The sequence below is a fragment of the Lampetra planeri genome, chromosome 7 (assembly GCF_965212315.1).
Source record: "Lampetra planeri chromosome 7, kcLamPlan1.2.h2, whole genome shotgun sequence".
In the NCBI taxonomy this organism is placed as follows: domain Eukaryota; kingdom Metazoa; phylum Chordata; class Hyperoartia; order Petromyzontiformes; family Petromyzontidae; genus Lampetra; species Lampetra planeri.
The window spans coordinates 4,299,956-4,434,410 of NC_136113.1; the positions used below are offsets into that span (position 1 = coordinate 4,299,956).

At 47.3% G+C, this 134,455-nt stretch overlaps 4 protein-coding genes and 1 long non-coding RNA gene across 9 annotated transcripts; 3 read left to right on the forward strand and 2 right to left on the reverse strand.

Moving 5' to 3' along the window:
* Nucleotides 1-35,803: 35,803 nt before the first annotated feature.
* LOC144719806 (uncharacterized) lies at nt 35,804-39,701 on the forward strand. The gene is made up of 3 exons (XR_013585667.1): nt 35,804-35,882; nt 38,494-38,570; nt 39,559-39,701. It is a non-coding gene; the product is annotated as an uncharacterized LOC144719806 (long non-coding RNA).
* Nucleotides 39,702-45,289: 5,588 nt separating this feature from the next.
* MRPL4 (mitochondrial ribosomal protein L4) lies at nt 45,290-51,530 on the reverse strand. The gene is made up of 9 exons (XM_078596004.1): nt 51,260-51,530; nt 50,063-50,138; nt 48,629-48,770; nt 47,738-47,789; nt 47,420-47,537; nt 47,126-47,232; nt 46,331-46,440; nt 46,011-46,084; nt 45,290-45,770 (listed from the first exon to the last, which is right to left on the reverse strand). The coding sequence occupies exons 1-9, from the start codon at nt 51,302-51,304 to the stop codon at nt 45,625-45,627; spliced, it is 870 nt and encodes a 289-aa protein (XP_078452130.1). The 5' UTR covers nt 51,305-51,530; the 3' UTR covers nt 45,290-45,624.
* A 258-nt stretch (nt 51,531-51,788) lies between these two features.
* POLR2G (RNA polymerase II subunit G) lies at nt 51,789-54,983 on the forward strand. Its single transcript, XM_078596005.1, has 8 exons — nt 51,789-51,959; nt 52,809-52,918; nt 53,643-53,802; nt 53,989-54,039; nt 54,186-54,251; nt 54,341-54,412; nt 54,563-54,596; nt 54,748-54,983. Exons 1-8 carry the CDS (start codon nt 51,948-51,950, stop codon nt 54,759-54,761), a joined length of 519 nt encoding a protein of 172 aa, XP_078452131.1. The 5' UTR covers nt 51,789-51,947; the 3' UTR covers nt 54,762-54,983.
* A 3,089-nt stretch (nt 54,984-58,072) lies between these two features.
* On the forward strand, nt 58,073-74,914 carry SDCCAG8 (SHH signaling and ciliogenesis regulator SDCCAG8). Of its 4 annotated transcripts, none has more exons than XM_078596006.1 (18): nt 58,073-58,296; nt 60,356-60,505; nt 60,735-60,817; nt 61,071-61,193; nt 61,375-61,500; nt 61,674-61,823; nt 62,217-62,281; nt 63,515-63,691; nt 64,270-64,408; nt 64,634-64,786; nt 66,886-67,020; nt 67,236-67,352; nt 67,518-67,660; nt 68,002-68,129; nt 68,669-68,777; nt 69,440-69,571; nt 72,522-72,648; nt 73,829-74,914. In XM_078596006.1, the coding sequence occupies exons 1-18, from the start codon at nt 58,233-58,235 to the stop codon at nt 73,853-73,855; spliced, it is 2,148 nt and encodes a 715-aa protein (XP_078452132.1). In that variant the 5' UTR covers nt 58,073-58,232; the 3' UTR covers nt 73,856-74,914. The 4 variants fall into 4 exon arrangements, with proteins under 4 accessions (XP_078452132.1, XP_078452134.1, XP_078452135.1 ...); XM_078596007.1 differs by having other exon boundaries at nt 58,100-58,254; XM_078596008.1 differs by lacking the exons at nt 72,522-72,648; nt 73,829-74,914 and adding an exon at nt 70,357-70,438.
* LOC144719808 (RAC-alpha serine/threonine-protein kinase) lies at nt 74,236-120,183 on the reverse strand. Of its 2 annotated transcripts, XM_078596010.1 has the most exons (15): nt 119,686-120,183; nt 117,501-117,654; nt 113,260-113,404; nt 93,421-93,546; nt 89,964-90,075; nt 87,284-87,431; nt 84,493-84,624; nt 84,010-84,075; nt 83,264-83,332; nt 82,213-82,338; nt 80,920-81,048; nt 79,796-80,010; nt 77,023-77,110; nt 76,749-76,851; nt 74,236-76,277 (listed from the first exon to the last, which is right to left on the reverse strand). In XM_078596010.1, the coding sequence occupies exons 3-15, from the start codon at nt 113,303-113,305 to the stop codon at nt 76,198-76,200; spliced, it is 1,440 nt and encodes a 479-aa protein (XP_078452136.1). In that variant the 5' UTR covers nt 113,306-113,404; nt 117,501-117,654; nt 119,686-120,183; the 3' UTR covers nt 74,236-76,197. The 2 variants fall into 2 exon arrangements, with proteins under 2 accessions (XP_078452136.1, XP_078452137.1); XM_078596011.1 differs by lacking the exons at nt 117,501-117,654; nt 119,686-120,183 and adding an exon at nt 114,306-114,396.
* Between the last annotated feature and the right edge of the window lie 14,272 nt (nt 120,184-134,455).

Genomic DNA, 134,455 nt, shown 5'->3' on the forward strand with positions numbered 1-134,455 from the left:
ACGCTCGCGAAACGAATAACCTGTAATGCCGGCCGAAGTGGAGATCTGTCATCAAAGCGTGGAGAGTAAAAGGTTGACTTATTTTATATCGGGTTTTAAATCCGGTTTCGGTCCGGCGACGAGCTGAAAATATATTTTAGATCTGGTTTGGGAATCGATACCACGGGCAACAGGCTGAGATGATATTGTTAATCCGGGTTAGTTGGGTTTTGGTCCAGTGATCGGCTGACATTGAGATGGAGCCGCGGCACATTGGATAGGACGCACATATGTGAACCCGGTGACTTGAGTTTAATTCCCGTGCCGTGGCTCACATCAGTGGCGAGTGACATCTGAGCCATTCATGGACGCCCCTCAGCCAACCTTCCCTGACCAGCGTGATGAAGTAAGGGTCAAAACAACCCCCATGATCAACACGGCGTGGAGAGGCATTCATCCAGCAGTAGCGTGACAGAGCGTGGTGCATTGTAAGCACACACACACACACGCATCTTGATCAGGTGAGGTTAATCTAATTTCAACTTTATTGTTTTATGACGCTCCGATGTCTCATGACTTCATTGTTGTATTCCATCTCGTTGTGTTTGTCATGTTGGAGACTCGGACAGGTCAGGCTTGCAAATTAAACTCTATCCCGGCCTCTTGATTTCTCACTTGGTTAATCGGAGGCGAGCCACAGCTCACTGCGCTCGATGGGAATTTTCAGATATGCTGTTGGGGAGGGAGATAACCCAGTGGCTCGCCCTTGAGGCCTCTCGCGGGACCGGCTCAGCCGGGCCCGGCCTGGCAGCTGATGCAGCGATGCTGACCCAGCACACATGAGCTCATCTGTACTGTACAATCATTACTTTTCTTTCTCTCTCTCTCTCTGCGATTCCCCCGGCCCTCGTGCCCATAAGCTCTGTTGCATGTTAGCTATGAATGATAAACATGTCAAGTGGGGCATTCTGCTATTGGTTGGGCTACTCGGATGGGCGGTAAGGGGGAGGGAGAGTCGTGGTTGGGGGAGAGGGCAACGTGAGATTTGTGGGGGGGAGGAGAAGTGGCGCAAGCGTGGGTGGGCACAAAAAGAAACACGGGATTGTGTGTGCGCGCGTGTGTGTGATTGTGCATGTGTCCGTGTGTGTGATTGTGCGTGTGTGTGTGCGTGTGTGTGTGTGCGCGCGTATGTGTGATCGTGTGTGTGTGTGATCGTGTGTGTGTGTGTGATTGTGCGTGTGTGTGATTGTACGTGTGTGTGTGATCGTGTGTGTGTGATTATGCGTGTGTGTGTGATTGTGCGTGTGTGTGTCATCGTGTGTGTGATTGTGCGTGTGTGTGATTGTGCGTGTGTGTGTGATCGTGTGTGTGTGATTGTGCGTGTGTGTGTGTGATCGTGTGTGTGTGATTGTGCGTGTGTGTGTGATCGTGTGTGTGTGATTGTGCGTGTGTGTGTGTGATCGTGTGTGTGTGATCGTGTGTGTGTGTGATCGTGTGTGTGTGATTGTGCGTGTGTGATTGTGCGTGTGTGTGTGATCGTGTGTGTGTGATCGTGTGTGTGTGATTGTGCGTGTGTGTGTGATCGTGTGTGCGCGCGTGTGTGTGATTGTGCGTGTGTGTGCGTGTGTGTGTGATTGTGCGTGTGTGTGATCGTGTGTGCGCGTGTGTGTGTGATTGCGTGTTTGTGATTGAGTGTGTGGGGAGCGGTAGTGTAGAGGTTAGCGCGCTGCGCTACGAATCTCGGCCACCCGAGTTCGATTCCCGCTCGCGACCAACACCCATGGCGATTATCTGAACCAGTACTGGGCTACCCCTAGGTCGACTCAGCCTCAAATGAGTACATAGAGCGATGTGTAAAAATCACCACTGGAGAGACAACGGCGGCCGGGCTCGGTGCTGGGTACCCACCAACTCGTGTTCCGTGCCGGCCTTGATAGGTGCTCGCAAAGAGCACTCGCCCCAAAAGTCTGTTAAGGCTACACGGGGGATCTGTGCCTTTGTCTCCGTGTGTTTGAGAAGCGCTGCACTTGAAATCCCCGAGGTATACTCATGATGTCACGCAAGGGACAAGCGGCTTCAGCTGCCAGCTGGGTTCGGCCACATCCACGCCTCCACGTGTCCATTGAACGCGCTCTCTCTCTCTTATCTCTCCAAGGCACCCTCACGCTCTCCTCCCCTCCCCGCTGCTCTCTGCATCCTTGACAACACGCCCGCCGCACCTCCCACTTGCGAATCTCTTCTACGCGGTGGACATGTGTTGGGGTTTTGTTTACCGCGAGCGTCACCAACACCAACCGCTTACTACAAACTCGGAGAACAACCTCACGGCGCAGGATGGAGGGGGGCCGTTTCCGCAGACCGTTGCTCAACGACACGTGCTCTGGATTCTTCTGACCAGGGCAGGTCTATCTATGGTCAAAGATAATCCCGACGATGTCACAATCCGTCTCGATACTGCGCACACAACAACAATCAACAAAGATCCCCCGGATAACAGACTGTTGGAAGCGAGCACCTATGAAGGCCAGAACGGCACACGGGGGTGGTGAGTGGCCAGGACCACCCCCGGCCGCCTTTGTCTCCCCAATGGCGATGTTTACACACCGCTCTAGGTACTCACTTGAGGCTGAATCGACCTAGCGGAGGCCCAGGACCGGTTCAGATAATCGTCACCAGTGTTGGCCGTGAGCGGGAATCGAACTCGGGACGCCAGGTTCGTAGCGAAGCGTAGCGCTAACCGCGACTGCGTTTGCTCTCTCGTCTCATCCATGGGCTGGGTATGGATTGGAAATCCGTGCTACAGCCCTGGGAAATTAATTATATATACGTAACAGTGGAAAACAAACCCCTTAATTATATAATTAATGTTGACTTTTTTTTCGTAAACGTTTCAGGCAATCTCCGCTCGCCTATATTAACTGCTCTGAACCCTCTCGGTTTTGTAAAGCAACCAGATTTGTAATAAAAGCAAAGAAAGCTGATGCTTGCCAAACGACTTAGTGGGGGGGCGAGTGGACGGGGGGGAATTTCCCTACTATTATTATTACTACCAGATGTTTGTTAAGACGTAGCCCTTCCTGGCAGCGCACCCTTCCCGCTACGGAAGTGTTAACGAGAGGAGAGCAGAGAGTCGCGGACTCCGATCGTGACGAATAGGAGCAGAGTATTAATTCTAGATTTGAAGCTTTCGTGACTGCAAGGATTCATATTCTTAGGTTTTTTTCGGTAAAGTCACGTAGGTAAAAATTTAAAATGAATAAAAGTAAAATAAAATAAAAATCACGACGTTTCGGAGGCAACACAAGCTTCCGTCTTCAGGGGGAACAGTTACAGCACGATGGCTGTATCAAGTGAGAGAAATCCCACGTGACTTTACCGAAAAAAAACCTAAGAATATGAATAGGAGGAGCACGATTCATCGCGGAAGAACCACGACGGCGATAAACACCGCCCCGACCGCTCCGGATGAAATGATCTGTTGTCAGGGAAGTGAGAGGCTTTTTTCCCAATACACCATCACAATAAGAACGAAGATTATCGACGGGGTGGGGGATGAAAGGACGTTTTTTTGGCCTTTGTTTCAGTCACAAGAGCTGGAAATCCTTGTTCTTGTTGGGGTTTTTTTTAAAATATATACTTTGTTAATCTTACATTGTAGAGTTTGGTGAGAATTCCACAAAAAGTGAAAATAGCCACGACCGAGCTGCGCGCTGACTCTCGGATCCCAAAGATCGAACTATGAACTTTGAATAACGTAAATGCCATTTGGGGCATTTTGAGTAACAACTCTCACCTTCAGGGGTCCGACGATGCCGGCAGAACCGCTGAAATGTTTCGCGCAATCTAAGAGACAACAACGGCAATTGCGTTAATTGTCACCGTGGAACCCTGTTGCGCAATGGGTGCTGCCCGCCTACACAGCTGGGGGCGTGTGGCGTGAGTCGCGGAACTGAGCGAGGACTTCTTCTTCATCTTCTTGGTTCTTTCGGTAAAGTCACGTAGAAGGGAAATAATAAAATGATAAAAATAAAACATTATAAAATAACATAAAATAATAATATAATACATTTATATTATAATAATATAATATATATCCTGCCCTATGGCACCCGCCGTGCGTGCACCGGCAATCAACAATCGGCGCAACGTCCAGCGGACGTCACCTGCGAGCGACGATATGGAGCATCGCCCACCCCGGAGTAGATTTGCTGGCGCTGAGCGAGGCGCGCCACGGGGGGGGTGGGGGGGTCGGTGAGGGTGGGGGGGGATGTCAAAGTGGTGAAAGGTAAAATGTTTTTCTTGTTCTTGGTTCTTTCGGTAAAGTCCCGTAGAAGGGAAGTAATAAAATAATAAAAATAAAACATAATAACATAATTCTCACGACGTTTCGGCCACAACGCAAGCAGCCGTCCTGCGTTGTGGCCGAAACGTCGTGAGAATTATTTTATTATGTTTTATTTGTATTATTTTATTATTTCCCTTCTACGTGACTTTACCAAAAGAACCAAGAAGATGAATCCCTGCAGTCACGAAAGCTTTAAATCGAAATGTATTTCCTGCTCAAATACGCGTTGAGACGGTGGTTGACTCGCGTTTACAACCCTGCGCCGGTGGTGGAAATTCCACATTCGTATGGCGGCGGTGGCGGGGGGGGAGGGGGGGGGAGTCCATGCATCGGACAACCACCGTTGACTTCCCCGCAAAGTGGTACTGAGTTTATCGACCTCCGGAGAAATGTGAAGGTTTGAGTCAACTCCCAACCAAGATTTGAACTCGCAACCTCCCCGATTGCAAGCTGCTCGCTCCAGCGCTGTGCCAGCTGCCTCGTGCAGGAGACGCGCGCGCGCTCAACAGTCGAGACTGACAAACGGGCTCCTTGGGGGAAACGAGACGCGGGGGGGGGGGGGCGTGGGGGGAGGGGTCGGGTGTTATTGCCCCCCCCCCACCGCAATGCTCACTCAGCCCGTGGGTACGACACGTTGCATGAAATATCGCACAGGAGCCGTAGCTTGCAATTCACGGTGATATATGATGATCGCTGTTAGTTAACAATAAACAAGATCACCCGTATGGCCTTCGCAGGCTGTTTGGGGCAAGTGCTGTTGAGCGAGGACATAATGAAGGCAGCAACGGCAGACGAGGGGGTGGGTGGCCAGCACCACGCCCGGCCGCCTTTGTCTCCCTAATTAACAGTGCACACTCGAACGCAGAGATATTGCATGTGTAATTTATTCGTAGCCATTGTAACATTTGTATGTTGCTAGGAGGGTTGTTTAATGCCACCCTCAAAATAAGAACCTCCGTTATTCTTCATCGTTGTTAGCAATATGCAAATGTGAGATTATTTATATATGTTGATATGTATACAGCATACACACATGATGATAGTGGTGGTGATTCCAAACACAAACAAAGGCGGATATCAAACGCGGTTTATTTTCTGTTTTTTGTTTGAAGATGAACCACAGAAACAACAAGAAAACTTAACTCTGGCCAATACATAACGACAACAACGCGCACCGAAACTCTGCCTGGCACCATTCCAACGGCGCTGCGATAGAGGCCAAAATCCCAATGCCCACTTCAGACCACCGATGGCAGAACACACACAGCAGAGCGTTTCAAACGACAGCCGACCCTGGCCTCAGTACACGAGAGCTATGCATGCACAAGGCGCAGAGTCTCAACGGCCGAGTACGAGAGAGCAAAGCAACAGCATCCGGGCTCAACGCAGCCGACGAATAACGCAGCCGTGTAAGGAGTTACATCGTACGTATGCGGGTCACGTGCGTGCCAGATTGGGATGACTGGGAGCGAGGGATTTATGTCGGAGCGAGTGCGCGCGTGCGAACGTCGTGCGAACGTCGTGCGAACGTCGTGCGAACGTCGTGCGAACGTCGTGCGAACGTCGTGCGAACGTCGTGCGAACGTCGTGCGAACGTCGTGCGAACGTCGTGCGAACGTCGTGCCGAGCAGTGGTGTAGCGGTTACGCGCGCTGCGCTCCCAACCTGGCCCACCCGAGTTCGATTCCCGCTCAAGGCCAACACTGGTGACGATTATTATTATTATCATCTGTGCCGGTCCTGGACCTCCAACTAGGTCGACTCAGCCTCAAATTAGTACTTGGAGCGGTGTGGAAACATCGCCACTGGGGAGATAAAGGCTGCCGGGCCGGGTAATGGCCACCTACCCCCCTCGTGTTGCCGTGCCGGCCTTCATAGGTGCTCGCTAACAGCATTTGCCCCAACAAGTCTGTTCAGGCTACACGGGGTGTCTTTGTCTTTGAACGTGATACGGGCAGCAATGGTGTAGCAGTCATTGCGTTGCGATACAAACCCGGGGAACCCCCAGTTCGAATCCCGCTCACGGCCAACACCAGCGACAAACATGTGAACCAGTCCTGGACCTTCCCTAGGTAGACTCAGCCTCAAATGATTACCTGGGAAAAAGCGACCGGGACGTGGTGTTTGCCACCCACCACCGTGATGGCCTTAATAGGTGCTCGCTAATAGCACTTGCTTCAAAGTCTTATTAAGGCTCTATGGGGGATCGTTAACTACGCACAAATTCAATCGTCAATTGAGATAAACATTATTTACGTATAATACCGATGATGCGGGCGAGATGTGAGCTCCCTTGCCTGGTATACAGGAGGTCGGAGGTTCGATCCCAACGACAACGCCTTTATATTTGGAGTTTGCATGTTCTCCCCGTGGTCGTGTGGATTTTCTCCGGGTCCTCCAAATTTAAAATCAACATCAAGCGTTTAGAGTATTTGGCTGCTATAAATGTCCACGTAATAAGCCACTTCGTTGAGCTATCGTTTGTGGCAAGGCTTCTGAAAAAAAGAGCTTTACAGCTCAGTGGGCCTTACCTGGTCAAATAAAAAAATGCACACACACACACGGACGTGTAATGCATACGTAATCATCTCGCGCACGATTTACATCCCAGCCTCGCATTAAATGGGTTATAATTTGTATTTTTTGTCTTCGTATTTCTTAAATAACATTCACGAACGCATAAACAATGTCTGGACAAGAATACGGTGCTACAGAATCCTGCATTCTGCCCAGACCGTCATCAACCCCAACACCGACCAGTGTGGCTGTATGGCCAAGTAGATATATATATACATATCCCTGACGAGGCGCGAGGAAGGGCCGTCATTCAGCAGTGGCTTGACATAACTGTGCGTGTACTCCGTGTACACGCGGTACGGTGAACATGTGTAGTGAGTCGCTCAGAGAGACAAATAGTAGGAGGCACTCTATTTACTATCGCCCTCACAGGTACAGGGAGTCACTGCGCTACGGTCAGGACCAGTGACGTCAATGGCTGGGGAGGCACTGGCTCGTGTTAGAGCCAGATTCACACACTGAGGGGGGCGTGACCTCACGGAGGGAGGCGTGGCCTCGCGGAGGGGGGCGTGTTAGACACGTCCCCCTCAGTGAGGCAGATGTGATAGCTGCCTCCCCTGGTGCTCTTTTCATTGCAGTTTCATGACGAGACCAGCGAGCCTAAATATCTTTATACACATACGTGAAATAAGTTACCTGGAGTATGGAAGGCGAGGACATGAAATTAAGGGGTCTACAAACATTACATTGGTGACATACTGAGATAGTAACAGGCACGTGCTTATTGCCCGCGCTTCATCCAGTTACTGAGGGTTCTAGATTTGAAGCTGTCGTGACTGCAAGGATTAATATTCTTGCGTTTTTTCGGTAAAGTCACGTAGGTAAAAAATTAAAATTAATAAAAGTAAAATAAAATAAAAATAAAATAAAAATCACGACGTTTCGGAGGCAACACAAGCTTCTGTCTTCAGGTGGAACCGTCACAGCACGATAGCTGTATCAAGTAAGAGAAATTCCAAGAAAACAGTCCTTGTATATATACTGGTTGAGGGTGGGAGAAGCCAAGGTAGGCCCCCTTTTTATTATAGTTACTGAGGGGTTACGCAATCAGAGGGGAGGCTGAGCTCGTCGCTGCCTCACCTCTCGTCTCTTCCTGTATTTGCAGCGGAGCTCCGCAAATTTGGCGATTTTGACTATAAAAATAATTGGAATCGGACAAAAATGACATTTATAACACAGATCAGTAGAAAAATCTTAATATTTATTTCATTTTATTATTCTTTTTTTTTACTTTTCATAACAGCTATTTTCATTGGAGTATGACAGCTGAGGCTCTGCCTCCCCTGCCTCCCCTGCCTCCCCTGCCTCCCCTGCCTCCCCTGCCTCCCCTGACCGCACGTCCCTGCTCAGGACAGTGAACAAGCTGCCTGACCAAGAACGCCGAGGAGGTGAAGACGGTGACGAAGACTGCAGCACGACGAGTGCCACTCCAACCAACAGCCGTGAGTCTTGCTCGGGGTCTCCCTTTTATTCCCCCCCCCCCAGCGTGGCCTCGCTCCGCCCTCGGCCACGCCCCCCTTCTAGAACCCACTTAGGCCTCGGCAAGGTAAAAGGTCAAAAGCAACGAGTCTACCTTTATTCTACCTTTTACCTTACCACAATACAATCACTCTACCCTTACCTTTTACCCTTTAGCAAGGTAAGGTAAAAGGTAAAAGATCAAAAGCAACGAGTCTACCTACCTTTTACCCTTACCCCATACATATTACCAGATTACAGGGTAATTACTGGGATAGTACACATGAAAAAGGTTTATAACAGGTAAATGCTAGGTAGAGCGCTTTATATTAATATAGAATACTCTCGATGATTCCAATTTGAAATGGAGGCCACGGACTGCGCCACGGAGCTTTTAGCGAGCGGTCAACAAGGTATTTACCAGGTAAAACTTTGCGCTACCTTTACCCTACCCTTTACCTTACCTCTTGGCATGTCGACACCTTTACCCTTACCCTTTTACCCGGTCAAAAGGGTAAATTACCTTACCTTGTCGAGGCCTAAACCCACCAGAAGGTCCCCGGGCTTTTCCTCACGTGCCCCCGTCTGTGACCTTTGCCCCACATCCCTTTCTCCGGCCTATCACTTGACCCGCTAGCAGACAGGGCTGCTACAACAGCAGATCCAGCGCTACGCGCCATAGTGACCCATTCAATGTCACTGCACGTGGACACACCGCGCAAACAAAAACGACGCGGCAATGCTGCTGTTGATGGTGCTGCTGATAGTGCTGATGGTGCTGCTGCTGCTGATGCTTAAGATCATGATGATGATTAACCCCCACGCCTCCTTCTCAGAAGAAGCGTGGAAATGGGACCGCTGCGTTCGCTGCAGCGTGAATTCGCACGCCGCTCACAATTCCATTCCGAGCACGCCCCGCGCTGAGATTGCCTCATCGGAATAGGGGGCGGGGGGTAGTTGGGGGAATTTCCGATGAGGCAATTTATTACCCTTCTGTCCCTGGCATTCTAAATCACTTCATCCCTCACGGTTGCCCTGGCAACGCAAGCGAGAGAGACCGCTTGTATGCGGCAGCAGGAGCAGGAGCCGTGTGGACCTGGGGGGGTGGGGGGGGGTCGTAGGAAGAAGGGGACGTGGGGAGGACGGAATGACCACAGCAAAATAATGCGGCCACCATCCCTGGGGCTATCGTGGTCGCGGGGAGACACGGCTCTACAAACAGCGTCGACAAAAGGCCTTTCCCAGCGATACCTACACAGTATTCATTAATTCACTCAGTCACTCAGTCACTCACTCCAAAGAGATAATACGTGCGCCCCATAGTTTCGATGGAGTGCTCTTGCCAATGACATCTGGGGGGTAACCCATCAGCATTAGTTCAACAAGACTGATTCTGCTGATAGGACCCAGAGACAGTTCAAAGCGGTCCAGAGTTTGATTGCTCGCTCGATCAACTTCTGCCGGATGGTATCGGTATGGGAAACCAATAAATAGGGCTACGGACAAAAATACAATGTATGTTTATACGACGCAGTACAATACGCAATTCACTCTGATTATGTTTGCTAGGGCGGGTGATGCAAACATCAACGCACTCCGCGATTTACAAGAAGGCCCCGGCTTTGTTTCTGGGAATCTTGCACATCGATAGCCGCGCTGCGCTGTGCTGCTCCACACAGTGGCAGTGAGACGCGGTGGTGGGTGAGTGAGGGCCCGAATCCGTCACTCATCCCACTAATTAGGCGGGTGGCACACGCGCTTTTCGGTGAGGTCACATCACCTGAGATCATATAAACATCGCAGCAACCAAGCGGCTCCGCAATGTTTTGCGTGTTGGGGTTTTTTGTGTGTTGTTGTTGTTATCAAATAAAATGAAGAAATGTTTTAATTTTTAATTCAGACATTTGCTGGCTACATTTTTTTGTTAATCTTGCCACCACAGCCCTAGTCTGCTGCCCTGGGGCCATGTTTTGAGTTGACGTGGAGCCTTGCCTTTCAGTTGCCGTGGAAACCCGTGGATCCACCCATTCATGTTTGTTTTCTGTTGCCACAGTAACCTTGAGGTCTCGCTCTCAATGCAGTGGATGGAAACAAAAACGAAAAACTGCACTCAATTCGGGGACTGTTCTTGGCATTTGTGGGTTTTTTATTTCTTAAATTACACACGACAAGATATTTGTGGTTGTTGTTGTTGTTGTTTTTAAAACCGTCTTTTTCTCAGGGGGGTAAGGTAATTCCCAAGCTATGGTTTAAAAAACAAACACCGTGTTATATAAACGCCTTTCGACGGTAGAAGGGTTTTATTCAACAAGTGACACTAAAAATGCACTTCTTGTGCTGAGTCGCAGGTTGGCTGAGACTTCCAAGAGAGAACTGCGCTCGCTGTGTCCGGACTGATCGCAAGTCAAATACAAACTTCGTGCACGATATTTGATATGAAGGTTCTCCTTACGTGACAGCCCATGGCTGGGGCCGTGTATGCAGCAAAACATTATTCTTGTGTCTTTGTGAGTATTGCTGCTGTGGGAGAAGTTCATCAACGTTTTTGTTTACCTTTTTTTTGCATTCATCAATTATTACTTAAAATTCCACGATAATGCATTTCAACAAGGGGCATCCCTGCAATAGCTTGCTCCACCCCACTGTTGTCGGAAGGACCTCCACTTGAGGGAGATCTCGAAGAGGTGAGAGTACCCACATTTTACCCCAGCACACATGCCCTGGTGATCGGCTGTGGCATAACCATTTATACTTCTGGGGTGAACGGAGGTGGGGGTGGTTAAGAGATTGAACCGCGAACTCTGAATTGGAAGGCCACTGTGCTTTACCATTACACCAATCTATGCGTTTCGAATATCGTCATTTTCTTACAAGAAATTTGTCAAATTGTGTTCTCATAATCAAACATGTGTTGGCCAATTGGCGTGCCCATTCGGTGGAGTAAGACTTGCACATGGCAGAGATAAGTCTCTCTGCTCCGTAAAACTACTGTCGGATTCCCAACGATGAACGATGGATTGAAATGACCTACAACCTGGAATTCAACTCACGACCCTCCCGTTGTGAGTGAGGCACCTTGCCAGTGCCACCTGGTCAATTGACGCACACACACACGTAAACAAAATACCCCCGTATAGCCTTAACATACTTTTGGGGCAAGGGTTGTGAGCGAGCACCTATGAAGGCGGACACGGCACACGAGGGGATGAGTGGCCACCGCCACGCCCAGTCGCCTTTGTCTCCCCAGTGCTGATGTTTACACCAGGTGCTCATGTACATGTCTGAGTCAATACACACCAACAGAATAATCCTGAAAGAAGAGGATGTTATTTTCGCTGTACAGTCTGTACAGCTTGCTTGAAAGTGTTTGCAGATATAGAGGGAATAAGTCCTGGTTGCAGCGACGATTCTCCGGCCAACTAAAATATACGTGGAGATCAAACGACTGAAATTACAAAGTCAAAGTTGGAGTTTATTATTTTATTTATTATTCCGCTTGCTTACCCAAGAGAGTATCACCGACTCTTGTGACTCTTTCTTTTCAGGATGATCCTGCCAAGAGGGGGTGATGCGTGCTATGTATGGGGCGCTGCGGTAGGGAGATGTTAACTACCTCGCCTGGTTTGCAGCAGGTCGTGGCTTCGATCCCGACCCTGACGCCTGTATGTTTGGAGTTTGCATGTTCTCCCTGTGTTCGTGTGGAGTTTTCTCCGGGTCCTCTGGATTTTCCCTCCACATTTAGAAACACGCGTTTAGTGTATTTGTCTGATATAAATATCCACGTGATAAGCCACTCCGTTGAGCTATCATTTGTGATAATCAGGTCACTTCTGAAAAAGAGCTATATAGCTCAGTGGGCCTTAACGGGTGAAATAAAAAAAAATGTTCGTTTAAAAAGAAAAAAATATGTATTATCCAAATGGAGTAGTTTGTGGGTTATTCTTCAAACTATTACAAATTTGGACCACGACGCCCGCACTCAATGGCCTACGCTTGTAAATGCAATCACGGCATCTTTAACGTCCACCGTTAAGCAAACGGCACGTATTTTTAGCATTTATGTACAACACAGTAACAACCAGGGCGGCCTTCTGGATTCGAACCAATAACCTCCGTTGCAAGCGGCGAACGTGGGCCATGTCATTGACCCCCACTCCCCATCCGCCCTCACCCCACGTGCTGTTCAGCATGATGTCAGTGCGTACTTTGTTAAACGTTATCGTTGGCTATGAGAGCTGGCTGGCTGGCCGCGAACTTTGCAGAAGAGAATTTGCAGGGAGTGAATATTCAGTTCGTGGAGCGAGCTGTCGGACATCAGAGTGAACAAGGCAGCACGCGGCGGGAGAGCGATGCAGCACAAGCGTGGACGCCTACGCAGCGGTTCAAAGCGGTCAGCGCCAAAATGCGGGAAGGTCGCCGCACGCTTCACGATGCTGTCCCCTCGCTCATCTTCCCACGTTTACCAGTCAGCGGGCAATGTGCAGCATTTAATCCCCTAGTTTGCATGCAAGTGGAAGCTGGCGAGTAGCGTGGGACAGCGCGTCCACAACACGATTGGCGCTAATTCGTTCCTCGTGAGATTATTGCCGCGTGTGCAGCCAGCAACAAGTCCCAAGTCGTTATCAACACACGATAAACAACTGTCTCGCAGCCAGAATCGCGGTGGCCACGTTCCCAAAAAAACATAGTTGCATTGCCCGATGATTTGCATTTTATTTGCATATGAAAGTAAAGAAGATAACGACCCCCCTCCCCTCCCGTACCAAGTACTCATTTAAGGCTGAGTCGACCTAGTGGAGGCCCAGACCAGGTTCATATTTTCATCACCTATGTTGGCTGTGAGCGGCAATCGACCCCGGGTCACAAATCCACCACTTGCCGCCACCGCTCCCCACATGTGGCGCCTCGATAACTTCCAAACGGGAGTTCAAGAACACCGGGCGAATGTGGCACAGAAATCTTGCCAAATTTCGTGACAATTTGGCGTCTGTGCCCCTTGTTGGCGCCAGTACGCGTCGTCCAGTTTTAAAAATCGCCGCCGCACGACGAAAGGGCAGACAGCGCTGGGCTCGCGCGTCTCTTAGAATGCAGAGGAACGAGGAGATCGCCTCCCTTCTGCTATTGACCAAGCCGCCAGCTCATTTGCATGTTCACAATCGCCTCGACTTCGCCGCCGTGGTGGGGTGGGGGGCGCTGGGCGTTTGTGAGCCTTTAAAGCCCTCTCGCAAGTAAACCTTGGTGGCTGTGTACGAGGAGACGGAGCGCTGTGCTGCGCGCCAAAAGTGGCATTTACTGACGACAAACAACTTAATATGATAGATGCTTGTTTCATCAGGACGCTTTCATAAAAAATCTGCGTGATGTGCACATTTTTTTTATTAAACATCCGTATTAATCAATATTATAGCCGGCACTGCCCTGGGAATTCAGGATTGCAGGCACGGCGCCAAAGAAAGGCATTAAATTAGAGCATTATGATTGTCAAGGGGAAATTTTATTTTGCAGAAATCTTTCGTGTGATGCCATAGCCTCGCCCTGCCCCACCAGCCCCCCCCCCCCCTAACAAACACAAATTGGTTTTGGAGGTGACCTCTTTAAAACAAACAAATAAATAAATACACGGACAGACAGACAAAACAGGCTCGTGAACACAGATGTTCTCTGATTCATGAGAGTCGATCTTGATAGCAGCAGCAGCAGCAGCAGAGAAATAAAGTCTAATTGGATATACCACGCTACTCGTGGTTATGAATTCAGTCCACGTGCTGTAGGCTACATTGAAATTCTTATGTCGGGGATGGCGAGTCATAACGTGCGCTTACAAAGCTCACCGGAGGCAGTCAGCAAATGAAACAAAACGGGCAGTGTGAGAGTGAAGCGCTAATCTCGGCGGAGATTAACATATTACAACATCACACTGGCCCCCACGCTAATATAGCAGCGCGTACGAAACATAATAACATGTTAAAACATTATTATTGCAAACGTCGACAAAAAAAAACCCGCCCACAATCTCCTTGCATTTGAATAAGTGGTGTGTGTCAAATGCGGGCCTGCGTCTCGCGACAGTTAAGTGAAATGTAAAAAAATATGTAGAGCGCTGCTGAAATTGTGACAAGACCCCAGTGAAGTCACGTAGAAGGGAAATAATAAAATAATAAAAATAAAACATAATAAAATAATTCTCACGACGTTTCGGCCACAACGCAAGCAGCCGTCCTCAGGTGAAGAACAAGTCTGTCGGAAAGACAGTGTCTGAATGTCTGAATGACACTGTCTTTCCAACAGACCCGTTCTTCTGAATGTCTGAATGACACTGTAAAATAATAAAAATAAAACATAATAAAATAATTCTCACGACGTTTCGGCCACAACGCAAGCAGCCGTCCTCAGGTGAAGAACAGGTCTGTCGGAAGGACAGTGTTTGAATGTCTGAATGACACTGTCTTTCCGACAGACCTGTTCTTCTGAATGTCTGAATGACACTGTCTTTCCGGCAGACCTGTTCTTCACCTGAGGACGGCTGCTTGCGTTGTGGCCGAAACGTCGTGAGAATTATTTTATTATGTTTTCTTTTTATTATTTTATTATTTCCCTTCTACGTGACTTTACCGAAATAATCAAGAAGATGAATCCCTGCAGTCACGATCATTGCACGCGATGATTGGGAATAATATGGAAATAAACGTTGCTAAAGTGAATTGGCCTTACACGTCACCGGAGGCTTTAGGCAAATCCACAAAAATGTTCACAACAGAGGCCATCCGTTTAATACGTTCATCGATTTTCCCGCACGTGACAGGGGATCTCACCTGGCCCAGGTTTAACAAAGGGGCACATTTGTACACGGTCATAACGGTGGAGACACGCAGGATGTGCGTCGGGGACTTATCCGTGTTTCAAAGAGTTTATTCGGAAGGGCGTTAGTTTCCGGGTGTGTTATTCTTTGACGGTGTTCTTCATTGCAAGGCCCGCAGACGACTGGCGGCCCCTGGTGGCCTTTAGTGCGGCCCACGACTACAGACAAATGCGAAAACACCCCCCCCCCCTTCATCATTATCGTCGCTGTCAAACCCCAATGGTTTCAAATGTGTGGCGGCCCCCACACTGACGGCTTATCGGCGAAAGTCGCCCCCCTCTGGAAATGTGCGAAGAACACTGTTTTGTGATTGTGTGTCGTGAATTCTTGTTATTCTATTTCACGGCTGATGCCGGTTGTTGATGGTGGCGCAGCGGGTTTTTCCACACTGCGATATGAATCCGACAACCTGAGTTTGATTTTGGACCGTGACTAACGTCAGTGACAAGTGGTAGCTGAACCGGTGCTGACTTCCCCACAACTTAACCAACCCACACCGACGAGTCTGGTGAAGTATGGCCAGACAACCCACCCAGTGACCGAACTGATCTGGAAATGTCGTCATCCAACAGTTGACGGATAAAGCGTTGTAAACTTAAATTTCGATTTAAAGCTTTCGTGACTGCAGGGATTCATCTTCTTGGTTCTTTCGGTAAAGTCACGTAGAATGGAAATAATACAATAATAAAAATAGAACATAATAAAATAATTCTCACGACGTTTCGGCCACAACGCAAGCAGCCGTCCTCAGGTGAAGAACAGGTCTGTCGAGAAGACAGAGTCTGAATTGTAAACTATTCATGCTATTACCATTTTTTTATATTTCATTTTACGAGGGGTGTAATCATGTCTTAAAACTTTGGTCACTGCAGGAATTTATATTCTTGGTTCTTTCGGTAAAGTTTTTGTTTCCACCTGATGAAGACCGCTTGTGTTCATTTTATTATTTTTACTTTCTATATACGTGACTTTACCGAAAGCACCAAGAATGTGTAATAATGTATCAACGTGTGTATTAAAATTTATAATGTCAGAATCCATAATTTTCTGTTTATAAAACATGTCATGGACTCACATGATCCCATCCGCCACTAGAGGCCGCTACATTCACAATCGAAAAACACAAAACGATTTCTTTCGCTTATCCCCGTGATGCCACAAACCAACTTCACTCCAACACGTGGGAGGCTCGTCTCGTCGTGTCCTGCCACTCCATCGTGTAATCTCGACAACCGGACTGCGGCCCTTCTACGGATGTCTCCTACCCAGGCCCACGTGTCTCTTTGACTTTGCATTTCGCGGTCCTCGCATGCACGTGTTCCTCATATTACCTCCCAGAGTAATTATTCGAGCACACATCTTGATCTGACATTGAACCCCTCAAAACGTCTTGCTCCTTGCATTGTTGGCTCTTGAGAAAGGTCATTGAGTCGTGAGACACAATTGGGTTATCGTCATCACAATCAGCCACCGTCAATCCACTGCCGGATAAATGCGTCCCCAGATTGTACCAGGTTGTATATGAATCCAATCGACTCTGATTGCCCAATTTACCCATCGGCTCACTGGAGTCAACACATTCCGGGAGGAATTGGCCTGCGAATGGCAGATTTATCTAGCGGCTGCTCACGTTCAGCCACACTCCGTCCAAGTGGCCGTGTTACACACACTGCCAAATTTCGAGCATCGACTGTTTTAGAAAGGGGAAAAAAGGTTGTTTAGCCTCGATGCCGCCAATCCACAGCTCACTAAGCCAGACGATGGCTGCCGCAGGGCCCGCCTGGTTTCCCAGAGCTTACGGCAGTTCCAGCAAACGACCTAACGGGACATTTTAGAAAGTTCCACGCCACACGCTGTGCGCGTACTTCGTGTTCATGCCCGAGGTGTAGTCACACGGACGTCAGCCGACGCTGAACTTTCCACTAAACCCGACCCCGCGCGGGATTAACGAGGGCGTCATTACTTCACACGCGAGAAAGTGCAAACCTGTGCTACGTCATCGGTCGGATGAGGCAGAGGATTACACAGGACCGGCTGAATCGCAGTCGGTGCCGGCGTCCCACGTGGCTTCTTCTGCTCGATTAGCACAACATGCGGGGTCGCAACTCCTCCTCCTCCCGCTCTTGTTCGGCGCAAACGCGACTCGACCCACAGCGACACGGCCACTCGCAGGTGGACTCCGGGCGCGCGCACACCCTCCAGGGTCAGTGACCCTCGAGGGGACGGGGCTGCATCCTTGCGCCCTGGGGGCCACTCCGTGAGGCCCCGCGCGGCACATCTGCACGTCGAGCGGAATGATTCAGGAACAACACCCCACCCCTCCCCCCTCCCCCCTCGCCGACCTCCCCCCGCCGCGCATTTCGGCGGCGCACCTCGCTGGGACCCACCCCCCCCCCCGAGAAGTCGAGTCTGGCCGAGACGGCGCAGGTGTGGGAATTGGCGTAATTAGTGGGACACGAAAGTGCCGTATGCTTCGGTGGGTCTCTGTGCACCGCTAAACGAGAGACGATTTGTCCTGCTGCTGATGCTGCTGCTGCTGCTGATGCTGCTGCTGCTGCTGATGCTGCTGCTGCTGCTGATGCTGCTGCTGCTGCTGATGCTGCTGCTGCTGCTCGTGCAGCGTCACGGTGCTGGATGCGTTTTATTCACAAAGGCGCCGCGTTTCCGCGGGTTCCCCGGACGCCGGAGCGCCAACCGCCTCCATCCTTTCGTGCAAAACTCAGCTGCTGCTCGCGCTGATAATATTAACATTTATTGCAAATTGCGCTCCATTATTCATTAGGCACTTCATTAACGATCGCATCAATCACGCTAACGTCTGCCGTGCAAAAGGAAGCGCTTTGATGTGCCGTTTGGCTAGCGGTGTGCCGCCAATTGCTTGACAGCGCCGCATGAGTGCTTTAAACAGGAGAAGGGGGATCGGGCCATGCGGCTGGAGTCAAATCTGTAAATCGTGAGAATCCCCCACCCATCATTATAACAGAATAATGCAGGACACATGTACTTTATGGCGGGACCCCGGGGTCCAGACTAAACGCAAGTCAAAATCGTAATTGATTATTGCATTTTGGGCGACTCCATCCCACCGTGCACATAAACGCCGCGACCCGCCTGGCGCGGATCATTCTGTTGCCTTGTCGTGTCCAAGCGCAGCGGCGAGAAACAAAAAATTGAAACGTTGGTGAGCGCATCGTGTAGAGCTCGTTGAGATGAATAGATTGCCGTATCGTTCGTCTTCAACAGACATAAAATGACGTCGCAACGCAGTTTATTGCAAGAGCCGTGGGGGGTGGGGGGGCTTATGGGACCCCGGGGTCGCAATGCGACTTCAACGCATGCGAACAAACACGCTCCGTTAAAATAAAAAAAGCACAAAGAAATAGAACAGGCGACGTTTCGGGCAATGACCCTTTTTCATAGCACTTGATCACATTCGCTCAAGTTTATTTTGATCGTGATCTGCACGTCTCCAATGAATCGCCGCTGGTGGTTTTCCGGACGGCTGCTGCTGCTGCTGCGCCTTGTGACTTTTTCTGGTGCCCTGTTTGTAACGGCTGGGTGGGCTGGCGTCCTATTTGCCATCGTTCTCTCAGCTTCACTCCACGGGCGGGGGGGGAGCAAGGAAGGAGTTGGGGGAGGGGAGGGGCTCTTTCCCCCAGCAGCTGCTCTGCCTGCCCTGCGAGTGTATTCAGCCACGCGGGTTGCTGAGACGCGCCCACGAGCACAGGCAATTAGCCGCGCTCGCTTTAACGAGCGCAGCAGCTGCGCGACGTCCTCTCGAGTGTGGGGGTCTTCGCCGGAGATTCCTGGAGGCGTGGCTCTCAAAGCCAACGCGGCGGGGGGGGGGAGCTCAGGAACGCGAAGTTTACGTGCCCGCAACACCTGTTGCGTGATACGAAAGAGATACGCAGACGCGCAACGAGACCTTCATATATATATGCAATGTCCCTTCACTTAAAACCCCCCAAAAATGCGATTGTTATATTTTCACTACACAACCCATGGGCACCCACGCCGCCTTCTGTTCCTGTGAGCGCTGTAACTTTTAGCAGCACTGCTTCAGCACAAGCAAACCCTGGACAGGTTTCAACGCGCCGTGTCTCATCAAGGACGCCAACGATTTCCCCCGTCGTGACAGCCATCGAATTATGTACGTCCCGGAGCGATGCGTAGCTCCACGCCGCGGGGGACGAGTTGAAACGGTGAGACACAGTCCCCTCGAGTTACACTTGACTCTTCTTGATGCTGCGCCAAGCATAGCATAGCAGCATCTGCGACGGTGCGTCAACTACAACAAAACACGTGGAACAACAGCAGTCCCCCCCCCCACCCCTCCTTATGTTTCGAAGAGTACAAGTTTACAGGACAAGACGCACACGTGGCGCCAGTCGCGACACGTTGATCATCTGCAACAACAAACTGTATCCATAATAGACATTTTCGGGTTCGATCGCGTACAGATATCAATGTGTCATTAAACCCGCCGCCACCCGACACAGCCAACTAGAAAGGTTTGTCACGTAAACAGAACGTGCCAAATCGTCACTAGTACAGCACACCGGTGTGTTGGAGAGCCAAGCCAGTAATTGCTGGCGAAACGTCATACTCAGATTGTGAATGTTGTGGCTTGGCTATCCAACACACCGATGGTGCTGTACGAGTGACGAATTGGCACGTTCTGTTTACGTGACAACCCTTACTAGTTGGCTGTGTCGGGTGGTGGCGGGTTTAACGACACATTTATACATTTACGCGATCTAAACCCAACATTTTTTAATGTCCGAACGTAAGACATTGCTCGGCAGACGCCAATGAGATGGTGTGGCGAAGACGCTCGGCGCTGCTGCGATTGTGTCGGAGCGCGCGGCTCGGCGCGGCGACGCGGTACTTTGACGTAGCGACGGTGCTCGTGATGGGGAGCGATTTCTTCCCCCCCCATCCACCCACCTCGAGAGTGAAGTTAATCTCCGGCGACAAGCTGAGTCGGGCGAAAATCAGAAGCGGCAGGAGGCGGTGCCGTTGAACATGCGGAGCGTTACAGGACGAGCTCCACGAAGGCGAACTCCGTGTGAACGCAACGACGGCATCTGACATTTCACGTCCAGCAAAAACGAAAGCACGTGCATTAAAAAAAAACACATTAACTAATGGGTCGCGATTTTCACGCGAAAAAAATAGTTGCCGATTTGTTAATTACGCATGAGCAACTGACAATGAGGATAATGAAACCACATTAGATGGAGGCGTTCGTCATCTCACAGGACACGAGTTCTTGTTTGTCTGCCTCGATAGTGGTTGAGGTTTACCCCACCCCCCCGCCTCCAGCAAGGCAAAGGCCGATACTTTTAGTCGACAGCGTGCCCCTGCTGGCACAAGAACTAAATGTGTGTGCGCGTGTGTGTCTATATCTGCTCTGTTGATGCGGTGTTGTTTATTGTCCCTTAACAGAATGGACAGAAAACAAAGCCAGAGATATCCCTCTATAAGCTGACCATATGGCGTTGCAATGCTACTCAACTTTGTCTTAATTACACTCGCAGCCTCTTTGGTGACTGCGCCACAATTACATCTCACGCGGTCATCTCGTGCGGTCATCTCAGTTTTTTTGTTTATTTATTTGGTATAGCCCTGTGAGCCATTCGGCTCTTGAATCGGGAGTAACCGCAACAAACAAAAAACATGAACAAGAAAACATCTTAAAGTGACTATGCGCAAACAGAAAAATCCAGGAAAAGACGGCAAAATCTTCCAGAAAAGCACCGTACACCAACGCTGTGTGCAAAAATCCCAGTGGGATGCAAGTCAAACAACAACAACCACAAGGCAACTTAGATTAAAGCCATCAGTTTAACTCCGTACTACAACAAACAAACATGGCCAAACCAAAAAACTTTTCGAAATCACCAAAATAAAGCCATAAAAGCAATGTAACAGTGATCATAGGAACTGTGACCGAAATTTCACAATAAACGACATAAACAACATGTACCACCAAACCCTGCAGCCATAGCTGGCTGCATGAGTCACTCCACAACAGCAGGAGCATCAGTAGGAGTATCAACATTTTTTAAATGCACCTCGTGTGGTCATTTCGCGTGGTCATCTCACGTGGTCATGCCACGTGGTCATCTCACGGGGTCATGTCACGTGGTGATCTCGCGTTGTAAAGTCACCCGCGTATTCAAGTGCGTCGTGGAGAGATACTTCGTGCGGCAGCGGATTGACACAAGAGCCGCGCAAGTCTCCATCGACAACCCTAAAGCCCATCTCGAGCATAGTTTTAGGGCGCCTTCACCCGAGGCGCTTGACGTGGCTTTCAGAACGGTGACACCGAACGGGACGATGTCGATGGCAGGGGCGCGCTACAAGGGGTTGAGGAATGAGTGAGCGCGATAGAGGGGCGCTTGGGGATCACCAAAAGCAGCCTTTGGTGGTAGCAGCAGCCGCACCTTAACAACTCTGGCACCTCCCAGCTCAACCAGTCTACATAACAAAGGCTCATTCCTAGCAACAGCCTCAGCCGCACCAACCTTACCATAATAAAAAAAAAACTCCTATCCAGGGGCCTACCCTGGCTCCTCCCCCCTCAACCAGTATATATACAAGGTCGGGTCTCTTGGAATTTCTCTTTACTTGATACAGCAATCGTGCTGTGACGGTTCCACCTGAAGACGGAAGCTTGTCTTTCCTCCGAAACGTCGTGATTTTTTATTTTACTTTTATTAATTTTATTTTTTACCTACGTGACTTTACCGAAAAAATCTAAGAGTATGATCACCAAAGGGTCGGAGAGGGACGGGAAAGAGTGGAAGGGCGACAGGGGGTGGGTGGGGGGGAGAGGAAAAGAATGGGCCATGGAGAAGAGGTGGAGCTTGAAGAGAGGGACGCAAGGAGGTTAAGGAGGGGGACTGCTTAATATTTGGCTGGTTTTTTTTCTTCTTATCTGAAAGCGCAGACTTTGCACAGCCAGCACTGCTGATGTTGTTCATGACGCGCAGCAGTAACAGCAGCCAAGATCGCCACAATGGGGGGCAGCACCAATACCAGAGTCACGTGGCCTGACTGCCACCACCTCCTCTTCCTCCTGCTGATGCGCTCGTTACATTGGCAGCAGCCAGAAACTCCGCCAGGGAGCAGAGATGAACCTCTACCCAGCACCTCACATTTGGTTGTCGCATGAAGCAAATCCAAGAGTGTGAGGGAAATATAGCGGCGATATATACCTAAGGGTAGGTGGCGGTGGCGATGATGTTGTTGTTGATGAAAATGATAATGGTGATGATGACGGCGACGATGAAGATGATGATGATGACGAAGATCCAGATGCTACTATGCTGAGCAAGACGACTTCAACCCCTGAATCTTCTCACCTGCGTATTCTCGCCCGTGTCTGTACGGATTTGACACTGGGTTATATACAATCTCAGACTTACATTATATAGTAGTATTAATAATAATGATCGCGCAATGCGTGCGTGCGTGTGCCTGAGAGCACAATTTAAAATAATGCACGCTCGCAGTGCGGCCGCTAAATGAGTAAGGGTCTGAGCTGGTGTGCGATTTAGCCCCCGCGAGAAGCCATGGATTCTGACAAAAACGAAATGAAGGCTCCTCGGCCCCGACCTTCCCACGGGGCACTCCGAGCGAAATCGTTTCTCCCAAAGACACGGCCGCGGCTGAAGCCTCGTGTCGTTTATTGCAATTTCCTCCAACGATCGGACGCAGCCTCTTATCGCCTGCCCAGATTTGCCACGGTCCGAGGCTTTCCCATCACCGTGGCAGAAAGGTGACAGGCGCGGCGCTGCATGCGAGGAAAAAAAAAAATCACTTTACACCTCTACTCAAGACTTATTTTGCCTCTGGATTTACTTAATAAGAATAATTCTTCCCACCCCCATACACCCCCCCCCCGATTCCGCCCCCCTAATTCACACCATCGCAAACCGCTGCTCGGGCGCGCCTGAACTCAAGGCCACGGCGTGTGTCTCGTACTCGGTGAAAACCGTTTCACGAAGCGCCCCTGCCCCTGCGATGTTGCAGCCTCCATTTGGGTTCTCGTCCCAACCTCTCGCGTGGGATTAACGGGGGTGGGGGTAGGGGGGGGGAAGGGGTGGGGGAAAGGGGAGAATGGGGGAAGGTGGGGGGGGTGGGGGAGGGGGGTGAAAGGGGGTTGGGGGGGAAGGGGGGTGGGGGAAGAGGAAGGGGAAGGGGGGGAAAGGAGGAGGGGTGGGGGAAAAGGGGAAGGGGGTGGGGGAAGAGGGGGGGGGGAAAGGGGGTGGGGGGAATAAATGGCCGTCGTGATTTGAAATGAGATTCTCCACGCGGCGGGGCACTCTCAGCGGCGCTGTTCACGGCAGCCGACGGCCTCGCGTCTCGGTCCATGCGCGTTGCTACGACCATCACGATACGACTTTTGAGTTTTAATGGCACAGGTTTCTTTGACATTGGGATGCTTCTATACTCTTTGGTTCTTTCGGTAAAGTCACAGAGGTAGAAATTAAACAAAATAAATCACGACGTTAATGCAGACTTAGGTTCCTTGAAAAAAGTTATCTATTTGGTGTTTGAACATCTTAACACCTGCTTCATTGCCAGAAAGGGTAAATAAAACCTCGTCTTATTTTTCATACCAAATATTGTGTTCAATACCACAACACGGTCATCACACATCCCCATCCACAGTGTACCAAACAAACAAACAAACACGCTGCTCGCGTTCGCAGGGACAGCACTAAAACAACGAGGAGGTGAAACTTCATCGCTGCCCACCGTGAAAGAAAAGAAAACGACGCTTGCGACGTTGGTAATGGGAGCCCCTTCAGCTACAGCGTCCCAGGCCACGTGATGATATCAAACGTGATCGATTCCACCGCTACCTCTCGCAGTAAAACATATACATATATATGTTTTTACCATGTAGGGCCCATTGAGATACGCTGCTCTTTTTCAGAAGCGACCTGGCCACAAATGACGGCTCATATAAGTGGCTTACCATGTGGAAATTTATAGCAAACAAATATACTCTAAACGGATGTTTCTAAATGTGGAGGGGAAAACCGGAGGACCCAGAGAAAAATCCACACGACCATGTGGGGAACGTGCAAACTCCGAATATACAGGCGTCGGGATCGAACCCACGACTCCATGTATACCAGGCGAGGTAGTTAACATATCTCGCCACCGTGGTGCCCAGTAGCGCGTCACATCACCACGAGCGAAATTTCGTTCGCTTCTCAGTCCGCTTGTCCTGGTGAGGGTCGCGGCGGCGACGTGTTGAGTAGGGCGGTCCAGACCTCCTTTTCTCTAGCGACAGACTCTAGCACTACTACACTATACACTGCTATACACTACACTATACACTACTTTTCACTACACTATACACTACTATACACTACACGCTACACTACTATACACTACACTATACACTACACGCTACACTACTATACACTACACTATACACTGCTATACACTATTGTATACTATACACGACTATGCACAGACTCTCGCTCATTCCTGGGGTAATTCCCACGTGATGCCAGGCCAGCTGAGCGACATCGTCCCCGCCAGCGTGTCCTGGGTCAGCCCACGGGGTTTTAATTTCAGACTACCCGTCTGACTCGCTACCCGTCTGGAAAGAAAATACCAGCGAACAACTTGGTGGTGAGAGGCGTTTTAAACGCTGCATTACAAATTTCAAACCCGCAACATTATTTTCAGAGTAAACGTCTTCAAATAAAATAAAGTAATTTTGTTTTTAAAAAACACGGTTTAATGAAATGTACCCTACTAGTAATGGAAGAACCCTACGACTCCAGAAAGTGGCCCCGAAGCTTTCCACAACGTAAGAGACCGTGGTGATTTACAGCCAACGTCAGTTGATCGTGAACAATTAGACCCAAGCCGAAGCATAACATATAAAAAAAATATTGTTTAAACATATTTTTATTTAAATTTTTTATGATAGAATATAGTATCGTCATCAGTATGACATAAGTATACCAAGTTTGCAGTCGATACCACATTGGGAAGTGGGTTCAAATTGAGTTACAAGATTTGAGGACACAACAACAACAACAGACAGAGTTAATAGAAATCGTGTAATAAAAAAACACATAAAGCTCAATGAATGAACGCAATGAGAAAATGCGATTTCAGAGAATTATCCGGCATCGTGCTGCAGAATGTCTCGCACCTCTCAACGGTCACTTACAATGAGCGTGACGCAGCTTCGAGCAGGTCACAACGAAACCAAATCATATTAAGCAAATGTAACAACGCGAGGTGAAAGTTCCTCAGACACAAGAATACATTATTTTTGGGGAGACTTTAATATTGCACGGAGCAATGAGGCTGCTACCCCGCCCGTTATGATCTCTCCACACGTGTGTGTGTCAGCCTCGTGTTCGGCTGACATTTTTCAACTCGCCATGGAGAATCTTGCTGCGTTCACCAAATTATCTCAGCTCAAATGAGGCCTTTGCGCGCTGTACATGGCCGATGATTGTGAAGCTGTGACATTCAAACAGCTCTGATTTTCAAAAAAAGACGTATATCTTGCGCGTGCAAAGGTTTTGTTTGGCCTATTTTGGCAGAGGTAAACCACATTTTAGGACATGCACGTTTTCGACGGGGGCCTGGTTACATAATAATAATAAAAAAAAACTGGCTACATCAACAACAACAACACGAACAAAACGGTATACCTGGTCAATTTCTGAAATGGCAAAGTCGTGCATCAACATGGCACAACCGCCACAAAAATACAATAATGTGTGCGCGCGTGCGTCCCACGTGACGTGGAGTGCGTTACTAATATTCAATCAGAGCACCCGTGTTAACCAATCAGCAGGCGTGTGCAGCGTGTAACACTTTCATTCTAGCTCCCCCCCCCCCCAGCAGTGCTGCCACGTAAATACACTTCATCACCTTCTTCATAACCCTTGTTTATCATCGAGTGAGAGTCCATTGAGACAATGCACCTGTTACTCACAGCGGACCTGGGGAGAATACGAGGAGGAGACCTACGAGGAAGCGACATCCAAGGAATAGGAGGCATACGAGGAGGAGGACAACGTGGAAGACGTCAAGATCACGTACAACCTGTGAACGTTAAATAAACGTTCGCACGTGAATCAATTTAGCAAGTGGGAGAGCATCGGGGGTGGGGGTGGGAGTGAATACAGAACACAGTTTGCATTAAATGACTGACTTAATGAGAATTCATGGGTAGAGTCAAACCATCGTTTTTATGTTCCAGTCTTTAAAATATATATCGCACAAATAATTGCTGTTGTTGTCCCGTCACTCCCCACTGCTGGCAAAAGCGTCTCCCCAATGCTTCTCTATTCCTTCCCTGTCCAAGTGGCTCCGGTCCAGCCTCCTAAAAGTTTGATCTCGTCTCGCCATCTCTCTCGCTGTCTGCCCTCCGCTTGATTTTCATTCTCCACTCCGAAGTAAACATGTTCAGTCTGGATGAACAAAGCAAATAAATAAAAAATCGTTGCAAATTCCATTAATTTGAATAATTAAATTATACAAGAGAACAAATTGTGGAATCTGTTGCTTTAGTGGCCATTCGCTGTTCGTGCCCATGTTAGTGCCGTGTTAGTGGCCGTGTTAGTGCCCGTGTTAGTGCCCGTGTTAGGGCCCATGTTAGTGCCAATGTTAGTGCCCATGGGCTGTTTTTACAAATCTCACCTCGCAAGAGAAAAAAAAAGACATAGACCCACAACCGCCCTCTCTCCCAGCCAGAATAACCCCCACAACATTGGAGTGCCCAAGGGGGGCGGGGAGGGACTCGATCCCGCGACCTCAATTGCGCTGTTCGGTGCCCTATCTCCCCGACGACGGAGGAGGACCGGGTTTATCTCTGCGAGCCACGCCAGTGGAATGCTAATTTGTAGCACAGAATGCGCCGTGGTAGTTCCAGCGCCCCCCCCCCCCCCAGGGCTTGGGGGGATAGGAGGATGAAGCCAATGTTCCCCGTCTGTGCCTCTGCAGAATCCGCTTGCGTGAATGCTCCTCCCCGCGGCTGCCTCCGTATGGAAGCGCGCGAGGAGGAGGAGGCGGTTGGAGTTGTTTCGTCGGGCGGGTGAACCCTCGTTCCGCAGGATGTGCAACAATAGGATGGCTTCATGGAAGCGACCTGGCGCGTTATCGTGAAGACGATTTCCTGTTGCCGTTAACCGAGATACTTTGTAAGGGGTGTGTGGTGGGTGGGGGGGTTACGTGAGCAGTGCCAACGCTTCCAATCCACAGCAGAGACCAAAACATCTCCGAGGGGAGGTTTCCGAAGAGTAACAGGTCACCGAATCTATCCGTGCGGAGCCTCGCATGTTACACCACTGATTGTCTGGCTTTTCTCCAGCAGCAACGGGTTCTTACCACGTGACGAAGGCTCCGAGCAGCAGGACCTTCGTGAAAAATCATCGTGAGTGGCGATGAGACTTTCCCGGGGTTAATTAAAAGCACATTGCTTTATTTACCGCACAGTAATTGTAATAGCGGTCAGACGTTTCTGAGAATGCTACGCATGGATGATGAATGGCATGCAAGCCCCTCGCTCTCTCTCTCTCTCTTCACGACGTCTAAACACGCACTGCCGGGCACTCTGCTTGGAGACATGCCCAAGCGCGTTTGCCGCTCGTCGTAGAGGTTCACGGTTCGAATCTAGCGGCTGCCCTGATTAATACTGCGGGTTTATTACCCATAGAAAAAATATATATATATGCGCCGTTTGTTTCACGGTGGACATTACATATCCCGTGACATCATTTGCACGAGTTAGGCCATTGTGTGCCGTCACCATGATCCAACATGTCCTACATTTGAAAAAGAAACCCGCAAATTACTCAATTGGGATCATACGTATTAATCATTTCCTGGGTAAGCAAGCTCTCTGGAATTCACCCAATAGCAACTCGCAGATGGCAGTGAGGCGGTGTGCCACTGAGCTCTTCAAGCCATTGAATATCTGTGTGCACTCCCAGGGTATTTTCACAATTTCAGATTGAGATTATATATATGTGTATATGTTTTGTCGTGTGTGTATTGCTCCCTCCCTCCTCGTTACTGCCTTTGCATCTCAGTCATGAGCGGAATGATAAACGACAAGAAATCAACGGTGGACGATGCAACACCTTTTTTGTGTACATCTTGCCTACGACCGGATCTGAAGAGGCTGTACACGGGGACACTGCTTCACGATATTGTGAAGAAGAAAAAGTTAGAAACGCGGGTAGTTTTTTTTTCCTTTCATTTTGTCTCCATTCTACTGTCAGAGGCTTCTGTCAGGCCAGGCCAGCACCGCCTTGCCTCGGGCAAGTGGCTCGGGCAAGGCACGCTGACACTAATTGCCCATTGCTTTGCGTTTACTGCCCTCTGCTGAAAAGCTACGGGCACGCCGCGTGGAGGGGGGGAGGATGAATTTCCCATGCACACAGAGGCCGGCTCGTGTTACGCAAGAGAGCGCGTTCAGTTCACTGTGGAGAGAACAGGACGACTGTCGCATTCCCCGTTACAGGAGTTCCCAACCCCTCCAGTTCTCGCGACCTACGCGCTTACCAATTTCCTCCCCATTAAAATGCAAATTAACTCGCTCTCCGCTTCACGCGCCCAATGATTGTTAAACACGGGCCCACGTGATGCGCCAAGCAATGAACGCTGTCTGCGTTCATAGAGCCAATGCAAATGAAGATTTAAATCTCGGTGTGCGCGTGCACACGTATTCCGTGTGTGTGCACGTTTTCCACGTGTACACACACGTATTTTTAAATCCTTTATATTAAGTTCACTTGCTTGCTTGCGCGCTTACGACCGTGCAAATCTTTCGGTCGTTTTTTAACCGACTTCCCGTGATCCGAAAGAGCTGACATTTTGCACACAGACCCGTTGTGCGTGACAATTTATTTTCGTGAGAAAAAATTTCCAAAATGTTACACTTTTAAAAATATATATATATATTTAATTACCAATTGCTTAATGGTGGCAGGCAATCATCTGACCCATAGGTGGCAGCCATCTCAAGCCAGAGGACGAGAGGACTCTAGCCGCCACGCATATAAAGGATTTATAGTGAAAAACTTTGTTTTTACGGGTTAATTTTGTTGTCAGCGAGGTAATAACAGGGCACCGCTCAAGGCAAGGCACTTGTAGCTCTTCTTCCGGAATTGAGAGATATTCTTCTCTCTGGGATATTCTTTGTTGTACCTCCGAGGTGTCAAGACTCATCTCAATTCTGGTCATCGGATTTCGAAACATGTTTACATTATTGACAAGTGTAATATTCCTCCTATATTTAGACATTCATACGTGATATTTATGGGTGGTTGGCTAGATAAATATTGACATCTGGACCTTAATTGATGGTTGGAATTTTGACCGTGATAAGCGTTGCCATTTTTTGCTCTTTAACTCTCTCTCTCTCTCTGTGTGAGAGTTCATGAAAACTGTGCGCATTACAAACTCCAAATTCTTATCATTACATGAATATTAGACGATTACTATTGTTGTTGTTTTCATATGACAGCCAGGACACACAAGCCCTCTATGCATGACGGCGTCGACTGCAGCCTCCCTGCGGTGTTTGTCTCACGGCACTCGGGGCTTGTGATGTGATTGTATCACATGCCTCTGTCTCCCCCTTGGTGCCGTTTACAAAATACCACCACATTGAGCAGGCTCCACCGGGCATAAGGAGGCCCCCTTGCAAATGCAATTTCACACTCGGGTTGTGATTCGCCGCCAGGCACGACCTTTGTGAGCTTTGCAGGGCGTCTCTCGCTCGTGCAAAAGGGGGAATCGTTCCGCGAGGAGGGCTCACGGTCAGAGAGAGAGAGAGAGACTCGATGCCGCGCACGCTGCCATCCTGGGTTGCTAGTGGCATCGCGTGGTTGGAATGGGGCCCTTCCACCCAACTCACTACCACCAAATTACGGCCGCTACAGCCGTTATCCCCAAGACACCGCCACTCACCTGCAACACCAAGGTCCACCAAAGACAAAGATCCCCCGTATAGCCTTAACAGACTGTTGGGGCAAGTGCTGTAGCGAGCACTATGAAGGCCGGCACGCGACACGACGGGGTGGGTTGTCAGCACCACGCCTGGCCGCCTTTGTCTCCCACGTAGAAATGTTTGTATGCACCACACCAGGTATTCATTTGAGGCTGAGTCCACCTAGGGGAGAGCCAGGACCGGTTCAGATAATCGTCACTAATGTTAGTTGTGAGCGGGAATTGAACTCGGGTTGCCGGATCCATAGCACAGCGTGCTAACCGCTACACTATCGCACAAGGTCCAACACACCTCCACTCACCTGCAACCACAAGGTCCAACACCCATCCACTCACCTGCAGCCCCAAGGTCCAACACACCTCCACTCACCTACAACCACTAGGCTCAACACACCTCCACTCACCTACAACCACTAGGTCCAACACACCTCCACTCACCTACAACCACTAGGTACAACACACCTACACTCACCTACAACCGCTAGGTCCAACACACCTCCACTCACCTACAACCACTAGGTCCAACACACCTCCATTCACCTGCAACCACTCGGTCCACCACACCACCACTCACCTACAACCACAAGGCCCAACACACCTCCACTCACCTACAACCCCTAGGTCCAACACACCTCCACTCACCTACAACCACTAGGTCCAACACACCTCCACTCACCTACAACCCCTAGGTCCAACACACCTCCACTCACCTACAACCACTAGGTCCAACACACATCCACTCACCTACAACCACGAGGTCCAACACACCTGCACTCACCTACAATCACTAGACCCAACACACCTCCACTCACCTACAACCACTAGACCCAACACACCTCCACTCACCTGCAACCACTAGGTCCAACACACCTCCACTCACCTACAACCACTAGGTCCAACACACCTCCACTCACCTACAACCACTAGGTCCAACACACCTCCACTCACCTACAACCACTAGGTCCAACACACCTCCAATCACCTGCAACCACTAGGTCCAACACACCTGCACTCACCTACAACCACTAGGTCCAACACACCTCCACTCACCTACAACCACTAGGTCCAACACACCTCCACTCACCTACAGCCCCAAGGTCCAACACACCTTCACTCACCTACAACCACTAGGTCCAACACACCTCCACTCACCTACAACCCCAAGGTCCAACACACCTGCACTCACCTACAACCACAAGGTCCAACACACCTCCACTCACCTACAACCACAAGGTCCAACTCACCTACACTCCCCTACAACCGCTAGGTCCAACACACCTCCACTCACCTACAACCACTAGGTCCAACACACCTCCATTCACCTGCAACCACTCGGTCCACCACACCACCACTCACCTACAACCACAAGGCCCAACACACCTCCACTCACCTACAACCCCTAGGTCCAACACACCTCCACTCACCTACAACCACTAGGTCCAACACACCTCCACTCACCTACAACCCCTAGGTCCAACACACCTCCACTCACCTACAACCACTAGGTCCAACACACATCCACTCACCTACAACCACGAGGTCCAACACACCTGCACTCACCTACAATCACTAGACCCAACACACCTCCACTCACCTACAACCACTAGACCCAACACACCTCCACTCACCTGCAACCACTAGGTCCAACACACCTCCACTCACCTACAACCACTAGGTCCAACACACCTCCACTCACCTACAACCACTAGGTCCAACACACCTCCAATCACCTACAACCACTAGGTCCAACACACCTCCAATCACCTGCAACCACTAGGTCCAACACACCTGCACTCACCTACAACCACTAGGTCCAACATACCTCCACTCACCTACAACCACTAGGTCCAACACACCTCCACTCACCTACAGCCCCAAGGTCCAACACACCTTCACTCACCTACAACCACTAGGTCCAACACACCTCCACTCACCTACAACCCCAAGGTCCAACACACCTGCACTCACCTACAACCACAAGGTCCAACACACCTCCACTCACCTACAACCACAAGGTCCAACTCACCTACACTCCCCTACAACCGCTAGGTCCAACACACCTCCACTCACCTACAACCACTAGGTCCAACACACCTCCACTCACCTGCAACCACTAGGTCCACCACACCACCACTCACCTACAACCACTAGGCCCAACACACCTGCACTCACCTACAACCACAAAGTCCAACACACCTCCACTCACCTACAACCCCTAGGTCCAACACCCCTCCACTCACCTACAACCACTAGGTCCAACACACATCCACTCACCTACAACCACGAGGTCCAACACATCTGCACTCACCTACAACCACTAGACCCAACACACCTCCACTCACCTGCAACCACTAGGTCCAACACACCTCCACTCACCTACAACCACTAGGTCCAACACACCTCCACTCACCTACAACCACTAGGTCCAACACACCTCCACTCACCTACAACCACTAGTTCCAACACACCTCCACTGACCTACAACCACTAGGTCCAACACACCTCCACTCACCTACAACCACTAGGTCCAACACACCTCCACTCACCTGCAACCACTAGGTCCAACACACCTCCACTCACCTGCAACCACTAGGTCCAACACACCTGCACTCACCTGCAACCACTAGGTCCAACACACCTGCACTCACCTACAACCACTAGGTCCAACACACCTCCACTCACCTACAACCGCTAGGTCCAACACACCTCCACTCACCTACAACCACTAGGTCCAACACACCTACACTCACCTACAACCACAAGGCCCAACACACCTGCACTCACCTGGAACCACTAGGTCCAACACACCTCCACTCACCTGCAACCACTAGGTCCAACACACCTGCACTCACCTACAACCACTAGGTCCAACACACCTCCACTCACCTACAGCCCCAAGGTCCAACACACCTTCACTCACCTACAACCATGAGGCCCAACACACCTCCACTCACCTGGAACCACGAGGTCCAACACACCTACACTCACCTGGAACCCCAAGGTCCACCACACCTCCACTCATCTGCAGCCCCAAGGTCCACCACACCTCCACTCATCTGCAGCCCCAAGGTCCAACACACCTGCACTCACCTACAACTGCAAGGCCCAACACACCTGCACTCACCTGCAACCGCTAGGCCCAACACACCTGCACTCACCTACAACCACTAGGTCCAACATACCTCCACTCACCTACAACCACTAGGTCCAACATACCTCCACTCACCTGCAACCACTAGGTCCAACACACCTCCACTCACCTACAACCGCTAGGCCCAACACACCTTCACCTTGGCGTTGACATTTTTTCCGCAGACCAAACCGAGACGTTTTTTTTTGCCCCGACCCACTTTGTAACCTCGCCACCTCTGACCCGTGGGTCCCGGTGCAGTTGCCACCGCCTGCTAACCCGATGAGCTACGCACTGCCGTGTGTACAGGCTGCAGATGTACAGCGGCAGTAACGCAAGACCACTATAATGACAATATAATTTTCATGAAGGAAACAACCGTATCTATTCTTGCGTATGCAATATGTTCAGAAGCTAAATGTTGGTGATGTCGAGGTCTACCTAAGACACAACTAATGCCGTCGTCTAGGCGAAATTTACTTCGATAATTTGAATCCAGGTGTGATCAGTGGAGCTAAATGCCAAAAAGCCCTTCGGAGGGCCTGAAAACAATCAGACGAGGTCATCCAGTGAACCAAGTAATCATCGAAGGCCTCTTCAAGACCTCAAAGTGACTTCCTGACCGGAAATATAAGAACACAGCTTGCACACAACGGGGCAAACTAAGCCCGTGATTGTTCTGAAATGACCACGTTTTGTTACCAAAGCAGGAATGTTTGTGCGGCTCTCCAGTGGCGCAAATCGTTGGTAGGGCGGTGTCGGTGTCACAGTGATGGTGGGAGTCGGGGTGGGGGGTGGGGGGTTAGAATGGTGCCTTGGGTCCAGCTACAGTGATAGCCCGTTATTAATGCCTAGAACCTGGCCACCTGAGTCACATTCTCGGTCACGGCCAACATCAGTGGCGAATGATATCTGAACTGGGGGCTTGCTCCCGATCCTTCGCCAGCATACAATGACCAGCACGGCTCAGTACGGCGCAGTACGGAGCAGGCAAACAACCCCCATGGCTGACGTGGCATTGGAAGGGCCTTCATCCATAAGTATGTTGAACTTCTTTCGCACCATACGGAGCCAACTGTGCTAATCGTAGGTGCGGGGAAAGGAGAGCTACTGTAAACACAAGAAGCATTTCCAGCAGTCGATTAATAAAGGGCTATGCGTTATTATTATTATGATTATTTAAAATGCATTTTTTACGTGAGAATAGGTTTTCCCCTTTTTTCTGGCAACAAAACAGGTGTTAAGATGTTAAAACACCAAACTGAAACCTTTTACAAGGAATCATATCTGCATTAACCACAATTCCTGTGGTCAGAATGCAAACAAAAAAACATCCTCTGATAATAATGCATTGTCTTTGAAACTGATTGGTCCACACCAGAGACAGCTTTCTTTTGAGCCTCGTCTCAAAAGGTGTTCGACAAGAGGACGCCAAAAGGCGTACAGCCCAAAGACAATGCACTATCAGAGTAATGAGAGCTCGGGGTGAGCTTGTGTTGCCAGAACAAAGGGGAAAACCTGTTCTCATGTTTTGGTATTGGCAGAGGAGGTCCCATGGTGCATTATTTACGTGAGACATTAATATAGGTCATGTACAACAATTTGTCTAAACAATGTCACTTGGAGGGACACAACTGGACAACACAACATAGTTTGTGGACCGAGGAGAGCTGTTCATTTCGGACTGGAGTCAAAATGATGAAACACAGAGGTAGTGCGAGAAGAGATTGGAGTGCTTTTGGAAAGCTTGAACTTGACGGTGAAAAGTAAACGAACAAATGTGGCCAAAGAAGAAAGTTTTCAATCGGTGCGCAAGAAAAACAACCTCTGTTGTGTCAAAACTGTTTGTGTGCACTCTCACAACGCCGACAACACTCAGAGAAACCTCACAAGCCCAACGCGCGTGTTTATTCACGTACCTTACGCGTGTACCTCGACGAAAAACACATGACCTAATTGCAAAATACGTTACCGTAATTCAAGTAATTATCAAAGCGCTTGTATCCATCAGAAGGCCCCAAGCGAGTGGTGGCAACTCAACATCATCGTTGTGGTGGGAGACAGCCTCTCCACGGGACAGGGAGTGTTGACCTCCCACAAAGCGGCAATCGTTTTAGCGACCCTGGACGGACGATGGGCCGAGTTGACCCCCTGGGACCAAGATTTGACCCCCTAGGACCAGGATTTGACCTCGCGTCCTCTGATCACGGTGAATCATTGCCACCTCTCGAACCAGGAGACTTTGGCTCAGTGCTGCAAACTTTGGGCATCGGGCCCACCCAATCACCCAACCACTTCGATTATCATGATTATTGAAGGAAGCAGCTGACTTGAGCCGGAGGGGCATGAGTTAGCGGGGGGGGGGGTGGAGTCAGAGTCAGCTCAACCCCACCGCAGCTGCCTTTATAAACAACGCATCCGCGGGCGGGCAAACCACCCCGGCACCGCGGCCGTCCGGGACGGGCCAGCTGCCCGCTACGCGCCAGCTCCCACATCCCTCGAGAATCCGACAGGCGAGAAAACGTGAGTACTGTACAACAGACATCGGCAAAGAAAGCACAACGTACGGGTGGGTGTCAACTGCAATTGGCAATCTGATCTGTTTGTGGAAAAGCGTGGAAATGATGTGACCTCGCAATGAAATGTTCGTAAAGTTAAATGCGCATGGGAACCTACCAACATAGCGGCCCGCGTCAATTTAGTTTTAAGCATGGGTTTAAGGTGCGCTCACAAATCCACCGCACCTGGCCATGAACAATCTGACCCCACCGTTGACAAAAAGTTCTCAGATGCGCACTTACACGTCGCATGACGGGGAGAGCGGGTGGCAGCCAAAAAGCAAAATCGCGACCATCGCCCGAAGCGCAAGTTGCGCGCACAACAGATGTCACGAGCGGCGGGACGCGACACACGCGTGCGCCCCGGGTTCTGGCAGCCAGCCGAGGGAGCGTGGGGTCTTGACCGAGGGTGGCCGACACCAGCAGCAGCAGGAGGAGGAGGAGGAGAAACGGCAGCGGCCAAGGTGTGGGAACGGAGCCACGGTGCCCGCGAGCGAGACACGCTGCGACCCGGGCGTTAGCCGCACGGTCCTTGCCGGAGCGGGCTGATGTGCCAACAACAGCGCTGGTTTGGTTTCCCACGTGACCGTTTATTTTACGAGACATGAACCGTACGTAATCGGATCACGGGATGGGAATACTTTGCCGTTGTCATCACGACCACTGTTTTGTCGCTGCTGTAATGTATATGAGAGAACTTTCAGGGCATCGGGGCCCTTTTTGAGGACACTGCCTAAAATGTTGACTTATTATTATTAAATCTCGTAGCTTTCAGGCAGTATTTGTCAGTGGTGATGATATTGATGGAAACTTGTATTGGCCTGTGTTCCACTGGAGTAGCATGTTTGGCATGGACCCTGGTGCAAGTAATAAAATGTCCCCCCCCTCCCCCCCCCCCGATTGAATTGCCACCGTCTTTGTAGGCAGGGACATTGTCCCTCTGGCCGGTGGGCCCTGGGTGCAGTTGCACAGCTCGCACACTCAACAGCCACACCACTGCTGCTATAGTCCCATACCATCGCGAATACAGCTCCTGAAATACAGTGGCCATTGTAAACAGGCCACACTTGCTGTGTTGAGCTGCATGCACGAGACCCACAACACAGGGCTCCTCCATACACTGGGGTGGCAGGGAGAGCAGCTGCCGCTGCCCTCTGCTATCTACAATGCCATGCCCATAAATACTTCATAACCTTATTTAAGTCACTTTTTCTGAGTTCGGAATTCCTTTCTTCTGGCCACCCACACTGCACCACTTAGACAAATCCCCCGTTCGAATGTAGGATAAAGGCCCTCCTCTTCTGACTATGACCAACTCCATTTGAAGTCAATTATATTTGCTTTTCTTTAATAACGTCATCTCAACTCCGTCTCTGGCTTGTAGCATTCTATCCACCATTCCCTGCTATACTAATATATAAGAAAAACGTTTCGCTGGCTGGAGGAAGGGGGGGTACGGAGGGACATACGGACAGACGGTCACATCCAAAGGATGTACGGGCAGCTTGTAATAATAACAAAACACCTTAAAACGCTCTTGGTGTCCATGTTTCCGGTCATCACGAGGAATATACAACTGTGGTCGTATTTGCATGCTTTCAGGAATGCTAATTTAAATTGCAGCCATCAACATTTAAAAAAAACCCCTTCCTAAAGCCACGCTGGATCTCCTCGGTGTCGAGAGCTATTCTTGGAAACAAGCGTGCATCATAGAGCGCTTGCATGCCAAGTAGCTTCACAGCTTATCGCAGGGCGGTCATGATGTCATTATGCCAAGGGACCGGTTTGCCTGGTTAGTCTAAGCAAGGCCACTGTTGAGACAATATTACAGATTAAATAGAAACCACAAAATATTTGCACAGCCACAGGCAACCCCATTACAATAAAGAGTATCATGGCAAGATACCAAACAAATGAACTGTATTAACTATACTCGAGTCAAAACGCCAACTTATAACTCCATTAAACAACTAAAGCCTCATTATAACAAATTCCAAGCAACACTAGTAAAATGTCACACCGCGATCGGTGTTCAAGATTTGGGATAATGCCCGTTGTTCTCATTGATCTCAAGACGATGAGGATGCGCACGTGCGAGGGACACGGTGGCCACTTTTAAACGAATCGTGTTTCGAGAGTCGGCACTGGGTGTCAAGGATTCTGGGAGCCTGCGGCTGGCATTGCCACTCACCGACAACCTCGACACTCGCAGTACATTCACCGCACACGTCTCGCACATTTATTTTGAGTTAAATTATCGGTTCATGAACGGGATGTTCACGTCTCATTTTGTACATTGCTTACTTAAAAAAAATCTCTCTTCAAACGTTAATCACACAAAATAAACATTTAAATATTTTTTGGTTTCCTTTTCAGCGTAAACAATCCCAGGGGGAAAAAACCCACTGCTCCAAATGGGCCATGATATAGGTGGTCTTGGCAGCTGTGGGTACAGTACACAATTGCATTGAATTTTACGACCGTATAATACGTTTATCCACAAAAATGAGTTACGAGTGACATCCAGGCGCTGCTGCTGCTGCGGCGGTGGCGATGGCTTGGTTTCTGTCCCACAGAGAGCGGCCTCAGGAGGCGGGAGCTCCCGGCTCATCAGCAATCCCCGCGTCCGCGAAAAGTGGAAAAGTGCCGAGTGGTATGAGCCTCCAACGTGCCCTTTCCACGCGTGAAACGGATGCATCAATTCAGCGGTGAAAATCAGCTCTTCCGCTTACGGCAGATGCATCGAATCGAGCTTGCATCGATTACACTGGTCAACAAAAAAAGCATTTTTTTCTGGCCTGGACTTTTGCAGCTGTTTTAGACTAATTTCAGGGTGCCGATTCCAAATCTGATCTCAGATTTGCTCTATCACATCTCATATTTATGCTATCGGCAGACCCCATTTTCATTGATTTTACCCGAAATTACCTCTGTCACTTATGATTGCAAGTTGTTGCGAGTCAGTGACTGCTTTAGTGTTAAAATATGGCGCTGTATTTTTAGGATAGTGTGTTTATAATATCATTTTATGTAGATATCCACATTTATTTAATATTTTTCTTCTGCAGTTTTTATTGAAAATGCAATATTTGATATCTCATAAACCTGATGTGATAGACAAAAACTGATGCCAGATTTGGAATCCTTAAAACCGTTGGAATACCTTATGCCAGAAAAAGTGTGTTGACCAGTGTTATTAGCAATTCATGCAAAGTAAATGCCAATTATACATGTAGGCTAATGGGGCAGAGAAGATTGCACGTACAAAGAAGGTACAACAAACAAATAAATACATTTATCCAGAGAATGGTGAAAGTGAGGCAAAGATAAAATGGTTCTGAAATGGAACCATGGTTCTGAATCATGACACTGGTGGGGGGTGGTAAATCGTCCCTCACCTAGTTATTGCAGTCCCTAACAAAACGCACACGTTTATACCATCATCTGTGCTCATTGCTCTAAAAATATTTTCAAGCCACCCATTCGTCTTGATTTTAGTTATGTTTTTGACTCGCGAATTTTTTTTTTTTTACCCGTAAGTATTGATTTGCTCCACCTGTCTCCACCGATTGATAGTTTTGTTCAATGTACACTTTGTTTCTCTTTGCCGTGTGGTTCTGTGCTTTCTTTGGGAGGAGCAGAGAGGTTCCCGATGGCATCCGAAACTTCTGACGGGCTCACTGCAGCTCGGCCTTCGTGCAGGCCCGGTAGCAGAACTATCGGGGAAACACCAAACAGAGTAGAAGTTGGAGAAATCGGAGAAATCGGAGAAATCGGAGAAATCGGAGAAATCGGAGCCGTCACACGCGGGGAACGTGCCCCCGAACAAGCCCAGAAGTTGGAGAGCAACGCGGACTCTTCAGCGACACACGGGGAGCGCCGCCTGAATCCGCGGGTTGAAGAATTCCTTCTTCCAGGGTTGGACGATGAGCCAGAAGTGAGCCAAGTGTGGCAAATCGAGATGCAACAGGCGCAGCCGATCCTACCAAACGGGTATCACTTGGAGGTAAAACTTCTAATCGTTAAAACAGAGGTAACGAGTGATATATCAGACTGTAGCTATGAAATACACAATTGGGTGGTTCTTTTGACCAAAGTCGAAACGGCAGCCAAAAACAACGGGGAAGGCGACACCATTAGCACGACAAATAGAGATGTGCAAGTGATTGTTACTGTTAAAGATAACAAGGTCGACACGGCAGTAACAATCAAGCACCCACTGAAAGGAGGAGTCAGACTTGCAAATGCTGACCAAAACACAACCGACGTAGGAGCTGAGGATGTTGATGTAGTGACAGGAGTTTTCCCACCGGGTTTAGGACGTGGCACCGGCACAGAGAAAACAGAACAGCTTGAAAACCCACTCACTTTCCCAAAGATGGAAACTGAAACGAATCACAACAAATTGACCGAAGCGCCGGTTAATGGAAGCACTTTGGCCGAACGTAATTCAAGGTCCGCGATAAAAGCCGCAAATAAAGCGGCCGGTGAAGTTCACGAGAGCGCCCGTGAGATTCCTAAAGCGCTGCAAGCGGTGCCCTCCAATGCCGCCGAGAAAGCCACAGCCAGCGACGCAGCAGAGGGCACCGGGAGCAGGGCTCCACAGTTGGGTGGCGCAGAGAGCGCACCATTATTAAGCTCCACGTCTCCGGAGCAGCGGCGCAGAGCGGTGCGGCGAGAACAGGTCGTAAAAACAGCCATCGCGCCTCCGCCAAGCACGGCGGGGCACGGCGGGCCTCCTGTTCAAAACGGGGATCGCGCCAAACCGAGGCGAAACACGCAGCCAAAATACGAGGATGTGACAAACGAGGGGCCGAAGCTCAACGCGGGTGCCCGCCGGGCAGAGGCAACCGCTCCGGCAGCCGAGAATTTAACTCCCGAAGGCAAATCTTCAAAAGACGACATTAAAGACGTCTGCATTGGCATCCTTCACCAGGTGGACGAGATAAACGTAAGGAGCGAACAGTCCATTGCTGTCGGTGCTCGTGGCGCCGACCAGGAGAGTAATTGGGGGGCAATTGAAGTGGCAGAATCTGGGACCCCTGCCAGTAAAGTCACGCAGAGGAGCAAACCTACTGTTGCAGTTGAGGAGGCATCGCCAGCTTGTGGCGGTGTTCCAAATAAAGCATCGCACACGTCAAGCGAAGGAACGCACAGGCGTGATGGAGAGAAAGCGCTGGGTGTGCTGGAATCAAAAGATAAAATATGGGTGCCAAAAACGGACGAAATTAAAGAATCAGCTGAGGTGAATTGCAATAACGTAATGAGAACTGATGACGATGCCATGGAAATACGCAGCTTCGACGAATCCAAACAGATGGAGAATGGTTCCATTTCACCCGAGTCACCACCTTTTAAGACACCAAAGCAATCAACCACAATGCAGAGCGGTATCCAAGTGGCATTGCCCGAACTAGCCCCAAAACAAGATGTCGCTCAGGGCAGTGATGAAGTTAAGACCGATAAAAGGGTCCCTTTGCTGTCAAACACCACTCTCAAAGAGACCAAAGGCAACATGTGCTCTGAGGAGGCTATTTCCGAAGCCACCACAGATGTGTCAGCCCGTGGAATCACCCCGGCTGACGTCCATTGCAGAGACACGCAAGCGAAACCCAAAAAAGGATTATTTTCAATTTTCTCTTTTGAAAAAGAAAAAAAGTCACGTCAGACAGCGGCAACAAATGCAGCCAATAATAAACCAAACTCTACGAGCAAAAATGAATGTTCTGCAGCCACAGCTGCAGAAAAAAATGCTGAATTAATGGCCATAAAACCTGACGAGGATGTGCGTGGGACGGCGGGAAAAGGTTTGAACTCGGTAGATTTCACCGACACACAGCAGAACTCGTACCACCCTGGAGTCCCGTTAGAAGTGGCCAACACACTGGCATCATCAGCTGGTGATCCTGCATTTTCTACGGATATTCCTACACAGAAAAGTCACGAAAATTCCATCTATACAGCCAAGGAGAGTGAAGAAAATGCAAAAGTCACCTCTGATAACGTGGTGCACGGAACGAATGGTGGGTCTGAACTTTTCCCATGTGACGAGTCAGTGGGCGAGCCTCTAAACGGGCAGTCCCAACTCTGGCCCCGAGTAGAAGAGGCCTCTTCTGACAGTGCTGCGGCTGAAAAAGAGAGCCCTGGAGGACTGACCATGGAAAAACCTCCCGAGAAGAGATGGGGGTTCTTCTCGTTTTTTTCCTTCGCCAGGTCCACCTCGAACAGCACGCCCCCACAGAGCCCACAGCCGGCCTCAGACATGGCCCAGGAGGTGTGCGGAAACACGGTTCAAAGCAGCGCCGATTTACAAGGCAGCCCTGATGATGGTACAACCCCCAGCACCGCACGGCCAAGTACGAAACCAGAAAATGACAGTGACAATCTGATGGAACAAAATCAGCAGCATTCCGAGAATTCATCGACTGATACAGAACAGCCAGAGATTGACAATGCAACCGCGATGTCTCGCGAGGGCACCTCCTATAAAAACACGCGGCGGGAGGCAATGACAGCCGTGTCGGGGGGCAATGCAGAAGTAGAATGCCGAGATGCAACTCGAGCAGACTCGGAAGCCCCAGGTGAACCCATTCCTTTCAAAAGCAGCGCTCGCACAGCAAAGTCTGAAGCTGATGTAAATATCGAAAAACCCATTGACAGGTGTTCCGACAAATCAAGCAGCCCAGAAGAGCCACAGGTTGCCGAAACAATCAATGAAAACGCTGCAGTTAAATCTTTCGACAAGACATCTGCGACTGGACCGGAAGGCAAGCCTAGCAGAGGCTTCTTTACACTGTTTTCCTTCAGCAAGTCCACCAGTAAATCGGATGTTTCTGAAACAGAAGAACACACGAACCCACCGGTGAACTGCAGCGAAGAGGAGCCACTGGGAGAGGGAGAATTCCTCGCCGCGGGCAGCCCGATGGACGAAGAGAAGAACGGGACACCGGTTGGTACGAGCCAAAACAAGAAGACATCCAGTTTCTGGTTCTTCCCTGATATTGGCTTCACAGAACCCAAACCGGAAGAACCGACGAGTTAAAGCAATTAGGTTACAGTCCATCATTGCGGCAATGTATTCCCGCACCTCCGATTCACAGTTGGCCACGTACGGTGTGAAATAAGTTCCAACATACATACAATATGTAGGCAAATGATGTTTGATGGGGTTTTTAAAATTATATTGTTTGTTAAAATATATGAAATTATTAAAAAGGATAGTTTTTCGGGGAAATATATTCTCTATCCACTACTGGTTGAAGGACTCCCCTCACACCATTGCCTTCCCTCACGCCATCCCCCACAGTCCAGTACCACTGTAGTGATGAAGGATGATTACAATCTGTCGACTGGGAACTGTTTACGTACATTTTTTTAAGCCCACAGCTTGATAACATTCAACATGTAACTAATATCATGGCAGGACCTCCTTTGCCAGGACCAAAATATAATAATCATGATATGATAAAAACCGTTTGAAAAGAGGCTCAAAAGAAAGCTGTCTCTGGTGTGGGCCAATCAGTTTCAATGACAATGCCATATATTATCAGAGTACGTTTTTTGTTTGCATTCTGACCACAAGCATTGTGGTTAATGCAAACATGATTCCTCGTAAAAGGCTTCAGTTTGGTGTTATAACATCTTAACACCTGTTTTGTTGCCAGAAAAAAAGGTGAAAACCTATTATCATTTAACTAATAGTATATTTAAAACGTGTCCTGGCAAATGCATCGTAAGTCATGCAAGATAAGTGAATTCCGAGTCAAATATCTTCGCAATACCAAATTCCCAACGTGAGCATATACAAGCAGCCATTCCAAATGCAAGCTCTGGAGTGAGTCTGCATGTGTGTGTACGCATGCGTGTTTGCCAATCTCCAGGGCCGCAATGATGCGACTCCCCTGGTGATTTGATGCACTGCATCGGTAACGATTCAATTCTTCAATCAAATTGTATGTGGGGTTGGGGGAGTGGTAGTTGCCCTCATGATAGCAAATGGGAGTGAATTTATTTAGGATTCATTCTGGAAGAAAAAAAATGCATCACTTTTTACCTCTGCAATGACCCGACATGTTCCACTCTCGATAGGCAAGACATTTTCATTGCTATAAATGTATAAGGCATTAAAACGTGTGCTCTTGCCACGCAAAAAAAAAACATCCTTTGAAAATTAACATGCAATAATTAATCATGCCATTTTGCAAGCATTAATACCAAATTTGGTAAATCTTTTGTATTTTATCATCAACATCATTAATCCCCTGCCAGTTGAAGGACTCCTTAAGGCATTGCTTTGTATTTTATGCCTGTAAAAAATGAAAGAATATCGTGTCTGTATTAGATTTAGAAACACCTTCAATATTCAATCTGCTTCTCGACTCTATGAATGCATTTTTGAGATGCCTGAATGCTTTATATCCAGAGGCTATTTCATTAATAGATTTAATATGCATGCACTGATTCAGAATAATGTATCTTACATTGTGCTTTGTGTTTCACTACTTTGTTTTTATCCTGTTTTAGTTTCTCTTGGAAATTACATTATTCACATGGGCTCTCAAATAGTTTTAAATAAAGAGTAATAGTTTATTGATATGGAAATCATGTATGACACTGACCCACTGTATTGCAATGCTTGTTGACAACTGGCAGTTCAACCCAATAACCAGCATTTACCATGGTCTTTTCATAGTAATACTAATAATTATTCAACCTGTAACGTGCCACAGTATTTGCTCACTCGCAACGAGAATGAGACGGTGAGAGCCAGAACCAAATACCTCCAAGCTCTGTGGTCCTCTTTGTAATGTTATTGGCCAATTAATATATTTTTTACACGTGTGAGAAAACCCACATGTGTGGGGGGGGGCAACACTACCCCATGTCAGTGTGTGTATGTATGTTGAACTTCTTTCGTACCGTACGTAGCGAACCGTGATAATCGGTGGTGCGGGAACTAATCGGAGATGGAACAGGTGGAGTTCACATTTGCTGTACCGTATTCTCTTGGCAAGCCATGGTGATATGGAACAGGTGGAGTTCACATTTGCCATACCATATTCTTTTGGCAAGCCATGCTATTGCACCTCGACACCCATGGGAAGGGAGTTTTACAACATTTCTATGAGCCACCAACTCTTGCCTCCACAGCGATGGATCACATGCGCATGCCACCACCGCCCAGAGACAATATTGATGTCCAATCACAGCTCTTAGCATTTTGCCTCGACAGGCCCTTCAGATGTCAGAGTCCTACGTCAAGAGCACTGCAGCATATTTAGAAGATAGGGTATGATTTCTGCTCATCTTTATCTACGAACTAAAATTTTAATATGGCGTTTGGCTTGAATTCACAAAAAAAAATCCAAACCATTTTAAGATGTACAATGTTTATTACCCAAGTTTCAATGTAATTATCAGACAAAATGTATACATTTTAACAAATACTCGCCAAAAACTGGATGAAGTACATAATACATCTAAGTGCACATCTGCACCCTCGTTCGCCAATACCGAAATGAAGGCTTGCCGAATAAGTCAAGTGTAATAGATACAATTATAGAAGAAAAAAGCACAAAACAGATGATAACATTTTACATTTCACATCATATCCGTGAAATCTTAAACGTATTGAGTCCAGTGAACACCTTCCATCGGTATCCTGCAGGTGATCTCGGCGGCCGCTGAGATCACCTGCCGCATCATCATCAGGGCATCCCGGTGTAGGGCAGCTTCATTGGGTAGATCGGCCCGTAGCGATCCTTGTGCCAGAGCAGCTTGCGTTCAAGGAAGCGCACCGTGTCAACTGTGAGCACGAGCGTGTGGTACTTGAGCATGCTGTACACGTTCAGCCCTGCAACATGACGGCGTGGTAAGCAGGGGTGCACGACATCAATCGTCCATGACCAACGACAACTTTGGGCGTGCACAGCCACCACCGCCATCGAGCAGACTGCCATGTCAGCATTTAAAAAAAGACATTAAAAACTAGATTACCTGGCCGTCCAGGCTAAATGGGTTTAGGCTCGGATGTTTCTTTTATCGTCTGGGTCTTTTTTTAAGGCTATTTCAAGTGTGCTATAAAATAGCTTACCCAATGCAGGCATCACAGTGATGGTCTTCAGTTTTTCTGTTGCCTCCAGGATATTCTCTGGCATCTGTTCATTCCTACAAAAACATTCAAAGTAAACAATCATTGCGTTCATGGGCTTCACTTACGGCTTTATATACAATCCTTCATTGGACATTAGTTAATTGTAAAAAAATAAAAATACTCACGTAAACAATCTGTCATTGTGTTTTGAATGTCTCACATTTTAAGCAGTTGTATCGTGGTACTGTTAAAACGACGCTGAAGTGAGACGTAACGAAAACGAAGAATGATCACAAAGGGGCATCTCTCGTGGCACTCACACGTCCACGATGAGGACGGAGTCGCCCCACTGTCTGTACTCCGCCAGGTCGAGCAGGTACTGGGGGTCGGCCGTGGGTATGTCCAGGGAGTCGACGATGTGCAAGTCATCCTGCGCACACATCATTTCTGTAGAACTGATTTTTGTGTTTAGTTGTGCTTCACCCGCACCTTCGATTAGCACAGTTGGCTAAGTACGGTGCGAAAGAAGTTCATCATGCACCGACACCATCATTTTATTTAAAGCACACCTCGAGCTTGAGAATAGAGTCTCAAAGCACCTGTATGACCCTTTGTCAATCCAATGCCGGATGAAGGCCTCTCCACACCATGTGGGTCATGGGGGTTATTTAACCCATGCCTGTCAACCCCTTATCTATACCTACCTTATTACAGACCAATTCAGACCTTATTGGTCACCCCGTGCCCTTATACATCTCAACGTTCATCCTACAAATTCCAATCACAAGGGAGAGGCACAAACAAATAGACAAAAACAATGGGTTTTTTGCCCGTATTGAAACGGCTATATGTCGTATGGACCTGAAAACTCAATTTCCCTGTACAAGAATATGGGTAAACCATGTGGGTTGACAGGTATGTTAACCATACTTCACCATTCTGGCCAGTGTGGAATGTTGAAGGTAGGGAGCATAGTCGTAGGAACAGAGCCACAGTACAATGGATTTTATTGCACTTCCAACCCACATTACATTATTCAACCCCAATTACTCTTATATAACTGTTTCAAGTATCAATAGGAAAGCAATGCCTCTGTCGAACGAAGCGGACCGTACCTGTGCGTGCTTTACACTGAGGGCAACTGTGAGACCCTTGACGCGGACCTTCATAGGAAGCATGTAGTAGTAACTGATCGGGCCCCGAGGGCCATGCGCCACGCCACCTGCCGCACACGGTGTCGCATCACATTAACCAAATGCCACCTCACACCACTGCGCACCACTGGCGAGAGCTAACACAGGACGAAGAAATGCGTCAGCCACACGTGCTTTCTAGATCACACCACCAAACTACATCACCGTGCTGCATCAGCGAGCGCTAACACAAAGGCACAAGCGTGCCATCCTCACCTCCTTTCCAGATCGGGGACCGGATGCTGCCGTGTCGTGCGCGTCCGCTGCCCTTCTGATTCCACGGCTTGCGACCACCGCCGCGCATCTCAGCGCGTGTCTTCGCTTTCGCGTAGCTCTGTGAATGTTGACAGGTCACACGTGTGCCGAGGGCATCGATGTAGCCACAACCAGTAAGCTGAACAGTATCTCTGGCGCTACTGTAAATGCGTACATGGGTGCTGGAATTAAAAAAATATATTTTTTTTGTCAAATAAACTGCACGCATATTAAGTTTATATGTGCTGCTATCTATTTGCTGTGAAATAGAGCACTCACAATCCTCTTGAAATTCTTCTGCCATATTAAGACTTGATGTAGGATGTCAAGCCTAATGAAAAAACAAAATGTAAAAAATGTTAATAGCAGAAATACATAAAGAAAAACACCATTACAAATTATGACAGTCCCCGTATGGGTACAAAAGACTACACCAACTGACCTCAATGAGCCATTCTTTAAAATAACTGGTTGTTTCCCTCCTGAATTTCCACACTAATTTCCGTGAATTGCATTGACTCAAAATTCAGCAAACAAAACTTGATGACAGCAACTCAGATGCTCTTTTTAATTTTAACATAAGAGACATTCAGCACAATGTACAATTTAAATAAGGAGTGGATCTGTGACAAAGTGGTTCCCACACTGCACTATGAACCTGATGACATTTAATCCCAGGCCATGGCTGAAATCAGTGCCAAGTGTATCTGTACAAACTCACACTGCGTGAAGTAAAAACAACCCCCATGACAACAACGGATTGACAAAGAGCTATAAATACAATATCACAATTTAATAACCACCAACAGAATATGTGACCTACAGTGTGGCAAAAAACTCAACACATTGCTCATGCATATTGCCATAAAAGAAAAAGTACATATTAAATGACATTTTTGGCAATGGCTCGTGATTTAAATATGAAGGGCCATCGGCAAAAACGTTGCCTATTTTTCATTTTAAGGCAATTTTATTGATGTGTAGAATTTTTTGTTATTTGTACTTAAGCACAACTGCCAACGCAGTATCACCACATAATTTACCGGATGGCAATAGGGTCTAACAGCAAATACTGCTTCACCAATCAATGTAAAAAATCGCTCGCAATGGAACAAAGTGTGTGTTGCGTCACTGTGTGCGCCACAAGAAGAACGAGGAATGGGGCCGCACCGTGGGGGGACACCGAACACGTCCGGGTGGAGGTCGACGAGGCCCAACTGATCGACATCAAAACCGCGCAGAGACTCCAGCCATGCCTGGCGCATGGGCGCATACACGGGGGCGGCCACCTCGCAGGGCCACACCACGGACTCTTTGGTAGAAAGGGAGGAACGACAAGCGCACACGATTGAGTCTACGCACGTGCTTTCTAAAATATAACCCAAATAAATGAGTAAAAAAAGACATGGATTATTTAACACAATGCATCATTTGGTTATTAGTAAGAACATAAAATATGGCACACACAGACGCGTTAAATATAAAGAATTAAATTAAACTTTGAAGAGTTAAAAATGGAAAAACACATTCTCACCAAAAAAAATGGTCAGCCTATTATCTTTGAAAAAGTTGGAATTATGAGATAAACATATCAATGACAAAAAACTAAATTTCCTTTCCCATAAAGGCAGAACTGAAATGACAACAGGAATGGGCTTCATGGGAAACTGCCAAGGCTGTCATTCCATGGAAGGAAGTTGTCACAGCTCATCACTCTCTTCTAAAGGGTAGCCTATGGCAGCAAGTGACTCGGTCGAAATTATTCTCTCCCACAAATTGCAGGAGCAATGTCTGGCAATTAGTGGCCTTGTTCATTTCAAGGGGCATTACTGTTCTTTCCAATGCTATAATTCCTAGCAAAAAACAGCATTATTTTTACTTGATTTTAGAATACCAATCAAAGATGCATTTTTTTTTATCCGAGCTCCAGGTGGGCAACTAACATGTATTAATCAAGCCTCTCCTACACTGTTGGGAACGTCTGTCATTGTAGTTTACATGCTATTACCAATAAACAACAATGTTGTTACATTGGAATACATTTTCTGAGTCAATGGAACACCTTCTGGACAAAATTACGTTTTCAAGAACACAAGTTTTATTTTGTATTTTTTTTATGTCCTTAACATATGCATTTGGCCTGGGCTTCATATAAACTTGGGAGTGTGTAGATCAGCAACTCGGAAAATATTCCCACACCCGACACACATAATCCATTATCGCTCTCCCTATGGCTATGGCTACTAGTCACATGCCTACTCCAATCTACCAGCGACCCAGAATATCGTCCGTAATTACGCCGTGCTTACAGTATTTTCCACTCCAGGCCAGAGAATTGTGAATTACTTGTACTCAAAAATTGGCTGTGACAAAGTGTCACGGCTATTGGAGGTAACTAGGTTCATTGCAACTGTGTTTGCTCAACCAGACAGTAGAGTCAAGACAACATTGTCATTTCATGTTAGGCAAACGAATTCAGGTGGTCAGATTATAATACTTTAGAGCATAGATGCATTAATAATCGAGTACAACGGTTTCAGACCAGGTATAATTAAAGTGCAAGCATCATGGATGGGTAGAAGGATTGGGGGAACACGTGGGTACCTGGGTGGGCTGCATGGCATAGGCTGGCGTGACTGACCACGGCAGGTAATTTTGGCCCCACTCCAGCCAACAGCAACTACATCAGCAAAAATAACAACACCACCAACAAAAACGTATGAGTTCATATGCACGGCTTGAATCAAGCCAACCCATCATACCACTGAGGTCCATAAATTGAGAAAATTAAAATTACAACCAACTCCACGACAGGTACGTGAAATGTACAATACTGGCTTGGTATGGCGATTAGCACCGTCAGATACTGGGCACTATGAAACGCCAGACACACCTAGGCACAGAGCTTGAAACCTGAGTGGTACGAGCTAAGTTTCTCCGACATGACCCCTAAACCACCAGGCCACCTCGTCGCGTCCACAACCTATCCCTCTACCCCTCGCCTCTAAACTCATCATCTCCACTCACCCCTGACCCCTCTCCACTCACTCCTGTATTCATAACCCCCTGCGCTCTCTCCCATAACCTTCCTCACCCTCTCGTCTCACTCTCCGCCCTCTCCCTCACCATGCACGCTCCCTCTCTTCTCCACTCACCCTCCACCCTCTTCCCAACTCTCTCCCCTCACCACCTCTCCCCTCACCATGCACCCTCTCTCGTCTGACCCTCGCCCTCTCTCCCCTCACCACCTCTCGCCTCACCCTGCACCCTCTCTCGTCTGACCCTCACCCTCTCTCCCCTCACCCTGCACCCTCTCTCGTCTGACCCTCACCCTCTCTCCCCTCACCACCTCACCCTACACCCTCTCTCGTCTGACCCTCGCCCTCTCTCCCCTCACCACCTCTCGCCTCACCATGCATCCTCTCTCGTCTGACCCTCACCCTCTCTCCCCTCACCACCTCACCCCACACCCTCTCTCGTCTGACCCTCACCCTCTCTCCCCTCACCATGCACCCTCTCTCCCCCAACCACCTCTCCCATCGCCCTCTATCGCCTCAACTCTCTCCCCTCACCACCTCACCCTGCACTCTCTCTCGCCTCAACTCTCTCCCCTCACCCTGCACCACCTCTCCCATCGCCCTCTATCGCCTCAACTCTCTCCGCTCACCCTGCACCCTCTCTCCCCTCACCACCTCACCCTGCACCCTCTCTCGTCTTAACTCTCTCCCCTCACCCTACACCCTCTCTCGCTTCTCACCACCTCTCCCATCGCCCTCTATCGCCTCAACTCTCTCCCCTCACCCGGGGCGCGGCGCCCCGGAGTTGTCCCGCCAGCAGCCCGAGCATCACTTCGCGATCCCCGCTCCAGCACCACGAGGGCTCGAGGTCAAGCGCCGGGTGGTCTACTTCTGGGGTCGCGGACAGCGACACGACTCAAAATTTTATTTTAGTTACAAAAATATTAAATTCTTCCTCTATTGAAAGACATTCAATCAGAGGTTATATTTAATACAAGTCAAAGCAAAAAAATAGACTGTTGTAACTTGTGTATTGTTGGAGGCTACTCAAAAGTGTATCCGGTTCGCGGACTGCCCGTTCACGGGGGGAGGGTTCGTATCGATATCATTTAAAACAACTTTTTTTAAATCGATTCACGCGGTAATGGCACGGTCTATTATTAAGCTCATCGATGGTTTGGAACGCACACGACCCATGTTCAAACTCGATCTTTGCCATCGCAGACGGCACGAGACGCCGTTCAACGCAAACGAAACGGAACAACGCAACCGAGCGGCTGCAGACGAAAATCGACTCTTGATTTTTCGATTCCATTTCGGAATCGAATCGGATCGCGTTTGGATCGTCACACGTGCGGCGAGAGTGAACGACGGCGGGCGGAGTGGGGCCAGCGACCATTGTCTGGGAGACGCTGCGAGCAGGACACGGCGAGAGGACATCCCTCCACCGCACGCCCCCCGTGTGAGAGAATATGTTCTACCATGTGAGTGCCTCGCGTTAGGCGGCCAGGGACATCGCCTTAGCGAGACTCTGGAGGACCCAGGGCCCTGGTTCAACCAGTGGCGTTGGTTTGGAGTCCCGGTGACTTCCAATGGTGTAAATGAGTTCTGACCTGGTTACATTAAATATGATAATTGGTTTTTTACCCTTTTATCTGGCTAGCAACAAAACTGTCTCAGATGGTGTTGGACCAGATGACGCCGAAAGGCGGATTCCAACATCATGTGAGACTAGGCTCTACGGAAAGCTGTCTCGGGTGTGGACCAATCAACTTCAAGGACAGTGCACATTATCAGAGTTATGTTTTTTTGTTTGCATTATGACTGCAGGTATTGTGGTCTATGCAAACATGACTCCTTGTAAAAAAAGGTGTCAGTTTTGTTGCCAGGTAAAAGGGTAAAAAAAAACAAAAAAAAATTTTCTTCTGGCAAATGAGGTTCCAATGGTACATTAAATATAACTTGGACTGTGGTGGGGCTCCAGCTGTTCGAGGATTACTGTGGCTGAGTCCATGGGGCCTCGGCCGTAGGGTTTAGAGTGGGGACTGACAGAGGCTCCCGTACGCGCGGTCTTGGAAAATGGGAAATTAGTGATTCTGCAGAACTTTAAAGTGATTAAAAGCTACGACTCTTTGAATGAAAACGTTTTATTTTTCGAGATGTTCATCGTTTCCTTCCACTTTGTTTGAGATTAATTCATTATTTTCCCCGTCTCGGATGAAATATGCTGCGACGTTTCGTTGTGTGCACCGGTGGAATCTTTTAGACGTCTCCACGTAGCCGCCACACGTGTGCCCTGTGTACTGTCTGCGTGTTTTGTGTCTCCCGAGCAGATTTCTCTGGAGCATGAGATTCTCCTGCATCCTCGATACTTCGGACCCAACCTACTGAACACTGTGAAGCAGAAGCTCTTCACTGAGGTGGAGGGAACCTGCTCTGGAAAGTACGCGGGGGTGGTCCTCCTTTTAGGACTGGGCCACGGTCCGGTTGTTTACACGATCTTGTGCTGAAATGCTCGACTTTCAACAGACATTTCAAAAATACACTATCGGATAAAGGGCCTCCCCCACTACGGACGGCTTGTGAGGGCCAGAGGTGGGACAAAGTCATTGTTATGCAAGTCCAAGTCGAGTCGCAAGTCATCAAATGCATGACTCGAGTCTGACTCGAGTCCAAGTCACATGACTCGAGTCCACATCTCATAGGTGGGACAAAGTCATTGTTATGCAAGTCCAAGTCGAGTCGCAAGTCATCAAATTCATGACTCGAGTCTGACTCGAGTCCAAGTCACATGACTCGAGTCCACACCTCTGGTGAGGGCTATTCGACCGAACACAATTTGGCCATATGTAAAATACTCATCCAAAGCCCATTACGTTGCTTCAGTTAACAACAACAACCTTGCAACTCTCTGAGTTGTAACATAGAATCTAACACACTCAACACAAATTGGTCAGTTACATTAATGTTATTAATTGGCGTGATGTTGTCAAGTTCAAGATCAAGTTCATTTATTAGGTATAGCCCTGTGAGCCATTCGGCTCTTGAATCGGGTGCAACCGCAACAAACAAAAAACAAAAACATGAACAAAAAAACATCTTAAAGTGAATATGTGACTCATTAGCTCTGTGGGCACCATCTGACGTGTAATGCTGTGTCTCTGCAGGTATGGCTTCGTCATTGCGGTGACCACTATTGACAATATTGGCGCCGGCATGATCCAACCCGGAAGGGGATTTGTCCTCTACCCAGTTAAATACCGCGCCATCGTCTTCCGCCCGTTCAAAGGCGAGGTGGTCGATGCCGTTGTCACTCAAGTCAACAAGGTATTTCACAGGTTGGCTTGTGCTACACCCATCATTGTTCAACTATAATATCGGAATGTTTTCATGAATTTGGGGATTATGTCCAGGGATCTGATGTCAATTCTTTAGCGTGACTGTAATGAGGTGTACAAGATGACCAGCATAGAATTAAACTATTAAATTATCGTCGCTTGCCTCCACCCCCAGGTTGGCCTGTTTACAGAGGTCGGCCCAATGTCATGCTTCATCTCCAGACATGTAAGCATTGGTTACAACATGATGCACAGCAACGGCAGATATGTTACCTGTGTAATAATTTACTCGCATATGGATTCGATTGTTCTGGAGGATGTTTAAGTTGTTTTGCAAGTCTTTGTTAATGTGTGTACTCTTCGTTTTCACAGTCTATTCCATCGGAGATGGAGTTTGATCCAAACTCAAACCCACCGTGTTACAAAACTACTGATGAGGTATTGTGCAGCTGAAATCGCACATCGAACAGTTTGCAAAACTACGACAAATCAGAGTTTATACTTAATTAACGTTTTATTTTAAACAGGACGTTGTCATCCAGCAAGATGATGAAATCAGGCTCAAGATCGTGGGAACAAGAGTTGACAAAAACGACATTGTAAGTGTTCAATACTTAATGCACACACAACTTCATGCACTCAGTATTTTCAAATGTGAATAAATCCATATCTTTAACAATGATACGTTAATTTAATGTTCAATGTTTCGTGTGCAATGTATGGTCTGACTTTATCCTTTGTTTATTCAGTTTGCCATCGGCTCCCTTATGGACGATTATTTGGGTAAGTGTATAACCATCTTATACATTGAAGCGTAACACTTACGATTATTGCATAATAAGGTGTATAAAACAAATATGTACATACATGATGTGTTATGATGAATTGTCATACAAAAGCACACTGTTTAAACTTATGTATGTTTGTTGTTTAGGTCTTGTCAGCTAAATTGCTGCACTTCGAAGATGCTGGGATGGCTACAGATTCAACCGTGTTAATATTTTTTCAATCATAACACACTGGCATAAAATAGAAATAATACTTTGATAGTTTGCATCAACAGAAAATATTATTTGAAAATGGATCTTTGTAGGTTAAATGATAAATGAACATTGTTCAAATGTAAGTTGTTGCTTTTTTATATCTTTGAATAAATGTACATCAGACTAATTGTTGACCTGTCTGTATATACAATTTCATTACATGTCTTAATTTAAACAAAATAACTTTTTTTCCCAGAAAACTTACTCGGTCTTCTTATTCCAAAAATAATGTAGATTTGCAGTTTATAAAAAGGTACAAATTCTTGTAATTCTGAATCCGAATCTTTCTTTAGACTGGAGGAATCTGATGAACTATGAAGCTTTTTTTCACAGATGTCCCAAAGGACAGTAAACTTAATAGGTGCATTAAAATGTGCATATACATGGGAAATATTATTCAAGGTATTAACAGGAGAAAATCCTATTAAATTCACAAAAATAACTGAAATAAATATGCCCCCATGCCATATCAGTGATGGGGGGTTGGAACATACTTCACCAGTTTCTGGTTAAATGATTCACACAAAAAACAGGATGTACAAGCACAATGTGCGTACTTAATATATGTTGATTACAATATGAATAACCCAATGGATATCCATAGTAATGTATATGCGTTCATTAACCCCCTCTGGCCTTTGCACCTGATTGACTCAAAAGTAACATCACATGTTTCCCTCTAAGAATGAAACAGGAGGATTTATCTACAACTCTGGCTCTTGCCTGATGATGCTAGTTGTAATTACCGGCGAATTGTAAATGTTGTGGATTTACTTTCCAACACACCGGTGTGTTGTACTCGTAAGGAATTTGCATGTTTTGTTTTCGTGACAAACCTTGCTAATTGGTGGTGGTGGGTTAAACTACACATTTATATTTATGCGATCTAACCTAAAAAAAAACTCATGGATAAATTATACTGCTTCTTGATGAGGATTGAATGGCGTGTAGGATTCAGCACTGGTTCATATCTCACTCGCTGCTCGTGTTAGGCATGTCCATGTTTTATAACGAAGTGTGTGAAACGCTCTGGAATGTTTGGTAATACAGGAACAATGCATACCTGTTACAACCCATACGGGTTACCCGCATTCTTGTACAGGGAAATTGAGTTTTCAGGTCCAGAGTTTTCAGGTCCATATGGCGTATAGCCGTTTAACTACGGGCAAAAAATGGTCTGCGTGTTTCTCCCTGGTGATGGGACTTTGTCGGATGAACGTTTATATTTATAAGGGCACGGGATGGCCAATAAGGTCTGAATTAGTCTAATAAGGTAGGCACTGATAAGGGGTTGACAGGTATGGCTATGCTTGTTTTTTCACGTGTATTAAACTATTATTACACGTGTTTATTGTTACACGCATGATCCCGTTTAGCAATTTGATTATTTTACGACAAAGATCCGCAGTGTGTGAGCACGGCAACAACAAAGTGGATGAGAATAAGTACAGGTTCCTGAAGGAATATCATAATCTTTATTTTGACTGCAGGAATCCGGTTATAGCTATGAAGCTCTTTTCCAAAGATGTTCCAGCAAACAGTACAAAAACAAACACCGGTAGGAGTGCAAAATAGGTCACTCAAATATTAATAATTACTGGTCATACTCTTGGTTCTTTCGGTAAAGTCACGTAGGAATAAAATAAATGAAATCACGACGTTTCGGGCGCAACACAAGTGCCCGTCATCAGGTGGGACAACCACAGCAAGAAACAATTGCTGAAGTGGGCAAAAGGGTCTGCTTGTAACAAGAGGCTATACAAGCAGTCACGAAAACTTCAAATCTACTTGTCAGAGTTATGCTGTCAGCAGAGGGCGGTGCAGCGAAATCGCACCGTGTCTGCTTCTACGGCCCCCGCAACGACCAGCGTGGTGAAGTATGGTCACAGAACCGTGCCCACGGCGTGGAGAAGCGGGTCCTCGTCCAGCAGTGGAGTAACGAAGAGGACTTCACACGACGTAGCTGTCAACCCATGCGGTTTACCCCGTATTCTTGTACATTGAAATTGAGTTTCCAGGTCCACGCGGCGTACAGCCGTTTCAATAAGTGCAACAAAAACATGTTTTGTCTATTTGTGTTTCTCCCATTTGATGGGAATTTGTAGGATGAACGTTGAGATGTATAAGGGGCACGGGGTGACCAATAAGGTTTGAATTGGTCTGTAATCAGGTGGGGCACTGATCAGGGGGTGACAGGAATGACGCGTAACTGACGGTACAGCACGTCTAACGCTAACACATTACTGCGGAGGGAGCTGGTAGGAACGTTGGGTTGCTCGGTCAATGGCCAGGGTCAACGGCGGCGTGTATTCCGCAAATCTGGCCGACTGAGAGGGCGGGCACAAGCCGGCGTGAGTAGGTTAAACGTTGCGTTTTATAAGGGCACCACGAGGTGACCAGCCTCTCCCCACCCAGCCCCAGCCTCCCCACCCAGCCCCTCCCCACCCTCCACTTCCCACCCAGCCCCTCCCAGCCCCACCCTCCCCACCCAGCCCCTCCCCACTCAGCCCCTCCCCACCCAGCCCCACCCCTCCCATTTTTGGATTCACGACGGACGGACGGACACAATAATCCCTTGTGGCCTGGTGGAACCAGGAGGTTCCTACCAGTATAAGCACTACGCTTATACATGTGGTGTAGTAATGTATTAAAATAAACACTACGCTCATGTGCTGTAGTTATAATGTATTAATATAAACACTACGCTTATAAATGTACTGGACGATATTAAAATAAACAGCTTATAAATATACTGTAGTAATACAATAAACACTACGCTTAAAAATGTACTGTAAGATAAAAATAAACACTACGCTTATAAATGTACTAGAGTATTACAATAAACACTAAGCTTGTAAATATATTGTAATAAAATAAACACGACGCTCATAAATGTGTTATGGTATTAAAATACACACTAAGCTTATACATGTACTGTAAGTATTAAAATAACCACTATGCTTATAAACGTTCTGTAGTAATAAAACAAACACTAGGCCGATGTTTGTGCTGTAGTAATAATGTATTAAAATAAACACTACGCTTATGTGCTGTAGTAATAATGTATTAAAATAAACACTGCGCCTAGGTTAGGCCGAGGCGGTTGCCTTAGGCAACGCGTGACGTCACGCACAAGCGCCCTCTCGCGCACCCATTGGCTGCGGCGGCGACGGTCACGTGGCCCACGCGAGCCCCACCCCCCTCCCGCGTGTCGTTCGTGCGGGCGGGCATCGGATTCCGGCAGCGGCAGCAGCAGAAGAATCGTCGCAAAGTTCCTCGTCCCGTTGCTCATCGCCGCAGCCCTAATCATCAGTACAAGCTGACAGCGACGACGACGACGAGTAAGGTTCCATCGGCCCGCTCAGGAGCGTCGCCGATGACCACGCGACTCCGCCGAGGTGACGAGGAAGGCCTGGCCGCCTACCGCGCTAGCCTGAGAGGTAGAGTCCCGGAACGTCGGCACCCACCAGGAGCCACGAGGTCGCGGTCCCTTCAGTCTCGAGCACAACTCCCCCCTGGGTCTCCTTTAAGCCATGGGCTCCTTAGCCACGAGATCGGGGCCACCTTAAGCCACGGCAAAGGGAACCCTTCAGTGCTGAGAACGGATCACTTTTTGCGTTCTTGAGGACGACTTTTATTACACTGGTCAACACACTTTTTCTGGCATAAGGTATTCTAACGGTTTTAAGGTAATTTTGAGGTTTTGATTCCAAATCTGGCATCAGTTTTTGTCTATCACAGGGTTTTGAGATATCAAATATTGCATTTTCAATAAAAGCTGCAGAAGAAAAATATTTAATAAATGTGGATATCTACATAAAATTATATTATAAACACACTATCCTAAAAATACAGCACCATATTTTAACACTAAAGCAGTCACTGACTCGCAACAACTTGCAATCATAAGTGACAGAGTTCATTTCGGGTAAAATGAATGAAAATGGGGTATGCCGATAGCATAAAAATAAAATGTGATAGAGCAAATCTGAGATCAGATTTGAAATTAGTCTAAAACAGCTGAAAAATTCCAGGCCAGAAAAAAATGTTTTTTTTGTTGACCAGTGTTATTATTATTGTTCCACCCTTATGTATCCCAGGATATGGGATTGCTTTAGTCCGGAGAATTGTCAGCAGGAGGCTACCCTCGTTTGTGTGTCCTCTCTCTACCACGGACGTAGCTGCCAAGCGAGCAGGCGGTGCGATTCCACCGGGTGTCGTCAAGCCACGAGCACGGGGTCATTTTTGTTCCGAGAAACCCCGAGGACGACGTTCCATTCGCTTCGGTGGTGCTCTCATCCCCAAGATCCCGTCTTGGTGTATCCCCTCGCTGGGAGGACGGGGTCGCCATCGCCGTTCGATCCCGTGGTCTTATAAATACAGCTTAATGACGGCTCGTTTTAAAGGCCGGCGAGCATAGTGCTGGCCCGTGTCCCAAAACTTTAGTGCAGTGCTTGGTACCTGGAGTCTTGAAACTCTGACCGAGGGCTGAAACCACAGCAACAGGCGGGAATTGGTCACTAGGATCGCCACTCGGCTGTGTTAGAATCAGCCGAGTTAGAATCAAAATCCGATAAGCTATGAAGCTCTTTTTTCCACATGTCCAGCCTGAGTGCTTGCAGCCCCCCATTGTAACCACACGGGGCCGCCAAATCAGCGGCCACAGATAGGACCGCAAACGAGCAGGGGTGAATATTACATTGTCCCACTGAATGAACTGGGAAAGTGAAACAAAACAACGCGTTTCCTTCCGTGCATAGTCCACGCTTGGGCGAGATCAACCTTGCCCACGATTAAAATCGTGTACTGTAGTGTAGATGGCAACTAACGCGCTTAGCATCCTCGAGTTTGATAACCCCGACATCTTTTTTTAGTCACCAAATATAATTAAGCTGCGCGTTTGAACCGTTTCCTGTAGAATATGCCCCTTAGTTGCAACACAAAATGAGCCAGTTGAGACTAGAATTGTCTTTTTAAGAGAGATCTGAGATTTTTAAAAAAATACATGAAACAACAAAATGTTGTGTACTAATAGGGGTTTTCCCCTTTTTTCTGGCAACAAAACTGACACCTTTTGCAAGGAATCATGCTTACATTAACCACAATACTTGCAGTCAAATGAAAACAAAAAACAATACTCTGATAATTTATGCATTGTCTTTGAAACTGATTGGTCCACACCAGAGAGGATAGTATAGAGAGCTTTGTGTTTTGACTTATCAGACAATGCATAAATTATCAGAGTATTGTTTTTTGTTTTTATTTGACTGCAAGTATTGTGGTTAATGTAAGCATGATTCCTTGCAAAAGGTGTCAGTTTTGTTGCCAGAAAAAATGGGAAAACCCCTATTAGTATATTTTGGTACTGGCAAATGAAGTCCCATGATGAAAATGTTGTGTGTAAATAAAAAAAAGTTAGTCTGGCATTCAGCCTAGCATTTTAACAAATTGTATTGTCACTGGGTAACCATGAACAATGATGTCATGTAAATTAACCAGAAAGGGCCACCTTCAGCCTGGATCTACAAGGCAGCACGTTGGAGGAGCGAGCCAAGGACCCACTGGACACATCCCACACTGAGGATGAGTGGGCCCCCCTCACGGCAACTCCAAAAGTCCAGTGGCAAGAGCTGAGGCATAGCGATGCTGGTAGGAACTCGCACCAACTCCCACATCTGTTGAAGAGCAGTGTGCTGTGAATGTGCAGGGTTGTGTTTGAAACGACGTGGAGTTTCTGCGTGTTTGTACACAACACAGCCGTGTCATAACATGCATGACAACACATGTAATTTGGGTGCGTCTGACGTGGACTTTAAATATAACACCAATGCACTGATTAATTTAGAGCAATTAACCATTTTATGCCTCATATGCACAGTCACTCAGCTGCGAACCCTGCTACGCAAGCATGAAAACCAAGAATTGCCATTTTCCTCCTCACCTGGTTCATCACCCCAAAGGGTAAGGTACCAATAAAGTTGTTAAATGTAGGTAAATAATGAATGTGGAAATGTGCGTTTCACCTTGTGTAGGCTTCTGTACATTTGTGTGGGTAATATTTAATGTATGTTTCCTTGACTGTAAACCTCAGTACCCAATTTTAATGATGCTTGCTCATCTGACACAAATTTGTAAGGATAGTATAGAGAGCTTTGTGTTTTGACTTATCAATTATAATTCTTTTGAAATCCGTTCCTTGTAACTTTGTACAAAGGACCATGGATCCGGATTCCGAGAATCGGACATAAACGTGCCAACGGTGGATGAGCTTGTGCCAATCATCCACCGGCAGGCAGAGTATGTACAGCACCTGGAGGCTCAGGTGCAATTTTGCAAAGTAAGTTCAAAATCCTCAAGCTACACCACAAGTGAACCCTGTACACCTGTCCATTATTCTAACATCAAATGCACCACAACCAATAATTATGGAGATTCACTCAGCTGTGCAACGATGCTTGGCTGGAGGAAGAGTGCATTTGTGAAAGCTTACACAAGTGACGTGACTAATGACGTTACAGGAGGAGCTGTTGGGGATGAAGCAGCGAGTGAAGGTCGTTGTGCTGGAAAATGAAAATCTTCGCGATGAACTGAAGGGGGAATCTGTGCAAGAAAGTCTATCGGATCATGCAGAAAATTACGTGCTGGTAACTGCTTATTCATTTTCATTTTTTCGACGTTCATATACTGTTCTATTTTATATTACACAGATGTGTGCAAACTGTCCAGAATCTTGAATTAATGTCTCACTCCTATTGTAGGTACATTACTGAAATAGGGTGACAAATGTACGCCTTGTTGCATTCCCTCATGTATATAGGATGAGGTACAGTTACCGCGTTCCCAATCCAACGAGCTTCCCAAGCGTGTGGCAGAAGAGAAAAAATCAAACACAAAGCGAAGCCCATCCCACACTGCCGCTTCCTCCGTGGCCACCGCGATTCAGCAGGAAGAATGGAAGTTAGAGCTGGTATGAATTGTCAGGAGTAATTTTGCCACATTTCTTTTTTCACGTGTGTATTCATTAATAGGCATTTTAAGCATTGTGTTCTGTTATTCGTTGGTAAAAAAAAAATCTACAATGAGCTGCTTAAAAAGACATCCTGTAACATCGCAATTGTGCTAAATGCCTCGTATTGTTAGAGTCATGATTTTTTTATGTTTTATTTTTATTATTTTATTACTTCCCTTCTACGTGACTTTACCGAAAGAACCAAGAAGAGGAGAGTCATGATTGTATAAAAAAAACACAGCTACATCAAATGGAACATGGTGCGGTCGTGTTAAATGTATTAAGTTGTCCACAAACCATTTTCTTGCTTTTACAATAATGAAGTAATGTGTATTTCCCTCTCTTACTAAGGAACGGCTAAAAGCTTTACACGAAGCCAGAACCCAGACCATGGAGGCTCAGATGAATTCATTACGGTTAGTTGCTTAAAATAACATTTGACTACTTATGTTCAAATTCTGGATTTCCGCTATTAAGCATTTGTATAAATTAATTTAAAAGACCATTCTCGTACTTTCCGAGTACAGTTGATCATCGATTATTTGGCGGCTTAGGGGGGCAGGCGCCGCCAAATAAAAAAAACGCTGGATAATCACAACATTATTTAAAATAGCTTATTTTTGTAGATTCTTGAATAAAATGTTTTTAGGTGTTGTGTGTATATTTTTGGTGTTTAAATTGTTTTTCTATATGCAATTGGCATAAATAAGTATTCAAATGAACAAAAATAATTATTCTGTAAAAAGTTACTGCATGTGAGGTCTGTATATTGCTCGCTAACGCAATCAAACACACTGCTTGTTTCAACCATGTGTTTGACGATCACCAACCAGACTGATGCAGCCTTTAAACTGGTGCTCCGGCGAACGCAAAATCATATGCACCACCGGATTGTCCTGTATATTTTCTGTTTTTATTAGTTATTCATCATGACATATGTATATAGTGTAGTTTTTTTCATTGTTTAAGTTGTATGTAGTGCATAATGTACAGGTACATAATATTTGACACTGAAATCAAGTATAGCTACTTTTTTTTGTCACGCACATGGTGCCAATCGCCGGATTGGTACAGCCTTTGGAGCGGTTTTCCGGCGATCGCAGGATTACATGCCGGTTTCGGGGGATCGGCCCGGGACTGCCGGATAATGTTGGAAGCTGGATAATCGCGTGCCAGATAATCAATGATCTACTGTGTATTTTTTTAAAAATTCAGATGAAACAGGAGATGAATTTAGCTGCTGTAACAATCATTTATGTCCTGTCAATACAACCTATCGAAACAAATTATACGTCTTAACAATTCAGCAGAAATTCATGGGCAAAAAATAAATGAGGTCACAAAATGCATTAATCTGCCAAAAAGCCTACTCTCACATTTACTAATTTGATGCTTATAATGTGAGTTATTATTCACATAAACGTCACTTTTTAAAATACAGTGTTTAGCAATTTGTTGACACTGCAAGATTTAAATATGGGTTTGGTTTGCATTCTACTCATATTTCACTGTTTTTGTGGATAAAATCTGGAAAGCTTCTGCGTCAACTTTTTTTTGCAATTGTTTTTCTGGACACTGCCCAATAGATACATTTGCAAAACCTTGTGACGCACGAGCGACCGTGCGTTAACTGTGCAATTGATGGACAGGATGGATCTGTCGGAGTCCCAGCGCAAGTGTGAAGAGTTTCGGCTCAAGCTGCGGCAGCAGGAGGGACCTGGAGGCGGAGTCCCCGGGGGGCTGTGTGTGAAGTGTTCCCAGCACAAGGCGGTCTTGGCACACACGCACAGTGACGCGCACGTGCAGACCATAGGCAGGCTCACAAAGTGAGTCCGCAGGGGTGGCCCCTGCCGACGCTGTATCTACTGCGCATTTAAGCACATTTCATGCATTACTTCATTAACGGTTTTCAAACCATTATGCTTGCATGGAAAGCAGGGTGGCACAGTGGTAATGATTGTGCCTTACAGCAAGAAATGTCTGGGTTTGATTCCCAACTCGGGCACCATTCTGTGTGGAGTTTGTATGTTCTTCATTTGTTCCGCATGGGTTTCCTCTGAGTTCTTCGATTTCCTCCCAGAGCTAAAAATAAATGTATTTTGTATCGGCCAAACACCCCAATGATGAAAGATGATCTTCAGATTACTCGATTATGGGATTACACATAGCGCCATCGCCCTCGACTGCGGGAAACTTGGCAGGACCCTTCTGAAAAAGTTTGAAGACTTGGTGAGGCTTTCCTGAGTAAACAAGCATAACTATAATACTAGAACAATGTAAAATAAGTAATTATAGTAATATAACAACAAAAATCACACACGATTCCAAAAACTGTCTATTTATGCTGATGTATATGCTATAAAACAAATCTGACATCAGAACACTTGTGTGTGTGTGTGTGCAGGGAACGAGATGAGCTGATGGACACCTTGGCAGGGCTGAGATGCACTGTAAGTGAGCTGCAGCGGAGGGAAGCTGCCGCCTGCGAGCAGGTCAAAGCCACTTTGGAGACAGCCGAGGAAGCCAACCTGGAGAAAGCCAAGGCATGACGTTCAACTTCCAATGCAGCATCACTCAATGTGACCAGAAGAGGAACCGAGGTTGCCTAACTTTGCCGAACGGCTGAATGTTAATTTTGCAAAGTGTTAGCGGTCAGGGAAAATTTAATAATCGGATTTGATATGGTGGCGATTTTCTCTCATGGCTAGCCATGGTGATCTACCATTGACTAAATGTTTTCTGCTTGCCTCTACTCTCTGGCCCTGCAGATGGCAGTGGAGTGTGAACAGATTCGGTCGGAGCTGAGCCGGCAGAAAGAGCGGCTCGGAAAGGAGCTGTCCCTGCTTCAGGAACGGATCGTGCTTGCCCGCAGTACAGCCCACCATGAGGCTGGAAAGGAGAAGGAGGCGTTGGATTCTACTGTAAGTCACCATGAGCTAAAATGAAGTAATCCGCACTGACAACGAGCTGAGAATGTGTCAGTCACTGATAGCACGCTTGCCTATGATCACCCAGAATGTACCAAATCTCATTAGGTCTCAGAATTTAAGCAGTTTCAAGCCCTTGCAGTGCTTGATAGAGTGACCACCATGCACAACAGGTTATAGGATACGGGGCTACATGGTGAGCGGCAGAGAGCATCTATGTAGCCCGCGTGCCTAGCCAACGCATGCCCAAGCCGCTTCTGTTTGGTCTGATTGAGGGGGTTAGACGGGCACGGCATGGGCTAGAAAAGAGATGGACTGATGCGGTACAGAAGAATGTGGAACTGATTGGACTTGCCAATGATTCGAACAAGCGGTGTCAAGATTGGCCTCTGTAGAGGAGACTCATGAAGGACACTACTGGGCAGTTGGAGGAAGCCGCCCTCCAACAACAGCGGTGGACAGAGGAGCAACGCTCATAATAACAAGCGGAGCGCCGGATGGCTAAAACGCGGCAAGTTGGCAAAGTAGGGAGCACAGGTGGTGCCTCTGACGGTCATGTCAGTCAGCCCATGGCACCTTTGTCTGCCCCTTGACCTCCTGCCGGCAAAATCTTGGGACACTTCACATGGTCTCAAGGTGCACCTAGCCTGGCACAAGCACCGTGGTGACGTCACCACCACTTATTGGCGAACTGCGATTGTTGTTGCAGCGATGCTTTCTGCCTTCACAAATCCACACTACAGCATGATGAAGTATGTTCAAATAATCCCCATGACCTACATGATGGGGGAAGGCTGTCATCTAGCAGTGAATTGACAAAGGGCTATACACGTACAGTGTAATGCACTTGAATGTTTAGGCAGCAAGTGCTTGGTGAAAACTAAAATCTTATTTGGTACACTTCAGCAAGTCTTTATGTTATTGTGCATTTGTGCAAAAATCACACTGCTAACGCTTGTAATTAATTACTCTTATGAAATTATAGTGATACATCCACATTTAATGTTTATTATTGCAAATTGTTATTGCAAATTTTTTTTTTGTGCAATGCCTATTATCAACAGTTTTTAACTCCAAATTTAGAGGTATGCTTTTGCATTACTGATATTCTACAAATTATTTGCCTCTTGTACGTGCCTTGCCTTTTCACAAATTTGTACCGTATAATTTATTGTTCACTCTCCCGTAGGGGGTCACTCAAAAGATAAACTTTCTTTTTTTGTAATGGGCTCTCGCCTGGTTGTAAATGAAGGCCAACTACCATTTCTGAGCAGCCTTTAAGGGAAGGCAGTAACAAAATGCATGCATTATATTCCTGAATGTATGCCCTTGGTGAACTTGCACCGGCAGATGGTGGGTAGTTTTTTAGAGAAATTAATTATTTATGAGAAGCTGCAGCTTTCCTCGTTCAGTTTTTCCTGATTTTGAGTGCAGTCTGGGAGTCTGCTTTTACAGTGTAGTTCGAGGATGTTTTTTGTCATGCCCTGGGGTGTTGAATGCTTCGAACATGAACATGTTTTTGCAAACTGTGAAAAGTTTAGTCTTCCCGAGCTGTCTGTTGGCATTGTATGAGATTACTTGAAACAAGCTAAGCGGGGTAGTGTCCTGACCTTTCGGCCAGCACCTTCTGTCAACATCCCTTTCAGATGTACAGCAAGCTTTGACACACCATGTGCTTTGTTGTCAAATCACAACTTTATAACCTTAATAACCCACGAGAAAACATGGGATTTTTTTGTTTTTAACAAGATAGGATAGCCTTACAAAAGAAAATCTACTGCTGTGTTTGTGCATGTGTGGACGTGCGTGCACAGCGGGTAGCGCGCTGCGCTACGAACCCGGCCCACCCGAGTTCCATTCTCGTTCACGACCAACACCAGTGACGATTATCTGAACTGGTCCTGGGCCTCCTCTAGGTCGACTCGGCCTATAAATGCGTGCCTGGTATAGTGTGTAAATATCTCTACTAGGGAGACAAAGGCGGCCAGGCACGGTGCTGGCCACCGAACCGTCCTTCGTGTGCCGTGCCAGCCTTCATAAGTGCTCGCTGTTAAAGGCTACACGGGGGCTCTTTGTCTTTGTGTACCACCCAGGTGAAGTTTTTGTCTGAAAAAGTAGGCACCCTGGAGGCGCAACTGGAGCGGTTGGCCCGAGAGAAGGGAGCCATTGGCGAGCAGCTGGAGGAGGCACAGAAGCAGCTCACGGCTCACGAGACCGACCTCACTAAGGTGCAGCCGTCGGTGCCTCCTGAGTGTTGCTGCATCTCTTAAACATTTCCATAAAGTGCACTTGCAATGTTGCTCGCAGCGAACATATTATGTAAATATGTATCGTATAAAAACACTGAAATTTAGATTGGGAATTTTTTTTTTAAATAGATCTGATGAAAACACCTTTTTTCACTATGGTTTATCGAGCTGTGCCACTCCTGTCTGATGTGCAGATGTGTGGAGAGATGCGCTTCCAGCTAAACCAGGCAAAACTACGCAAGGACGAGGCAGAGAAAGAACTCAAAGAATACAGAATGAAAGCAATGCGGCAGATGGATGTAAAAGAGCAGGTTTGTACCTTCTCCCTGTAAATTAATTCAAACATTTCTACCCGTTTGCCAACAGCTTTCGAACTGTTCATCACTTGCTAATTTTATCAAGTTCAGCAGCACCAACTGCCCACAGAAACACTGTGTTACATTAGAAGTATTGTCCCCGGCCTTGCTGTTGAGCAGGAGGTTGAGCGGCTGGAGATGGAGTTGGCGGAGCTGCGGCGGCGGCTGGAGCGAGCGGAAGGCGAGGCTGCACATGCCGGGGATGAGCGCATACAGCTCACGCACCGGCTGGGCACAGCCGAACAGCAGTTCCAGGTCGCCAGGTGAGCAATCGCCAAGCAGGCTAAGCGTAGCCACTGTCGGCAATAACAGCAGCAGCAGCGGGCTGGCACATTGTGTAACCCAAGATTTCCCAAAATGCATTCTTCACGCCTCCCCCTCAACCCTCCGTGGCATAGCTTTCCATTTTTACTCGCCAATCATCAGGTGCTTGCAAGGTGTACCGACTTAATTTAGATGTCGACAGAGATTACTGGTAAAGATGGAAACCTGCGCTGTCGGGGAGTGCAGAGGGAATCGAGTTTGGCATTGCCACCAGATGTGCCATTCTCATGTTTGGTTTGCGCACACGCTTTGCCCGTGTGCTTGCGTGCGCACGAGTTAGGATGGAGAAAGAATCTCTGCAGAGACGCATCGCCGACGACTCGAGGAGCCTGCGCACGCAGGCTGAGCAGCGAGAGCAAGAGCTGATTGCACACATCCAACTCTCCGAGAGCCAGCACCGGGAGAGAGGCAAGTCAGGCCCTCTCCCATCAATATCAGCAATGAAAATGACGTGTGCATGAAATTGTATTACTTTTGCAAAAAAAAAAGCAGTCGTTTTTTTTTTTACTCTCCCCAAGATTTCAGTAATAGGACTAATGCACAGCTAACATGTCCAGTGGCTTATCCTCCAAGGTATGATGAAACAGCTGCTGTTGGCTTCTTTTTTTGCATTTACGTTTCATCAAGGAAATGTCACGTTGCCCAGGGTGTTTGCAGCACAGCTGTCTTCAACTATACACTCTGCCACACCGTCTGTTGCATTTGCTAATCCAGTGAAACAGATGGTTGTAAAAATCTTAGCTTGGATGCACTCAGTTAGTTTACAAGGATAAGTCATATACGTACAAATATAAATCCTTGGTCTTGATAGGGTTACCCTAGACATTAGATTTAAAATTCAGGTAAATATACAACTGCTCGAACTGCATTACTCTTCTGTACGTGTGGACTGCAGAGGATTACATTTCCCTCATTAAGGAATGCTGTTGCTTCATATATTTACACAGTGGGTGAATTGGAGGCACTTTCAAGCTCTCAAAATGCTTTGCTGAAGCAGCTAAAAGATGAATGCAAGCTCCTTTCTGGGCAGCTCGGTGGAATGAACGAGAAACGCCGGTACGCCCACGGTTGACATTTTATTTCACTATTTAACCACTAAAGCGCCAGGCATATTTCTTGTCACGTCTTACGATAATTCAGACCACAAGCCGCCATGTTTAAAAGTAAGTGGGGCTCGTAGGTTATAAACATCAGTGTCCACTTCCGCTTGTGTTTTTTTTATTGTTTTTGTTTTGTACGGCATCGTGATACGCAGTTGTGCTTGCGTGATGCTGTGATTTGTGATTTCTGTGTATCACGGATGCCTCGTGTCTGATTTTTTTCATGCCGATACCGTACCTGATACAGTTGTGTAAGTTAGCTGTAAATGCTATCGCACTACTCTCACTTGGTTTGCTATGTTGTTCCAATGGATGTGGGAACTTGGAGGGTAAGGAGCGCACTGATCTCCATCTTTTGAAGAGGGGGGGGGGGCGAGCGATACGTCGTGTCATTTCATAACCTTCATGGACCACTCCAGCTACTTCCTTCCCCAACTCATAAATCATTCAGATTTGACCGTCCGACCCCCCTACTTGGTGAAGCAGAACGTCAAAAATATTGCATTTTTATTTAAAAGACCTCCCCACCCAAAATATGAATAAAGACGTGGCACCCTCCTCGTGTGCCCCTTTCCCACAATGCCAGTGTGGACTACCGCTAAATCTGTCGACGTGCAGGGCAGAGGTGGCCCAGCTGAGCCAAGAGAATGGCGAGCTGCACGAGCGGCTCGCACGCACGCGCCAGCGAGCGGACGATCTGGAGTCGCAGTGCGCGCAGCATGGCCGAATCCACGAGCGAATGAAGGAGCGGTGAGCATCGCGCGTACACTTCCCAACCAGTAACCGTGCACATTGGCCAACCGAGCAGTCATGGGTGTCCCCCTCGATTAAGTGGAATTATTATCAGCTGCAGTAGTAGCATTTGGTTCATTATTGGCTTCATGATTTGTCAAGTGTGCAAATGTTCTTGCCAGGCATAAAAATTGTAGAGGCATGGCAAGATTTAAAAGAATACAAATGCCTCATTGCTTGTTAATCTAACCATGAGCATTCATTGACATCATCATCACCGAATGCAGGGTTGCATGTGACCAACGATGTCTATTGTCGCCAAAGCATGGGGAGATGGCACACTTCCAGCCTGGAGTGCTCTCCTCTGGATTTAGCATCCAGCTTGCAGAAAATATCACATTCTGTTATCTGCAAATAGTTCACATGTGTAAGAACACCCTTCTTATGTGCACATTCCAGCTCTGGCATATCTAGAGGGTTATTCTCTTCAGCCACCACACTTTTTTTTTAAACCACCTAAAAGTTTTAAGATGATCATCAGATACACTCTAATTTACAACTCTCACTATAAATTAAAGTAGAAATTAGATTGGCAGTTTCGCCAGGTTCATTTAAAGGTTGGCTTAACCGCTGTTGGCAAGTGGAGAAGCGAAACGAGGATGAGTCATGGCAGCTGGCATCAGGTATTTCCGTCAGTCGAGAGAGTGATGGAATTGGGAGTGGAAGGGAGGGGGGGAGACGGCACCACTATCTCCCGTCTCCCTGCCACCCCCCCGCCCTCTTTCCCGTGCCCTTGCCCACAGCAGCCCTTGAGTGCGGCTCCGGTCCTGACCACACCTGTGCCCCCCGGCAGACGCGGCTCCTAATAAGGGCGGCACAGCTGCGGGTGCCGCCAGCCAGTCTGGCTGCCGTCGGCCTGAGCCGGGTATCGGGTCTCCCGTGCAGCAACCGGAGCCTCCAGCGCGCTCCCAAATAACGCTGCACACAACACCGCTTCCAAAATAAACCCCTGTACAGAAACCGTACACTCTACCCCCACCCCCCCCTTTACAATCATCCCTTTCCACTATGACTAACTTTTAGGAAGTATACACAATGTTGAGTATTGGCGCACGCAAAAAAAACTTCAGTAAGACCATTTTGTTTGGGTTTGGCGAGCGCATTTTTTCCAGTGCATAGCCCACAAATATTCCTTCTGATCAACGTAGTTCGGCGTGAGTGACGAGGCAAAATGTGAAAGAAATATAACTTGGTTCTCTTACCTGGCGGTTACAACCCAATGAGTAGCTGGCTGGGGTCAAAGAGAGTGCATTGTTATCGTGGCGAATCCTAAAAATGTCAAGAATATTTAGTCACGCTTGGTTGAATTACTGTGTTTCATATTACCACACTCGCTGGCAGGGGTTGTAATTTATAGGGCACATAAGCACGCATTATGAGGAGAGCACAAAAAGTGCACACACGGCCCTAAATTGGATAATTTAATTGGCCGGAATATGGTCGTGTGATTACTTTGCAGTTTGTGCGTTCAGTTCAAGAGGAGTTTAAGCGATTTGAAAGTGGGTAGGAAGGAGTGTTGAACAATGACAGACGATGTTGCAAGTGGCCGAGTAGACTCACAACTTGGAGTGAAAGTTCTTAAAAGATAAATTGCGCAAACCATTACACCATGTATTTTTTTTTATCAGAACCCATGTAACATGCTTTTCATATTTAATTACAAAGAGAGTGAACACATGGATTTTAAGTAAAATGTAATGTGGGCCTGTCATCTATTTTGTGATCAAAACAAATAAATGCAGAAAGTTCCAAACCCAGATCAAGTACAACATACTGTGGGCATCGATGTGACAGGCGAAGTAAACATTTCCATTCAGACCCATATTCAATACCGCACATAGACACACCACTAAAATGTTGTATGCCTAATGAAAGTGTTTTTGAGATAACACTATATACCTCACTGGGACGTTTTACTAATCAAGTAATATTTTCGTAGACAAAAAAATGTGAAGACATGAAAATAGGTCACGAAACGTAGCAGTGGGAAATGCGCGTGCGATCTGGAAGGGCTGTGGTGATGGATGGTTGTGGTGTTGGTGAACGTTGCTATTTTGAAAAAGATGGATTTACAAAAATGTCATTCCGTATCGGGAAACTCAAAGAAGCTTCTTTGTACACAAGCATTTCAAATAACTTAATTGAATAACTAATTTTCACAGAACTGTGCATATAATACGTTACATAGAACTTGTTTTTTTTCTTATCAACGATGGAATTTGTTTATTTTTTGTATGCACGTGGAGCCACAATGGCTGCTAATTTATGTTTTGGGGCAAAGGGAGGTTGTGGCCTAAACACAATTGGGAAGTAATGCTGTTCGAAACCTAACAAGACAATAAATTGCAATCTAGCCTCAACTCCCGAGTAAAACAAGCACTGTACGAGTTGCGGATACGTTTTCTGATTGTCTACTTCCATTTCAAAAAGTTAATGGTATTAACAGCGATGGAAGGTTCTTGCTGGTAGCCAGCAGTACTGCCACACCTACACGCTCCACAGGTGACGGCGACTGTCGGGCTGGAAAAGCAGGAAACATAATTTGCATGCACAAAGAGGAACTTCAACGTGGCTTACATCCGATGCTGCGGTTATGCGTATCGGTACATTTAAATGTTTTATTAAGTTTGAATGGACATTACTATTAAGTGTAAAATTTTTCAAAATTTATCAGGTTAGCTGCAATTTCAATACAACAGTTCCATGTTCAGAGAACCGGACATTACCGTGACCTGACCTTACAGGGTTACGACTTGTGCGGCAGCTAAAATTATACACCAAGCAGCTACTGCGGGCGGACAGTTGTTTGCAGCAGGTTATTTAAACACTCCTGTCACTCCTTCCCCACTTCCCCCACTAACCCTTGCCCCCCCCCCACCCCCCCCCAATCGACAAACCGCCTGACCAGGTTGCAACAGCTGGACGTGCACAGTCAGGCGAGTGTGCGCCAGGTGGTGGAGCTGCTCGGCAAGCAGGGAGCCCTGCTGCACGAACGCCAGCTGCTCTCCCACGAGACGCACTTCCTGAAAACCCAGGTAAGGGTTTGGCCCAGTTTGGCGGCTTCACGATCGTAAAAAGCACCCTGGAAAGGTTTTTACGTAGAAAAAGTGCCCGCCGCCCCACCACCCCCCACCACCTTTTCAAGTTGCTATGACATTATGAATTAGTGTTAAATTCGCTTTTTAAGCGCACGTGCTCCATTTGTTCAATTTCCAGTGTGCGCATTGTCAAAAAACAATTTGTATCCCATCTTAGATTGTCAGGCCACCGTTTCCTCAACCCTAACCAAAGCAAAGCCTTTACTTCCTTATCAGTGACCCACATCCTGTTTACAACCAAGGCAGTTACGGCTTCTTAGAAAGACCCAGTCATGGACTGTGGTAACCCGCACTGCACCAGTGCGGGTTACACAGTCCATGTAAAGAGGGGGAGGGAGGGAGGCAACTCTACTTGCTGGAATCAATGTGTCGAGCGGACGGTTGACCAGCCGCCCTTGAGACACAAGCGTCACTAGTGGAGGCAACAGCTTGGCAGTGGCAATGTGAACGAGCCAAAATATTTGTTTCAATACTTTATTTAAACAAAAACGTGGCTTTAGTGTGTCCAAGCTATCAAATGCTTATATTCAGGATTCACCCTGTGACTTGTATTTTTAAGTTGTAATTATATAAAGAATTGCAAACATGTTCAGGTATATTTAGCATATTTGCACATTGAGACTTACTGTAGAATGAACAAACAAGTCTTAAGGTATGTAGCACCACTCCTTTACAAGTAATACTATTGAAGTATGCCATTTTGCCAGAGGTGTGGACTCGAGTCATGTGACTTGGACTCGAGTCAGACTCGAGTCATGAATTTGATGACTTGCGACTCGACTTGGACTTGCATAACAATGACTTTGTCCCACCTATGAGATGTGGACTCGAGTCATGTGACTTGGACTCGAGTCAGACTCGAGTCATGAATTTGATGACTTGCGACTCGACTTGGACTTGCATAACAATGACTTTGTCCCACCTCTGCATTTTGCTATTGCGCCTCTAAAGGATTATTGTCTTTAAGTTATAACAACTCGAGATTGGCTGTATTCTTCTCACAGGCTCGTGGTTGTTGGTGGGCATGGCAACAGGAAAAGTACATGAAAATTTTATATAAAAACAGTGCACAACTAAAGCAGCATTAAAACATTACCTCTTGTCCTGTTCCTTTCAGCTGAACTTTTCCAAAGCAGATAAATGAAGATGAAGCCATCACACAAAGGAGTTTGGCTTAATATCCATGTGTGGTCCACTGTAAGCGTGTCCGTGATGTACCAATGTTAAATGATTTTTTAAAAGGTGGAAGGTTTTTTTCTAAATTAAAAAAATATATATAGTGAGGGGGAAGGGGGGGGGTAAGGTTAGCATACAAAATATATTTTTCCATGAACTAATCTTGAAATTGCTTTTTTTACCATGTCTTTATATGTTTTTTTAAGCATGGCAACTTGTCATGATAAAAACCATACATGCAATACATTTGTATATGATTGTCTATTATTTACTACAGTATTGATCACTTAATAGTTCATACATTACCCGACTCTGTGAAAATGCAAAATTGGAGTGTAGCACACGTCATGAGGTACGTAATATTTTTTTATTTAAGCGTCTGAAAAAAAAACAAATCATTTGTGCAATGAAACTTCAACTACAGTTTTACAGCATACAAAGCTTCACTGATAGGCCAGTGCCTCTGGTAAGGGGGAGAAGGAGGGGGGGTCCCAGTACACTTACCCCAGACAAACTGTGACTAGTACACCAGGTGAAGCTATACCATACAGAACATAAATCTGCTTAAGTCCTGTGAAAGAAAGCTCCGTAAATGAAAACATCCCAGCTGCAGCTGATGACTGTCCATGGAATGGGTGGAAAATATCCAATGCGTGGAAAGGCCTCCTCCATCCTGGCCTGCTTTGCACAATTCGTTTTTGTGAAGGAATAAAAAGACAGATGAAAGTCCTGCAGCATTATTTCATTAGAGGCACTAATTGACATGAGCTCTCCGATTTCTACAGTACAATGTAGAAAATATAAAATAACCTCAAATAAACCACGTGCATTTGTTACAGTAGTTTTTATTGCTTTCATGACCTGACCTTGTCATTCATTGATCTGGCTTCTAGGGCTATGCTAGTGAATTGAGAAAAATGGCTTGCTTTACTATTCTACAGTATATTCACAAATGTAGGAACTACGGTATTAGTATTTTAGCAGAATTATAGTTTACTAGTCGCAGCAAAACTAAGGCAATGAAAATGACTAAGTCACTTTCACTTTTTAAACATTCACTTTTGCTGGCTTTCTTACATCAATTCGTGCACAGGGTACCAATTAGTAAAAAAAAAAAAATCACCTTTAATATCAGAATTGTTAAATATTCCATGTCGCGCTCGTGTGCCGTTCATACGGCAGATTCTTCAACATGATTTATCAAATACCTAAATATTACCACAGCGTGGAAGTGTTTAGAAATGCAGCCGACTGCATTGTAGAACTTGAAATTCATAAACAAAAGCAGGTTTCATAAAATAAAATGAATGTCCCTTTTTCTACATTTTCACTAAAACGGATGATATGTACATGCAAGTCTTTTTTTTTGTACAAGAAAGATTACAAGCAGTGGGTTTTTTTTTAATTGTAGCAGCAAACCTTTACAGAAAAGAGAGGTTAAAAAACAACAGGTTCACTAGACCTGGGCACTTTGGAAAAAGGAGGAAAAAATCTCGGTGTGATTTAAAATACAATTAAAAATTGATCCATACTGAGATGTACTGTCCATTCAATTCTGTATTTTTGTCTTTACTTTGGTGTGCTTGCAAATTTGACAACATAATTCTTCAGTGAACAGGGCTCATCCAAGTAATGGTTCTTCCGTAGATAGAAGTCATGTTGTACCTGCAGCCGTGTGTGCTAGGCTGAAAGATGTTGGGGGAAAAGCAAAACAAATTTCACGTCTAAAAAACTCCCCAATGGCTGACCCTCATCATCCTGGTTCGTGGGACTTGCCGTGACCAGCTTACTCCACCAATTGCTTTAAAAATTTCGCTTACCTTATCTTCTGGGAAACAGTTTATCCACTGTTCACACGTCAGACCTCATTTTCCATATTCACACTACTACACTTGACAACGGCAATTTGTAATTATATTCGGCAAACAATTGTACAAAACAAAGCTGTGTTTGCCTCAGTACCTAACGCCTCTACGAATAATTATTACAGTTGCCCATTTGTATAACTTCAGGCCTTGATGCTGCGTCAGTTAAGTGGAAAGCCACCCACAGAGTTCGTCTTCGCGATCATCAGCAACTTCAGGTGATCCAGTACACCTTCTAGCACACCTGAGCATTGCCGTGCACTGCCTGCCTTGAGCTCTCCTCGAGGCAGGGGAGGAGGTATCGAGCCTGTGATCGACTGGCACCGGAGGCAGGGTTGTCGCGAGCTCATTTCGGAAGGGAAGGTGTCCTTGGTCTGGCCGGTGGTGCGGATGGGTTCGTTTGCGATGGGTCAGGCGTGAGGTCTGTGGCGTTGCCAGTGTGGAGCTACTCCTTGCCACTGGCGCAGTAGGAGAACTGCGGGAAGTGTGGTCTCCGTTCGTTGTCGAGGGACTCCATGCTGTCAACTGTGCAGAATTAAAACGCACGTTAAATCAGGTGCAACACTCAATACAAGTATATTTCATACTAAAGTTTTTTGGGTTAGATCGCGTTATTTATAAATGTGTCGTAACCCTCCACCACCCAACACGGCCAAACAGTAAAAAATGTGTCACGTTTACAAAGGACAAAATAATTCACTTCTTTAGCCCACCGGTGTGTTGAAGAGCGAATCAACATAATAAAAAATGAGTACGACGTGTTAGGTGGTGGAGGGTTACAACACATTTATAAATAACGCGATCTAACCCAAACACCTTCATTATGAATGATATTGATCGCGAAAGCCTACGTGTTAAACAAGTATATTTGCTTTTATACATAAATAAACTAGCTTTGCAATACATAGAATAAGAGCATAAATGTTTATAACCTTAAGGTAATTATGAGATGACTAAGAGATTTCTAAGCCTTGTGGCATTAACAGAGGTACTCACATCTGTCCGGCGGTGTGATCGTGATTGTCTGTGCCGTGAACTCTTCGTCAAAGTAACGCGTATCGGTTTCTGAGGCTACTTGCGGCTTAAAGGGAGGCGTCATCTGGGGGTTGCGAGGTTATTTACAGAAATAAAGTTAAATCAAAACATTTCTACAAATCCAGTCGAAGCTCCACCAAACAGCAACTTTCACTCAATTAAACAACCAGCACCAGACAACAACTACATTGGCAACAACACAGCAAGATGAACTCTTTAAGGAGGCTGGGCTTACCTTTCTGTCATACACATCTTGCCAGATTATTCCAGCAAAGAAACTGTGCCTCATGATCTCCTTGGCATCGTCGACGCCGCCACCCAGTCTGCCACGAGACAAACGACAATATCAAATACGTGCAGTAATCACGAGATATGAACCTGCCTTAAAGTGATAACCTTTAGTTTAATCTCAACTAGTTATGCTCTCAAAGTTCTCACGATCTGACACATTTACAACTGCTTTTTGCATCTAGTTTGTGGTCCTACCCCCACACCTGATCAGCAGTTGGCTACGGATGGTGTGCGAATGAAGTTCAACATACACACACATTCGTGGAGGATTTGGAATAGAATCAAATTATATTCTTGGTTCTTTCGGTAAAGTCACGTAGAAGGGAAATAATCTATATATATAAAATCGCAAATCTGTCTGTCTGTGTGTGTGTCTGTGTGTCGCCGGACCATACGCAGTTTCATTGGACGGCGGTTGCCCCTGGCAACGGGTAGCGACGCATTCGCTGCCGGGTGGACGCCATTTTTAATTCCCGTTAAAAATATGCGCACGCATTTGTGGTATAAACTCGATATACCCAGCGTTGCCCGGGGGGAAAATACATTTAAAATCTTATGAAAACTTTCAAACATTACATACCAATGAAAAAACAACTGTAATTACTTTTAAACCTGACGCGCCAAGAATCGATTCTCTGAATCGCGCAAAGGAATCGAAGGTTGTAGATTCCTTTAGATTCGGACGATTCCCGTTTACTATAAGTTGCTTAAAGTCGATATAAACTGCTACGAACGGGAAATATCCGGCGTTGACCAGGGCAAAAATGTAATTAAAAACTCCTGAAAAAATAAAATAACAATGAAAATGAAACTCTATCATTCAAAATGTAAACCCCCAACATGCCAGGAATCGATTCTTTGAATCGCACAAAGGACTAATCGAAGGTTGTAAATTACTTTAGGATCGCGCTTCCTGTTTAATAACAGGACCCTGCGGGGTGGGCTGGTAGGAATAATACTAATACCGGTAAAGGGATATCGACCGCACGCACACGCGCACACACGCGCATAAACGTACACACGCACACACACACGCACACACACCGCACGCACACACACACACATGCACGCACGCACACGTAATGAAGTTGTGTTGCTACGCTTCCAGTTCGCCGTGAATAACGATCCGAAGCCCAATAGCGCCCATTCATCACGCCGCTCGAGTGGGCCGGACACGCACACACGCACGCACACACACGCACACAGTCACACATATACGCACACGCACACGCGCATACACACACGCACGCAAACACACACGCACACACACACGCGCAGGGGGAGCGGGCGGCCATCTTGTCGGACGGACAAACGGACGCGGACGGACAAACGGACGCGGACGGACGGACGGACAAACGGTCGGACGATATAATCTATTGGTGGTCTGGTCCACTTCGTTCCTACCAGTATAAGTTGCTTATAGAGTTGATATTTAATATAAGTTGCTTATAGAGTTGATATAAACTGCTACGAATGGGAAATATCCGGCGTTGACTGGGGCAAAAATATAATGGTGAGGGCGGTTGTGAGTGGCGATTGTGAGTGGTGATTAGTGAGTGGTGAGGGGAGGTTGAGTGGTGAGGGTGAGTGGTGAGGGTGAGTGGTGAGGGTGAGTGTTGAGGGTGAGTGGTGAGTGGTGAGGGTGTGATTGGTGAGGATGAGTCGTGAGGGAGAGTGGTGAGGGAGAGTGGTGAGGGTGAATGGTGAGGGTGAGTGGTGAGGGTGAGTGTTGAGGGTGAGTGGTGATTGGTGAGCGTGTCATTGGTGAGGATGAGTGGTGAGGGAGAGTGGTGAGGGTGAATGGTGAGGGTGAGTGGTGAGGGTGAGTGTTGAGGGTGAGTGGTGAGTGGTGATTGGTGAGGGTGTGATTGGTGAGGATGAGTGGTGAGGGAGAGTGGTGAGGGAGAGTGGTCAGAGTGAATGGTGAGGGTGAGGGTGAGTGGTGAGTGGTGATTGGTGAGGGTGTGATTGGTGAGGATGAGTGGTGAGGGAGAGTGGTGAGGGAGAGTGGTGAGGGTGTGATTGGTGAGGATGAGCGGTGAGGGAGAGTGGTGAGGGAGAGTGGTGAGGGTGTGATTGGTGAGGATGAGTGGTGAGGGAGAGTGGTGAGGGTGAATGGTGAGGGTGAGTGGTGAGGGTGAGTGTTGAGGGTGAGTGGTGAGTGGTGATTGGTGAGGGTGTGATTGGTGAGGATGAGTGGTGAGGGAGAGTGGTGAGGGTGAATGGTGAGGGTGAGTGGTGAGTGGTGAGGGTGTGTATATATGTAAGGTTATTAAAAAATATATTTTTCACCCGGGCAACGCCAGGTACTCACGACGTTTCGACTGCAACACAAGCAATCATCATCAGGTGTGAAATCCACAGCAAGAAAATTAGAAAAAAGTAGTGTTTTTTTTTCAAATTTTCTTGCTGTGGAGATGCCTAAGAGATTTCTAAAAAGTAGTGTTTTTTTAAAATTTTCTTGCTGTGGATTTCACACCTGATGATGATTGCTTGTGTTGCAGTCGAAACTACTTTTTTCAAATGTTCTTGCTGTGGATTTCACACCTGATGATTGCTTGTGTTGCAGTCGAAATGTCGTGAGAATTTTTATTGTTTTATATTTTTATTATTTCCCTTCTACGTGAAAGAACCAAGAATATGAATCCCTGCAATTACGAAAGCTTTAAATAAAAATTGACGAAGCTGAGAAAGGACTTTTTTTTTTCATAATCTACCTCTGCTTGGGGTCTTTCTTGAGCAGGCCGGACAACAGTGCCCTGGCGTCATTGGAGAGAGTGCGCGGGAACCGAATGTCCTCCATGAGGATGAGCTCAAACAGCTTCTCATGATCCTGGTTGTAGAAGGGCAGGCGCCCACACATCATCTCATACATGACCACACCTAGGCCCCACCAGTCCACCGCCCGCCCATAATCGTTGTCCTCCAGCACCTGTAGGAAGTTGTGGGGTCGAGGTTGTTGGGAGGAAGAAGAGAGAAAGAAAAAGATCACAACCACTCTGGGTGCCTGCGAGCTTACACCACTACAGGCAGCATCCTCCTGGACATCAGGACAGGGCGCATCCCTGCTGTTTGAATCTGAAGGGAGGCCTGCCCGCCCGCCCAACCGAATTGGCTAAAACTGAGGCAACAGAAACACTCTCCCGGAGTGTGTGAAAGGACACACGTGTTACATGTTAACGCAAAATGAATGTAATATACCATAGCTGGTCTGCATTTCTCACTGTACGCATAAGCTCAAATTGCATTTATAAAACACCAAGAGCTGCATCACATAATTAAATACAGTTGCGTCATTTGTGTAACCAATGTCCATAGCCTGTGGCCAATATTGTTTGCATATTAATGTCTTTTTACCAAAAAAAGCCAAAGTCTTGTTCTCGGAAAATTAAGTTAGGTTGTACAAAATGCTTCTGTTCTGCCAGCACCATGACAAAACCCAGACCAGCGTTTCCAAATTGCAAGACCGCTCATAAAAACTTCACATTCAGAAGCTGTAACCCAATTTCAGGCTCACTCTCAAAAGAAACCTCGTGCAAAATTCATGAACAAGGAGCCAACCTCAGTTTCACAACATCAATTAGAAGAAAGACAATGAAATACGGCAGAAGAACGTTGCAAGTTTCCCAAAATTTGACACCCATTTGGCCATGATGAAAAGGTAACAGCTGGAGTCCAAACATTCCTGGAGGCTGATGGCTCCAACATCTGTCACGCTGGAACCCACATAGCCAGAATCCAGCACAACAGCTGTGTAAGCCACCGTTCTCAGGCTAATATTTTGTCCTGCAGCTGCCAGGCTGATGGTGGGAGTGATGTAGCCAGGGAACCTGGTACGCACCTCGGGAGCCAAGTACTCGGGCGTGCCACAGAAGGTCTTCATGGTTGCACCATCCGTGATGCCCTCCTTGCACAGCCCAAAGTCTGCGATTTTTATATGCCCATCTTTGTCCAACATGAGATTTTCAAGCTACGTTGCCAACAAACAAAAACACAAGTCATCAACTAGCAAATCGATTTAAGGTCTTCAATCAAACAAGAAATCATTAACAAAACCATAAATAAAATAGCTCAGAGCAAATCATCATAATCGGCAAATTTGTAATCCACTGCTGGATGAAGGCCCCTCTGTGCGATCGCCTTCCCACACAGTCCTGCGATCCCACAATCCAGCCCACACCTGCACATGAGCTGATCTCATCACTCATTCTGCCTGGTGGTCATCACCCAGTCTGTTGTCTCCTTTGGCTTCCGTTCTGTAACCGCTCTCATCCACAATCATAGTCCCCTTCCCATGACGTGCCCTGCCCAAGCGCCCTCAACTCCTTAGCAGTCAACATCTCTAGCTTGTGTATGTTCTCTGATCCACGTGTACCTAAAACTAGAAAACTGAACTGAACTTTTTATTTGGCCAGGTAAGGTCCACTGAGCGATATAGCGCTCTTTCAGAAGCAACCTGGCCACAAATGATAGCTCAAAGAAGTGGCTTATCATGTGGACATTTATAGCAGCTAAATACTCTAAAACGCATGATTCTAAATGTGGAGGGAAAAACCAGAGGACACGGAGAAAAAAAATTCAAGCAAACACGGGGAGAACATGCAAACTCCAAATATACAGCAGGCGTCAGGGTTGGGATAGAACCTACGACCTCCTGCATACCAGGTGACAGAGTTAACATCTCGCTCCCACGGGCCTCTTTCTGTCAGTGCAATTCTAATCATCCATCTCTCCATACTTCTCCGAATGTGACATTTGTAACCTCATCTGATAAATGTAATAAAAAAAATGTTTAATGCAAATGAAAATCCATCACGCGAACCCCTGCGACATCCTACCTTTATATTCTTAGGTTTTTTCGGTAAAGTCACGTAGGTAAAAACATTAAAAAGCACCTTCTCCAACCATTATATAAACGCAGTGGTAACTCCTGCAATCTCTCATTTACTTGATACAGCTGTCGTGGCTGTGACGGTACCACCTGAAGACGGAAGCTTGTGTTGCCTCCGAAACGTCGTGATTTTTATTTTTTATTTTATTTTACTTTTTAATGTTTTTACCTACGTGACTTTACCGAAAAAACCTAAAAATATGAATCATTGCAGTCACAAAAGCTTCAAATCTAGAATCCTACCTTTAGGTCCCTGTACACGACATTTTTCTCAGTGTGAAGGTAATCCAACGCAGAGACAATCTCAGCTCCATAAAATCGTGTCCGGTCTTCAGAGAAAACGCGTTCCCGGGATAAGTGGAAAAACAGCTACAAGAAAAGAAGTAACACGGAACGCGAGAGAGCCTTTAAAACGACTTTTGTTCCCTGCAGATTACAAGTCATGTTGAAGATTTACACAAAATGGTTAAAGGAGAAGAGAGGCATTTCTCTGAACGTTTGTATGTGATGCAACTTATAAACATGTACTCAGGAGACTTGTAAAATAGCCAAAACATGTCACAGAAATTATCCTAAAGAAATAATCTTAGGTTAATCATTACATGCTTCAGTCATTCATTAACCAGTGACTACACTATGTAACACGATTTTTGTCCATGGGTAGTAAGTGTTATTTTTTTATTGCTTATGCCTAAAAAGTATGAAAATGGCTATTCCCACAAACTTTGCTTTTGTGACCAGGACTTTATGTAGAGGAATGACACAAATGCACACCATGTTTTCTCAATGAAAATAGGTAAAGTTCAAAATATCACTGTCCTGGTCACAAAAGCAAAGTTTGTGGGGAATAATAGCCAGTTTCTGTACGTTTGAGGCATAAGCAATTAGGAAATAACACTAACTACCCAGGGACAAAAAAATACAAAAAAAATTGTTACACTTATTTCTGACAAGGGTTTTATTAATTAGATGCAGGAAGGTACTTCATATGTCATTTCATGCGAGACAGACTGTACGGTGTCATGTCGTGCGTGGGTGTATTTACGTTCAAAACTAATATCAGGTGTTGGCTGTGCTTGTTGTTTATATGAAAATCCAACATCGCTGCTTTTTGTTATTTTGGGTTCGCCAGGACACAGTTCATTGCTAAAACAAATCTCTTCGATTATAAAATGACAATTTGTGCTTCTGCTCACATGCCACAGTATTGTGATCAATAAATCACAAAGTCTCTACCCTGGAGAACGGTCACTGTTGTGCACAAGCAGAGTGTGTGAAGAGCCTGCGATCTTACCTCTCCGCCATTGACATATTCCATGACAAAGCACAGCCGATCGTGGGTTTGAAAGGAGTACTTCAGCAGCTGCAAGGCATAAAAACAGCAGCCGCTTTATTAAGGGGGTTTCCCACAAAAGAAGGTATATTACATTGTTGCTCCTCGTTTATTGCAAAGATGTTAATAAAACAGGATAACCTTGGTCATCTTAATTTGCAAAAGTTGCTTCTCGTGTAATTTGTTTTAAAAGAGCTTTTCATGCTGTTCGTGCTGTCCATTGTTTATCAAATGACCTAAGGCTGTGCAATCAACTGCAGATAGATCAAACCACACTGAACAATATCCAGCTGGCCAGACATATGGATCAAGGATGTTTTTTGGCGAATCTTTTTTTTGTTGCGCTCATATCTTGCGATGGGATATTTGTAATTTAATTCCAGTTCTTTCACGTGTCATACCAGTCGCGCATTAACGCACAGAGGCCCCGAACCCGGCGCGGCCAGAGAAACCAAAACCAGACTGGACCACCAACCTGTGGCTTCATTGAGGCAAACAAACGCTGCTTTTGTACGACAACCGTGCGCTCCTGCCAAATCGCATTAAACACAATTGCCGCGCGCACACTCGCACATTCACCTACACGCACGCGCACACTGGCGTGTACACATACGTGTAGAAAGACAGGCGCGCGCACACACACACACACCGTCACACACTGGCTCCAGGCCTGACTCAGACGTCTGGCCATGCTGCTGGGCACTCACCGTTAAAAACGGATGCTTTGTAGTTTGCAACACTCTGTTCTCTGTCAGTGTGTGTGCAACCTCATCCTGTTGAGAGTACATAAAGAGAGTGCAGTTAATAAATCATGACTTTTCTTTTCCTTTTAATAAAGACCTTTTCAGACAACAATGGCAGGCAGATAGTTTCCTTTGGAATCCTCTCTCTATTATTTATCACGGGCAAAGGCCTGAATCATGCCCCCCTGCACAAATCCAACAAAAGCAACCGGATAACATCTGCGCACATCTCTGCGCGGTGATCACCTTCCGCGGTCCGCTGCTGAGAAACATCAATACGATGTGTACAAAAAAAGCACGACGTTATTTGCCGCTGGATTATTCGATATATTGTAAAGCCAACAATTTCCTTTTGTGCAGCGAAGGGGATCTTTTTATTTTTACTGAACGCTATTTATGTTCACATCCTCTACGATACCGTAATGGGACAACAGGAGCTGTTCTCACCTTTGCGACAATGACTTCTTTCTTCAAGATTTTCATGGCGTAGTACTGGCCGGTCGCCTTCTCGCGTACAAGAATCACCTTTCCGAAGGTGCCCTTCCCCAGCAGTTTTAAATAATCAAAGTTGTTCATGGTCTGTAAACAACCGCATTTATATAAGGTATTAGACACAAGAGTATAATCATTATCAGCCACTTCTTACCCAACCCCACCCCCATTGTCGTCGATGTGAAGCACTTTTGAGATTTTATCAGCTGTAATTATTTAATTTTGTTACTACTGTAAAAAATATGAAGATGCAAGGCCTTTAGACTGTACACCACTTCAAATCATAGATATGCCGGGGAATCCAAAGAAGCCAATCCGAAGCAGGGAAACGTGCCAAGAAAACTGGGTTTTAGCTGGAATAGCATTACTCGTAGACATCTGTTTTAAATAGCAATTTTTTTCTTAAACCTAACAAATTACGCATCAACATGTGCTATGCAATGGCAAATGTAAGCTTGACAAAACCCTCCTGTGTGTAGCGTGTCCTATGACAATCTCAAGGTGCAATCACAAGCTTGTAAGATTCCACAGGTCACTGCACAACGTTGATCAAGCTACCCACATGCCACTTTAACGGCAGCACCAGGTAGAGAAGGGATGCGAAATTGGCAGCGAGGGAGCAGTTGGGCATGGAGAAAATGCTGTTAAATAGTATAAAACCATACATGACACATTCCTAGCAGATCCTTCTACCCCAAACATGTTTGCATAATTGTGCCCTTTCATCTTGTTCAAAATGGCTTTTCCATTTTATTTGTTACGGCCGCCCCTTCCCTCCGCCCCGACCCGCCACTCCAAAAGTCCATCATCGCAGCAGCTGCACATTCTTCATGCCTCTCCTGACATCAGGTCGGCAGCTTCAACGCGCGCCCCCCCTCCCCTACCCAGCTCTGACCCCAAGACAGCTGAACCAAACAGCCCTGGCATTCTTTCCACTTTACAGCACCACAATTTGCCCGCCACACACAAACTACCTTAAATGAACATCTGCTTCCAGTCCAGGCAACAGCAGTCATGAAATTGTGGGTGGTGGGGAGTGGGGGGGTGGGGGGGCGAGGTGCACGGAAGGCACGAGCTTTTTGCTCATCCTTCGCGTAGCTCCTCCCGTGAAGCCCATGAAAAGCGCGATGGTGCGAGAGCCACAAAACGAAACCAGGATTTTGAGCCCAAGCACCAAAATCTGCTCCGCCCTCCATAAGAAGTGCAGTGCGGTGAGAGGCTGCTCTGAGCGTTCAGCGTTGAGGACACGCATCACATTTGTCACTCTTTTGTAGACAATACTCAATAAACAAATTGGCCAAACATTCCCATTGCAGGACCCTCCAAAGTCGTTCGGAATCAATGAGGCTTTCTTGGAAAAATGAAAGGTCCGTTTTGATTACACTTCGAATAATAAGTATAATAATCCCAATTGTGGCTGTTTCGCTCCTGCACGAGAAATTGCGTGACAATTATATTTTAAAATGCTCGCCCAATTGCAATTATTCGTAAGAAACGCACGGATTGCACTTTGTTAAAAAGCGTGCACATACTCCCAAGGCTGGCATCGACTGGCCCTTGCACCACGTTCACGGGGACAAAGCAAGCGTTCCCGGCGCGCACGTTCGTTCGCTCGCTCGCGTAAATAAATGAATGAGCGGCCGAGCGCTCCTCCCCGTTATTTGTGAACGAACACAATCTGCACGTGGCGCTTCAGTCATCTCCCGTCATTGTGCTCCACACAACCATGGCTGGGGAACGGGGGGGGGGGGGGGCAACGTGACCTGCCGCAGACATGCGGACGGAACTTCCCGCGCGCTGTAATCCAAGCCGCAGCAGTTGTTGGGTGCGCGCACTGGGAAGTGGCGGCTCCAGAGTGGCGCGTTTAAATTTACAGAATCTACAGGAAGAGCTGTCAGGGTGACGCCACGGATGGTGTGCGATTCCCCATGTACGCAGCCGCTAACACTCAAAATACTTTTTACTGCCGAGACATGGATCCACTTCGGGCGTGTCTATTTATACAATGCAAAATCTGAATCAATGACGCGCCTGAATATAACCGTATGTGAATACCTTTTTTTTTATATATCTAAATGCAGGATCCCCCTCGATAAGTAGTTTTTGAGAAAGATTTGCAGTTCAAGTATTTTCGGAGGGAAGGAATTATTCACCCCTGCAGCATTTTGATTAACTCTCATGATTCAACGAGACTCTTTGAATCAAGCGTAGACCTTTAACGCTGCGGCAAAAGTTAGCGCCTCTGCTGGTTGCAAGGATCGCATATACTCATTCATACAATATATCCAAATTGATAAACATCGATTCTTCCACATAGGATTTCAAACATCTATCTTAAGCTCAAGAATGTATATTTATCATCGAATTGTTGCATAGTTCCACTCCTACTTCCTTGTATAAGTATGAGACTATTATTATTAAACAGAAGCAGAGGGTGGTCAGAGAAAACAAACCTCTGATACTGTGCAGATGAAAATAGAATATGCACTGCGACGGTGATAACACATGGTACAAACGGACAACAAAAGGTGCGAGGACTGACAATCCACATGTCAGGTGCCATCGCACGTGAAATTGTATCTGGGGACGCCGCTCAGGAAAACAAAAGCAACGTCTGTGACAATGGCAGCTGTTGTCGTGCACCTGAGATAAATTCAGGCCAGCAGCATGCGGGCTGCCTGACGTGCAGCTCACCGAGGTCACTGCCTCAAGTGCGCCGCCCAGTACGCAAAGCGCCATCGCTTACCACTTTGGATTTTGGTTTGCTCAAAATGGTGTCCATCTGCTCCGTGCTGGAACCGTCCTCAGGGGAGCTGGGCTTGCAGTCCATCGTCTCATCTTCTTGCTGTTGCAGGCGGTCGGCCACCGTCTGGATCGCGCGAAGCCATTCCTCCCTGATAAAGCACGCGACCATACCAACGTGCCATCAGCTGCCGCCTCGTCAAAGTGCACAGCCTACGGCCGCCATCTCTATCCGTTTTCAAGCGAGATACGCAGGGTTCACGCAACCATAATTATTAATTTCCCGTAAACAGAAGGGCTTTTCAAACGTGCGACATATTGTCATTCATGTCATCTGAGATATTGCTACTGCAGTCACGCACGTGTCCTTGGGTAAATATGCCACTCGCTTCATCACACACCCACGACTATTGTGCGCTTATATCCACAGCACATAGTATGTATTAATTATAACACATGAATTCATTTGAAAATAAATTGTGTTTTTCTTTTGTTACCAAGACAGCAATGATCACAAAATCCAAAATGGACAAAAACTATAAATGAACTTAAACAATTGCACGTGTTTATTGTCGATTCTTGGGAAATTCCATGGCTTGGCAGGAGATGTGTGCAGTGTGAGCGACATCAGCGGCGGTAGTCTTGAGCGACAGATGGAGCAGCTCCTGCTCATACCAGCAGGAGCTGCTTGCTTGAGAACTACCAAAGCGTGACCCGCAACGACACCCACACATTGCCACCACAATAGCCAATTCAACACGACTCGAGCCAAGCGACAAAACCCATCATAAATTAAACCGTACCAGCCCAACACCACGCATACACTGCAGGTCCGTCAGCCTAGAGAGACAATCTCGTTTAAGTCACCTCTACTCTACGACGGTCGTGGCAGGAACTGGAGGTACCCAACTCAAGCTTCACGAGGGCCTGTGGTCAGATGTGTTTTCTGGGAAGCCTCACACTAGTTTGCATCCGTTCACACAACCACAACATTTTTCCAACACACCAGCCACAAATCGTAGAATAGTTTACTCGTGAATGGAAAACAACATTTTGAATTGTTGCCTCTGTTGAGCCTGCCCTGTTCACCCCCTGCAAAAATCCGTATTCACAAAGGTGCTGCACGTACGTAGTACTGTACTGCATGTCGTCTGCCCTTCTTTTGTGACGGTTTTATTACAGCTTTTCTTATATCGATTCAGAACCCAGTGATGGCTTGCACCCTTTAACATGAACAGCATCACGGTGATCTTACTTCGTCCCTCAGGCTAAAATAAAAGCATAAAAGTGCAAACGTATATTCAGTGAATGGAATTTTAAAAAACTGCGTTAAAAAAGCCAACAAATCATGAATAAATAAATAACACAAAAATACATAATGGCAACAGATCGGACACTGAGCGCGGCTCCACGCCTCAGAATTGCGTCTTCGGTCTGCAACATTGCACGCGTTATAAATTGTACTATTATTAAAAATGAGAAACGCCATGAAGCCCATCACGCTCACTCGACCGGGGAGTAATTTACTAAGATGCGCAGAGCTCAGAGGGCACCAGAGTGCAATCTGCCAACTCGAATCCCTTACTGCTGTTGCCAATCAGAACATCAGAGTCCCCCGAATGCACCCACACAACACCTGTATAACCTGTCGGCAAGGCAGCAAACTGAATGTTTATCTACTGCATAAGGCCCACAATTAATCAGGTATGGGCTACAGCTCCCTACTTTTTAATGTGGCATAAACAGGAAGTCATCTCAGCACATAGCAGGGACACATATCTCAAAGTGCCATCTGATATTTTACACTCCCATACGGCCGCCATGTTCCCATAAAAATACCACTCTAGCTTTCTCCAAGGAGAAGAGCAACAAGGTGCATGTATATGCGTCGGCAGAGCTACTTTTGTCAAACCCACTGCTGGATGAGGGGCACTCCCCGGGGCGTGCGGGTCGTTGGGGTGAATGTATCTCTGTCTATGGGACCTTTTTGCCAGTATGAAAAGTATGGAAAAAAATAAGAATATGCTTTTCCCATTCCTGGCAATAAAACGGGTGTTAAGATGTTCAAACTCCAAATCGACACATTTTGCGAGGCATCAACAGTCCGCTTTAACCACACGTACTTGTGGCAAAACATGCAAACAAACATGCTCTGATAATTCTAGATTTGAAGCTTTCGTGACTGCAAGGATTCACTCTTAGTTTTTTCGGTAAAGTCCGTCATCAGGTGGGACCGTCACAGCCAGATTTGATACAGCAAATCTGGCTGTGACGGTCCCACCTGATGACGGAGACTTGTGTTGCCTCCGAAACGTCGTGATTTTTATTATTTTATTTTTATTAATTTTAATTTCATTTTTTACCTATGTGACTTTACCGAAAAAACTAAAAGTATGCTCTGATAATGTATCCATTGTCTTTGAAACAGATTGGCCTGCACCAGAGACAGCCTTCTTTATGGCCTTTTCTACGTCCCGACGCTCCAAGAAACACACGTCTTGGATGCCCTACATGCCAGCCGCTACCACGCGGCCTCGTCTCACCAGAGAAAAGGCATTCTCTGGTCTCTTGCGTTTCAGAAACAAGAGCCCGCGAAACGCTTGCTCGTGTCCACGCAATACACACCAGGCCGGGGGACAAACGACCATGGCGGCACCGTTCACGGCGGCTGAGCGGGCACGAACCTCTCGTGCGGCGTGTCCACGTGGAAGGTCCGCTCTATCACGGTGGTCCACTGCAGGCAGCGGATCATGAATGTGTTGGCTCTCGGCCGCTCTGTCCGCATGAGCTGGCATTCTGCGCACACGCGGGAGCGGGGGGGGGGGCAGGGAGGGGGGGCACAAAGCTGCACGTGAGGGAGGAAATGTCACGTGGCGTGTACATTACCCGCAGGGCGGCGGAACGTTATTGGATGACGAGTGGTCTACAACTTCTTGCTGGCTGCTTTAAAAACAAATAATCTTTGGTTGATTTATTGATGGATTTGTTTACGTTCTTTACAAATTAGAAAAATGACAAGTGGTCCGCTGGAAATATGAAGGCATGCATACTTCACACAGGCAACTTCTCCTTGATACAATCGACTACAGCTGGCCTTGGAATAGCCATGCTCTGCACCTCCCTTGGTATCATTTTAAGTTCCAGGTTCCTTCCAAAACATTATCAAAATCCAAGTATGCCTCACATGTGTAAATTTTCTTTCGACACTTAAAATGTTCAGAGCAACACTCCTCACTATATGATACGGTAAGCCCTCGCTTAACGCATTTTCGCACAGCGCATTTTCGCTATAATGCGGTTCTTGTCCGTTGAGGAACACTTTTCCCACAACGTGGAATCCGCCCGTAACGCGGTTCCTGAGCGGTCGACAACTACTTTCTTGAACTGCGCAACCAAACGGTATCATAGAGTATGCGGAATGATACAGTGAGTGGAATGATAGAGTACGTGGCGTATCCTCATCTCAGTTATTTATCCCACCATGGGACGACTACAAGCCGACTTCACGCAAATTTGAATCAGTACAGTAATTCCTCGCTTCACGCGGTTTTCACTTCACGCGGCACTTTGAAGGAATGCATTTACCACGATAAACGAGGGATTACTGAGTAAATAATACATTTAACAAATTAACTAACATGCGTTTATAAAAAAAATCCATAATGCTCGGGAGTCGGCAACCAAAATAACAGGAGCAACCAATTTTTTTCGAATTCGGTAAAACAATAACTTCATATTTCAAGAGTCGGAATGCACATGAATAACGTCTCGAAGCAGCAGTCCTTAAAGAGCCGCATGTTGCCCGACCCCTGATCATGCTTAACCCAACTCATTTCGGGCGTTCATGGCGTGTCGTATACATATGACTATATGTGGCAAAAAAGTAATAAGAGAGGTTGTTGCCGCAGTTCATTACAGTTGAGTGTAAAAATAACTCATGTAAGAGGAACGTTGGTCAGTATAAGAATGTTAAAAACAACCCCCTCACTCATCCACATTTCTACGCTCCAACTCGACAATGGGAAAGCCCATTCCAACACTTGTTGACTCTGCTCGTGGGCCTGAGGCTACTGTTGTTTTGAAGCCAGAGGAATTCCTGGAATTTCTGACAAAGCCGTTAAAGGATTAAACTTAACCCAAACCCCTCCCACCGCCCACTCTAATCCCTTTCTGCGACCCTCCGTGCATTTACCAAGGCATTATCACCAAGCACTTTGATGACAGCAATCACATTCCATAGCCTCTACACAACCTCGAATCCATCCCAATTCTGTTGAGCTAAACCAGCTTCCACTGCTTCTCGAAAGCCACCCAATTAAAAGTGCAAATTTAACGTGAGAAAAATCCTGAGGACTTACGACATGCAAAAAAATGCACCCTTTTTTTGCTCGCACGATTAACCAACGTAAAGTCGTGGCAATTTTATCTTTATCTCACTGCCACCTGATTTCAACAGACACGAGAAAAAGAAACACACACACACTTTCCAGAAACCACGTGACTTCTGCTTTCATTGTGGCCGATGGCTCACGCATGAACAATGCACCCCCACACACAAGCTGGCCCCCACAACCCCCAGGCAGCACTCAAACACAAAGACAAAAATTCCTCCCCCCCCCCCCTATATAGCCTGAACAGACTGTTGGGGCATGTGATGTTAGCGAGTGGCGCCTATGAAGGCCGGCACGGCACACGAGGGAGTGGGTGGCCAGCACCACGCCTGGCCACCTTTGTCTCCTTCGTGACGATGTTTACACACCCACACCAGCTACTCATTTGATGTCGAATCGACCGAGGGGAGGCCCAGGACGACTTCAGATATTCGTCACTGGCATTGGCCGTGAGCGGGAATCAAACTCTAGTAGCCGGGTTCGTAACGCGGTATGCTAACCGCTACCCATTCAAACACACACGGTAAAAGACAAAAATCCCCCATATTTTAAAACAAAAATCCATTAACAAACTGTTGGGGCAAGTGCTGTTAGCGAGAATTTAAGGCTGGCACAACAGGTGAGGTGGTGTTGGGTGGCCAGAACTATGCTCGGCCGCCTTTGGCTCCCCACAATGCTGATGCTTACACAGCCACACAAGGCACTAATTGAAGATTCAGTCGACGTAGGGCAGGCCCAGGACTGGTTAAGATATGCTTCCCCCCTATGTTGGCTGTGAGCGGAAATTTAACTCAGGTCGCCGGGTTCGTAGCGCAGTGCGCTAACCACAACTCCGCACTCCCCACATTCACACAATCACACGTGCGAATGCACACACGCGCTCACACACAATCACGCTCACACACATACCCACAACACTCAAGACGCACTCACAAACATAAGCAAAGAAAAAAATACAAAGATCCCCCATATAGCCTTAACAGACTGTTCGGGCAAGTGCTGTTGGCAAGGACCGATATGAAGGCCAGCAAGGCACGTGAGGGAGGGTGGGGGGGTGTGGCCAGCACCACTCCCGGTCGCCTTTGTCTCCCTGGTGGCAATGATTACTCCACGCCGCACCCACGCATACGGCCTGGAACACCTCACAGTTGGAAGCACCACGTGGCATGCCCCGTAGCCCAACACAGCAATGTGCGCAAGCAGCCTGCCACAGCAAAGCGGTGCGCGCTCCCTCTCGTGGGAAATTCCAGAGGTAAGCGACAGAAAGCCGCGTGGTGGATTCAGCTCATGTTAAAAAAAACAAATTATTTTTAAATGCAGTTCGCGCACTGAACGCATCGCGGTGTCGAATGTCAAAACAGTTGTTAATGCAATACAAATATCCCGGGCCGCACGCTCGTCGATGCAGAATGGCACAACCTAAAAACTACATCCGGCTGTAATAAACAAATGTGCCAGAACACTGCTGCGAGCAACGTGAAGGAGCAACCGATTTTATTACCGTGCACAATAAACACCACATCGGCATTTTGTCAATGCGGCCATACATGGTTAATGCATCGCCACTCGAAGAGCGCGAGGCTCTCTGTAACCAAGGCCCGGCATGGGAATCCGGCCCAACAGCATTGGCAGCTGGGAAACAGCGTTGCTGTTCACACAGCATTACTATTCACATACAGCACTCAGAGGCTAATAAAAGGCGGTGAGCGGTGGAGGGCCCCCGTCCCCCCGCGGTCTGCGGGTCTCTTACTTGCAACGGAGAAGTTGTTGAGGGGGTCCTGCTGGTCGGTGTCCTGGGGCTTCTCCTTGTAGCCGATGAAGGATCCATCCGTCTTGAGCAGGAAGTACCGCGGCCGCCATGTCTTTATGTACTCGCCTGCGCGGCGAAGGAGCGAACACACGCGCCAAAGTGAGGAGGGGACACGCGCACAGCCAAACCGCCGCACGGTGATAAAAAAAAACTCAACCCAACTGAGCAGACGACCGGTTTGTCCTGGACAGGTCTGGCGTTAGGTGATGACAGCCCATTTTAAAAATGAGCTCCCCCCCAAAAATGTCATTCGTTTTCTTTAACGGGTCTGTCTCGACGGGGGTTTACGTTAAAACCCCACATTTGTAGGACTCGCTCAGGGTGGCGTGCCTTGTGCTACGGGCCTCGTGAATTGTTGCAATTCAGGCTCACAAATTGACTCTAAAATTCACTTTTTAAAATTATTATGAATGTGGCAGCAACTAGTGACTATGACAGTCAAAAGCTTAAGAAACAATATCACATTAATGTATTGACACTTACTAGTTAGCGAGCTCTAGTTGTATGCCAGACAATAGGTTTAGTGTTGTCAGCATTCAGTGACATCCCTGCATACTGGTACTGCCTCCTCTGAGCAATGCTCGCTTGGTAGAGAATGGAGGTAGACACGCATTAAGTGATGAGCAGGTGGACTAAGAAGCTGACCATAAAAGGTAGTGAACTGAACGACACCCTCAAGTGCGAAATCATTGCAGGTTCAAGTGTTTTGTGTGGACCAGGCGCTCACTCGGTGGCCAACGTTAAACAAACAACGACACGGTGCAATATATTCCCAGTAGAGAATGAAAGTTGTGTTTCAAAACACAGTTGGTAACCGGCCCCATGGGTTCCCTTAAAAGAAAGCATGAAAGTGCATAAAGTTAATGCTTAGAACAGACTTCACTTTATACGCCACTTTATGACCAAAACCGTTCGCACAGTGGGCTCGAGAGAAAGGGCCTCCAATAATAAAGTGGGCAGTCTGAAGCCAACAAAGTAGCTTTCTTTGTCGATCTTGATGGATGCTAGGGTTGCGAGAATTAGGCGCTCGTCAAGCAGATGCTCCTGCCAGAGGTCAGCTGCGATATAAGGTGTCGCGGCAAAAAGGCCAGAGCGCGGGGGGAGGGGGGCGGCTCACAATGCACGGGAGCACATCAAAATGGCCCCGCCGTCTGGCGGGGCTCTCAACCGCAGTCCACGCTGGGCTGTCAGCGGAACGGTGCCTCGCCGCCAACCCCCAACCCCACCAACCCCCCCAACTACCCTCAAAGAAGTGGGGGGTGGTTGGCAGTGGGAGCCCGGCCCATAAGCAACGAGCAGGATCGCCCCTCCAACGCCCGCCCCGGCGTAGCTCTGTCGAGCATCGTCCGACGACGACGACGGAGAGATTGCCTGCCGAAGACTGATAAATCCACAACTGCCACATTTTCGCTTCCCACCCCACCACCCCGTCCGGTGCCGAGCCGTGCTGCTGTGCAAGGTCGCGTTGACTGAATGGAGACGTAACGTTAAGCGGCATTGTCTCGTCGCTCGGGCTGCTGCTGCTGCAGCTATTCATTTTCACGCATAAATATTGAAATGACCTTTTATCGCGTGCAAGCCGCCTTTGTGTTAAATACGTTATTTATCTAACAGTTTAATTATTCTGGCACGATACGGCCCAATGTATTACAGCGGCCCTATTATATATATTTTTTTGTGCGAGACAGGTTTGAGGGCAATTTGCAATTCGCAATTCAACGGACAGTGAAGTCAAAACAAAACCCCATCTTGATGCAGCGGTATTAAACAGGACGGATGAAATGTGGTTGTGGTTGAGTAAACTTTCTAAAGAATATATTTTACAGGAGGAGCGATTATCTACAGTAGCATTCCTTTGTAATGCAAGACTTGAAAAATCCCCCTGCACATATACTTTAGTCTACCCTGCAGTTTTGCAAAACAAGAGATTCTACAGTTATTGAAGGGGAGAATAAAATCCAAAATACAGGGCATTTGGTTCTTTCTAAAACTACATTACACGTTTAACTATAAATAATCAATTTGCATTCAAAGTAGGAAATCTAACGATGTAAACGTTTGTTTCTTTGAAACTCCGTTTCTTCCCCGTAAATTCCCAGATGACTAATTTTATTAAAAGCTTGCAAACTTAAATTTTGTAATCGTGGGAATGCCAAAAGTGCACGTGTAAGGCGGGATAGACGGTACTTGTCAACCACAGTCGAAACCTTCCCAACCGCTCATTTTAATCGCGAATGAAAGTGCGAAGAGGTTAAACCGGGTGGTCACATTCCAAGTGCGGCAGCTGCTGCTCCTTCCTGTGAGGCCGTGGAAGGCTGCCATCACGAGCGTACCGACGACACCCGGGGAAGTAATGACGACTCTTGCCCGCTCGGTCACTCAGTCAGTCGCTCCGTCGCTCACCTCGCTCATTCATTCATACGCTCCTTCGCTAGCTCGCTCATTCATAAGGGGCTTAGCGGCGCACGTGATATAGCGGCACTGAGATCCAGGGACAGGGTCCAGTTGACCTCACGAGGTACGTGCGCGGCCGGATCTCGTGTCCAGCGGATGGAATAGTTTCGGCCAGACTAACGATTCCACCTCCTCACTCCCTTCTGCCACAGTGATTCGACGATTTTTGTTGCTGTCTCGTTTGTACCGTTTATCTGTTTCCCATCTCAATCTGTACCATTTTTGTCTCTGTTTGTCTCAACGTAACGTTATTATTTGCATATGATTTGCATGCTTCTTACATAATTTTCCCATAGACGCTTTAATCAACATATCACAAGCATAATAATTTACTTTCATCGGATCATTATTACCAGGTCACCAGTGACCGCACACGGAAGATGCTGCAATTAAGCCGGGGTAATCCACGTGGAAAAGTTATCCTAACTGCAATAAAAACTAAAAATAATTTTATAAACGTACATTTCCGCTGCTACGGGACATCATCGTCTGCAGCCATGATCCATAAACTACAGTGGAGAACTAAAGGCATAAATAACATTTTTTTTGTCCTCAATGCTTCATTAATCTTGCACATTCACTTGATTATTTCTTATAAAAGTGATACAATTTTCAATCAGGATAATAAAAATCCACCGGTGTGCCACCAACGGTGCCAGGATCTAAGCCTCGAACGCAATCATCACGAGGCACGTAATGAGTTCACAGGGCTCGTGCTGAAAAACACAACAACAACCACCACCACCACCACCCACCGCCAACACCACACAACCCATGCAGTGACCTTGTGCGGCTGCAAAGCATGCCAATTAGTTCTGAGATCAACAACAAACAAAAAACATCTCGCACGCACGTATTAAGTAAAACCATGTACAGTACGCGTAAGTTGATATGTACTTCGCTAGGAATGAAAAGTCCTCTAACACCTACATCTTCTCGTTCAAAGAGGGAGGGGAAACAAAGGTTGTTTACATGGGCGAAGTGGGCACGGCAATTTAATCAGGCAGTGATTATCGACAGCCGCGGGCAAACATGTTTTTGTCCGGAGGAACCATCTGCTCTGGATTGCGCTCAGAAACACCTGCGCCACAGACGCTCCCATTGTGCGAAGGACCATCATCTCACACGAGTGCGCGCCTAGCAAGCCCGCACACGCGCACGAGACAGCTGTTCTCACCGCTGTTCGCCACTGCCGTGCATGCACGCGCCTACCGCTGCGCGCAAAAAAAAAGGTTAATGGGATCTAGTGTCGCCAACGAGCTGAATGGAGTTCAAAAGAACTCACAAACGCCGCGTGAAAGACCCGACGCGGAAGATTCCTGGGTATAATCTTCCACGGAAGCCCACGGTCCACCCGCACAAACCATGGCAGATGCAGATACCCGATGCACAAATGGAAAATTAAAAGCTCTCCTGGAGTGTGCGACAACGTATAACGACGCACTGCCCGATCCACAAATGCGAAGGAGACATCACAGCGATACACTCCGCTGCTCCTGACGCAGTTATCTGGCTTAACCACCTGAATGCGAAATTGTAAAGTTGTTGCTCTGCATCTACATCGGCCACACGATAGAAGAGCCGCCGCTGCTGCCGCCACCGCTGCCGCCACCGCTGCTGCCGTCGCCGCTGCCACCACGCCAACATTCTTACGAGCGATGTAGCGATGACACTTCGCTCCGAAGCGAATGCAGCCTCGGCCAACAGATGTGTTTGTTCAAAGCAACAAGGAAAGGACCCACAAAAAAAACCCCAGACTGATATTCATCACGGTCATCTGCGAACAACTCTATAAATTAGTCATAATTTTTTTAAGAAAATTTAATTTCCAAAAAAGAGTGGGCGCACGCGTCGACTTAGTCACAGACCAGGGTGATTTGGCACTTTGATTCAGTGGGGAAATTTCAGTGAAAAGGCCCTAAAAAGGTTGTGTGCAAACAGTTTTTGCTTGGGTTTGGGCTTAGTGAAAATATTTCATTATTTCCCGAGCCTTTATCCATCAGTGATGAAAGCGCCTGCGGCAAAAGCGGCATTTGATGATAAAATACCGAATGCAAATACACACAACCATATTCAAAACTTAAGGGGAGCGTAAATGGCACGAGTGTTTCAACCGATGCATCCTAAGTAAGAAAGCTTCAAGGTGTACGTGGGGCCGCGGATGCAACGTAGGAGACACAGGTTTGGGCCTGCCCTGCCGTGTTGCCGACACGTGCAAGTGCGGGCGTGCAACCCTCGCGGGATTCTGTTAGCAAACTGACTAATCAGCTCTCATTAGCCACGGACTCTTGATGTATTAGTATTCATTATCCATCACTTACTTGGCAATTCGGAAAATAATTTCATGGGCAAAAATTAATTGCACCCCCTCCCCCCCACCGGAAGAGCTGCCCAATATATATACAAATTAGTGCCATCTTCGCTCAATCAAATCGCATTGTTTGCATCGGCCACAGTACTGAGTCGGTTCCTGCGAGGCGGTATGCGTTTGGGGCTAATTGCTTGTGACTTCCACTTTAACCTCAAGGGGGGCGCGTGAGCAGATATTGGCCAATTAGCACAAATACAGGAGAGCCACGCAGCCGTAAAAGCGTTGGACAACTTCTCCGCGTGTCCACGGCATCGTCCCGGTGCTGCAAAATGCAACGGGTCGGACGAAGTGCGCGACGATGTGTGCAGGGCGAGGGTGTGCATGCGAAAACTGTGGCTCAGTCTGCTGGATGTGAGCCTCGCTGGAGAGGAGCCACAAACCCTACCTCTTCCTGCACGGCCTTCAAACATTTATATGAAAACAGTATAACAAAGGATGCCGGAGGACACGCACTCATTCGAGTTAACAATGGGCACGGGGCTGCTTTTCACAAAAAAGCTGAATGCAAACGTAAAATTATATAAGACTGCGGCCACGTCCACTGGGCATGTTTTTATATTTGGCACAGTCCTCCCAAAAAATGCAAATGGCCTGCACTGCAGTCCTTAACCGAGGAATGCAGCAAAATCGCCCATTTCGGTCACGTGACACCAGTCCAATGCATTCCTGGAATTCTACGCCACAACAACAGTTTTAGATCACTGTGAAGTGTGCTCGCTCCATCTCGCTGCATTTCTGGGAGCGTTCCAAACGGCAGCTGACTTGAGCACACGTGGGAAACCACATGCTCGTCTGGATCCAGCCAGTGCACGAGTGACCGGCCTCGCAGGATCAGTCCACGAACAAGCGCTTAATGAATCGAAGAGCAAACGGGCAAACTGTGGCATGCGTGACAATGATCGGTGGAAATGGAAAATATGCTAATTTTAACTTGGCGGTAACATGTTACCGAGTTGCGTCCATGACATCACCCATCCAGCATGGCCCCGCAGCGATTCCGAGAACAGTCCGAGCACATGTTAACCGTCCCCATAATGGTAACCCATTACAACTCTCCATGTTCAGCCACAACATTTATATAGGTCGAATCATAAGGCAACCACACTCCCATTTGGGGTCAGGCCATATATCTTCCTAATATATAATAATACTGTGATTTATTTAAGCGTCCTGAATTGGTGGATGTTTGGCCAATTATATTTTAAGGAAAGGTTTGGTTGTGCAAAGAAACTAGACTGGATAACACCCAAAAGTCCACAATATGGGTTCACGAACCCACTTGGCCACCTTGCAGCAAGGCGTATTTATATAAGTCTCATAAATCTGTGCGCCCTTATAACCCTTGCACGAATCGCCAACACTTCATGGATTCCATTGCTTGCGCCACCACAAGTCGGCGTCCACATTTGACCAAACGACAGTAAATTCACACGGAGGACACGGCCATAAAGAGAATGACTGGACGTCTGAGCGGTGTCGTTCTCTTCCAGCTGCCTCCTCTCCTCCTCCTCCTGCTGCTGCTGCTGCTCGACACCCCACCATAAAATCCTCGGCAGCGAGGAGCACGTGGAGAGCAGCGCTCAGGCGGCCCCACGCCCACGCACGCCACAGATACCTCCTCGCGGCCAGCCATGGGGTGGAAACTCCCAGAATAGTTTTTTTTATTCCTACAGTGCAAAAAAATTACTAGTTATTTTAGGTGTACATTTATTAGACATTTTGGGTGGCACGGTTTAAACGTCTCATGGTTTTACGCATTGAACTTACATAATAAATAAAGACTTTATCTGGCAAAGACATAATTCACAATAACACGTTTCTATAAAATGGTTCCTGTTTCTGATAAATGGCCAAAACAAAAATAGCTCTAAGTGGGCGCTGATTTTTTCCATTCACAATTTACCACAATGAATGTGTCCCACAAAGGTGTGTGGATGCTTGGATCACAGTCCAATAGACCCCAGTGCTATGGGCACTCAAGAGTCAGGACCACCCACTGGTAGAACGAAGATGCCTGTCCCCTTGCTGAAGAATCTCCTTTGAAGTTCTTTATCACGCGAGTCAGGAAACTGCAGCAATATCTCCGAACACCTTATTGCACAACTAACGGATAATGTTGACGCACTGTTCCGCTTTCACAGTTACGCAAAGGTTGTGCTCTAAATCAAACCAACACCTGTCGCCCTTCTCAGCCAATAGCAAATGGCCACCATTGGTTATTTGTTTAGGAACACTAAACACGTTCCTAAAATAGCGCGAGAAAACTTATAAATGAGAACGACGCACTCTTCGTATAGTCCTATGTTCGGCCACGCATTGATATATCCAACACTCGGGCCCGCGATGCAACAACACGACCCCTCATCTGGACCAGCAGACTGGCTTAGAGCGCACACGCACACGCCATCACGCTCCCACGCTCCCTTTATTCTTGCTCTCACACAAACCCCCAACTGGGCCCACGCCTGCTCGTGGAGCTGGGACGATCCGAGGCGTCGCCACGCCATCCGCTCGCCCATCACCTGCCGCTTCAGGTTGCGTGGCCCCAGTGCCAGCTGTTGCTTTTCTCCCACTTCCTGGTGCTGCTCCTATTGTTGCGTACACATGCACAGCCGTGCGGCGGGGATTCTTTTTCTCTCTCCTAACGGTCGGAAAAACACTAATCCCCCCCCCCCCCCAAATAAAAAGCACATGCTTGTAGTTGACCAATCAATGATACATTTGTCACACATGGCTCTCGATTAATAATGTTAACTAATTGAGCTGCTGTAAAATATAACATCAAATTCGTTTTAAAGGTGGAGTGAAATAAGTTTTAAATTTGTTGTTTTGCGTGACTAACACATGAATGTATCACTTGCCGGATGTTGACCAAAATGCTCGTGGATTTTAGTTACAAACGATACTTTAAATCACGGCTGATAACGGCACCGGTGGCATGAGTATGCCCCATGTTAACACGGCAACGTAGCTGCCGTAGTGCCCTCCACCCACGCGGCTGGGGGTCACACCGGCGCATACAATGAGGCCATCGTGTGACACTCATTCAATAAGCAACCTCAGGGGTTTTCCACTGCATTCTTTATTACATTAGAGACCCCGAAATTGTATCATTGCATTCTTTAGCTTTCAAGAGTTCTCGAATTCTGTACCTGCCAAATGAGTTCCTCCAAACCCAAGGAATGAAGACTGTCATTTCTGTGAATGTGTGAAAAAGTCACAAGTGGTGTTTACGACTACGACAATTCAGCCGGCCTGTGAAGTGTTGTAGAATATGTGCGAGGCAGGGTTAAGAATCAATTCTTTGTTGACATTGAGGTGAATGGTAGTGCCTCTTGTGGCTGCAGGGATGACGTGAATACATACAACACTGTCGAATGGAAAAAGCATTTACTCTTGTACGCCCGATTTCATGCAAGTGTCCTTGATACGAGCCGACGCATCGTTCCACCGCAAATGCCTAATAAGTCTCACCAACCCGTTAGGGTTACGCATAAATGCAGTGCACCGGTCGGTGTTGGACAGCCAGGGACACGACGAATGCGCCTCGCATTGACAGCAGCAGCAACGCGCATTGCGAGTGCACCGAAGCCAGTCGTGCCAGCTCGTAGCAGAGTTATAGCCTTCGGGGCGGCAGGAGGCTCGCAGAGCGTGGAATCAGCGATATTTGGCAACGGAAGTGGTGGGGCGACGGGCTCCGAGAGCCGTCCTCCCATCCCATTAGCGTTCCGCCCGCGTGCGCACGGGCGGCGCGACGACGACGGCGGCGGCGTCCGAGACGACGCAGACATGACACGAGCAGAACACTAACGAGCGCGGCGCGCACCCGCTATGCCGACCCCCCCCCCCCCACGAGGAGAGGTCATGCCGAGGTTAGCAGACTGTCTGGCCCAGCTCCGCCAATGGAGAGAGCGTCTGCCAGCGATGGTTCCCCCACCCACTGCACGCACAGAGAGGGCCTGCATCCTCCCCTTCCACCGCCGCCGCCGCCGCCACCACCATCATGTCACAACCGTGGCCATTACTTATCTCTCTACATTCATGCGCTTGATGGACACCACTTTCTTTGGGAGGGGCGTGGGGAGAGAAAAACCTCGGTGAATGCCAGAAACACCAGGGTTTCATTAGACAAATCTTAACGTGAAAAGAAAAGAAAGTCACAACAGCTGTTCCTTTTGTGTGTACTGTATGTAAAAAAAAACTTCAATGAGTTAAGGATCCGCTGCTAATAAACAACCTCTTGTGGAGACAATAATAAATATAAACACGGTAACATAATTATGTCCCCGTGTTTGTTGCAAAGCAAATCCTTAGATATTTTAAAAATACATCTCTTCCCATCACGCTGGGAATAAAGCTCGATTTGGAGATTCCCGGTCAGCCGTGCCATTGTTTCCCAACAATGGCAGCAGCATGAGGCTTTTCAAATGCTGGGGGGGTGGTGGGGGGGGGGAAGAAAATCTGACAAAATCTGTGTTTTCCAGTTACTATGGGCCTGGCGCCTCAATCCCTTTTATCACAAGAGCGGAAAAATACAGGCCTGCCATTTTGTGTGAGTCAGACTGGTGAGCTGCAACGCATCGGTACAGCAAAGGAGCCATCGGTCCGACTGTGCGAACACTCGCTTCCCAACGCACACCCTTCACGCGCAGAGACTTTGAAGTGATCCCAAACGTAGAATTAGCTGGAAGACGAGAGGCCAGTGGAGAAGAAAACTCACTGAATGTGTAATGTGTCACATGTCCCAGGGCAAGATGAACATTAGCAATCAGACAAAACCACCCCATCTAATCCCCTCTGCTTTTTGGAAGGATAAATTTATTTCCCCTTTACTCTCTTAACAAGAATGTTAATCCCACATTCATTGATAAGTTGCTTAATACTCCAAATAGGCCCAATGCGTAACATGTTATTTGTCCAACGGCGTGTTGCTACGTTGTTCTGCTTGCTTCACACCAAAGTCCTGCCACGCCTGACACCAAACCATAAAACCTGAATAATATGCACCTTACCTCTGCACCTACTAATCCAATTAATGACCGTACCATTTACAAACTATTACGGGAACTTTGCAGCCTACTGTTTTTGACGGATGTAAAGAATGTCTCAGAGGGACCCCCCCTCCCGCCAGTAAGTGACTGACAGAACTGGACCAACATGGTAAGGGACACTGCGATCACGCGCAAGAGATGGGCCAGAATATCACAGCTCTGCTGTATCATGCACCCCATTAAGCGACTCACGATTGAAACTCCACGGCTCCCAGAAAGACTGGTACATGGCTTTTGCACCTGCAATAATTAAAAGCCTCGGATATGAGACGTTCACGTCAAAATTTAATTTCTCCGGCGGCCCAGCCATGCACGGTTCGTGCCACTCAGCGGCAGTGAGTTTTGCAGGGATTACAGCGCTAATCCACTTCCAGCCTTTCCATCGCAGCAGCCAGGAGCCAACAGGACCTGGCCACAACATCACGCGCCGTGAGCCACCGGGTTTGTCCACGGCGCAGGGCTGCTTCCGCCCACGTAACCGCTCCAGTGGAGTCTCGCCAAGAAGAGATTTCGGGCCGCAGACCAATATACACTCATCCCTGCCCTGCCCCTAGCGCCGGTATGACATTACTACCGGCCTTTGGAATTCAAATGCTATCATAAATTTCCGTTTCAGAAATAAACAAGACGGGCGGGCATGGACCATCGGCGCCCGAACAAAAATTTTGAAAGGGATAGTGTGAAGACTGTCAGACGGTGGTTTATGAATACATTTACACAAGCCAATCGCTTTCACACTTGCGCGGCCAGAATGTCACAACCGATGCATGAAAGCTGAGTGTGTACCCAGGGAGAGTGTGTCCTCATACACAAAAATCATAGTTTGTATTCTCAGTGCTGCAACATAACATTTGAGAATGCACCGACATGGGGAAAGAGGTTCTCCCTCTTAAATTGGAGACTAGAAACAGATTGTCTCATGTGAGCACGAGTCAAACGTATTTGTACGTATCTCTTGCGGTGACATCGGTCGAAAAAAGAACGCTGCAAACAATATACGTTTGGAGGAAAAATTATACGAGTTTTACATTAAGAAGTCAACGGGATAGGTACCAGAAAAAATATCCGCCAGCTGGTTTGAGTTCACCAGTGATGGGCCCAGATAATTAAATAGTCACCGAGTGATGATTAAAAGGGATAAATGATACCACGGCAAAATCCAGGTCTGACACAGACAACACCCGAACCAGCGGTGAGCAATAATGCACTGCAGTGCTAAGCGTAAATGCCAACCAATTTGAATAGATGCGTTACGGTGCATTATTGCATCCAAATCCACTTATTATTTCAGTCTTTGCCACATGTTAAACTTGCACAATGCTTACGTGGCTTTTAAAACATATGCAAATTGTGAAACAAATCTGTTGTAGAGTTTTATGTTACAGCCACAAGAACTCAGTTTTGTTTCGTGAAACACGCACCAGATGAAAAAAAAACGTGCCATTAAGCACCAGCTCTGCGGGATTCATTTCAAGCTGCCCACCCCAAACCCGCCAACCACCCCCCTCCCCTTTCATTAACATGGTCTGACACCACAGACCAAATCTGTTTTTCCGCAGTCATCAACACAACGTCGCTTTCAGTCGAACGCCAGTGCCGCATGCCAGACTGACCGAGCGACGCCGCTCTAAATAAAAAACAGGCCGGCGTCTTTGCTCTTCTTTCAGGCACAGTTATTTTAAAAAAACACAAAATCCCTTTTCCCAGAATTACGCTCGGTGCCAAGCGCGAGTGGCTGTGTGCAGTGTGTCAAACAGCGGCCAGTGTCCAGCGGGCCTCGAGCGGGGCGGCCGCAACACCCGAGGGCTCCCAAACGCACGGGCGCCCTCCCCCCCCTCCCGTACCCAGCGCCCTACCCCCCGCGAGCAAAATACCAGCGGTGCCTGTTAAATTCTTCTAGTTCCAGGCATACATCTGGATCTTATGCGTTCGCATTTGCCGCTTTTTCAATCTTTTAATAACGCCGCACTGTAGCGTTTTTTTGGCTTCTTACTCGTATACCGTCTGTGTGTGACGTCCAAGTTGCTAAGAGTTTGGAACAATGCAAACCGCATTTTCTAAGAAGAAGAATTTGTTTAAGCTTTGAAGACAGCAGCCATTATATTGTGGTATCTGACAAAATCCCCTGGTGCATTACGCCTCCAAGATCTACGAGCACTTTTAACAACACTTGCTGCAGCCCTGCTCACCACCGCAGCCGGCTAGATACAGTTTAAAACACTCAAGCTGTTCCAAGTTAAGCACAATTTCTTGCATAGTTTTGTAGAATTGCCCGAGCTAGCAGGTCCAGGCAGACTAAACAGCTTTTCCACAAGCTGGTGTGGAATGCGAACGATCTGTTGTCAAGCGGCATTTTCAAACACTGTGGCCTTAAAGCCAGCGTAAATCTGGTTTGCCTTTAAGGCACTGGCATGCCGCGTAAGATATACAGTGCTCAGCTCCCCTCTGTAAGAATTTTAAAAAAAGTTAATGTATCTGCCGGGTAAAATTAATTTACTTCGCGAGTCCATTTTAAACGCACTGTGTCTGCATAGGAAATACCGACGTGTGCGACGATGCCCCCAATAGCCAGCCACCTTTAAATGACCACAAAAAAACGAGCATCCCAGGTAATGGCAATCGGCGAGCCACTCGGATGATCAGGGTCTTCATAGACATTACCAGATGACAATCGTGTTTACGTTGGCGGCATGGTGGATCCCCGCGGGCAACACACCTGAAGAGACCACACACTCGCCCTTCTGTGCCATAAAATTCCTGCGTGCGAGCTCCACAAACAGCAGCGCTCCTGCCAAGATAGGCACGGACTGGGTGGGGGGGAGAAATCCACTTAACGCTCGGACCTCCATGTGAAGGGCTCAAATTGGCCACGAGTTGTTTCTTAACAGGCTAGTTGTTTACAATGTACCGTATGTGCGATTTTTCTAAAGAGCATATATAAAATGCACAATTACAGCTGTTTGTCAACCAACTAACTGAAGGTCCCACATCATAGTGACTGCCATGATTTGTATATCGTGTTGTATGTACGATTAACTTATTTCGCTCACTTAATGCACTTTTTAAATCCGTTTTACGACATTAGTACTGCAAAAGGTGCACTATAGTTTCGACCATGACGTACGTATCTAGTATTGTTTCAATACTGTTCTGCAAATTTGTTCCAAAGAAGGACCAGCGCACAACTTCAGTCCCAACTGGACCGATGCCTATGGTGAAAGAAAAGGCCCTGTGTACTCAGAACGCAAAACAATGGACAAGTGATTACACGCGAAAATAATAATAAAATCACGCGTGTCTTTAATTGTAAGAATATGCAAATAAAGTGTTGTTGCAGCGATCACAACGACGAGCTTCAAAACAGCGTTCTCCAGGGGCACTTTCATCCAGGAAGACAAGATACATTTTCCTGCTAAACCAGCCTGTCCAGATTTTTACACTTTCTTGTTGTACATAATATACACGCTAAATAAAGACACTAGAAAAAAGTTACACACGAAAAAAATATGCCAACCAAGTTCTTTCAAAACCCCTTTCAAAATACACGTCATTTTGACCTTTTTTTTCCCCGCCCCCAAAGGTCAACAATCATTTGAACATTGGGTTAACCCACATAACTCTTGTAGAATTGACTTGCGCGAGAGTGCCAACTTCAGCGTTCGAGAAGAGACACTGCCCTCGATTAAAAACAGCAAAAAATGATCTGCCAGCGCGAGACACCAAAGGGGCCACATTTATTTTTCGACAAAAAATTTGGAATGCGTGACAACACTGGAGGAGGAGGAGGGGGGGGTGCTTTTCGTGTGGAATGGGGCACGCAGAGGCCGACAGCGGAGCTGGAAAAACACCGCGCCTGCGACTATGCAGGGACAAGCCACGCCTGCTACGACATTTTCTCCCATTTATTATTATTACTGCTACTATTCACCAATGGGAGACGGCGCAGAAGAATCTAAAACAAACACAACAGCGGCATGACACCGAGGCATAACACTCGCCCGATGGAACATTCACGAGCGCTTGGTGCCTACGCGTTACCCTCGCTTAGAAAGTTTTAATGTTGCGTGCTCGCTGACAAGCCGGGCTGGTTTTGTGCACGGCCAGACGAGGCGGACGGGGCACTTGTAATATTGGTAGTGCAATTGCTAGCATTGGGTGACTGGGCATCCAACTCACACAGGGTTGAGTCATGAAGCTTGTTTTCATGCCACTCTGCTGATGATACATGAACACAAAAAACATCTGAAAAACCCAAACCGACACCATGCAGTAATTTCATGACCTAGAACTCGTTCACACGATGCAGATTTTAACCAGTGCAAATTGGTGAAAAGATTAACTAAGCACGACTATAAAAAAAAATAACCTACGAAAATACACGCTACTTGCGTGCCACGTCGCCACAATTAGTTGCAAAAAATTCCCAGTAAACAAAGCGGACTGGAATAGCAGACTTAACATTATTTAGCCACCTCCTCGACAGTGGCATACGCTGTAAACACCCACCCCACACCCCCTCCTGCACCCCCATCTGCCGACCTATGCCAAACCCGGCAACGCCACCGTGCTCCTCTGGCCGCACACCGTGCCCCCGGCTCCTACGGCGCTGGCCCTCGCCCTCTCCTTGGCAGGCCACCTGCAGGCCGCATGGCACCGCGCCCTGGTGCTCGTTGACACCGGCCCACGCGGCATGCCACGCGGCATGCCACACGGCATGCCACACGGCGCCTCACTGGCCTCCCCGGACTCGGCTGGCCCCAGCAGCGTAACCCAAACCCCTACGGCCGAGCCAAAGTGGCTCCACAATCATCATCATTATCATCACAGGCGCCGGCGGCGCAGTCTTGCGCTTAAACCTGGGGGCCTCAGTCGGGCGTCTCACCCTCTGTCGAGCCCCCCCCCTCCCCCATGCAGCAACAAGCCAATCTGCCAAACCTGCTTTAAATAGCACTTCCTGGGTCAGTGCGGGCTGCGGACGTACCAGCTACTTGACACAAGCACCTGGGATCCAGCCAGCTCCTGCTTAGTCCTGTCAAAAGCCATTTCTATTTGGGGAATGGCGACAGCATGAAGAGCCATCTTCTCATCGTTTTTTTTGTCCACAGGCAATACATTTATCTACCGAAGACTTAGCTGTAATTGCTAAGTACACAATTCAGACATTCACACCACTCCAAACCCATTAATGGGGTTCTTTTTCACAGTAGTCATGAGGTGATAAAAATCTGACTGCACACCATACGCATGCTGTTCTTACTCACACATCCTGTTGTTGAGCGAAATTTTGTTATATTAATAACATCCTCTTTAACGGCGTGAGCACGAATCCATCTAAAACTGATACCACCGAGGTGAGTAATCAATTTTAGCACGAAAAAAAAGGTGCAACTTTCTCCCAGTCCATCAAAACACTCCATACCTCCAGGGTTCTTACGGCAAATGATTAACAAAAAACCCTTGTGACCTTCGCTCGTTGCTGTGCTCGTCTGTAAACACCACACTCTGTGAATGCACTCGATCCACCCACCGTTACACTCCATTCACACGGTCCAAACACATTTTCCTTTCCATGTATACGATTTTTTTCCCCTGTACAACTCCATTGTGAAAGTAAAACATGAAGAAACAAACACGCGCTTTACGTCATGTGTTTTCACCGAGCCCAAAATAGCTGCCACCAGCATTTTTTTCTTAAACCAACCTGAAAAATATACGCATTAAATGGCGTGTTCAATATTATCTCGTTTTGGCCTATCCAAACCTACATAACTCTACTATGCACACAAAAGCAGTCAAAGAGTTAGACAACTTGGACAAGTAATTTCGTTTTTTTCAGATGTCATAGTTTGTGTGTATACCGTATATAACAATTTAATTTACGTCACAAACCCACTACCGATTTGAAATACGCACAAGTTGGTGGGGTACGTTTATTGCACAAACTCAATATACTAAAATTCAACCTGTATGACAGGTTCGTAACTCATTGTAATGTGCATCTTGTCCAAAATATCGTCACGGTGTAAGGATTTTACAAATCATCGCCGAGTTAAACATTCGGTCACACATAGCTAGAGACAATTCACAAAATGAATGCTCGTCCCAAAATGCACTGCAAAGCCTGTTATACATGTCCAATTAAGATTTCAGTCGAAACAACTTTTGAGGAAGTGGCAATGAACAATTCGCGTTAATGCGGTTTCAAAATACAAAAGCCGAAAAGCTGCAGTCGCACAACTCGCTTGGATTTATGTTCACCGCTGCAGGACGTAAATGGCGACTCGTGTAGCGGCAGTTTGGCTGACAAAGGCTGCTTTCACACAAAAAATAAACACAAGTCATGATCCAAAGGAGCCTTATCCTACATTTTCAAACTTCTAACACATTTTATTGACGGAAAAATATATAACAGTAGGCCCACAAGCATGCTGTCATGATTTTTATATTACGGCCATTTGACTGGTCATGCTTGAAGCCAGGAAGGATCCCCACTGGGCTTTACGTCGGTGCGAATGGAGAATCGCGGAGCAGAGGTCAAACTCGCCGAAACTGTACACGCAGTAAATTCGATCTTTCAACTGTAACTCGTAAGCCAGTTTAGGCCTAATACGCCAACAGCCTTAGTTGTAATGTTCTTCAGAGGACAACGATGTCATTCAAAATCCGCTACGCACCCTTGATCTTTACGTAAACCAAATGGGAAGCAATGTTTCATTAAAGCATTTTATATTATGGCGGAATACTGAAGTAAGGGGCTAATTAGAGCGTCTTATTCACAAAAGACATTCAACGAGAATACGCATGCCATTCATAAAAAGTTTCCACGTACATTCACTGCAACAGGACACGATACAACTCCGTGTGCAACGACATCTCGCGGCAATTACCTAAGAGTCTTTTGGCACAAATTTACCATCAGCACAAAGGTTGCCATTAAAAAGACAAATCGAGACGTGGAGAGAAACACACAATTCATTCTGTGAGATGCTGCAATTCTTATCGCCATATTGTACGGTACTGCGTTACTTCAACCCTATCTCGAACCGTGCTCTGTTCTGTGAGCGCAGTTAAACAGAGATACCCAAGACTTCAAACGGCAGTGATAATAATGATGATCTCTGAATTACGTTTATGAGCTAAACGACAGAAACCTTCAATCTTGACTTGAAGCTTTCGTGACTGCAGGAATCCATACTCTTTGGTTCTTTTGGTAAAGTCACGTAGATAGAAAAATGAAATAAAATAAAAAATAATATCACGACGTTTCGATCGCAACACAAGTGGTCGTCCTCAGGTGGAAAAAATAATCCAGCAGTGGAACGGCTGAACCAGCGTGATATATTATTATCTTTTGTTTTATTTAATTTTTCTACCTATGTGACTTTCCTTTAATTTTACACAGATTTGCAAGTGACAGTACAAATGTGTTGTTGCTACAATGTAAAGGCACTTTCGCACAGTAAACACTGAAGCGCTTCACGATATTGTAAGCCAAAAACCTGCAACGTTTCACGAAAACAGAACAAAAGATCATAATTGACAATTTTAAACTTCTGCCAAAAAGTATGCAACATGACTGAATTCCTCAAATCAAATACAGATAAAGCTCAAAGCATTTCACGGTAATATAACATTTACTTTTTGTTCTGCAGTGCAAACTGCACCGTGGTATTTGATATTTTCATGTTTGCCGAGGCACGATAAGGTCAAAAACAGGACGTGCGACCCCGATAAGCACGGAGCTGCTCATCTCGCAGCATACTGTAGTTACGAGGCACCACAACAACGAGTGAAAGTAATAAAACAAAACACACCTTAGACCTCGCGAATGACAATCAAAAACACCACACGACGGCTTCGACGACAACATTCAAGAGACACCGACCGAACGAACCGTGCGCGCTAAAAAAAAAATGTGCAAGTATTTCACCGAGGTACAAGCGGACGCCACAATATTATTGCCAGTGCACAACTACTCCACACCCAAGGTTTTATCAATGGACAGCTGTTCTCAAGCAGAGCAGAGGCACAGTCTTGCTGACCACAGGCGGTGGTGGTCAGGTGACGTCATTGAGTGTCCCTGTTCTGCAGCATGCGAGTCAACGCCACCGGGGGGGAGGAAAAAAACCCAAATACCATTCGCCATCTCACAATGCGCTTAAAAATTTTCATCCGCACAAAATGACCTTTTACACAAGCTTGCACTCAACAGCACATTTCATGGACCACTTAAAAAAAAGTATTAACTTTTACCAACTCACTCGGCTGGACGGGTTTTTTTTTTACCCATTGAAAAAAACTGCTTAATCAAATCATCTGACAATCACGTGAAGCAACCAAGTAAATTTCCAAACGTTTTCCTCGAATTCAGCAGCACAGAAAACACCCTTAGCATTTGCTGAACCTCCTGCCATAAACCGCAAGCACATACGTGTAAGCTGAACAGCACACACGAGTATTTCTGTAAACAAAACTTTTTTTCGTTTATTTAGCACTGATCAGCATATTTCCTTGGAAATTCACAATAGTATTTACACTCATACATTCTTAATAATATTTCGCCACAGACCCCTGTCTGCATCCACCTCTACACAGTACAGTATGTTCAATGGGCGCTGCAAACAGGCACACTACACACCGTATAGAATTACAATGTATCTCCACCTGATACTTTGTTTCGAACAGAAATGTTTTATCTGGCAATGCGACAATATATTTCATTAATATGCATTTACTGCAGGAAACAGCCAAACACAAGAGCCCCTAACACAATACGCATCTTATACAATCATACTTAAATACAGTGCTCAATTGTTGCTATTAATATCAATGCGAGGCTAAATTCGGGACGTTACATTTTCGATAGCCACATCCTGGACCAGGGATGGGAAACCCCAAGACCTTCTGGCCCACACATGGCCTTTCTTTACACATCTACCATATGCTAGATGTGCCAATTTACAAGTGAAAGTGCACATTGGAAAGACAAATGACATCCTGCCTTGCAAGGCCCAAGGCTGCTGCTCATCCCTATTGATTTACCTCAACGATTTCTTGACGCCCCATTTCTAGGTGCTATTGTTCATCCACTGCTGTATTAAAGATCTGGCCATGCGGCGCAGTGTCATACAGCGAGGGTTCCACTCACTATGTTAAGGTCATAAGTTCAAATGCCGGTCAGATGTCGACCTCAACATATTCAGGGCTGTCAATGAAGACGAGTGTTACATGAAAGCATTTTCGATGTAGAAAACTTAAGCAGTTTGACTTTTTGTGAACCAGACCATGGCTCCAACAGAGGCAATAACAGCAGCTATCCCAAGTGTTTAATAGTGATTTGTGCATTCCAATTATCATTCTTTTTTGCTTTTTATTTCCAGCTATATGTCAAATATTTTATTGCCATTACATAACTTCGACAAATATATTTACATGCCAAATTTCCCACTGAGCACATTTTCTTGTTTTTGAGAACAGGTCTTGGGAGACGTCACGTAACCATTTCTGAATTCACTTCAACAACCTCTTACCTTCACTTACAGATGTCACCTTTTAAAAGCCTCGCAAAGGGTGTTCTTCATACGTAAATAAAACATTTTTTTTTATTCTCAGAGCAGGAGTAAGCTAAAGTGTTAACAACACTCAGTACAATGGGGTGGGGAGTTTGTACAATCCTTGGCTGCCGGGATAAGCCCATCGGACTAGATGACATTAAACAACGTGGGTTTGACCAGCGGGTGGCTGAAATCCAGTATCGAACCCAGGATATCCACGGTGCCGGCTCGATGTTCGGACACAGTATCAGTGCCCGGAGCCACTTTGAGGATGCTCCCCCCATCACATTGTGAACACACCGGGGGGGGGGGGGGGGGGCGAGCCGATAGCAGCATGTGCGAGGCTCACCGCGCTTGTAGAGCCAGCCCTCCTTCACCACCGCCACCTCCGCCATGGCGTCGTAGTCCTCCTGCTCTCAGCTCTCCGCCACAGGCTCTCCGTGCGCCTCCTCACACGAGCATGGGCGACGCGTCACTCCTCACCGCCACGACCACTGCAAAGAAGAAAGACGAGGTAAGAAATATGGATGATGCTGCATTATTGCGGGTTTTCTGTCGGACGCAGCAACTTAACTGGCATTGTATGCCTCTGCTGCTGGATAAGGTTCATTACGTCTTCATGTCCCGTGAATTAAAAAAAGCATTTTCATTCCTGTTTTCTGTTGAAGTAAATTATTATTATTGCGTATTCATAACGCGGACAGTTTCACGTAAATACAAAGAGTACAGTTCGAAAGTGGATCTTGTCAGTACAGTATACATCTTGTCAGTACAGTAGAGTCCAGTGTTAACCAGTACAGATCATAACCAGCATAACATAAACATTTAAGACATCACAATACACAAAAACCATGACGATAAAATAACATGACCATGTGTTAAGTTGACATACAGCGATAGCTGAATACATCACGTTCACGATGTAGGCGACTGAGAGCAGAGTTGCATTTGTCTTCTTGATCACTCACTCGCTGTCCATCAAAGGCAGCGAGTGGCTTAACATCCACTTGCAATCTCAGCGTGTCACGGCGGGTGAGTGAGCACACGTCAAAATCAACCATTATTTATTACCAAACCCATTCCCACAAAGCCACCGGCAGACTTTAAATATTAAACAAAACACTTACGCGACAAACTGGAAGAAAACAAAACGAATGCACACATTTTTAAACGTAGAGAGAAATGAGCCTTGAAGCGTTAAAAACAACACAACACGTCGCAAGCAAGACGCAAGAGCTCGGCTCACAAGGTCCATACCACACCGGGCAGCACAACCACCACCACCACACACACAGTACCACCACCACCACACCGTACCACCACCACCACACCATACCACCACCACCACACCGTACCACCACCACCACCACACCGTACCACCACCACCACACACACCGTCATCGGCCGGACACACGTCCCCGGCTCCAGCTCAATTGACAAGAGACACAGCCACGGCCCCACAGTGCGCCCCTTCGCAGCCACGGGCGTCACGCTTTGTCGGGGGGGGGAGGTGTCTCTTTGGCCAGGAACCGTGGCCCTCAACCGGGGAGCCACCCACCTCGCCACCCGCCCCGTTCACCCACCCCACCACCACCGCCGCCGCCTGCCCGCTGGGAGTCCTGGGACCTGGGAAGCACCCCGCCTACACCCCCCACTGCCTGGCCGGCCCTCCCGTCCGTCCGTCCGCCCACCCCCCGTGCTCCAAGCCTCACCACCGGCGGTGGCGGGCCGCGTGTTGTTTTGTTGTTGGGCGTGGAATGTGATCACTTGATCACTCAGCCCTCCCCCCGACCGCCACCACCACCACCCCCACCACCACCGTCACACACAAACTCGCTCAGCTCGCACACAAACAACCCCCGGCACATACTTACACACCCAAGGCCACACACAAACAAGGGGGGAGGAGGTATAGGTCACAATTTTACCCTTCTTACAAGGAGGCCCGCTTCCCATCTTGGCGAGTGGCCACACCACTGTACTTTTGCCCAGTTCTGGCACGGAAGGCCACTTTCGACGAGAAATTTCCAATCTTCCAACGGGGAAAATGGCTCTTTTTTTTGTTGCCAAGACAGGAACCAAGCTCACGCCACACACAAACACGCAGCAGCAGCAGGCGCAAGCCACGAGCGTCCACACGCAGGCAAGGCTAAAAACACACGGCAGGTACTCGGAACTCTTCACCACCACTGCGCACGCGGTCACAACCACACACACAAACACGGTGGAGAGGAGGGGGGGGGTTCTCGAACGAGCCTCCCGTACCAAACCGTACACACCGAGGGCTATCAACAACGTTTCACAAGCAAGATATTACATTTTGTAGATACCGTATGAGCACACACAATGGAGACACATTGCGAAATATGTTTACATTATAGTGAATCACTTACATATTCATGCAAATATCTTCCGTGAACAGCTGACAAACAACAAGGTAGAGTATGAAACTGAGCTTGACACGAAGGGCTGGTGGGAAGTTTCACAATCCACCTCTGTTCAAAACAACGTTTTAACCACTGCTTGTATACACAGACTGGAACACAGACCACGCCGCGCCGGAGATAGGAGGAGCGTTTACAGGTAAGTCAGCCAGGTAGATTTCGTGCAGGTAAGGCAAAGGATCAAGTATCCAGAGAGAGGGAGAGGGCGGACAGGAAGATGCGAGCAGCAGCAGGTAAAGGTGTGTCGTCCAGGTGTGCCCTCCCAATTCGTCAGCCACCTTGATTCACGGCTAGCACAATAGACACACACACCTGGCGGCGTGAGACAGCCCCCCCCCCCCTTCTTTAATCACAGGCCGTTCAATGGGGAAACAAAACCAAGGCTGATGGTCCAGCTCTTACAGATATGTACAGGTATGCAAAGACAAAAACCTGAATAGACTTGGGGCAGGTGCTGTTAGCGAGTAGCACCTATGAAGGCCGACACGGCACATCGAGGGGGTGGGTGGCCAGCACCACGCCCGGCCGCCTTTGTCTCCCTAAGTAGTTATGTTTACACATACCAGGTACTCATTTGAGGCTGAATCGACCTAGGGGAGGCCCAGGACCGGTTCAGATTAAATAATCGTCACTGGTGTTGATCGTGAGCAGGATTCGAACTTAGGTAGCGCGCTAACCGCTCCACACACACAAACACACAAACACACATCCACACACGTACGTACATGGGTGTGCTGTTGAAGACACCCATATCATTTACACAAACACACAACTGTACTCGTACACACATGTACACATACATGTACATGGGGTGCAATACATCTATAATTACGGCACTCGGGTGTAGGTCTGAACGATTTTAAGTCAAGCTTCAGTTCAATATTCACTGTGTAATAAACTTAAAACATGTGATGGAGCATTACCACATGATACCATCAACATATGAACTGCTCTATATGTGACAATGCAAGGATGAGAACTTCAAAGATATGAATTGCTTCCAACATGTATTTATTAAAATGTTTCAATTGAAATAGAACAATCAAACATAGAACAATTGTTAAGTTAAATAAATAAAGTCATACTAATCAAAAAGAAAACAATTCCAATAATAAAGTAATGAGACTTTTCAAATCGCAAAAAATCGCAGCCTTTGAGATTTGTTAATCGCATTGTTTCAAATTTCGATTTAAAATCGATTAATCGTTCAGCCCTCCGAGGGCGTGCTCATAAACACACACACACACATCCACATATTTACATGTACAAGAGTTTGCTCATACGCAAACTTCCACACACATGCACTTTGCATGGGTGTGCTCACACACATGATCGTACATGTGCCCAGTCGCACGCGCATATTACTACACGGACATGTACAGAAGTAATCACATGTTCACATATACTGTACACAAACACAAGTGTAAGCAATGTATTGTGCGCACACAAACGAATCGTCAGACTACACACACGGGAGTTCACAAAATAGGAAAACCGGGTTCAAATAGCATAAAACAAAAATACATTAAGCACAGCACACTTTGTACATTTCACGCAGACAATCTGAAATGTGCACCACACCAACACAACAATACTATATAAACACAAATCATTCATAATTGTGTTCTTTTGCGTAAGATCGTGTAGGTATAATGCCAATGTTTACCATGATGGGGGCACACACGAATACACACACAGACACAACATGTGGACACCACCTTAATCGAGTAAACAACACATCCCGTCACAGACAAACACCCCCAACACTTTCTCCAACAGGCTGAGCACATGACAACCGGACAAAAACTGTGAACCCGGAGTCTGATGACCGGACCCCATATCCCTGACCCCATATCCCTGACCCCATATCCCTGACCCCATATCCCTGACCCCTCACCCCAGACCCCACCACAAATATCCCAATCGCTGGACCAGTGGCTCGATAACCTCACAATCTGAAAGGTTTCTTTCATACTGGAAGAATCCGATGAGCAATAAAGCTCTTTCACAGACGCATGACCCCACAATGAGTAGACCCCATCCCCGCACAAAGACCCCCGCGATGAATCCCATGAGCAATAAAGCTCTTTTTCACATATTCATGACCCCACAATGGGTAACCACCTTCCACGCACCACTCACTCACCGGCGGTGCGAGGCGGCCCTGGGGTTGCTGCTGCTGCTGCTCCTTGTGGCTTAGGGAAGTCACCCCGGCGAGATTCAGCAGGAGGACGAGGACGGTGGTGGTGGTGGTACTGCCCAGACTCGAGTGCCCTCTGCACTGTGTGTCGTCTCGGGTGCTAGTCGTGCACAGACAGTGCCGCGTATTGAGTAAGAGTTACTGTGAAGTGTCGGCTGCTTTGTACAGAGTTAATCATGTGCAGCAGTAGCAGCAGCAGACGTCTTCTCTGCTGTGTTCTGCGTAAAAGGATGCAATGCACCACCCGACGTCCTACGGTGTTAATCGGTGTACCGTATGCTAGTTGTACTGTGTAACCGCGTACTGTGCGTGCTGTATGATGATGTGTAACTCGGTGTAATGGATCTTCTTTAGAGGCGTGGTGTACAAGCCCGTGTAACGAGTGCTGCCCACTTCGTCTGCCTGTGTGTGTGTACCACCTTTGTGACAGGTCTGTGTGTGTGTAAAGTCGTGTGTGTGTGTAGTCGTGTGTGTGTGTCAAGTCGTGTGTGTGTGTAAAGTCGTGTGTGTGTGTAAAGTCGTGTGTGTGTGTAGTCGTGTGTGTGTGTAAAGTCGTGTGTGTGTGTAGTCGTGTGTGTGTATCAAGTCGTGTGTGTGTGTCAAGTCGTGTGTGTGTGTAGTCGTGTGTGTGTGTCAAGTCGTGTGTGTGTGTCAAGTCGTGTGTGTGTGTAGTCGTGTGTGTGTGTCAAGTCGTGTGTGTGTGTCAAGTCGTGTGTGTGTCAAGTCGTGTGTGTGTGTAGTCGTGTGTGTGTGTCAAGTCGTGTGTGTGTGTAAAGTCGTGTGTGTGTGTCAAGTCGTGTGTGTGTCAAGTCGTGTGTGTGTGTGTAGTCGTGTGTGTGTCAAGTCGTGTGTATGTGTAGTCGTGTGTGTGTGTCAAGTCGTGTGTGTCAAGTCGTGTGTGTGTGTAGTCGTGTGTGTGTGTAAAGTCGTGTGTGTGTGTAAAGTCGTGTGTGTGTAGTCGTGTGTGTGTAGTCGTGTGTGTGTGTCAAGTCGTGTGTGTGTGTGTGTAGTCGTGTGTGTGTGTCAAGTCGTGTGTGTGTAGTCGTGTGTGTGTGTAAAGTCGTGTGTGTGTGTAAAGTCGTGTGTGTGTGTAGTCGTGTGTGTAAAGTCGTGTGTGTGTGTGTGTCAAGTCGTGTGTGTGTGTCAAGTCGTGTGTGTGTGTAGTCGTGTGTGTGTGTAAAGTCGTGTGTGTGTGTAAAGTCGTGTGTGTGTCAAGTCGTGTGTGTGTGTCAAGTCGTGTGTGTGTGTCAAGTCGTGTGTGTCAAGGTGTGTGTGTCAAGGTGTGTGTGTGTCAAGTCGTGTGTGTGTGTAAAGTCGTGTGTGTGTCAGTGTGTGTGTGTCAAGTCGTGTGTGTGTCAAGTCGTGTGTGTGTCAAGTCGTGTGTGTGTGTAAAGTCGTGTGTGTGTGTGTGTAAAGTCGTGTGTGTGTGTAAAGTCGGGTGTGTGTGTAAAGTCGTGTGTGTGTCAAGTCGTGTGTGTGTGTCAAGTCGTGTGTGTGTGTGTGTGTGTAAAGTCGTGTGTGTGTGTCAAGTCGTGTGTGTGTGTGTAAAGTCGTGTGTGTGTAAAGTCGAGTGTGTGTGTGTAAAGTCGTGTGTGTGTGTAAAGTCGTGTGTGTGTGTGTCAAGTCGTGTGTGTGTAAAGTCGTGTGTGTGTGTGTCAAGTCGTGTGTGTGTCAAGGTGTGTGTGTGTGTCAAGGTGTGTGTGTGTGTCAAGGTGTGTGTGTGTAAAGTCGTGTGTGTGTGTAGAGTCGTGTGTGTGTGTAGAGTCGTGTGTGTGTGTGTCAAGGTGTGTGTGTGTCAAGTCGTGTGTGTGTGTCAAGTCGTGTGTGTGTGTCAAGTCGTGTGTGTGTGTGTCAAGTCGTGTGTGTGTGTCAAGTCGTGTGTGTGTAGTCGTGTGTGTGTGTGTCAAGTCATGTGTGTGTGTCAAGTCGTGTGTGTGTGTCAAGTCGTGTGTGTGTGTCAAGTCGTGTGTGTGTCAAGGTGTGTGTGTGTCAAGTCGTGTGTGTATAGCTGTGTGTGTGTGTGTGTCAAGTCGTGTGTGTGTGTGTGTGTTAAGTCGTGTGTGTGTAAAGTCGTGTGTGTGTATATAGCTGTGTGTGTGTGTAAGTTCGTGTGTGCCAGGCGCTCTCTTACGAATGCAGTAGCAGCGGCGTGCCGTGAGTCCCGAGTCCCGTGAGCACCACGACTCACGACGACTCACGAATCCCAGAGGGCTGTGGGCACGAGTGCGTGTGCTTGGTCCTGCGGTCAATGATGAGCAGGGACGAGTTAGCACTGTGTCCTGTGGTCCCTGGTGAGTACTCGTGAGTTCTAGTGATCTCTGGTGAGTACTGGTGAGGACTGGTGAGTAAAGGTGAGTACTAGTGATCCCTGGTGATCCCTGGTGAGCACTAGTGAGTAGTAGTGAGCACTAGTGATCCCTGGTGGTCCCTGGTGAGTGTTCGTGAGCCCTAGTGATCCCTGGTGAGCACTGGTGAGTACTAGTGAGTAAAGGTGAGTACTGGTGAGTACTAATGATCCCTGGTGATCTTTGGTGAGCGCGAATGAGTACTGGTGAGTCTGTAGTGATCCCTGGCGATCCCTGGTTAGTACTAGTGAGTACTAGTGATCCCTGGTGAGTACTGGTGAGTACTAGTGAGTACTAGTGATCCCTGGTGAGTACTAGTGAGTACTAGTGAGTACTAGTGAGTACTGGTGATCACTAATGATCCCTGGTGATCTCTGCTGGTCCCCACTGTCTGAGTACCGCGCGCAGTGCCGACCCGCGCGCGCCACGCACTGTACGCGCTGCCCGGGCTCTGGGCTCGCCGCCCCGGGGCCCCTCCCCCCTCCTCCCTCCTCCTCCTCCCCCCGCCCCCATCGCCCCCTCCCCCCGCCCCCTTCTCCCCCTCCCCCCGCCCCCTTCTCCCCTTACCCCTCCCCCTCCTCTTCCCGCTCCTCTCCCCTCCGCCCCCGCCCCTCCCACCCTCTCGCGCCCCTCCCACCCGCCCCCACCCCTCCCACCCTCTCGCGCCGGCCCCCACCGCCCCCAAACGTGACGTCACGTCCCGCGCGCTCGCGCCGGCAACAACTCCGGCGGCGGCGGCGATTAATCGATCGGCGGTGACGTCACCGACGATCGATTAATCGGCCTGCGGTTACTTCACCGCGGATCGATTAATCGACTGGCGGTGACGTCACCGACTGTAGATTAATGTATCGGCAGTGACGTCAACGATACTAGATTAATCTAGTGACACTAGAGTGACGTTGCCGCCGATCGATTAATCGACTTCCGGTCACCGATTGCCGATTAATCGATCGGTGGTGACGTCACCGGCAGTCGATTAATCGATCGGCGGCAACGTCACCGCCGATCTAGTGTTGTTGACGTCTCCACCGATCGATTAATCGGCTATCGGTGACGTCACCACCAGTCGAATTAATCGATCGGCGGTGACGTTTGTTTGAGGACCCCCCCCCCCAACCCTCCGAAAGCGTCGAGCGGCCAGCAACAAGCAGCACTGTTCTAAAGTTGTGATTAGGCTTGAGAAGTCGACGCGTTTCTGGAATTGTACATCCCTTTGAAATAAAAGGATTCGAACGAGACTTTAGAACAAGCATGAAATTCTCGAACCTTAAAATCGAATCGAGGAAATTCGTCGAACCGCCGCTTGGGGAGTGAATGTTTCACTTGCTGACACGCCCCTGAAAAAGAGCTTCACAGCTCTTCTGATTCCTCCAGTCGAAATAAAGATTGTAAATCTTCACGCGCTTTTACGCGTATTGTGTAAAAGCGCGTAAAGAAGTTACAATTTCAATGTATTATACAGCGTCCAAAATACTTTACAACGGTGGTCCATATGTCTTCTGACCCCCATTTAATTCTCTGAAACGTAGCAAAACATTTTAGGGGGTTAATTAATTTGGGGGGGGGGGGGGTCACAATACACCTGGACCACCCTGTACAGGCAATTCAACTGCATCTGAGTCGCTTCGCAGAAAACAACAACAACATTGCAGCTAAATCTCGACTTAAAGCTTTCGTGACTGCAGGAATTCATATTCTCTGCTCTTTCGGTATAGTCACGTAGATAGGTTCAAAGAGAATAACAAAAAAATGTACGACGTTTCGATCGCAACACAAGCGGTCGTCATCAGCACCGCTTGTGTTGCGATCGAAACGTCGTAGTTTTTTGTTGTTTTATTATTTTCTTTGAACCTATCTACGTGACTTTACCGAAAGACCCAAAGAATATAAAAAATTGCAGCTATTTTGCCCATTAAGCCAAATGATGCGTCAGTCATACTTAAGTCTAAAACTTGAGCATGGGGCAAGGACACACGGTGAACGCTTTGCTGTACGTCGCTGTTGGCCCAATCTGGTGCAGTCGAACCCATCGTTGTTACTCTACCTGTGCCCTCCCAATGTCTGTGTGTGTGTGTGGTGAGGTATGGGGAGCGGTGGTGTAGCGGTTAGCGCTACGATCGGTGGTGACGTCACCGGCAGTCGATTAATCGATCGGCGGCAACGTCACTGCCGATCTAGTGTCGTTGACGTCTCCACCGACCGCTCACGGCCAACACCGCCAGTGACGATTATGTGAACTTGTCCTGGGCCTCCCCTAGATCGACTCAGCCTCAAATGAGTATCTGGTGTGATGTGTAAATATCGCCACGAGGGAGACAAATGCAGCCGGGCCGGGCGTGGTGTTGGCAACCCACCCCCTCGTGTGCCGTGCCGGCCTTTATAGGTGCTTGCTAACAGCACTTGCCCCTAAAGCCTGTTAAGGCTATATGGTGGATCTTTGTATTTTTTATGTTCAAACAAACCCCCCATGATCGACGGGGGCTTCGTAGTGGGGATGCCCTCGTCCAGCGGTGGATTGACAAGGGGCTGATTTCTGTAAAATTCGTCTCCATCTCGAATCCCAACTACAGCTTGCAAACTGTAACATCACTCGTCTGTGAATTGGAGATGCACGCTGTAGTGCAGGTAAGTCTGCGTTCAGTTGGCCCAAGTGTGACTGACAACACAAGTGCCCCTTACATTAATTGCACGTCCTTTATCACCAAATTCGAGCTGCTGAGGAATAATACCGACGTCCTTTACATTTCTCTCCTTCCACGTCCAATATACATCGACGCATTTTTACACATCCCATCAGTAAACACGGCCTTCTGGGAGTGCATCGTTTCAACCAGCGCTGGTTCAAAAACAAGCAAACTGGACCGATTTCAACAATCAGTGTCTCAAGCCTGAACCAAATACTGGTGACCTGCCAGATATGTCTATCGGCAACGGTCCTCCCTCTGCCTGCTGAGCTACGAGCGAGTGATCATCAGGTGAGCACAGTCCGAAGTAATCATGACTCACGGGGGCTGCGGTAGAAAGCGAGTTTAAAAAAGTGCATCCTGTCCGTTAAACGCTGCACCCGCCCGATGTTTGCTTAACCGTCCCACGTGACAAAGAGAACGTTCATAATAGATGTTTTTGGGATCATTCAAATTTTAATATACACAATAGACAGGAAGGACAAGTTCAAAGGGTTCGCGTAATGCACATGCATAATGTACGTTGCCTCAGTAATCCCCGACCACATTGTGCAAGAGCGCAGCTGCGTCATCACGACATCTACGCCTCTGTGTAAGGAACTAAACAGGTGGTGGACTTCTCCACAAATCTGGCTATCGCCTGATGAAGCTCGTTGTAATTACTGGCGAAACGTCGTACTCAGATTGTGAATGTTGTGGCTTGGCTCTCCAACACACCGGTTAGTGCTGTACTCGTGACGAATTGGCCACCTTCTCTTAATGTGACAACCCTTACTAGTTGGCTGTGTCGGGTGGTTGCGGGTTTTAACGACACTTTTATATATTTACGCGATCTAACCCAAAAACACCTCTATTATGGATGATATTAGTAGCGAAAGCCTACCACGTGTTAAAAAGAACGTTGATTCCATTTAAGACCCGTCCGTCCCTACGTCGGGCTGGCGATGTGACATTGCCCAGTTGGAGGTTCACGGTTCGAACCCGGCTGGCCGTCCTGGTTAGCACTGTGGGTGTGTATTAACCATACGATACACGCCCGTCTGCTTTACAGGAGACGTTAAAGATCCAGTGACGTTATTTGACGAAGAGTAAACCACGACCTGCCGGCGTCATCATCCAGTTTGCCATTTGTTTGAATAATTAGAGAACTGTACTCTCAAATTACTTCATTTGGAAGCGCATAGTAATCGTCGCCCCCGACTGCAAAGACTTATGAGCAGAGGTCGCAACCGGGTACCCGATAGCCGTACGATACCTGGCTACCCGTACCCGGGTACGGGTACGGGTAGCCGTTTGCGACCCTGGTGCGGCCGGGTACGGGTAAGGAATCAAAACCCGTTTGCGACCTCTGCTTATGAGGACCATCCTGTAGGGCTTTCCAGAGTAAACAAGTGTAATAAATACAAGTAAACATAACGAAACACGGACCATATTTTAATTTGAACGGGTTCCCTCTTTCATCGCGTGGGGCGTGCTCATAAAGTATCGTGCACGCCCAACGGTGTAAACAACTTAATTTGTCTCTTTTAGGGGGGTTGGTTAACCTAATCAGTGATCACAAGATGGCAAATGCTCCCACCTGGCTGGACTCTGAATGTGAAAAAAGCAACCTCGCAGTCAGTGTATGACATACGGGTGCATGAGCTCGTATGCTCAGATAACATATCACCTTCTATAAGTAGAGTCCCACTAATTCATAACTAATTTTCCCAAGAACTACATTTGTGGTCATCCTCATGAGCTATGATCAATCCACTGCTGAATAAAGGCCCTCCCAAAGTCGTTATGATGTCTCATAGCTCGGCGCTTTAACAATAAACGTATTTCTGCAAAGAAGAAAAAAGGTAAAATCATAATGGGCTGTTAGAGGCAATTAAGATGCCGCTGCGAGTGTTGTGGCAGTAACTTTCTTCACTGGAAGTTCTGTTTAAGCTGTGTATCCTGTTGGGTTTTAAAACATCCCAACTCTGCACCCTCTTGTAAAATATGTTGAGAATCCAAAGCTCGGCTTTCCTTGATAAGCGAAGACCTTTTGAGTCTCTTGGAATTTCAAGGATGCACTCACGTGGTCGTAAAGGAGCCAGCACTGTATCTCAAACACCGTTTGCATGGAATTTTTCAAAAGCACACAGCCCATCGATTGCCATTCTTTTTAACCAGGTGATTGGCCTTCCATACGGAATATTTCTTTTTGCAAGAAAGAGAGACCGGTCAGTTAGATTTACACTACAATTGAAACGTTTCAACAGAGTTAGTCAAGCAATGCTGTACAATACATTAAAATGTACAGCCACTTTGTCAATCCACCGACGGATGAAGGCCTCCGCAAACCGTGTCGGTCATGGCGGTTGTTTGACCATACTTCATCACGCTGGTCAGTGTGGGTTTGTGAAAGGGGGTCATAGCTAGAACCGGTTTATATGTAATTCGTCACTGATGTCAGCCGGGACGAGGAATCGACCTCACGTTTCCACACAGCGCAGTGTGCTAACCATTACATCACCACTCCAATGGGAATACGTGACCGATTGAAATTCTGAGAGATAAGACATTCACACGGTTTACAACGAGACGTTGAAATAAAAATTCAACTTAAACAAATAAAAACAATGTAACCACTCCGATTCGTTATTTCCTAAATACATTCATTTGATTAAAAAAAACTTTAAAGTGACGAATATGTTTTGTTCGAGCCGTCCTATCTTCTCAACCATTTTCAATCAACAAGTGGCAACATTGCAAACCCAGTGGTCATATTCACAAATCTCTACGTATTTTTCTGCTTCCTCAAAGTCATCAGCACTTTGAAGAAATGTCCATCGCGCTATTCCCGTCGTGAGTGCTCAGATGACCACAGTCCGAAGTAACGGAGCTGCAGCAGACGCGAGGTTAAAAGTTACATTCAGTCCCATGCGCGCTGCACGCGCCTGATGTTTTGTAAACGTCCCACGTGACGAAGATTATTAATCCTCGTGGTTTCACAGGACCGCGATTGTGTGCGTTCGCACTTCGCGGTGACGCTCGGCGACCGTGGCTTTTTTTTTCGCTATTTATACGAGCGAGCGTCTCATTTTGTTTTGGTGGGGGGGGGGGGACGCATACACTTTGTAAACGAACGTTGGGACGCGCGCGCACGCTTCTTCCATAATGTGCTCACCCGCTAATTACACTGACGTGCCTATTCGGGTCCCGGTGACGACAGTGGAAACGCTGGCGTCACGGCCAGCGGAGCGCGCGAGCCATTCTCTTGTGTGTGTGTGTTTTTGTTCAACGAGGCCGCCTTTCCATTGACAGGGACGAGCAGGGTTATCAGATACAGGGCCGCCTCAAGACCTCGACAAATATCCCATTACCCCTGGACACTATATCCGCGTAATTTAATTAGTGCGCGCTCCCGGCTGCACGAGCTGATGCCGTGTTGCCGCACACGTGTGCCACGTGAAGGCGGTGCCGAGGTGGTGGCAGGTGGCGTTATTTTTGTTTTTTTGCGGGGGAGAAACTTTGCCGTTTAGCAACTATCACCCTCGCCAACTTTTTGTGCTCTCCCAATACAACGGATTACAATCGTTAAGGATGTACCGGTAATTATTTGCCAATCCACTTCTGGATGAAGGCCTTCTCGAGCCACTGCCATCGCTCACAAATCGTGTGATGTTAGTAATCCACCTCGTCTCCGAAACACGGGTTGATTTCATGGCTCCATCTACTCCCCCGGTGGACGTCCTCCCAGGTGCATTCGCTGCCTTCATTATTCTTGACCAGTGGTTCGTTTTAACGCACCCACTCGGGTGTACGCACCCACTGGGGGTGCGAGATGCCCTTTCTGGAGGTTCGAGACACTGGCAGATTTTTTTTTTAGAAAGTACATCATCAAAACACAAATGAAGCACGTGACACGTAAGTACAGCTTACTATGTTTCATCAAACCTATGTATTTATACACATTTTTTTTACGATTGAGAACGAAAAGGGTGCACGGCTGCAGTAAAGGTGAAGGGCCAATGAGCGAGACCATTGGCCATCGTCTCGAGACGTGAGTCGTGCCCAGGCCCCGCTTTACTTTTATTCGGAGGCCTTCACGAAGTCTTTAACCCGTGCGTCCTCTCCAATGCATCTGCCTCTCGGTGTGATTGAAAGGCGCAGTGACAGACAGAAAGTGGAAATACCCCCTGCAGAAAAGTATCGGTGACGGAATCGGTCACGCCCCAACGGCCGAAAAGACGAAAGGAACCAGATTGAGAAGATAGTCATTGACAGCCGTCTGTCAATCCAAGTCTGGATGAAGGCCGCCCCCACACCGTTGTCGATCATTGGGGTTGCTTGACTATTGAGTGCTTCGCCGCGCCGGTCAGGGCACGTTGGCGAAGAGAGAGAGAGAGAGAACCCAGGACTGTTTCAGATATCGCTCAACCTTGAAGTCAGCAGTTGGCAGGAATTGAATTTCCGGTGGCCCGGATCGTGTCGCAGTGCGCGAACCACCACCCCGCCACTCTAATTACCGCACCGTGACAGGTTCAATCACTTATTGGCAATCGCAAATGCAGGTGTTTTGTGGGGTCATAATCCATACGACGATAGCAACTACCCCGAGTGTAATCATTGTTGTCACCTTTTGTGTAGGTGCCCAATTGGCTCTCAGGTCTGGTGCTGCATCAGAGCGAGAACTGAACGTTTTGCAATATGCTCGTGTGAAAATGCATGGCTGAAATGTTTAGTTCTTAGCCATATCTCAGAAACGAGGTGGGTCTGACTCCGGCTAGTGTTTGGATGCTGGATGTATGAGAGACTGCTTGGAAATACCAGGTGCTGTCGTCTTGGGCCCCGCGAGGTGGCCAAGAGATTTCAGTATAGCAATGGATTGGCGGTCTATGTTTGGGGAGTTTTAAGTGTTGTTTTTATCCGAGGCTTTCCGGATTGCGCCCACATCTCAAACGCTCGTAATTGGATTTTTTTGGCCGAACATCCCAATGCAGGGATCTCCTGGAAGAGAGCTCCAAGACGTCACACCGATGCTTTCGTGGATCAATAAGGAGCAGCATGAGTAATTTGCTGAGATTTTTTGTTGGTTTTCCTTCTTATACACTTAATTTTTGCATTCATATATTGATACTGTGTTTCTTTCCTTGCATCCCTTGTAAAACGTTGGCCTCAATAGGCTGTTTATGGGTTATAGGTAAGTTCTATCATGGCATATAACTGTGTTACGTATCATAGGAAACATTCGTAGATAGATAATCGTGCTCATTGTACTGTGCTCTACACTCAGTACAATCACCCAGGTTCTATCCTAAACTTTTTTATTTTACCAGGTAAGGCCCACTGACCTCTATGGCTCTTTTTCACAAGAGGCCTGGCCACAAATGATAGCTCAATGAAGTGGCTCATCGTGTGGACATTTGTAGCAGCCAAATACTCTAAACGCGTGTCGATTCTAAATATGGAAGGGGAAAACCGGAGGAAAATCCACGCGACCACGGGGTGAACACGCAAATTCAAAATATACAACAGGCGTCAGGAGTCAGTGGGTCGGGATCGAACCCACGGACCTCCAGCATAGCAGGCGAAGAAGTTAAAATCTCGCCACCACTCACTGCGGGTCACCCCGATATGTAAGACCAGTCGTGGGGGGTTCATGTTATGTGCACGTGCTGCCTATATCCGGACACCATAGCTTACGCATCCTTTATCAACGGCGCAAAACAAAGTCGTACGTCACCCGTTATCGCTCGTCGAATGCGATTGCTTTACGTCAGCCTCCGGGTCACACGTCACGGTGGGCGAATAACTTGGTTCACTGATGATTGCGAGCGCGGTTCGGATTTGCACCGGACAGCACTGCATGAGGACGCTTTCGTCCAACAGGAGATTGACAAACAACAACACTTTATTCGTGTTATTAATAGGCGTGCAAGCAGGCAGTGCCGGATTAAGCGAGTGCGGGGCCTGTAGCATTATCTTATAAAGGGGCCCTAAATTTTGAAAAAAACCCATAAATATTTAAACACATGTTTTACTTCCACAATAAAATGATTGTATTGTTTTCATTTGCTATACAGCCAGATAATACGACAAATCGCTAACCTTAAACACCAACACCCAGTCGTTCATAAAGTTGAAGGCGGTATAGTACTGTAGCAATAGAGCAAGTGCAGAATCACTGAACCGGAATTGATAGCTTGAAAGCATTTAGCGCGGGGCCCTTGAAAGTGCGGGGCGCTGAGCTGCTTGTGTAGCTACTTGTGTAGCTACTTATGCAGCTACTTGTGCTACTGGGAGAATCTGGCACTGCAAGCAGGTAGGCAGTCAAGTATGTAACTAAACAGGGTGGAAATTAAGTAGGTAAGCCAACACATCAACGAGCAGACATTACATCTTCATATATCTCGCTCTCCACATACAAAATAAAAGTATGTTTACCCATATGTAGGATTCACATATTAAAGAGAGTGGCTTTGCCCATCATATGTAGCAGCTCAGCATTGGATCAAACAAACCTGACTATACTCTTTGGTTCTTTCGGTAAAGTCACGTCGGTATAAAATAAAATATACTGATAACCGGTCTAGAGGTTGCTTCTTTCGGGCAATGACTCTTCTGAATCGCACATAATGGCCCTTTGTCCGAAACGTCGCCTATTAATATATTTTTTATTTTAAAGGCAGTGGTTTTTTTCACGAATGTGTTGAGTTTTTGATTGTGTTGCACCACTGCCAACGCCGTGTAAGTCGGGCAAACAGTTACTCAGGTAAGTAGTTTGGCAGGTGAGTAGGAAGGCGGGCAGGCGAGCAGTTATTCAGGCAGGTAGTTATTGAGTTTGTGTATTTATATTGAACTTCATTCGCACCGTACGGCGCCAACCGTGATCATCGGAGGTGCGGGGGAAGGACAACAAAGAAGGTAGTGAGACGGGCAGACGATCAGCTATTCGGGCAATTGGCTAGGAAGGTAAGCGGGTGAGCAGTTATGTAAGGCAGGTCGGCCGTGTAGCTGGCGAGTATCATAATCACGTGTCCGCCACACGAAAATGCGCTCTTGTTGACACGCAGCGCTCAGAGGCGGCGTATCGGACCCCTAGCGGCTGCCAAGAGGAAGCACAAAGCCCGGCTCAGCCGGCCACGGCTGGACAGATGGGGGCAGATTGCTAAGTACCCTGTTTATCACGAGCTCGGGGTGCTGCAGGGACAGGGGGGACGCGCCGAGCCTCTCTTCTGCGCTGCACGCAGCCAAATGAATTAAACATGAATCGCGAACGGGCGCAGAGAGAGAGAGAGCAGACGGGCAGTTGTGACTGTGCGGGCGTGAAGACCACGCGGTGAACTGAGTGCGCGTGATATGCAGTGTACATGTGTGTGTGTGCACGTGCTTAAACAGAGTAGATGTTTAGTACACGCCTGTCCGGTGATCCACGCCACATTGAGTCCATTTTCTGATTTTCAAGCAAATCTTCCTGAATTTGTAACAACCACGGCAGATGACGGACGCAAGATGTTCTTGAGATACTGATAGTTCAAAAAGACTGAGCTATGTGTGAGTGTATGCTAAGAAGGAACCTTCAGCATGTGTTGAGTACGAGATGCCTAATTAGGTATGTGAGTAGAAGATGTGCCAACATGTTCTTATGAATCACAGAAAAAAACCACTCTTGATAAAAAAAGGAATTGGTTAAACAATCCGATGCGGGACACCTCCTGAAAACAAAGTCTTAATACCTGGCGAGTGTCTTTTCTGCAGAGATACATGAGTGAGAATGTGGCGAGATGTTACCTACCTCGCCTGGTATGCAGGAGGTCCTAGGTTCGATCCCGGCCCTGACGCCTGTATATGTGGAGTTTGCATGTTCTTCGGGTCCTCAGGGTTTTTCCCTCTACATTTCGAAACATGCGTTTCGAGTGTTTGTGCTGCTATACGTTTTCACGTGATGATAGGCCACTTCGTGGAGCTATCATTTGTGGCCAGGTCGCTTCTGATAAAGAGATACGTAGTTCAGTGGGCTCTCTATACCTTGTTAAAATGTTTTTTTTTAATACTACAAGTTTTCTCAGCATTTGTGCGATTATACTTCAACATGAACTGAGTGCAAGACCGCGACAGCTAATCGATGGTGGTATTATACACGTGTAATTTTGAAGCCCTGTCTATTTCAGTAAGCCCATTTTTTTTGGTTCATTCATAAGCAGATGCGGATTGGATGATATGAGCCTCTTGTGCAAAGGAGATCTGGTGGTGACTATAAGGAAATCCCATTTAAGCACTAATCATACACAGCATTGGCATCGCGTATGAATATTGCATGGCAATTAAAAATAAATGATCGCGCCGTCGCTTGTGATGCGTTCTTGTACAATAAAGCGGGTGTTCACATCCTCTGTGGTCGACATGCAGCAGATACACGCGGTGTGTGCGTTAAAGCGCAGTGTACACGGAATCGTCACGAATCGAATCATTTCAACTCGTCAAGTGTCTTCTTGGTTCTTTCGGTAAAGTGACGTAGAAGGGAAGTAATAAAATAATATTATTATATTATTATAATATAAGAGTATTTATTATATTATTTTATTATTTTATTTTATTATTTTTATTTTTATTATTTTATTACTTCCCTTCTATGTGACTTTACCGAAAGAACCAAGAAGATGAATCCCTGCAGTCACGAAAGCTTTAAATCGAAATCGTCAAGTGTCCTTTATTTGACGAGGTGAGAGTGACGTGAGATCTCGAACAGGTCTTGCAAACAGAGAGCCGGAATGTTGTGTTTGTCAATAAATAAGCCCTATACTGTACTGCCCATTTTACTCGCCTATAAAGTAATACTACAGGTCAGTGGACCGTCACCCGTATATACAAAAAAAATTGGTATTGGTAAAAAAAAATGTTCCTGCAAATGACTCATTTTGGGATTGCTCAGAGCAACAGCGCCCCTTTGTTGAGATTTACTTTTAAATGTCAAGACTCTTGAAAATAGTTTTGAGGCTTAGTGAAGCTATCCTGGTTAAACAAATAAACAAATCATCATACTAATGTAGGGGTGTTATAGAGAGAGCCGTTATGCATGGCAGCTTATGGGAAACAAACACAGTGGGCGGGGCTACGTGAGTGCACGGGGGGGGGGGGTGCTCTCAACGACGTCCGCACCAGGCAGCCCGGGGCCCCACCCCTCAGCGGGGGTTGAGTATAAAGGGGGATGTGTCAGAGGGCTCGGGGCAGAATGTTAAAGCTAAACCAGTGAAGACTGAAGATCGTCTAGCTAGAGCCCTGGACTCCCCTGGGACGCCGCCCTTGTCAGGGCCGCGCAGGACCGAGCCAGCGGCGTGGTCCCGAGAACCAGAGCTAATGCTCTGGGACTCCGGGTACCGTAGCCCGACTTACCAGTGTCGGGCCAGACAGCCTCCCCTAGCCCGTTAGTGGAGGACTAGGAGGTAGGTCAGAGATAGCTAGCAGTGTATTCCCAGCTAGCCGGGTGAGGGGGCCGATACCCCCTCCAGTATTGTATGTCCGCGGTTGTGACAACTGTTGCGGAATAAATACGTGTGCCTCAACCCCGGGTGTCCAAGAGTCCTCAACGGTATTACACTAACATCACAAATAATCTACGTTTGAGTTTCCTGGCTGGCTGCTGGCTGGACGCCTCTCCACCCCAACAATAACTCTGTTGTTGTTCGTGGCTGCTGCGAGTCGTTGCCAACGAAACTAACTGGGTAACTGGCTACACGGGAGTTTCTGTGTCTCAAGTAAACGTTAGGATGAAACGGCGGAAGACGTTCGGAAGACGATGGCGCCATCAACAGAGGGTGGGAGTAAGGAATAGAGAAGACTCACCACGGTTCAGTTTGCTGTAACTTTCAATGTGTGCTCCTATCAATGTAATCCTTACGCCAGAATAATCTTTAAATCGTCGAGAATATATACGTTAAAAAATTTAACCTGACTGTGTATTATTTTGGCTTTTTATTACGTGAAAAGCAGATTCATTTTCATAATCCGAGTTCAGGACTTTGAGGAAATTTTGAGTATAACATCTGTCTCTCATTTTCCATTGCAGAGTAACGGTTTATCCACGAGTAACAACAAACACATATCTCTGTTAGCCCTTTGTTAATGCACAACTGAGTGAAGGCTTCCCAATACTGCACAAGACTGGTCAGTACGCGCTGGTGAAATTGAGGCAGGTGGAAATGTCACTCGCCACTGGTGTTCATAGCCGTGGCCTGCAATTGAATTCAGGTCACGTGGTGCACGCGGCAGTGCATTAACGACTGCGTCACCGCTCCGCCTGGTTATACATGTGATTAAATAAAGAGTACGCCTTCCTCTGTGAGTAACGCATCATCAATGCGAGCAGCATCGTCATCACCACACTCGTCCTCGTCATTGTCGTCATCAGTGCCGTGGTCATAGACGATGTTTACGCAAAACTCGGAGCAGCCAGCGAAACGGAGAGCCGGCCACGTGTGGTGTTGTCGGTGGGGTTTTATGGTCAGTGGAAGACCTCGTGCTGGTGGCTGGCTAGTTGCTTTATGGGTAGGTCTCCTATAAGTGGCATGTTGGTAGGGATTTATACGAATGACCATTTGGCAAGTTGATGATGGCTCAAGGTAGGGCTAGTACTAGTGGCTGGTTAGTTGAGGTGAGACGTAGGGCGAGAACTAGTGGCTGGTTGAGGATTGAGGGAGGGCGAGTAATAGTGTCTAGTTGGTTGATCTTAGAGGTAGCGCTAGTGTAGTGTACTAATTCAGAGACACTAGTAGGAGGCGTTATCCCTCTTGTTTATTCCGGCTCTCACAGTCATAGGGGATAACTCTATACCGGGTCGGGACAGCCAACTTGCTTCCAGACCCACAGCTTGAAGAGGCGAAGACCACGACGACAGCAGCACGACGAGTTCCATTCCCGATGGCAGCCGGCCCCGACCGGGAGTCGGAGCTCGCTTTTTATTCTCTCCTCCTCATGCGTTGGGATGCCCAGTTGGAATGCCATTGTGTGGTTGTGCCCATTGGGTTGCGAGTTAAGTTGACCAGGGCCATTCACAAGAAGCTTATGCACCTCGGCTACCATAAGGCCTTGTTGACCGTAAACAGGGCTACTATTGGCCGGGGGTGGAGGATGATGTGGCCCTTATTTTGAAAGGTTGCCATGACTGTGCGCGGAGGAAGGCCCCGGTGGGTCAAGATCGGGCCCCGCTGCAGTCCATCCGGGTTTTTTGTGTGAATGAATTTGTGGCACTCGACATTTTGGGGCCATTCCCTGCATCCCAACGGGGCCACAGGCACCTCTTGGTGGGGGTGGAGTACCTCATGCGTTGGCCTCTGGTGGACCAATCGGCCTCGTCCATCACTGAGGCGTTCGTTCAGGGGTATGTTCTCGATAAGGGGGCACCAGAACAGCTCTTGACTGATCAGGGGTGGAATTTTTCTTCCCGTTTGCTCAAGAAGGTCTGTGACCTCCTTGAGATGAAGAAGGTCCGCACCTCGCCCTACCACTCCCAGTCCAACGGGATGGTAGAGCGACTGAACCGTACGCTCACTTCTATGCTGTGCCATCACGTGAGCACGTCCCAATCGGACTGGGACCTGTTGATCCCGGGGGTGCTGGCCGCGTACAGGTTGGCTCCTCATGCCTCGACGGGGTTCTCCCCGTTTTATCTCATGTACGGGAGGGAACCCGAGCCCCCGATGCACGTCCAGTTGGACCTGGGGCTTTCCAGGAAGGGTTCCCCTGTCCCTGCGCCCATGAGGGTCGCGCTCGATCGGCTGCGCGAGGCGCGGTAAGCGGCGGTGGAGAATTCGACCAGCCGGCAGGCAGCTAACGAACACCTGCCCAAACACCAGGCTGCTGGCCTTCCGTGGGAAAAAGGTCAGTTGGCATGGCTGCA

What these genes read in the sequence shown, in the direction of transcription:
- MRPL4 (XM_078596004.1), bottom strand. Translation starts at nt 51,304, where the DNA reads ATGCTCGGGCTGCTGGCGGGACAACTCCGGGGCGCCGCGCCCCGG. An exon ending in ATGCCATGCAGCCCACCCAG is followed by an intron (nt 48,771 to 50,062) that starts GTACCCACGTGT and finishes TTTCTACCAAAG; the next exon opens with AGTCCGTGGTGTGGCCCTGC. An exon ending in GTGTTCGGTGTCCCCCCACG is followed by an intron (nt 47,790 to 48,628) that starts GTGCGGCCCCAT and finishes TTTTTTCATTAG; the next exon opens with GCTTGACATCCTACATCAAG.
- POLR2G (XM_078596005.1), top strand. An exon ending in TTGTCACTCAAGTCAACAAG is followed by an intron (nt 53,803 to 53,988) that starts GTATTTCACAGG and finishes CTCCACCCCCAG; the next exon opens with GTTGGCCTGTTTACAGAGGT. An exon ending in GAGTTGACAAAAACGACATT is followed by an intron (nt 54,413 to 54,562) that starts GTAAGTGTTCAA and finishes TTGTTTATTCAG; the next exon opens with TTTGCCATCGGCTCCCTTAT.
- SDCCAG8 (XM_078596006.1), top strand. Translation starts at nt 58,233, where the DNA reads ATGACCACGCGACTCCGCCGAGGTGACGAGGAAGGCCTGGCCGCCTAC. An exon ending in AAGAATGGAAGTTAGAGCTG is followed by an intron (nt 61,824 to 62,216) that starts GTATGAATTGTC and finishes TCTCTTACTAAG; the next exon opens with GAACGGCTAAAAGCTTTACA. An exon ending in AGGAGGCGTTGGATTCTACT is followed by an intron (nt 64,787 to 66,885) that starts GTAAGTCACCAT and finishes TGTACCACCCAG; the next exon opens with GTGAAGTTTTTGTCTGAAAA.
- LOC144719808 (XM_078596010.1), bottom strand. Translation starts at nt 113,305, where the DNA reads ATGGCGGAGGTGGCGGTGGTGAAGGAGGGCTGGCTCTACAAGCGCG. An exon ending in CAACAACTTCTCCGTTGCAA is followed by an intron (nt 90,076 to 93,420) that starts GTAAGAGACCCG and finishes GCGTGTGCGCAG; the next exon opens with AATGCCAGCTCATGCGGACA. An exon ending in AAGATGTGTATGACAGAAAG is followed by an intron (nt 76,852 to 77,022) that starts GTAAGCCCAGCC and finishes CGCAACCCCCAG; the next exon opens with ATGACGCCTCCCTTTAAGCC.